Below are 144,179 nucleotides of genomic sequence, written 5' to 3' on the forward strand. Positions count from 1 at the left end.
GGACTAGAGTATAAAAGCAAGGATGTAATGTTGAGACTTTATGAAGTACCAGTGAGCCCTCACTTTGAGTATTGTAAGCAGTTTTGGGCCCCTTATCTTAGAAATGATGTGCTGAAACTGGAGAGGGTTCAAAATGATTCCAGGTTTGAATGGCTTGTCATATGAAGAGTGTTTGATGACTCTAGGCCTGTATTCACTGGAATTCTGAAAAATGAGAGATGACCTAATTGAAACCCATCGGATGGTGAAAGGCCTTTATAGAGTAGATGTGGAGAGGATGTTTCCTATGGTGGGAGAGTCTAAGACCAGAGGACACAGCCTCAGAATACAGGGAGTCTTTTTAGAATGGAGATGAGGAGGGATTTCTTTAGCCAGAGAGTGGTGAATCTGTGGAACTCTCTGCCACAGGCAGCTGTGGAAGCCACGTCTTTATGTATATTTACGGCAGAGGTTGATAGATTGTTGATTGGTCAGGGCATGAAGGGATGCGGGGAGAAAGCAGGAGATTGGGGCAGAGAGGAAATTTGGATCAGCCATGTTGAAATGTTGGAGCAAACTTGATGGGCCAAATAGCCTAACTCTACTCCTATATCTTATGGCCTAAAACAGAACATACCCAAGATTACCTGTCTCTGGCTGCAAAGCAAAAACTAGACAGAAAACTACTGTAATTATAGTATTTGAAATCAGAATAAAATCCATGACAATGTTTAGAATTGACAGTCTTAATGAAAATACATTCTTACAACTTATGTCTATTGTGAAATAAAAGCAGAGAAGTTCTGGGATCACTTGCAAGTCAATCATTATCTGTGGAAGGTGGAAGACCCTTAGAAACAGTTTGTTTTCAATTACAGAGGGGATGGAAGAGGGCAGGACAGAACAAAGGGAATGTCTCTGATGGGTTGAGGAAAGAATTGCCATGAGGCATTTAGTTGGTATGTTTGTAGAACATGAACAAAAGATGAAAGCTTTGAATTGAAGACAGAAGCAGTGAAATGCAAAAAATGTACACGCTGCAAAATGCAGAGCTGTAGGAAATGTCCAGTGGGTGAGGCTGTATAAGCAAGAAGAAAAAGTTTAGGCATGGATGGTTTGGCCATTCTGGTACAAATAGATGTCAGATAAAATAGACTAGAGATTTTTTTTGTTTTTATTTCATATTTCCTCCTGGTGCTCTGGTTTCCTCCTCATCCAAAGACATACCAATGAGTCCGTGAATTGGCTTTTGTAAATTGTTCCGTGATTAGCCTAGGGTGTTTGCTGGTTTGTGCGGCTCGAAGGGAGCATTCCGCGCGGTATCTCTAAATAAATCAATAATTAGAAACATAGAAAACCTACAGCACAATGCTGTGCCGAACATGTCCCTACCTTAGAAATTACTAGGCTTACACATAGCCCTCTATTTTTCTAAGCTCCATGTACCTGTCCAGGATTCTTTTAAAGACCCTATCGTATCCGCCTCCACCACCGTTGATGGCAGCCCATTCCACGCACTCACCACTCTCTGTGTAAAAACTTACCCCCGACATTTCCTCTGTACCTACTTCCAAACACCTTAAAGCGGTGCCCTCTCGTTTTAGTTTTTAAAAAAAGATTTCCGGCATTGCTGATTTATTATTTTTTTTATTCCTCTTTCCATGTGAGGTATTGACATTCATTTGACGCTAGATGGCACCGGTCCTTCAGGGCACAGGCTGACCACAGAAATGAATGATGGGATACTGGAGGAATGTTGTCAACGCGCTGTGACCTGGGATATCGGCGGACTCGATGGGAAGAAGCGGTTGATGTGGAATCGGGCGGGTTCGGGTTAAACTGGGTGTGGAAACCTGACAGCGAACGTGCAGGGTAAGGAGGCGACCGTTGGTGGAGAGGCTGGGTGCAGCAAATAAACCGGTGAGATGGTTACCCGCGGGACTTGGAGGGGTTGTTGGCGTTGGGCCGCTGGGACGTACACCTCACCGGGGTTGGTGGTTGGGGTAAGCCTCCCAAGCCCCCCCCCCCCCCGCCTTCTTCCGGACCCTGTATGTCCTGGGAGATCGGGAAAGAGGTATCCGACTCCTAGTTGCTCTTGGAGGATAGTTGACTAAACCTGGGCCGAGTTTCTAGTGAGAGTCGGGGCTTGTAAATGAAACCTTGTCTCAGTAAAACGACTCCTGTTCTCGTGAACTGCCCTTCAGTTAAATTATATTAGTATTTAGGTGTTTAAAATCTTAACGTGGTGCTTTTTGGAAGCGACTTCCTTATAAGCACAAAAAAAATAAATGATTTCAGTTTGAATCTTGCTTGATAAATAGGACTTGTGTAAAATTTCAGACAGTGCTGTCCTCTTGAGGTTCTTGTCAGAGCAACCGCTTTGAGCTTCACTTTTACTTTAACTCGGAGGTTGCGAAGACGAAAACATTTGACGTACTGCTTTGTCAAACCTACAGCGTGTAAAGGTGAGGATTGTAGTCTTTTTAATACGGACTTCAACTGTAGAGTGAGTTTATTATCAGGACACTCATCACAGGAAGCTTTCATGATTTGTTATTCGAAGGTCCGAATGGTCTACTTCTGCACCTATTGTCTATTGTCTTTGTTATGGAATGGAAAGTTTATTATATCATGGACCATATAACCTCTTCCTGTGCTGTGATGTTCTATGTTTTAATATGGTTCTTGACACTTTTGTACCTCAGTGGGAAATATACTTGTACAGCTATGCGAGGAACAACTATGATGGTGACACTTCGTGCATCAGTGTTTGATGGCTAATACTACGCTAAACTCTTGGAAAGCTAATGGGTCTGTAGCATTTCAAAACATTGTCGAATGTTTTTCATTAAGCAGAAAATCCTTGCTCTGCCATTGAAGCATTAATTGCTGAGATGTTCTTTGATCACACTTCCTGGGCACCATGTGATGCATGTACTTGTAACTTTAAATCATGTTAAATCAATCTGATTTCTATTATTCATTAATCCACCTTTTAATACAGTAATTTATATTTCTGGACCAACTGTTTGAGTTTTACATGTGATTTACAATAAAATTTCAAATGTCATTGATCTTCCTCATGTAGTGTCAACTGCATACTAAATACACAATCGCAATACACAAGTCATTTGAAAAGTGTGTTCTTTCCTTTGGTACTTCGGATATTTTAATTTTAATATTTGGTTTCATCATTGTTTTAAGGGAGCAATATTTATTTGGAGATAAAACGTGGAGTAGGCCCTTCGAGCCACGCTACTCCAGCAACCCTAAATTCAACCGTAACCTAATCATCGTACAATTTACAATGATCAATTAACCCATGTATCAGTACGCCTTTGGACTGTGGGAGGAAATCGGAACACCCAGAGAAAGCGCGCTCATTCCACAGGGAGGAAATACAGACCCCTTACAGATGACATCGGAATTGAACTCTGAGCTGTAATAGGGGTGTGCTAACTGCTACATTATGGTGGTGTACCATGCTATTGATTCTGTCTTGAATTTTTTTTTGGTCCTTATTTTCCAATGTAGGCTAGCACTTACAAGTGCATTTTGAATGGTGTCAATATTGCAAGTCGAGCTAAAATCTTCATTGCTGGCTTTGCAACAAATCAATTGTGGAAGGTGTTAAGTGTGATAAAGGTCAGTCTTGTGCCTATTCTTCATTGTAAGCAGGCTAGGACTAATAAGACATGAGTTAACTCTCTACAACATACAATTTAGGAATGCAGCAAGTGGCATTTTGCAACCTGTCACTGAAAGAACATCATTGCAGATAAATGATGCAAGAGGAGTTGGTAAAAATATCTATTTTGTATGAGCTAAGAATGATATAATATCGGACCAACTCCTGAAGTCACATGATAAATTGCTGCAAACTATTCCTATTCCTTGCTCTTCTTGACTAGCCTACAGCTGAATGATAACCTCATCACCTAACATCTTGTTGTAATGTTCCATCTGGGAAGGGACTGCTCCTGGCATGTTCTATCATTATCTATGCCATCAGCTACTTGTGTTTTAGTTAACATCTGTTCTTCCAAAGTAAATTTATTATCAAAGTACATATCTGTCATGATATACAACCCTGAGATCCATTTTCTTGTGACCATACTGAGTAAATCTATTGAATAATAACCATAAAAGAATTAATGAAAAACTGCACCAACTTGGGTGTTTAACCAGTGTGCAAAAGACAACAAACTGCAAATGCAAAAAGAAAGAAATAGTAATAAATATGGAGAACATGACATGAAGAGTCCTTAAAAGTGAGTTCAGTGATGGGGCAAGTGAAGTTATCCCCTATAGTTGAAGAGCCTGATGGTTGAGAGGTATTATATATTCCTGAACCTGGTGGTGTGAATCCTGAAGCTCCTGTGCTACCTTCCTGATGGCATTAGCAAGAAGAGAGCATGTGCTGGGGGTCCCTGATAATAGATACTGTTTTCCTGTGACAGCAGAATTAGGTCATTTGGCCTGTTAAGTCTGCTGTTTCATCATGGGTGATCCATTTTCCCCCTCAGCCCCAATCTTCTCCCCCCCACCCCCATCCCTTCGTGCCCTCTAGTTCTGGAAACCTCCACCATAGGAAACATCATCTCCACATCCACCCTATCTAGTCCTTTCACCATTTGGTAGGTTTCAGTGAGATCGCTGGACAAACATTGGTTGTTTTCTCTGGAGCGATGGCGGCTGAGGGGAGAACTGTTAGAGGTTTATAAGATTGTAAGAGGCAAAGATAGAATAGGCAACTAGATCTCGTTATACGAGGAGAGCTGGGACTCAGTTCTCAAATCGGTTAACTCAACCTCCCTTTGTGCTCGCCATTGCCTTTTACAGTTTAAGATTGTTCATAGAGCCCATGTGTCTAAATCTAAACTATCTCGATTCTACCCTGGCATTAGTCCACTCTGTGATAAATGCAAGAGGGGTGTGGCCTCTCTCATCCATATGTACTGGTTCTGTCCTAGTTTGGAGAAATTCTGGAAAGATGTCTTCACTACATTATCAGGTATTCTGAATCGGCACCTAGAACCTAACCCCTTAATTGCTCTGTTCGGTTTTTGGGGCGAGACAGATTTATGTCTGGGTCTGACCAAATGCCAAATACTATCCTTTGCCTCTCTCCTGGCGAGACGCTTGATCCTCCTTAGATGGAGAGATGTTGCCCCGCCCACTCATGCGCAATGGCTTAACGACATTATGGCCTGCTTGGACCTCGCAAAAATTCATTATTCAGTTCTTAATTCGGATCTAAAGTTCCATAAGGTCTGGGGACCTTTTATCGAGTACTTTCATAACCTTCCTCTTGACTAGGGTTTTTTTCTTTTTCTTTTCGGTCCCTTGCTTTCAGCTCCCTTTTTTTTTTCTGGTAGTAGGCATTATTATCCTCTGTTACTAAGTGTATTCACAGTCTGGGAGTTTGACTGTCCGGACTTATACTCTTTATACTGTGTGGTGGTTGGTCTGGAGTTGTTGTTGTTTTCTTGTGTTGTAGGGCTTGGGGATGACACTAAGCTCACTTGTCTTTAATTTAGGTGCTTTTTTGTTAAATTCTCTTCCTTTGTAGCATATTGTTGTATGCTTAATCTTGCACTGTATTAATGCTTCTCATTGGGATTTGGGGTTTTTAATTTTGTAAAATGTTTTGAAAAACTAATAAAAAAAAAAATTAAAAAAAAAAAAAATAGGCAACTAGCATTTTTTCCCCACTGTCAAAATGTCTAATACCAGAGGACATGCATTTTAGGTGAGGGTGATGTTAAAAGAGATGATTGGAGCAGGGTTTTTTTTTTATAAGTGTTAGGTGCCTGGAATGTGCTACCAGGGACAGCAGTGGGGGATAAGTTCAACAGGCTTTTTAGATGCTCTTGGACACATAAATGTGCAGAAGATGGAGGGATATGGACATTATACAGACAACAGGGATTAGTTTATTTAGGGGTTCAATAGATTGGCACAGCATCATGGGCTGAAGGGCCTGTTCGTGTGAGCTCTGTTATATGAACACAGCGCATGAACAGGTACTTCAAACCATGATGTTTGTGCTGATCATTATATCAGTTTAAGCTATTCTATTTTGTCTGAAGGTGGTCTATCTAGAATCAGAATTGGGTGTAATATCACTGACATATGTTGTGAAATTTGCAGTTCTGCAGCCACAGTACCTTGCGATACATAATTCCTCATCGCCAACTCAACTTGCAAATTAACCTTTAGGGAATCCTGCATGAGGACTCCCAAGTCTCTTTGCACCTCTGATTTCTGAATTTTCTCCTCATTTACATAGAACATAGAATAGTACAGCACATTACAGGCCCTTCGGCTCAGTGTTGTGCTGACCCTCAAACCCTGCCTCACATATAACCCCCCACCTTAAATTCCTCCATATACCTGTCTAGTAGTCTCAAACTTCACTAGTGTGTCTGCCTCCACCACTGACTCAGCAGTGCATTCCACGCACCAACCACTCTGAGTGAAAAACCTTCCTCTAATATCCCCCTTGAACTTCCCTCCTTTTACGTTAAAGCCATGTCCTCTTGTATTGAGCAGTGGTGCCCTGGGGAAGAGGTGTTGGCTGTCCACTGTCTATTCCTCTTAATATCTTGTACACCTCTATCATGTCTCCTCTCCAAAGAGTAAAGCCCTAGCTCCCTTAATCTCTGATCATAATCTGTACTCTCTAAATCAGGCAGCATCCTGGTAAATCTCCTCTGTACCCTTTCCAATGCTTCCACATCCTTCCTATAGTGAGGCGAGCAGAACTGGACACAGTAGTCCAAGTGTGGCCCAACCAGAGTTTTATAGAGCTGCATCATTATCTCGCGACTCTTAAACTCTATCCCTCGATTTATGACAGCTAACACCCCATAAGCTTTCTTAACTACCCTATCTACCTGTGAGGCAACTTTCAGGGATCTGTGGACATGTACCCCTAGATCCCTCTGCTCCTCCACACTACCAAGTATCCTGCCATTTACTTTGTATTCTGCCTTGGAGTTTGTCCTTCCAAAGTGTACCACCTCACACTTCTCCGGGTTGAACTCCATCTGCCACTGCTCAGCCCACTTCTGCATCCTATCAATGTCTCTCTGCAATCTTCGACAATCCTCTACACTATCTACAACACCACCAACCTTTGTCGTCTGCAAACTTGCCAACCCACCCTTCTACCCCCACTTCCAGGTCGTTAATAAAAAGCACAAAAAGTAGAGATCCCAGAACAGATCCTTGTGGGAGACCACTAGTCACGACCCTCCAATCTGAATGTACTCCCTCCACCACAACCCTCTGCCTTCTGCAGGCAAGCCAATTCTGAATCCACCTGGCCAAACTTCCCTGGATCCCATGTCTTCTGACTTTCTGAATAAGCCTACCATGTGGAACCTTGTCTACACCTTTATTCCTTCTACTTAAGTGCATACGCTTCCCTAGACTGAATTTTATCTGCCATTTCTTTGCCCATTCTCCTAATCTAAGTCCTTCGGCAGACTCCCTGCTTCCTCAATGCTACCTGTCCCTGTATCGACTTGGCCACAAAGCCATCAATTCCGCTATCCAAATTAATGACATAATATGAAAAGAAGCGGTCCTAACACCAATCGTTGTGGGACACCTCATCACCAGCAGCTGAAGTGCTACTCTACATCCTGTGGATGTGCATATTTGTTAACTGCAATTTTTAAGCTATGTTATGTGTAACCTTTTATGATCGTAGTCATCCAAAGGTGCCATTGATGTTTTAATTTTGGCACTTTTTAAAAGTTGGAAATGCAACAGTTGATTTGCTTGTGGGATTTGTGTCCTTATTTTTTTGCTGTAGTACTTAAGGTTGAAAGATTATCGTAATCTTTCCAAAACAGCTAACAGTAGGGCACAACTCCCTTCTATCCCGTATGCTATGAGCTGTCATTTACATATATTTAGTTATTCTGGGGATCAGTCTGCTGATGGTGTTTAGTGATTAAATTACTGTACTTCTGTTCTTTACTGCTGTAGCTGAGAGACTCTGTCTCAAAGAATAGGATTTGTAGTTTCTTTTGATCTTAAGCTAAGTTTGGCCTGAGGAGTCGGTACTTGTTCCCCTCTCCTGTTTATATCTGCATTAGCTGTGTGATACCAAATTTTAATGTTAAAAGGTCATAATAAAAAGGTCAAAATAAATACCATTTTGAATTAAATGGTAAATGATTGTGGTAGTTGGAGTGAAGTAATTTATTCCAATTACACTCACAATGAGATACATTTTGAAGGAGAAAATAAAAAGAAACATTATGGCTTCCCAACACCTGTGATTTCATTGAAATCAGTTAAATTCATATTGTCATAAAACACCTGGGGAAATAGGCAGCTCAGAGTTCAAATGTTACCATATATAACACTGAGATTTATTTTATTGTGGGCATACTTAATAAATCTATAGAAAAATAACCATGACAGAATCAATGAAAGACTGCCCAACTAGGGTGTTCAGCCAGAGTGCAGAAGACAAACTGTGAAAATGCAAAAAGGAGAAATAATAAATATTGAGAACATGAGAAGAAGAGTCCTTGGAAGTGAGTCCATTGGCTGTGGGGACATTTCAGTGATGGGACAAGTGAAGTTGAGTGAAGTTATCCCCTTTGGTTTAGAGCCTGTGTCCTATATACTGACTCATCACCACCTTTGATTCAGCCTATGCCAGTAGTATTGTCAGCAAACTTGAATATGGCGCTGGAGCTCTTGCATTTTAGTACTTCTAAGAGTAAAGGAGTGGGGGGGGGGGTGGAATTGTGGATTACAGATTGTCTTCCCATTCAGCTTCTCAACCCTGTTAAAGTAGGCGTTAGCCATTCTTCCTGAATGTGTTGCACCATTTGATGTTCCACATTTTGATTGCCTAATCACTAATAGGAACAACAGGCTTGAGCTGGCGGAAGTAAAACTTGTGTACTGTTTTCACATGATATTATCTGTTCTATATTTTGTTAAGTAAGATATTGCCTGCATTCTTCCCTGAGGTACATGAAATCCACCTGAAAGGTATATGTGGGTGCTTAATGTTCCAGGGTTTTGATGTTTTAAGGAGGAGTTGTACTACTAATCAAGAACAATATCACAGATACACTTCAAAGAAGACAATTAGAGGTCTCAGCCAATGAGTCAATAAGTGTAGGACTCTAGAGATATTCAATCATTCTGCGACACAATTACAGCTTGGGGTGTTCTGAAGTTCAGAGTTTAATTCTGACGCTGTTCTGTGAGGAATCTGTCTGTCCTCCCTATGGAATGCATGGGTTTTCCCTGGGTGCTCCAGTTTCCCCTTTCGATTCAAAGCTGTACTGGGTAGTGAAGTGGTCAATTGTAAATAGTTTCATGATAAGGTTAGGATTTATTAGGGCTGTGGGGTGGCATAGCCTACTCCTTGTTGTATCACTAAATAAATTCTGTTAAGGTTTTGCTTTTGACTATCTAAAAGTCACTGGGATATTGAGGAAAAGATGTAGACAGAATGGGGAAAGGTGTGTCGCACTTTGAGAGATCAAATATAAAGAGACATTACACAGTTAATGCCAGGTTCTTTAACAGTGATGTGCAGATGGTTCCAAGTCCATAGCTGCCTCAAAGTGGCTGCACAGATTATTAGCCTGGTAAAGTAGGCACATATCATGCTTGCCTTCATAATTTAGACAGTGAGTCAGAAGGTTATGCAACTTTATAAAACTGCTTAGGCCTCATTTGGAGTATTGCATTCAATTAGTCACCCATTAAAGGAAGCATGTGAAGGCTTTGGAGAGGGTGTTGAAGAGATTTACCAGGATGCTACCTAGGATTAGAGGGCATGTGATATAGAGAGGTTGGACAAAACTTGGGCTGTTTCCTCGAGTGACAGTGGTTTGTAAAAATTCTGAGGGGCATGGAGCTGGCATCTTTCCCGGGGATGTAATATCTAATACTAGAGGGCATGCATTTAAGGGGAAAATTCAAAGCAGATCTGCCGAATGAGGTTCTTGCAGAACGTGGTGGGTCCCTGGAGTGTGCTGCCTAGAGTGGTAGCAGAGTCAAATATGATAGAGGTGCTTGAGGTTCATAGGCACAAGAACCTTCATGCAAAGTCATAAATAGTAAGGTTGTGTGTAGTGGTAACAATCTTCTGAGGTGTGTATATTTCAATGCAAGGAGTATTGTGGGAAAGGCAGACGAGCTGAGGGTCTGGGTTGACACGTGGAATTATGATATTATAGCCATTAGTGAAACTTGGCTACAGGAGGGGCAGGACTGGCAGCTCAATGTTCCAGGGTTCCGATGTTTCAGATGTGATAGAGGCAGAAGGATGAAGCATGGTGGGGGTGGCTTTGCTAGTCAGGGAAAATATTACAGCAGTGCTTCGGCAGGAAAGATTAAAGGGCTTGTCTACTGAGGCCATATGGGTGGAACTGAGAAACTGGAAAGGTATGACCAAATTAATAGGGTTGTATTATAGACCACCCAATAGTCAGCAAGAATTGGAGGAGCAAATCTGCAGAGAGATAACAGACAACTGCAGGAGACAGAAATCTCTTACTATCTTTCTTTTCGGTTAGTCCTGACAAAGGGTCTCGGCCCGAAACGTCGACAGCGCTTCTCCCTATAGATGCTGCCTGGCCTGCTGTGTTCCACCAGCATTTTGTGTGTGTTGCAGGAGACAAAGTTGTGATTGTAGGGGATTTTAATTTTCCACACATTGATTGGGACTCCCATACTGTTAAAGGTCTAGATGGGTTAGAGTTTGTGAAATGTGTTCAGGAAAGTTTTCTAAATCAATATATAGATGTACCAACTAGGGAGGATGCAATATTAGATGTCCTGTTAGGACAGGTGACGGACGTGTGTGTAGGGGAACACTTTGGTTCCAGTGATCATAACGTCATTAGTTTCAATTTGATCATGGATAAAGATAGATCTGGTCCTTGGGTTGAAGTTCTAAACTGGAAAAAGGCCAAATTTGAAGAAATGATAAAGGATCTAAAAAGCGTAGATTGGGATAGGTTGTTCTCTGGCAAGGATGTGATTGGTAAGTGGGAGGCCTTCAAAGGAGAAATTTTGAGAGTGCAGAGTTTGTATGTTCCTGTCATGGTTAAAGGCAAAATGAATACGAATAAGGAACCTTGGTTCTCGAGGGATATTGAAACTCTGGTGAAGGAGAGAGATTTATAACATGTATAGGCAACAGGGAGGGAATAAGTTGCTTGGAGTATAAAAAGAGTAAGAAGATACTTAAAGAAATCAGGAGGGCTAAAAGAAGACATGAGGTTGCTTTGACAGTCAGGGTGAAGGATAATCCTAAGAGCTTCTACAGGTATGTTAAGAGCAAAAGGATAGTGAGAGATAAAATTGGTCCTCTTGAAGATCCGAGTGGTCGGCTCTGTATGGAACCAAAAGAAATGGGAGAGCCCTTAAATGGTTTTTTTGTATTTACTAAGGAAACTGGAATGGAGTCTATGGAAACAAGGCAAACAAGTAGGGAGGTCATGGAACTTATACAGATTAAAGAGGAGGAGGTGCTTGCTGTCTTGAGGCATATCAGAGTAGATAAATCCCTAGGACCTGACAGGGTATTCCCTCGGACCTTGAGGGAGACTAGTGTTGAAATTGCAGGGGCTCTGGCAGAAATATTTAAAATGTCGATATCCACGGGTCAGGTGCCGGAGGATTGGAGGATAGCTCGTGTAGTTCCGTTGTTTAAAAAAGGCTCAAAAAGTAAGCTGGGAAATTATAGGCCAGTAAGTTTGACATCAGTAGTAGGTAAACTATTGGAAGGAATACTAAGAGATAGGATCTACAAGTATTTGGATAGACAGGGACTTATTAGAAACAGTCAGCATGGCTTTGTGCATGGTGGGTCATGTTTAACCAATCTATTAGAGTATTTCGAGGAAGTTACCAGGAAAGTGGATGAAGGGAAGGCAGTGGATGTATACATGGACTTCAGTAAGGCCTTTGACAAGGTCCTGCATGGGAGCTTAGTTAGGAAGATTCAGTCGCTAGGTATACATGGAGAGGTAGTAAATTGGATTAGACATTGGCTCAATGGAAAAAACCAGAGAGTGGTAGTGGAGGATTGCTACTCTGAGTGGAGGCCTGTGACTAGTGGTGTGCCACAGGGTTCAGTGCTGGGTTCATTGTTATTTGTCATCGATATTAATAATCTGGATGATAATGTGGCAAATTGGATCAGCAAATTTGCTGATGATACAAAGATTGGAGGTGTAGTTGACAGTGAGGAAGATTTTCAAAGCTTGCAGAGAGATTTGGACTAGTTGGAGGAATGGGCAGAAAAATAGTAGATGGAATTTAATGCGGACAATTGTGAGGTATTGCACTTTGGAAGGTCAAACCAAGGTAGAACATACAAGGTAAATGGTAGGACACTGAGGAGTGCAGTAGAACAGAGGGATCTGGGAGTACAGATATGTTATTCCCTAAAAGTGGCGTAACAAGTAGATAGAGTTGTAAAGAGAGCTTTTGGTACAGTGGCCTTTATAAATCAAAGTATTGAGTATAAGAGTTGGAATGTAATGGTGAGGTTGTATAAGACATTGGTGAGACTGAGTTTGGAGTATTGGGTGCAGTTTTGGTCACCTAATATCCTTCCTGTAATAAGGTTGAAAGAGTGCAGAGAAGTTTTACAAGGATGTTGCTGGGACTTGAGGAACTGAGTTACAGAGAAAGATTGAATAGGTTAGGACTTTATTCCCTGGACCGTAGGAGAATGAGGGGTGATTTGATAGAGGTGTATAAAATTATGATGGGTATAGATAGAGTGAATGCAAGCAGGCTTTTTCCACTGAGGCCAGGGGAGAAAAAACCAGAGGTCATGGGTTAAGGGTGAAGGGGGGGAAAGTTTAAAGGGAACATTAGGGGGGGCTTCTTCATGCAGAGAGTGGTGAGTGTGGAATGAGCTGCCAGATGAAGTGGTGAATGCGGGCTCACTTTTGACATTTATGAAAAACTGGGACAGGTACATGGATGAGAGGGGTTTGGAGGGATATGGCCCAAGTGCAGGTCAGTGGGACTAGGCAGAAAAATGGTTTGGTATAGCCAAGAAGGGCCAAAATGCTCTATGGTTCTATGAATGTGTAGGGAATAGAGGGATATGAACATTGTGTAGGCAGCAGGGATTAGTTTAGATAGGTATCCAATTAGTTTGGCACAACACCAAAGTTCCTGTGCTGCATTGTTATGTTCTAAGGGAATTCAGAGCCAATAGGGACCAAAAAAAGTTTTTGGTAAATGGAATTCAAGAAAAAATGAAGAACTATAAAGCATGTGCAGGCAAAAGAAATTAATGTCATTCTGCTTAATAAATTTGGTACAAAATCATGAGTTGAAGGGCCTGATCCTGTGCTGTACCTTTTGTGTTCTGACATGCAAACCTTTAATCAAAAAGTCAGGGTCTTTCTTTCCCTGAGGAAGAATTTAGTGGACCAAGGTCCCCTCGATCTGATGGCACAAGGCAGGAAAACAGTTTGTCAAATCTTTGCCACCTTTGAAAACTGTCAGGAATTTTCACTCTGCTAATTAGAAAAATAACTTTAAAATAGAAGAACTCCTTCAGCACTTTTGAAATTACTTTAAAAGTATATTACCAAACACAATTTTAAAATTGTGAAACCTTTTTGTATTTCTTCATTGCAGCTGTGAATCATAACCAAATTTAAATTGCCTTGTGAAATTGATGGGAAATTTTAGTCAGACTGGGCTTCATGCATTTTGAAGGGTACAATCTGAGTGGAATCATTGATATTTTTTGAGCATTTTCTAACTTTGCGTTTCTACCAGGCGTTCTGGTTTTCAACATTATATTTTGGGCAGGTAAAAGCATTTGGTTCTGTTATTTGAACAGTATTTGACTGGTAGAGTTTGATCCATCATTTCAGTTTTCACTGTGATGACAAGCATATCTTTTTGGCAAGTTTATTTGAAGTGTAAAACTTAAACTACAGCTTGAATGCTTGTGCTTTAGATTACTGGAGTTGGATTCAAGAAATAGATTGGCTTTATTATGAATATGTTGATCATCCTTGACTACTTGATCTTTAGTTTGGCATTCTACTGAAATTGGTGTGAAACCATTTCTCTTAATTATGTGCTGCAATTAGTAATTAGGTTGTTGGATATTTTCATTCTTCATTCTGATCTATTTCTGTTTAAAGGTGGCATGTGAGTGAACTCGTACACAATGATTTCTACATACACGTCTGAAAACTCTGTCACACCCAGAGAAGTTAAACAGGTAAGAGAAAGTACATTAGCTAATAAATAAGATGCACATTTGTCATTTGTTTCATTTGTAAAAGTCATCATTGATAAGTTGAATAAATGAACTAAATAACCCAAATGATAGGATTTGTAGAGTATTTCTTTTGGACTGAGTTGTACAGTTCCATCCTTTTTATCCCTCATAATAATGGATCATATACTTGATGCATTATGTCCAAGTGACTGATGGAGGCTTTTTACTGTCCATGTGTAATGTCTAGAATAGTCTCGTTCAATTTGTGATCATGGCCGAGGAGAGGAATGGAATAAAAGTCAAACTTTGAGGACTATGACAGCAAACATAAAGGAGTGATGAGGCATTGAACAATGCTGAAGAAATATTTGGCAATAGGCGGAGGGATGCTGAGAAAATTCCTATGCTTGCTCAGCTTGTCTGTCATAGTTCTACTATAGTAGAGTCAGAGTCATATAGCATGGGAGCAGGTGCTTCAGCCCAACTAATCCATGCTGGCCAAGGTCACTTCCAAACCTAGATCTATTTGACTACATTTGACCCATGTCCCTCTCCAGGGGTGGCGGACTTAACAAATGTGTACCTAAGGTGGCAGGATTCCATCAACAACTCCACATGCAGGAATTTTGTTGCCACACAGCATGCAGTGCTACCCAACCCACTCTTGATAAAAAGATGTACAACGATTATACTTCCAAATGAAGCAGCAAATTACTTTTTACAACCCGAGAGCAGTGAATGTTTTCGCAAGACATGTTTCACGCCGGCTTGACACCAGCTGAATGGTGGCGAGAGCATGTGACATTGGAGGATACATTTTGAAATCCTTACATCCTAGTGTACACATCAGTGTTTGGATAGTAAACTGTTACAATAGCAACAATATATAGAATTGATGTTATTTTTCAATTGTTTTTTTAAAAAAAATAATTTTCTAAAATGCATGCTATACTTCAATCTATCTGATGTACTTTTATTAATAGTAAAGCAATTAATACACGCAAATGAGCAAAAGGACATCCTTTTTCCCTTTTAAAATAAAGGTCCATATTTATTGTTACTGCTGTAGCGGTGTGCTAAACGCAGCGCTAAAATAACGACACGGAGTCGGTAAACTGCAATTAAAGATGATTTTATTCTAACTTCACAGCCTTGCTTTAAAGCCTCCCTCATCCCGCCCTCCCCGGGCGCAGATGCTCTAAGGGACATGTACTCACAAACCCCCGCAGGCTTTTTTCCTTTGTTGCCTGCGCGCTGGCTATTTGTGAGCCGGTTCGAGTGCGCTAGGAAGTGGGTCACCACATAACCCCCCCCCCCCCCAGAACCGGCGATACACCCCCCAATGTCCACAGTCTGGGCCGGACCCTGTTTGGGAGGTCGGCCTCTGCGCCCCAGTGCCGGAAACTCGACCGGTTGCGCCAGGTCCACGTGGGCCGGTTTGAATCGGTCCACCGTGAAAACCTCCTCTCTCCCCCCAATGTCCAGCACGAATGTGGACCCGTTGTTCCTGAGCACCGTGAACGGCCCCTCGTAGGGCCGTTGCAGCGGTGGCCGATGCCCACCCTGTCATACAAACACAAACTTACAGTTCTGCAGGTCTTTGGGTACGCAGGTTGGGTTCTGCCTATGCTGCGAAGTGGGTATGGGGGCCAGGTCACCAAGCCTCTCGCGTAGTCTGTCGAGGACTGCTGCGGGTTCTTCCTCTTGCCCCCTTGGGGCTGGTATGAACTCCCCGGGGACGACCAGGGGTGCGCCGTACACCAACTCGGCCGACGAGGCGTGCAGATCGTCTTTGGGCGCCGTGCGGATGCTGAGTTGGACCCAGGGAAGCTCGTCCGCCCAGTTAGCTCCTCGCAGGCGGGCCATGAGAGCCGACGTCAGGTGACGGTGGAAACGCTCCACTAGTCCATTCGACTGTGGGTGGTAGGCAGTTGTGTGGTGCAGCTGTGTCCCCAAAAGGCTGGCCATAGCTGACCACAGGCTGGAGGTGAACTGGGCGCCTCTGTCGGAGGTAATGTGGGCCGGTACACCAAAGCGGGACACCCAGGTGGCGATCAGTGCCCGGGCGCAAGATTCGGAGATGGTGTCCGTGAGCGGGATCGCCTCTGGCCATCTTGTGAACCGGTCCACGATAGGCAGGAGGTGCTGTGCTCCTCGCGACACTGGCAGGGGGCCCACGATATCCACGTGAATGTGGTCGAAACGCCGGTGGGTGGGGTGGAACTGCTGCAGCAGAGCTTTGGTGTGTCGCTGCACCTTGGCCGTCTGACAGTGCATGCACGTTCTGGCCCATTCACTGACCTGCTTGCGGAGTCCATGCCAAACGAACTGGTTGGCTACCAGCCGGACAGTTGTCCTGATGGAGGGGTGTGCTAAGTTATGAATGGAGTCGAAAACATGGCGCTGCCAGTTTGCCGGGACGACGGGACAGGGCTGACGGTGACGATGTCACAGAGTAGGGTCCTCTCACCTGGGCCTATGGGGAGGTCCTGGAGCTGCAAGCCAAAGACTGCGGTTCTGTAACCCGGGATCTCCTCATCTGCCTGCTGCGCCTCTGCCAGTGCCTCAAAGTTTACCCCTTGGGAAAGGGCATGAATGTTAGGGCGAGAGAGGGCATCCGCCATGACATTGTCCTTACCCGAGACGTGCCGGACATCCGTCGTGTATTCAGAGATTTAGGACAGATGGCGCTGCTGGCGGGATGACCAGGGATCGGACACCTTCGTGAACGTAAAGGTAAGCGGCTTGTGGTCCGTGAACGCGGTGAAGGGCCTACCTTCTAAGAAGTACCTGAAATGCCGGATTGCCAGGTATAGCGACAACAGTTCCCGGTCGAAAGCACTGTATTTGAGCTCGGGTGGCTGCAGGTGTTTGCTGAAAAACGCCAGGGGTTGCCAGCGCCCCTCGATGAGTTGTTCCAGCACCCCACCGACTGCCATGTTAGATGCGTCCACTGTGAGGGCGGTAGGGACGTCCATTCTGGGGTGCACTAGCATCGCGGCGTTCGCCAAGGCTTCCTTCATTTGAATGAAAGCGGCGGCGGACTCCTCGTCCCAGGCAATGTCCTTGCCCGGACCCGACAGCAGGGCGAACAGGGGGCGCATGATTCGGGCAGCTGAAGGGAGGAAGCGGTGGTAGAAATTGACCATACTTACGAACTCCTGAAGGGCTTTGATCGTGGTGGGTCAGGGGAAATGGCGGACAGCATCTACCTTAGCGGGCAGAGGGGTTGCCCCGTCTTTAGTAATCCTGTGGCCCAGGAAGTCAATGGTGTCGAGCCCGAACTGGCATTTGGCCGGGTTGATTGTTAGACCGTATTCACTCAGTCGGGCGTAGAGTTGAAGGAGGTGGGACATATGCTCCTGATGACTGCTGCTAGCTATGAGGATGTCGTCCAAATAGATGAATGCAAAGTCCAGGTTGCGTCCCGTCGCGTCCCACTGCGTCCATTAACTACTGGAACGTCTGTGTGGCATTCTTCAAGCCGAATGGCATGCGGAGGAACTCGAAAAGGCCGAACGGGGTGATGAGAGCCGTTTTGGGGACGTCGTCCGGATGCATCGGGATTTGATGGTATCCTCGGACGAGGTCTACCTTGGAGAAGATCCGTGCGCCGTGCAGGTTTGCTGCAAAGTCCTGAATGTGCGGCACAGGGTAGCGGTCTGGTGTGGTAGCCTCGTTCAGCCTGTGGTAGTCGCCGCACGGTCTCCAGCCCCCTGTCGCTTTGGGCACCATGTGCAGGGGGGAGGCCCATGGACTGCCGGACCGCCGGATGATCCCCAATTCCTCCATCCTCTTGAACTCCTCCTTCGCCAGTCAGAGCTTGTCTGGGGGAAGCCGCCGAGCACGGGCGTGGAGGGGTGGTCCTGGGCCGGGATGTGGTGCTGTACGCCGTGTCGGGGCATGGCTGCCGTGAACTGCAGTGCCAGAACCGATGGGAAATCCGCCAGGAGTCTGGTGAAGTCGTTGTCGGACAGCGTGATGCAGTCGAGGTGTGGGGCTGGCAACTGGGCTTCTCCCAGGGAGAACGTCTGAAAGGTCTCGGTATGGACCAGCCTCTGCCTCGGCAGGTCGACCAGCAGGTTGTGAGCCCGCAAGAAATCCGCACCCAGAAGCGGTTGGGCTACGGCGGCCAGTGTGATGTCCCACGTGAACCGGCTGGGTCCGAACTGTAGCTGCACCGTACGGGTGCCGTAGGTCCTTACCGTGCTGCCGTTCACAGCCCTCGGGGGGGACCCGGTGCCCTGTTGCGGGTGTCGTAACTCGTCGGAGGTAAGACGCTGATCTCGGCACCGGTGTCGACCAAAAAACGGCGTCCCGACCTCTTGTCCCACACATACAGGAGGCTATCCCGATGGCCAGCCGCCGTAGCCATCAGCGGCAGCTGGCCCTGGCGTTTCCCGGGAACTGTCAGGGCGGGCGACAACGGCGGGCTTCTGCGCCCCACCGCTGGTGGTAGAAACACCAGTGTTCATTGGGCTCCCCACCCCTGCCTCTGGGGCTAGCGGGCTCCGCGGCCGGGCCTGGACTGGTTTGCCGCTGGGAGCATGGCCCGTTGATCTGTGCGATGGATGCCCCACTCACCTTGGCGTTCCACAGCAGGTCCGCCCGGGTTGCCACCTTCCGGGGGTCGCTGAAATCCGCGTCGGACAGCAGCAGGCGTATGTCCTCGGGCAGCTGCTCCAGGAATGCCTGCTCAAACATGAGGCAGGGTGTGTGTCCGCCGGCCAAAGACAACATCTCATTCATTAAAGCCGATGGAGGTCTGTCTCCCAAGCCATCCAGGTGCAGTAAGCGGGCAGCCTACTCGCGCTGTGAGAGTCCGAAAGTCCTTAGGAGCAGGGTTTTGAATTCCGTGTACTTGCCGTCCGCCGGGGGAGACTGTACGAACTCTGCAACCTGGGCCGCTGTGTCCTGGTCGAGGGAGCTCACCACGTAGTAGTAACGTGTGTCCTCTGAGGTTATCTGCCGAACGTGGAATTGGGCTTCTGCTTGCTGGAACCATAGGTGAGGTCACAGCGTCCAGAAGCTTAGTAGTTTTAACGAAACCGCATGAACAGATGCGGCATCGGTCATCTCCGGTCCAAAAATCGTTTGGACCGTCGGGGTCACCAATTGTAGCGGTGTGCTACACGCAGCGCTAAAATAACGGCACGGAGTCGGTAAACTGCAATTAAAGATGATTTTATTCGAACTTCACAGCCTTGCTTTAAAGCCTCCCTCATCCCGCCCTCCCTGGGCATGGATGCTGTAAGGGACACGTACTCACAAACCCCCGCAGGCTTTTTTCCTTTGTTGCGGACCTGGCCTTTGTGCCTGCGCGCTGGCTATTTGTGAGCCGGTTCGAGTGCGCTAGGAAGTGGGTCGCCACACTGCCTCATTAATCAGTGATAATCCCTGCTCCAAATTACCATAGCATGCGAGAGACTTTTTTTAGAAGATTATGCCAATTTGGGCACATCTCTCAAAACAGTTCACCATTCGTTCTCTAGACCTTTTCTATTCATGTACAGTATGTTCCAAATCTCTTAAATGTTATAATTGTACTCTGCTCTATCACTTCCACTGACAACTTCCATATACCCATCTCTCTATGGAAAAGCATGCCCCTCAGGTTCCCTTTAAATCTTACCTTAAATTTATGTAATCTAGTTTTAGACTTCCCTGCCTGAGAAACTGATTCTGATCACCCATCTTATCTACTATCTTAATGATTTTATAAACCTCTTCAAGGTCACCCCTCAGGTGCTCCTGGGGAAACCGTTCCAGTCTCTCCTTATAACTCAATCTCACCAGGGCAATGTCTCTGTGAATATTTTCTGTACTTCCTCTTAATCATATGCTTCCTATTGTATGGTGTCTCATTTTATTGTACTCTATGCACCCTTCTGGTAATTTTGAGCAGTGACTGATCTGATAAGGATGAGCAGTCTATGATATTTCACTTCCATCGGCCAAGGTTACAAGCAGTATTGCTTTCGGGCTGTTTCTTCCAGCCTTCTGAACAAGCCAAGATCTTTTTTGTTCAACTAAGACTGGTTTAAACCAGTCTAACCAGGTCATCCAAACTCTGGACTCAGGCAACCAGATGACAAGCTGTTCCTTCTGCATGCCTGCCACTCTACATGATAAGCAGCTTCTTATCTGAGAATGTTCTCGGGTTTAGCAGATCATTACCAGAAACTCTTTGTGTCCGCGTTCAACTACTCTGATTAAGTTATCCCAGAGCAAGAACCAGTTCACCAAATAGTTCACAAGTTGGCAGCTGCAAGAACAGTTTCACAAAATGGCCACCTCCATTCCTGCAACCACATGGTAAGAGCAAAGACTTTTGCTTTGTCTGTTTCCACTACCCTAGCCTCATTCCTGTTCACTGATTTGTAGATTTTAGTTTTGGCCAGAGAGCTACAATTAATTCTTTGGTGGTCTTGATTTTGAGTGCAAAGTTGTTGTTCCAACACCAGTCTACCAGCTGATATTTTGCTCCTGTATGCCTCCTCATCACCATATGTGATTTTGCTAGCACCAGATGCCCTTCTTTAAAAAGGCAGAATATTAACTGATTTTATTTTAATTACAATATAGCATGGAATATGCTGTTCCAGCCCTTCGAGCCACGCTGCCAACAACCTACTGATTTAACCCGAGAATTATTACGGGACAATTTGCAATCACCAATTAACCTACTAACCGGTGTGTCTTTGGATTGTGGGAGGAAACTGGAGCACCCAGAGGAAACCCATACATTCCACAGGGAAAACATAAGTCCTTACAGACAACATGGGGATTAAACTCCAAACTCCGATGCCTTGAGCTGTAATAGCATTGTGCTAACTGCTATGCTACCGTGGCATTAAGCCACATATTACCCACTCTCCAGTCTTCTAGTACCCCTCCCAGGGCCCCAGCAATTTCTTTCCTGGCTTCCCACAGTGTTTTAAGATGCACTAGGTCATGCCCTGTGGATTTACCCACCTTTCAGTGTATTAACCTGCCAGGCTGTCTCTTTCATAATATCTTTTAAGTTCCAGGGCATCAATAGTTTCTTTCGTGAATTCCATGTTTCTATGACCTTTCCCATGGTAAATATAGACGAGAGCTATTGATTGAAGACTTCATCCTTATATTTTAACAATGATCCGAATGAGATGTACTCCGTCAACACACACAAAAAAAAGCTGGGGGAATGCAGCATGTCAGGCAGCATCTATAGGAAGAAGCTCTGTCGACGTTTTGGGCCAAGACCCTTCGTCAGGACTAACTGAAAGAAAAGATAAGAGATAGTAAGATTTATACTCCCTTCCCAGTTACCCTTTTGGTTTTTAATATAGAACCTCTCAGGATTTACCTTTGTCTGCTAATGATATCTTGTAGCCTTTTTGCCCTTGTTTCCTTCTTAATTGCATCCTTGCATAGTTTGTACTCGAGGGATTTGCTTGATTCCAACTGATACCTGACATATGCCTGGTATGTATTTTTTGCAGTTTTGCTTTGGTGTGGATGCTATAATGATTTTCTCGAAATTATTCTGCCATCTTATTTTGGGATGAGCTGTGAGTGAATAACCAATTGCTGACTGTAATGTTAGATTCATGGCTCCTGTGTATGATTTTTTTGAAAGAGAACTAAGTAACTTTATGTTTTCAGCGAATAAAGAAAAAACTGGCTCACTCCCTGAAGTGCTTACAGAAGCGGTATGTAAATACAGACAGTGTCGTAACCAGTGATGATTGCGATGCAAATCTACTGTGCTGTGTCATGGAATCGATATTTGTGCATGGATTGAAATCGAAGCACATTAAAACAAATGGAGGAAAGCAAGGGCAGAGAAGCAGTCGAGCTCCTCTTCCACAGCCTGTCTTTTGGACTCTGCTTAAAACAGTCACTCACCAGTAAGTTGTTGCAATTTTGTTCAATTAATTTATGTTCCAGCATTTAACTTAAATGCTAATTTTATGTGGGTTTTGGTCCTCATTGGTTTAAAAGCACTGGGTAATTGTACAATTTTTCTTGATCTCTATTACATGATGTTACTTATTTTTTAGATTTTTAACTATCCTAGTAGTGTGCCTAATTAGCTTTCAGGATATCATTGGGGGTTGAGCACAAAATTGGGTTTTGGGAAGTGTATTTGTTATTGTTAGCTGCTGGATTGTAATCAATAGGGTGCAGAATTGGTTCAAGCCAACCATTTTCTGACATTCGGGAAGTAAATGCTAAGGCAACAAATTAGATCTGAATAAACTTTTAAGGTTCTTTTTTTTTTCCCTCTTACTGTACCTAGTGTAGTAAAGGGCTGTTGTGTGTTCTTCATGCCCGATGTTGGAGTCCTGGGAGACCCAGAGTCTCCCAGGGAACTACGTCTGCGTGAAGTGTATCCAGCTGCAGCTCCTTGAATGTCGTGTTAGGGATCTGGAGCAGCAGCTGGATGACCTTCGACTTGTATGGGTGGGTGAGGAGACAATCGATCAGAGTTACAGGAGGTGAGTAGCTGGGTTACTGTCAGGAGGAACAGAAATGTGAATAGGCAGTTAATGCAGAGCACCCCTGCTCTGAGCCTGTACTTTCTGGAATTTAGAAGTATGAAGGGGAATCTCATTGAAACCTTCTAAATGTTGAAGGGCCTGGACATGGTAGATGTGGAGGCCAGGTCATTGGGTGTATTTAAGGCAGAGCTTGATAGGTTCTTGATTGGACACGGAATCAAAGGTTACAGAGAGAAGGCTGAGGGGGGGATAAAAAGGATTAATCATGATTGAATGGTGGAGCAGACTTGATGGGACAAATGGCCTAATTCTGCTCATACATCTTATGCTCTTGTGGTCTGTTATGAAATATGTCCAAAACTGTTGTGCCTACTTACTTTGACATCTTTTCACCTTTAGCACCATCATAAACTATTGAAATATTCAGTAGTATGTTTTTATCTCGAGCTAGGTTCAGAAGTAAGGCACATGATTATTTGATAACCGCTTCCATTTGAAATCTGTCGGTGATTTATTCTGGTGTGAATGTGACTCATTATGTGATCTTGAGACGTGTTCCTAAGCTGCTTTGTTATTTAAACAATTGTATGCTTACTCACCCCGATGAACCATTTAGTGCTTAATCAGTGACTCTTATTTACCATAAGACATAGGAGCAGAATTAGACCATTCGGCCCATTGAGTCCATTTACAGGACTTAAGTACTAATACTTAAGTATTAAAATATTTTTTGGAAAGCTTATTGTAATATATATTGCGCATGTAATCATGAAAATTCACCATTTCATTTTTTTATCATTGTTAGCCATAGAGTAGGTACTGCAGGGTGTTTATTGGTATAATTTTAACAGTTTAATCCTTGCCTATATTCCTGCTGGAAAGAGTTATTGGAAAGTGATACCATTGTTAGCTTGAGATGGGTGAACTTGCCATTAATTCTAAACAAAATCCATTTTCTGTTGATGAATTACTTGCAAAAGTTTACTGGATAAAACTATTGTGTGGGATTTAATAAATGGGTTTGCTTTCATGTGGTGTCTTTGTATCTTTGATATCCTACAGTGCTTTGTATCCAATGCATTTGTTCCATTTTTGGCAGAGAGGAAAAACTAGCCAAGTTTCCTCCAGGGCCTGTTAAATTATATTTGTATAGCTTTCAAGTAAAGACAGATTGAGATGCACTGTCTAATTATATAGCCTGTTAGGTTACACAGAACTATCTGATGGTTGTCTTCTGCTTTTTCTACTTCACTTTTTCTACTACTTTTGCCTCTTCTCAGTATCCCTCCTGGAGCATAAGCCATTGACAGCAGCTCGCCAGAGTCCTCTGCCCTAGGCCAGTCTTTTAAGTTTTCCCAGGTGTAGCCCATCTTGGTGTATCCTTCCTCTCCCAGGGATGAGGTTTTTGGAGCTTAGGTTGGCATTTCTGTAGCACTGGATTTTACAGGATGGAGTTGCTAGCCCCATGGTGAACCCTCTTCCTTTTACAGCTGGGCTTGGGACCACCCATGGTGGATTTGCCTGATTGTAGCTTTAATATTTTATTTTAGAGAAATGGCACTTTCTTTGCTCATTAAATAAAATGGGATAGATGTGCAATTGATTGCATCTTTTTAAATATACCACTCACTGGTTTTATGTACCATTTAATTTTGAACAATGAATAACTCAAGCTAGTTATATTAACTTGTTTCATTTAGTGTATTGTGGAGCAGATTATCCAAACAATTTTATACAACTCTGCTAACACAGAAGATAGCAGTAACAAACAGCCCTTTTCCTTGCATATTATGTATAAATGCAGAAATCAGGAATTTTGGCTTCAAAAGAGTGATGCATAGAGCAATCCTTGTAACTTGGAGCTGTAGTTCAAAGTTAAAAGTTCAAAATAGATTTATTCTCAAACTACATATATCACCATCTCTAACCCTGGGATTCATTTTCTTGTAAACAGACTTAGTAAATCCTAGGAACATAATATAATCAATAAAAGTCTGTACCCAACAGGATGGACAGATGACCAATGTGCAAAAGACAAACTGTGTAAACAAGAGGAAAAAGAATAAATTATAGTATATACTGTAAACAATAAATATTGAGAAACCCAAAGGCTTCATGATTTATAGCCATAGAATCAGTGCAGACATTTTTATTGTACAGTGTTGCATATTTGTTCTGCATATCCATTCACTTCATAAAAATGCTGCAACTAATATAAGGGATTCAGTTGAGTAAGATCAAAAGTTACAGTAATACTGTTTGAGGCACGAAGATGGTGCCAGTATTTATAATGGTAACATTAGATTGGGAGTCGATAGCATTACATACTCCCTTGCTTACATTTGACCTATTCATTAGCTTGTAGTTACCATGTGCGATTCTCCATGAACAACTTCCTTGCAGGAGCGATCCCCACCCTAGGTTTTCCACATGCAAATCCCAGCATGAGAAGGAGCTAGAGTAAGTCCATCCCACAGACATGGAGAACAAAATTGGCAACTAGTTAAGTTGTGCTATTTTGCTCAGCCAGCTGTCAGTGCTTTGAAAATCTTCCTTCAATAATTCATACTATTAATGCTTAATGATGTTATACTAGGAAAAATCATTACAATTTTTTAACCCAAATTTAAAACTATGTAAATAATTTGAAAAAAGTGTAAATAAATTCCCATCACCCCCACTGTCATTTCTATCCATTGAAATTAATCAAATCATTGTTCCAGAGGTAAGTCTAATTAAAGGGGATTGGTTGGGTTTATGCTCGACTTCTGAATTTTATGAAGAGTTCAATATTGGAGTATAATCAGCAAAACTCAAGTTTATTGAAAGTACTAATACTTACTTTCATGCAACAGAGCTGTTCACTTCCCTTGAAATCATCGACCATCTTTTTTGTGCATTGCTCAGGAGTCCCCACTTGCTGCACTGGGACTTCTGAGCTCTGTACAGGAATCCTGAATTTTGTGACTGCAGGGAATTGCCGATGCTAGTCTAGAAAATCTGAGCCATTGTTATTATGCAAGAGTGATGTTAGGATTACTTTTTTTAAGCTCCAACTAAAAGTTTGCTTGCAATTATATTTTCAAATACTGATTCTCTTTTTTAAAAATTATCTTGCAGTGATGTTGTGACAGAACTGGAACAGTTGAACTTTATTAATACTGATGTTGGACGGTGTCGGGCATGGGTGAGACTTGCGCTTAATGATGGCTTGATGGAGTGTTACTTAGTGTCCCTGCTCCGCGAGAAGGACAGCTTAAATGACTTCTACCATCCTGTGGCCTTGCTTCTGGATTCAGAAGACAGCGAAGTTCTACTGAGCTATCTGCAAGGTCTGTCATCTATTTCATTTACTTTGTCTTATAAATCAGCTGTGCTAAATGAATGGACTGCCACTCCCCTTGCATTGGCTGGCTTATGCTCCAGCCCAGAACTGTCAGAAGTCATATCGCCAAGCTTTAATGAAGGAAGAAGGAAAGGTTCTTGGGATTCAGTGTCTCAGTCATCTGGTTCTGATATAATTGAAGTGACTCATACCAGTTCCACAGCTATGCACAGCAGCCACCAGCTGGGCAAATTGAAATCTGCATCCTCTACATTAAGTTTGGAGACAACTGGATCATCCCAGCTTTCTTCCAGTCTGAGCTCTGACAGTCTCCTTCAGTCCAATGGAATGAAAAGTCCTGACCAAACTACTGAGGAATTGTGGTCATGTGATACAGACAAAGGCATTGCAAGTGCTGAGAGCTCCAGCAAATCTCTGCATGTGTAAGTTTCACTTTTTTCTTTTGTTTCATTGCTGTAGTTCATGCCATTTTCTTTTCACTTGTAAAGCAAGTTAGGTTGACAGCCAGAAAAAGAATGATGCAGGTCTGCAGCTCAAGCTGCATCTGCGGGAAAAGAAGTAGAACTCACATTTCAGATATTAAATCATTCCAGCATTGAGCTATCAAGTAAGTACTTCCAGTATTTCCAGAATTTTTTTTTTTTTTGGTCAGGTTGTCATTTCAAAAATCTAAGGAATTTTTCACTATTCTCTGGAAGATTAACTTTTTTTGTGGATGCTATCATATTTTAAAAATATTAAATTGACATCTATGTGCAATTTATTTGTTGGAAATGACGTTTATTTTTGTCCTTAAGGATTGTGATGTAGGACTTGACCGTTAATTTTGGGTGCTAGTTATGTCAGTTGACAGCTCAAATGCCATCGAATTCAAGACTTAGTAATGTGGTTTTATCAGCATGTTTTCCATACAAACATAGAAATAAAAGCTGAAAATGGCCACAGTGACCTTTTGAGCCAGCTCCACCATTCAGTGCACTCGTGTCCAATCCTGTGTCCTGTCCACTTCACTCAGGAGTTTTCCATATTAACTGATTCCCCTGGTATCTTTATATTAAAAAAAAAAGCTCTTAATAAATAAGCAAAGAGCATTCAGAAGTCCCTAGTAATCCGGTATAGAAAATTACAAAGGTTTTTAACCCTCAGTTCAATCCTCAGACTTCTGTTTTTAATCTTTCTCCTTGCTCTTTATCCTGATATTATGCATCAGTTTTAGATTCTGCATCAGAGACAGCAGTTTCTTATGATCCGTCTTTTTTGGTGTCTCAGACAACTTGTCATTATTTCCTACCCTGGATTGTCAACACTTTACCTTTGACTTAACTAGAAAAATCTGTAACTTAAAATAGTGATATACAGGATCCATCAAGTTTTTTGAATAGATAAAAACGCACTTAAGAATTGTTTATACTTTGAGCTTTTTTGTTTGGGAGTTCATCATTTGGATATTCCATTCCATGATATTGTAAACCTTTAATTTGTTTGAGAATATGGATGAGAATCATAAGATTATGAGTCACCTAACTTTCGATCATTGTTTTTAAAAATTGTACTAGGTTATAGGTTATCTCCTACTTTCTTGGTGTAGCAAAATAACTGAAGTTAGCCTTTGAAGTTCAGGCTTTACTATGTACATTAGAGCCCACTCCTTGCACTTGGATAACTCTGGCTTGATTCCAGTTTTTTTCAAATAAAACAGTGTGTGGCACATTCTGAAAATGGTGAATTCATTTTGTAAATTGTGCTGTTGAAAACCCAGTTCAACCCTAGGTCAACCTATTTCATGTCGATTCACATGTATAACACTTGTTACCCTTCTCTGGAGTATAGGATTCCCCTGTGTTAATAGATTTTCCTTGGACCTCTCTAATGAGAGGTGATCTCAATGAAATATACAGTATAAGATTTTTGTTGAACCCCAACAGGAGATATTGAGAAGCTGTTGAATCAAGAGGTAGTGATAATATATGGTTAAGCAGAAATCCTTCAGAAGTTAGAAATTTTATTTTGTAAACCTGCATTTCAGAAAATTTTCTTGTAAATGTTTGGTCACTGGGGATGCTGAGGGAATTGGGGTAGAAGATCAATTCTGTCATATTGATTTATGAACCGATTAAGGGGATGTTATGGTTGTCCTCTGCTTGTGTTTCTTGCTTTATGCCTCGTTACAATTTAATCTATTTCTATCTTGAACTCTATGCTCCTTACATGGTGTGACTTGGGCAGTGTTTTGGCCTTAATTTATACCCAGACTGGTGACGATAAATCTCTCATCTTGCTTCCTAAGAGAGGATTGGAGTCATGAAGATGATGCTATTTTCTTGTTTTCCCCCTCTTACCAGTTTGTCTTGCAGTCAAGGCCAGTTTTTCCAATCTGTTGGTGATGCTTTTGTTCAAAATAAGTAGCAAACAAGGCCTTTAAACTTGTTGCATAAATGAATTGCATTGTCTAGATATGTGCTCTGTTAAGACTATTTGAGTCTAAGTCACAGAATAATTTCCCTGTTATAGCTGAGATAGGCAAAGAGTTGCTCATTTTTCTTTCTCTTAGAACAAGTCTTCGCATGCATAATATGTGTCAAGACAGTGTAGGAAAGTTAATGTAACATTAAGTAAACATTGTTTAATGCACTGCTGTGGTGATAATTCATAGGCAATGTCCAAGTTGGCTGGCTTGGTATTTTAGCTTGCAGTTGCCTTGCAGTTCTCATCATTGCTTTTTCAATGTGAAAATTGTGCATTAATGCTGTCTAAGACAAGTTTTAACATGAGAGCGACCACTTGTAATGAAGGTCCTACCCATTGTTCATAGTTGAGAGCTTAACATCCAAGGATACACGCTGTATCGATAGGACAGATGAGGGTGGGGTGTCTCTGATTTAAAAAAATAATAATAATTTAAATCAAATCATTAAAAAGAAATGACATAGGATCAGAAGATGTTTAATCATTGTGGGTAGAGTTAAGAAATTGCAAGGGTGAAAAGATCCTAAGGGGAGTTATATACATGCTTTCAAACAGTAGCCAGGATGTTGAATGTAAATTTCAATGGGAAATAAAAAAAGGAATGTCAAAAGGGCAATGTTACGATTGTATCGGGAGATTTCAATATGCAGGTTGATTGGGAAAATCAGGTTGGTGCTAGATTCCAAGAGAGGGAAGTTGTGGAATGCTCATGAGATGACTTTTTAAGAACAGCTTGTGATTGAGCCCACGAAGGAAAAGACAATTCTAGATTGGGTGTTATGTAATGAACCAGATTTGATCAGAAAGCTTAAGGTAAAGGGAGACAGTGATCATAATATGATATAATTCACCCTACCATTTGGGAGGGAGAAGGTAAAATCAGATATATCAATATTACAGTGGAGTAAAGAGTTAGGTGTGAGAGAAGAGCTGACCAAAGTTGATTGGAAGGGGACACTAGCAGGGATGACGGCAGAACAGTGTGTACGGGCTATGCCGTAGCCCTGATTTTCACTTCTGCGTAGGCTCTACGCCGTAGCGAGCATGCGTTGGTGTGCGCCAAAATACTAGTTGGCGGTGGGGTTTCTATGCCACTGTGGTGAGTTTCTTCATGAGAGACGTGGCCGAGGAAATGCATTTCAAACATTTTCACATGTTGGTAGGTAGATTTGATGATTTGGTTCATCTATTTCGCATCGGTGTACAGACATGGCGGAGAAGAAGCAACTGGAAATGCGTAGGAGGAAATGCGATGCTACCAAGCGGACTAATCATAGTTGTTGTAGTCTGTGTCGCCGCGATGCGCGAGTTACTTTTTTGGGGAGGTGCACGTCACCCTACGGCGTAGGTACGGTGTAGAGTGTATGGTACCTACGACGTAGATGCGATGCACAAGTATAAATCAGCCTTAATGGGTGGAGTTTCTGGGGACAGTTCGGAAGGCGCAGTATAGATATATCCCAAAGTGTTCTAAAGGGAGGATGAGGCAGCTGAGGGTGCCGAGGGAAGTTAAGGACAGCATAAAAGCAAAAGAGAGGGCATATAATATAGCAGTAATTAGTGGGAAGTTAGATGATTGGGAAGCCTTTTAAAATCTAGCAGAAGACAACTTAAAAACCATAAGGAGAAAAAAAATTAAATACGAAGGTAAGCAATCCAAAAAAAATCAGGATACCAAAAATGTTTTCAGATATATTGTATAAAGAGTAAAGGAGAGGTGAATGTGGGTATTGGACCACTGGAAAATTATGCTAGAGAGGTAATAATGGGGGGGCAAAATTGACAGATGAATATAATAAGTGTTTTGCATCAGTGTGGGAGATGCTAGCAGAATGGGCAGAAGTGAGTTTAGTTGCTATTCTAAGGAGAAGGTGCTTGGGAAGCTGTAAGGTCTGAAGGTAGGTAGGTCACCTGGACCAGATTGACGACACCCTAAGGTTCTGAGAGTGATGGCTGAAGAGATTGTGAATATATTATTAATGACCTTTAAAGAATCTACTAGATGGTGAAATTGCAAAAGTCACTCCACACTTTAAGAAGGGGAGGAGGCAGAAGGAAGGACATTATAGGCTAGTTAGCCTGACTTCAGTGGTTGGGAAGATGTTGGAGTCCATTATTAAGGAAGAGGTTTCAGGGTACTTGGAGGCAGATGATAAAGTAGGCGAAAGTTAACATGGTTTCCTTAAGGGGAAATCTTGCTTCACAAATCTGTTGGAATTCTTTGAGAAGATAACAGGCCAGTTAGATGAAGGAGAGTCAGTGGATGATGTTTACTTGGATTTTCAAGAGACTTTTGACAAGATGCCGTGCATGAACCTGCTGAGCAAGTTAAGAGCCCATGGTATTACAGGAAAGATACGAGCATGGATAGAAGATTGGCTGACTACCAGGAGGCAAAGAATGGGAATAAAGGGGGCTTTTCATTGGTTCCCAGTGTCAAATGGTGTTCTGCAGGGGTTGGTGTTTGGACTGCTGCTTTTCAAGTTAGATGTCAATGCTTTGGATGACAGAATTGATGGCTTTGTGACCATGCTTGCCGATGATACAAAGATCAGTGAAGGGGCAGTGTTGAAGCAGGGTGTCTGTAGAAGGACACTTTGGGGGAACAGGCAAAGCAGTGGCAGCTGGAATGTAGGTAGGGAAACGTATGGTCATGCATTTTTGTAGAAGGAGTAAAGGTATAGATTATTTCTAAATGGGGAAAAAATTAAAAAATCAAAGGTGCAAAGGGACATGAGAGTTCGTATGCCGGATTCTCTAAAGGTTAACTTGAGTCGGTGGTAAGGAAGGTAAATGCAATGTTGGTATTTATTACGAGAGGACTAGAATATAAGAGTAAGGATGTGATACTGAGGCTTTATAAGGCACTGGTGATACAGCACTAGGAGTATGTGAGCAGTTTTGGACCCCTCATCAAAAAAAAGTTGTGTGCTGGCATTGGAGAGAGTCCACGGGGCTTGTGAAAATTATTCCAGGTATGCAAGGGCTAACATATAAGGAATATTTGTTGGCTCTGGGCCTGTACTTGCAGAAGTTTAGAAAAAAGTTGGGGGGGGGGGATGGTGGGAGAGGAATCTCATTGAAACTATTTGGATATTGAAAGGCCTAGATGGAGTAGATTTGAAGAGGATGTTTCCTATAGTGGGGGAGTCTAGGACCAGAGGACATTTTCATAAAGTACTCTTTTATCTTAATAATCAATAGTTAGGTTGTCATCATTAGGTTGCCAATCCTACATTGAGTTTAATGTTGACTGGCAACTCCTGCAACATTGCTGGTACCAAACTGTGTTGGTTTCTGCCATTCCTTTGGGTTCATCAGATGTACAGACGGGGGAGCTGCTACATGGCAACAGCTTGCTTGCTCTCCATATCATACTTCCTAGGTTTATGAATCTCGATAGCCAGGATGCAATATCCATGATCAGCTCTGACTGCTGAAGGCTTCAGACATTGTACTGAAATATTATAAAAATGCAGTTATCATTTTGTGTACCTTTTATTGCTCTTCATCTATTTAGATCACTTGTATTTCAGATCTGCCTTTCAGCGAAACGTTTTTTTCTTTCAAGATCTTTGTACTGCTTCTGCTTTCTCTTTTCTCAAGTGGTGTGAAAGTGGAAGTAGATTGCAAAATCAGCTGTGATCTTAATGAATTCATAATTGGCTCACCTGCTATTGGTTTTGAGGTATTTCAAACTAATCTTGAGGCACTGTAGATAGTTTTCATTGAACGAGAACTTGTGGGGAAATGCTGGCTGCAGTACCAACTGCCGAACGTGGCCTTTTTTGAACTTGCCCAAAGCTTTGGTTCTGTCAGCAAGGAGGGATTGAGAAGCATGATTTTCAAATTCAACAGAAATTTGTTGGCATCTTAAATTTGCGTTGTAATAGCATGCAAGCCATGACCCTAACTAGTTCCCCAACATAGCCAATCTACAAAGGTTTGTATTGAGCAAAGCTTCTTTAATCCCCACTAATTCGGCGGTAGAGCAAGCTGGACCAGAACAACTTGCTGTAAATCTACGGTCATGCCACTCGGGCAGGCTATATATGGACACCTTGGAAACGGCGAGCTTGTGTAGCACAGGTCGATGGATACGATTAAATATTCCTGTTTCAGCCTGATACAGTTGAGAATCAAAATTGCTTCCAAGGTCTGTACAGTTCATCAAGATGTCTTAATGCGATTGAATAAACTATCACTGCCTGTCGAGTCTCTAAAAAGCAGAAGTGGAGGTGTATGCCTCATGTTCAACTCCTCTTGGTGCACAAATGTGTCAGTGCTGTCTCAGTTCTGCTAACCAGATCTGGAATATCTCGCAATTAAGTGCAGTCCATTTTACCTGCCCCCAGAGATTTCTGTGATCATTTCGGTAACGGTGTACATTCCACTTCAGGCCAATGCCAAACAGGCTCTAGATGATCTGAACAATGGGGTTAACATACACGAAACAGCACACCCTGACACCTTCATCATTTTGGGGGATTTTAGCCAGGCCAGCCTGAAAAAGTCACTAAATAGTTACCATCAACAAATCACTTGTACCAGAGGAAACAACACACTGAATCAGTGTTACACCACTCCCAAGAGTGCCAACTGTGCTATTCCACGCCCTCACTTCGGAAAGTCTGATCACCTGGCTGTACTTCTACTCCGAGTATAGGCAGAGACTATGAAGACCAAAAAGGTCTGGACAAGAAGCATAGGAGCACTTGCAGGACTGCTTTGAATTGGTGGACTGGACTGTGTTCAGGGATTCATCTTTGAATCTGGATGAATATGCTGCAGTTGTTACCAAATTCATTAAAATCTGTATGGATGAATGTGTGCCTATGAAAACTTGCTGTATATTCCCAAGCCAAAAGCTGTGGATGAACCAGGAGGTATATTGTCGGCTCAGGGCTACATCTGTGGCATATAGACCTGGGCCACCAGACTTGTCTTGCGGAGAAAGCCAGGTAAGACTTGTGGAGGGCTATTTCAAGAGCGACAAAACTGGTTTGAGTGAGGTTGGGGGTGACATCGGATGTACGTCAGCCCTGGCAGAGTTTGCAGGCCATTACTTCTTACAAAGCGAAACCCAATAGTGTGAATGGCAGTGATGCTTCACCACCAATGAGCTCAACACCTTCTATGCCCACTTTGTGAGGGAGAATATAACTATAGGTGTGAAAATCCCTCCTGCTCCTAGTGACTGTCATTTCTGTTTCTGAGACTGATATTTGCCTGTCTTTAAGGCAGGTGAACCCTCATGAAGTACCTGGTAAGGCTCTGAAAACTTGTGCCAACCAACTGGCGGGGGTATTCAAGGACATTTTCAACCTCTCACTGCTATGGCTAGAAGCTCTCCCCACTTTAAAAAAGGCAACAATTATACCAGTGTCCAAGAAGAGTAATGTGAGCTGCTTTAATGGCTATTGACCAGTAGCACTCACATCTATGGTGTTGAAATGCTTTGAGAGGTTGGTCCTGGTTAGAACGAACTCCTGCCTGAGCAAGGACCTGGTCCCACTGCAATTTGCCTATCTCCACAATAGCTCAACGGTAGACGCAATCTCAAGGGCTCTTCACATGGCCTTGGATCACCTGGATAATACAAACACCTATATAAGGACAGCGGCTATATTTCATTAGAGGTTTGAAGAGTTTCAGTTTGTCACCTAAAACACTTGAACTTCTATAGACATACTATGCAGAGCATTCTGACAGACTGCATCATTATCTGAAAGAAGCTACAGAAAGTTGTAAAATTAGTCAGCTCCATCTTGGGTACTAGCCTCACATAGTATCCAAGACAACTTAAAGGAGTGGTGCCTCAGAAAGGTGACGTTCATTATTAAGGATCCCTATCACTCAGGGCATGTCCTCTTATTGTTATTGTCAGGAAGAAGGTACAGAAGCCTGAAGGTACACACTGAATGATTCGGGAATAGCTTCTTCCCCTCTACCATATGATTCCTAAATGGGCATTGAACCCATGAACACTATTCCACTTTTTTTCTTTTTTAAAATGTTATTTCTGTTTTGCATTATTTTCAGTCTGTTCAATATATATATAGATATATGTGGATTATATACTGTTGTGGAGACCCACTTCCCAGCGCACTCAAACCGGCTCACAAAGTGGCGCGTGCCGGCATTGAGGCCGGTCCCAAAGAGGGCACCAAGCCTGCTTCACCAGCAAGGGGGAAAGCCCGCCCGCGGGACAGGACTGTGAATACGCGTCCCCTATAGCATTCCCGCCCGGGGAGGGTAGGATCAGGAAGGCTTTAAAGTGAGGCCGCGAAGTTTGAATAAACCTCTTTTGTAACTGCAGCTCACAGACTCCGTGTCGTTATTGCAGCGCTGCATGTAGCACACTGCTACAATTGGTGACCCAAACGGCCCAAATGATATTTGGACCGGAGATGAACGACGCCGCATCTGTTCATGCAGTTTCGTTAAAACTGCCAAGCTTCTGGACGCTGCGACCTCACCTATGGTTCCAGCAGGCAGAAGCCCAATTCCACATTCAGCAGATAACCTTGGATGCCACACGTTACTACTACGTGGTGAGCTCCCTCAACCAGGAGACAGCCGCTCAGGTTGAGGAGTTCATACAATCGCCCCCAGCGGACGGCAAATACACCGAATTCAAAGCCTTGCTCATAAGGACTTTCGGACTCTCACGGCGCGAGTGAGCTGCCCGCTTACTGCACCTGGATGGTTTGGGGGACAGGCCACTGTCAGCTTTGATGAACGAGATGCTGTCCCTGGCCGGAGGTCACAAGCCCTGCCTCATGGTTGAGCAGGTATTCCTGGAGCAGCTGCCCGAGGACATACGCCTGCTGCTGTCCAACGCGGATTTCAGCGACCCCCGGAAGGTGGAGGCCCGGGCAGACGTGCTGTGGAAAGCCAAGGAGGAGAGTGGGGCATCCGTCGCACAGATCACCAGGCCACGCTCCCAGCGGCAAACCAGACCAGGCCCGGCCGCAGAGCCCACTAACCCCAGAGGCAGGGGTGAGGAGACCAACGAACAATGGTGCTTCTACCACCAGCGGTGGGATGCAGAAGCCCACCGCTGTAGCCCGCCCTGCAAGTTCCCGGGAAATGCCAGGGCCAGCCGCCGCTGATGGCTACGGTGGCTGGCCATCAGGATAGCCTCCTGTATGTCTGGGACAAGCAGTCGGGACGATGCTTTTTGGTGTTGCCTCCGAGTTACGACACCCGCAACAGAGAACCAGGTCCCACCCTGAGGGCCTCGAACGGCAGCACAGTAAGGACCTACGGCACCCGTACGGTGCGGCCACAGTTCGGCTCCAGCCGGTTCACGTGGGACTTCACACTGGCCGCCGTAGCCCAACTGCTCCTGGGAGCGGATTTTTTGCAAGCTCACAGCCTACTGGTCAACCTGCCCAGGAAGAGACTGGTCCACGCCGAGACCTTTCAAACTTTCTCCCTGGGTAAAGCCCAGTTGCCGGCCCCACAGCTAGACTCCATCACGCTGTCCGACAATGACTTCACCAGAGTCCTGGCGGATTTCCCATCGGTTCTGGCACCGCAGTTCATGGCAGCCATGCCCAGGCACGGCGTGCAGCACCATATCCCGACACAAGGACCACCCCTCCACGCCCGTGCACAAAGATTTCCCCCGGACAAGCTCTGACTGCCGAAGGAGGAGTTCAAGAGGATGGAGGAATTGGGGATCATACGGCAGTCCGACAGCCCATGGGCCTCCCTCCTGCACATGGTGCCCAAAGCAACGGGGCTGGAGACCATGCGGCAACTACCGCAGGCTGAATGAGGCTACCACACCGGACCGCTACCCTGTGCCGCACATTCAGGACTTTGCAGCAAACCTGCACGGCACACGGATCTTCTCCAAGGTAGACCTCGTCCGGGGATACCATCAAATCCCGATGCATCCGGACGACGTCCCCAAAACGGCACTCATCACCCCTTTCGGCCTTTTCGAGTTCCTCCGCATGCCGTTCGGCCTAAAGAATGCCGCACAGACGTTTCAGTGGTGAATGGACGCGGTGGGACGCGACCTGAACTTCGCTTTCATCTATTTGGACGACATCCTCATAGCCAGCAGCAGTCGTCAGGAGCATCTGTCCCACCTCTGTCAACTCTACGCCCGACTCAGTGAATATGGCCTGACAATCAACCCGGCCAAATGCCAGTTCGGGCTCGACACTATCGACTTCCTGGGCCACAGGATTACCAAAGACGGGGCAACCCCTCTGCCCGCCAAGGTAGACGCGGTCTGCCATTTTCTCCCGACCCAACACAATCAAAGGCCTTCAGGAATTCGTGAGTATGGTGAATTTCTACCACCGCTTCCTCCCTTCAGCTGCCCGAATCATGCCCTGTTCGCCCTGATGTCGGGTAAGGGCAAGGACATTACCTGGGACGAGGAGTCCGCTGCCGCTTTCATTAAAACCAAAGAAGCCTTGGCAAACGCTGCGATGCTAGTGCACCCCAGAACGGCTGTCCCTACCGCCCTCACAGTGGACACATCCAACATGGCAGTCGGTGGAGTGCTGGAACAACTCATCGAGGGTCGCTGGCAACCCTTGGCGTCTTTCAGCAAACACCTGCAGCCACCCGAGCTCAAATACAGTACTTTCGACCGGGAACTGTTGGCGCTATACCTGGCAATCCGGCATTTCAGGTACTTAGAAGGTAGGCCCTTCACCGCGTTCACGGACCACAAGCCGCTTACGTTTGCGTTCACGAAAGCATCCGACCCCTGGTCGTCCCGCCAGCAGCAACATCTGTCCTACATCTCCGAATACACGACGGATGTCCGGCATGTCTCGGGAAAGGACAGTGTTGTGGCGGATGCCCTCTCCCGCCCTAACATCCAAGCCCTGTCCCAGGGGTTAGACTATGAAGCACTGGCGGAGGCGCAGCAGGCAGACGAGGAGATCCCTAGTTACAGGACTGCAGTCTCCGGTTTGCAGCTCCAGGACCTCCCCGTAGGCCCAGGTGAGAGGACCCTACTCTGTGACGTCACCAGCGGCCAACCCCGCCCCGTCGTTCCAGCAGCCTGGCGCCGGCGCGTTTTCAACTCCATTCACAACTTAGCGCACCCCTCCATCAGGATAACCGTCCGGATGGTAGCGAACAGGTTCGTTTGGCATGGACTCCGCAAGCAGGTCAGTGAATGGGCCAGAACGTGCATGCGCTGCCAAACAGCCAAGGTGCATCGGCACACCAAAGCCCTGCCGCAGCAGTTCCACCCCACCCACCGGAGTTTCGACCACATGTGGATATCGTGGGTCCCTTGCCAGTGTCACGAGGAGTGCGGCACCTCCTGACTATCGTGGACCGGTTCACAAGATGGCTAGAGGCGGTCCCGCTCACCGACACCACCTTCGAATCTTGTGCCCGGGCACTGATTGCCACCTGGGTATCTTGCTTTGGTGTACCGGCCCACATTACCTCCGACAGAGGCGCCCAGTTCACCTCCAGCCTGTGGTCAGCTATGGCCAGCCTTTTGGGGACACAGCTGCACCACACAACTGCCTACCACCCACAGTCGAACGGACTAGTGGAGCGTTTCCACCGTCACCTGACGTCGGCTCTCATGGCCCGCCTCAAAATGCCTAACTGGGTGGATGAGCTCCCCTGGGTCCTGCTCGGAATCTGCACAGCGCCCAAAGAGGATCTGCACTCCTCGTCAGCCGAGTTGGTGTATGGCACACCCCTGGTCGTCCCAGGAGAGTTCATACCAGCCCCAAGGGGGCAAGAGGAAGAACCCGCAGCAGTCCTGGGCAGACTACACGAGAGGCTCGGTAACCTGGCCCCCATACCTACTTCGCAGCATGGGCAGAACCCGACCTGCGTACCCAAAGACCTGCAAAACTGTAAGTTTGTTTTTGTACGACGGGGCGGACATCGGGCCCCACTACAGCGGCCCTACGACGGGCCATTTACGGTGATCAGAAACAACGGGTCCATATTCGTGCTGGACATTGGGGGAGGGAAGAGGAGGTTTTCACGGTGGACCGACTCAAACCGGCCCATGTGGACTTGGCAGAGCCGGTCGAGATTCAGGCACCGTGGCGCAGAGGCAGACCTCCCAAACAGAGTCCGACCCAGACTGTGGACATTAGGGGGTGTATCGCCGGTTCTGGGGAGGGGTTATGTGGCGACCCCCTTCCGAGCGCCCTCGAACTGGTTCACAAAGTGGCGCGTGCCGGCATTGAGGTCCCAAAGAGGGCGCCAAGCCTGCTTCACCAGCAAGGGGAAAAGCCCGCGCGCGGAATGGGACTGTGAATATGCGCCCCCTACGACATTCCCGCCAGGGCAGGGCGGGATCAGGAAGGCTTTAAAGCGAGGCCACTAAGTTTGAATAAACCTCTTTTGTAACTGCAGCTCACCGACTCCGTGTTGTTATTGCAGCGCTGCATGTAGCACACCGCTACACTGTAATTGATTTACTTGGTTTATTGATTTTTTTCTTTCTATATTATCATGTGTTGTACTGTTGCTGCCAGGTTAACAAATTTCTCAAAACGTGAAATAAACCTGATTCTGATTATTATTAAATGAACTTTTCATCTTTACAACTTGTCACCAACTTGTTTTGTGCTGGGTTAGAGTCCATTTACAGGAGAAACTGTGCTGTTTTTGACACAATGGTTGAGCTATAGCACATCGACTATAGCAAATGTTCATGTTCAGATTCTGAGTACAAGTCATCCAACCTGCCTCTGATGGACAATGCGAACCTCAAAAGTAAAGTTGCTGTCAATATGTTGGAAAATGTGGACCACTTCCCTGACCTCTGGCGCCACCTCTCTATAAAGGCACTGTCACCTTCAGTGCAGTGCACTAGCATAACTTTTGGTTGACTGGGGAAGTTGTTTATATATCAAGATCTCAAACACTTACTATAGGTTATTTTTAACTGGCATGAATATGGTTGCCATTTTCTGTGATTTTGTGCGCTTTTATTATTCTTGTATGGTTCTTCCTTAAGCTTCCTAATCTAGTTTTTACCTTATACTTGTGTGTGCCCTGGCTCTTGACTATCTGCTAACAGAAACTACTTCTGTATTTATGACAATGTTAGTCCATCTTGCATAACGTTGTCAAAATTCCATAGCTGCTTTTGCTCTTTAAAGAACTACCCCAGGTTCTCAAGACTAACCTTATTGGATAAATATTCTTGTAAATTTCTCCTGCATCTTTGAGTCCATACTTGTGCGTGGTAAACAGAATTGGACACAGTTCTCTACTCGTGGTCTGATTTGATTTGTGATAGTTCAACAATGCTCACTATATAAGGAGTGAGGTCAAATGTGTTTTTCATGGTTGACCTTTAAGAGAAAACTGTTGAGATCCATGCACTGAGATCAATGCACTGAGTGCAAAGATGCCTCTGCAGTTTGAAGAAGAACATTATTAGAAGTCTTTTAACCTTTTTAAAATTTAGATAGATTTTGAAGTAACTGAATGCATAAAGGGTATTAATTACTATTTGGAGAATAGATTCCGAACAAGGTTGTAGAGTGCTGTTTGTGTGGCTCCTTTTTGCTCCATTTTAAGTTATTTGACTAATTCCTATTTTTCTGTCTGTTTAAAGGACACCAGATGAACTTGGAGAGGATCAAACTCCAGTTTCCCTGAGTTGCAATGTCTCAATTACTATATCTCAGCCTGAATTATCCCCATTGCCTCCAGCATATGATATTCCATTGAATACTCAGTCAGGTGAATTGGTTGTTGACCAACATGCATGTGATGAGGAAACAAATATACAGACTATAGGAAACTATTCAGAAACTGAATGCCCTGCCTCCACCCATGTTTTAGCTTTGCACCATCCTGTGACTGCTAATGGATCGCAGCCTGAAAATGACACTAAAACTGTCCCTCTCAGTGTTGAGTTGCTAAACCCTGTACGTTCTGAAAAATTGTCTGAGAGTGCTTTGCAATCTGTAGCGTGCCAGGACCAGGAAGTAAAAGCTGACCATATTGATACTGAAGCTGTGGATCAAGTTTCTGTGGTGAGAAGAGCTGCTGATGTAACAGGTCAAGAGGATACATTGAATGTTACCAAAAATCACTTGACTGAGCCAGGAGATAATAATGTGAGTCAATTTGTTTAGTGTGCTATAATTCTGGCAGTTGTCCAATTTTATAGTTGTATCCAGGCAAGGTAAAATGATCTAATGTGGGTGATGTTTCTATTGATTTTCAATAATTGAAATTCTGCTTTGTAGCTTTAGTGCTATTGTGCAGCATGTAGATGGATTTTAAACAGAACTGTACATTTAATGGGTAAAGTTGAAACCACAGAAGTTGTAGGTTGCAATTTGGATTATTTTCTGGCTTGGAGGAGGAGAGCAATACTTAAGCAGCGAATCAGAGTGGATGTTTTTTCCCCTCCCCCAACCCAATCTATGTTATTTTATCAACTTGAGCTACTTCAAGGTTCTTAATCAGAGTGTATCTGAAAATGGTAAGATGAAAAGATCAAGGACAAAAGAAAGTATTCCCAAAATAATTATTCTTTTTATTTGTAAAGCTTGAAAAATAAGCCTAAAACTTCTGGAAACTGTCTTTAAAACATTATTGTTGCAGAATCACCCCAATATTTTGGGAGTTTCTGTACACCAGAAACAAGATGGTGAACTTATTTGATTGGCACCCCAAAATCATACTGTACAATAACTCACACAAAATGCAGGAGGAACTCAGCAGGCCAGGCAGCATCTATGGAAAAAAGCACAGTTGATGTTTTGAGCCAAAACCCTTCCTCAAAACTGTTTAGACATCACATCCTGAACCTGTGGCTTCTACCACTCGGAAACATTGGCATCAATTTAGTGAGAATACCAGTATGACGTTATCAGATGAGACTGGGCCAGAATAACCTTATCTATAAAACAAGTGGAAAAGCTTGGAAACATGGCAGCACCGTACACCTCCTTTGCCATCTGGCAAAACTGACAATCATTTTGAATATCCTAACATTTTGAGATCTTTCTGAATACCCCTGACATTCGGAAGCATTCAAAATGAATAAGCATAGAGTTACCTTTTATTGAAGTAGTCTGATTAGTTTTGTTTTTCTCATTTGTTTACAGCAATCTTTCAGAAATTGCTTTAAAGTTTGGTAATGTTGAATAATCCTATTTATGCAAGACATTTTTAAAATGTTCTTAATGCAGAACACAATCAGATGAAAGATAAACTACGATGGAAAGGATTATTAATTTAAAGTAGGATATTTTTAAAGTTTGCAATGGCATGCAAACTTAATTTTGATACACTAGTAGGTTCTTTTGTACCTTTATAAGCACTTTGCAATGCATCTTGAAATTAGTTTGAAACCAATTTTATGAAGTCATCTCTTTCCTCCCCACCCCCCCAATTTCTATTCCCCCATTCTGGCTTCTTATCTCTTCCCTCACCTGCCTGTCACCTCCCTTGGTGCCCCTCCTCCTTCTCTTACTCCCACAGCCTTATCTCCTTTCCTATCAGACTCCTTCTCCAGTCACCTTTCCCACCTCTTGGCTTCACCTATCACCTTCTTGCTATCCCCTTTCACCTCACTCCACCTTTTTATTCTGGTGTCTGCCCCTTCCCAATCCTGAAGAAGGGTCTTGGCCAAAAACGTCGACTGCTCTTTTCCATGCCTGATCTGAGTTCCTCCAGCATTGTGTGTGTGTAACTTATGTAATAATTTTATGTTAAGTTATAGAAGTGCTCCTTTATGTAACAATTCTTTGCAAACACAAACTTGACTTTTTCAGAAGCTAAGTAGCTGGATATCAGATGATGATATTTGCAAGCCTTCTCCACAAGAAGTGCTCCCACAAAGCACAGGGGAAAGTTCAGTGGAATGTTCTGCCAACACAGCATCAAGGAATGAAAGTAGCACTTCAGTAAATGAAAATGGATCAGCTTCCAATTTCTCACAGAATAAATGTGTTCAAGAGGAAACATCCTTTAAAGTGACCCATCGCCGAAAGACAGGTAGGAATGACTTAACAGAGAGATTGCAACCAAATAATATTGAATTTGACATTTTCATTTAATTGAGAAGTAGCAGAGAAAGCTGCAAGATTTAAGCAACCGGAAAAATTTTGTTCAGAGTCTGTCAGTGGACTAACTTAAACAATCAGTTGATCGAAGCTCTTACTGTATTGAGTTAAGCACAGAAGCAGGCCCTTCAGCCCATTCAATCCATGTCAAATCATTAAACTGCCTACTCCCATCAACCTACACCAGGACCATAGCCCTCCATACCCTTACCGTCTATGTTCCTATCCAAACTTTTCTTAGACGTTGAAATCGAGCTCGCATGCACCACTTGCTGACAGCTGATTCACACTCTCATGACCCTCTGAGTGAAGAAGTTTCCCCTCATGTTCTCAAACTTTTCAGCTTTTACCCTGACCCATGACTTTCAGTTGTAGTCCCACTCAACCTCAGTGGAAAAAGCCTACTTGTATTTACCCCTCATAATAATGTATACCTCTATCAAATCTCCCCTCAATCTTCTACATACTATATTACTGGATAAATATTTAGTCACCAAGACAGCTGGCATTGAAAACTCAAGAGTTAAGCATCTTGCTCATTTGTACTCTTTTGCTCAATGAAGATTTCAGCACTATTCAAGAAGAGACTACAGTAATCTTGTTAAATAAATCTTTGAACTCATTGATATACCCAATATCAACATCTTTACATCAAAACAAATGTTACTAAAATTAGAGCTTGGATAGAGTATGTTATATCTAATAATAATTTGAAAAACATACAGTTTATGCCTTTAACAAATTTATTGATTCTAATTTAACCAGCTTTCAGGATGGCAGCAGGAATATTTTGGAGAATGCTTTTCTATTCACTGTTTACAGTTTATGCACATTACAAATTTCTGGTAAATCAGTTTACATCTGCATCTGCTCTTGTAGCAAAACAAAGAGCTGTACTTTTCATGAGGTTTGGATGTCCTAATACATAGTGCAGCATATAGTCACTCTTCTAATATAATGAGTGTAATGACCATTTTCTACAAGAGTTAGGTCTCCAAAACAACTGTGATGATAACCAGGTAATACACCTTAGAATTGCTTGAGGAATAAATATAGGCCAAAAAGCCAGAGAGATTCTCCTTTACTCCTTTGAGCAAAGGAGTGGTTCCAGTATGGGATCTTTTACAACCCCAAGAAGTTACAGGCTCACCCCATCTTCCCGTCACCTAACAGTGATGGGGCTTCTCTTGTCCTAATGTACCACCCCATTAGCCTCCGCATCAAAGGCATCATCCTCTGCAACTTCCGCCATCTTCAAAGGGAACCTACCACCAAAGAGAGAGGAGTTATAGGCAGGTGGTCACACTGGGGCCACAGGAGAGAGACAAGTGGGTCACAGTCAGTGGGGGAAGGGGAAGAGTCAGGTACTAGAGAGAACCCCTGTGGCTGTACCCCTTGACAATAAGTACTCCTGTTTGAGTACTGTTGGGGGGGGGGGGGGGGGGGGGGGAGACTGCCTACCTGGGGGAAGCGGCAGTGGCTGTGCCTCTGGCACAGAGTCTGGCCCTGTGGCTCAGAAGGGTAGGAAAGGGAAGAGAGAGGAAGTAGTGATAGGGGACTCTATAGTTAGGGGGTCAGACAAGCAATTCTGTGGACACAGGAAAGAAACTTGGATGGTAGTTTGCCTCCCAGGTGCCAGGGTCCGAGATGTTTCGGATCATGTCCAAGATATCCTGTGGTGGGAAGGAGAACAGCCAGAGGTCGTGGTACATATTGGTACCGATGACATAGGTAGAAAAAGGGAAGAGGTCCTGAAAACAGACTACAGGGAGTTAGGAAGGAAGTTGAGAAACAGGACTGCAAAGGTAGTAATCTCGTGATTACTGCCTGTGCCACACGACAGCGAGAATAGGAATAGGAGGAGAATAAAAATGTGACTGAGAGATTGGAGCAGGGGGCAGGGATTCAGATTTCTGGACCATTGGGACCTCTTTTGGGGCAGGTGTGACCTGTACAAAAAGGACAGGTTGCACTTGAATCCCAGGGAGACCAATATCCTGGCGGGAAGGTTTGCTAAGGCTACTGGGGAAAGTTTAAACTAGAATTGTTGGGTGGTAGGAGCCAAACTGAAGAGACTGGGGAAGAGGCGGTTGGCTCACAAATAGAGAAAGCTTATAGACCGTGCGAGAGGGACAGGCAGGTGATAGAGAAGGGACGTGCTCAGACGGAAGGCTTGAGATGTGTCTATTTTAATGCAAGGAGTGTTGTGAACAAAGCGGAGAAGCTTAGAGCATGGATCAGTACTTGGAGATGTGATGTAGTGGCCATTACAGAGACTTGGATGGCTCAGGGACAGGATCGGTTACTTAAAGTGCCGGGTGTTAGATGTTTCAGAAAGGGCAGGGAGGGAGGCAAAAGAGGTGGGGGCGTTGATCAGAGATGGTGTCCACCTTTTCTGTAGCTGTTACACTATGGAGGGATTGGAGTCTCTGTGGGTGGAGGTTAGGAATAGGAAAGAGTCAATAACTATACTGGGTGTTTTTTATAGGCCACCTAATAGTAACGGATATCAAGGAGCAGATGGGGAACAGATCCTGGAAAGGTGCAATAATAAGAGTTGTTCTGATGGGAGATTTTAATTTCCCAAATATCGATTGGCATCTCCCTAGAGCGAGGGGTGTAGATGGATGTGGAGTTTGTTAGGTGTGTTCAGGAAGGTTTCTTGACACAGTATGTAGATAAGCCTACAAGAGGAGAGGCTGTACTTGATTTGGTATTGGGAAATAAACCTGGTCAGGTGTCAGATCTCTCAGTGGGAGAGCATTTTGGAGATAGTGATCATAATTCTATCTCCTTTACAATAGCATTGGAGAGAGATAGCAACAGACAAGTTAGAAAAGTGTTTAATTGGAGTAAGGGGAATTATGAGGCTATCAGGCAGGAAATTGGAAGCTTAAACTGGAAACAGATGTTCTCAGGGAAAAGTACGGAAGGAAGAAATGTGGCAAATATTCAGGGGATATTTGTGTAGAGTTCTGTATAGGTACGTCACAATGAGACAGAAGTTATGGTAGGGTACAGGAACTGTGATGTACAAATACTGTAATCTAGTGGAAAAGAAAAGCTTACAAAAGGTTCAGAGAGCTAGGTAATGTTAGAGATGTAGAAGATTATAAGGCTACTAGGAACAAACTTAAGAATGAAATTAGCAGAGCCAGAAGGGGCCATGAGAAGGCCTTGGCGGGCAGAATTAAGGAAAACCCCAAGGCATTCTACAAGTATGTGAACAGCAAGAGGATAAGACGTGAAAGAATAGGACCTATCAAATGTGACAGTGGCAAAGTGTGTATGGAACCGGAGGAAATAGCAGAGGTACTTAATGAATACTTCAGTATTCACTCTGGAAAAGGATCTTAGTGATTGTAGTGATGACTTGCAGCAGACTGAAAAGCTTGAGCATGTAGATATTAAGAAAGAGGATGTGCTGGAGCTTTTGGAAAAGCATTAAGTTGGATAAGTTGCTGGGACCGGATGAAATGTACCTCGGGCTACTGTGGGAGGTGAAAGAGGAGATTGATGAGCCTCTGGTGATGATCCTTGCATCATCAATGGGGACGGCAGAGGTTCCAGAGGGTTGGAGGGTTGCGGATGTTGTTCCTTTATTTAAGAAAAGGAGTAGAGATAGCCCAGGAAATTATAGACCAGTGAGCTTTACAGCAGTGGTTGGTAAGTTGATGGAGAAGATCCTGAGAGGCAAGATTTATGAACATTTGGAGAGGTATAATATGATAGGAGTAGTCAGCATGGCTTTGTAAAGGGCAAGGTAGTGCCTTACGAGTCTGTTTGAATTTTTTGAGGATGTGACTAAACACCTTGATGAAGGAAGAGCAGTAGATGTAGTGTATATGGATTTCAGCAAGGCATTTGATAAGGTACCCCATGCAAGGCTAACTGAGAAAGTAAGGAGGCATGGGATCCAAGGGGACATTGCTTTGTGGATCCAGAACTGGCTTGCCCACAGAAGGCAGGGAGTGGTTGTAGACGGATCATATTCTGCATGGAGGTCGGTCACCAGTGGAGTGCCTCAAGGATCTGTTCTGGGACCCTTACTCTTCGTGATGTTTATAACTGACCTGGATGAGGAAGTGGAGGGATGGGTTAGTAAGTTTGCTGATGACACAAAGGTTGGGGGTGTTGTGGATAGTGTGGAGGGTTGTCAGAGGTTACAGCGGGATGTTGATGGGATGCAAAACTGAACTGAGATGTGGCAGATGGAGTTCAACCCAGATAAGTGTGAAGTGGTTCATTTTGGTAGGTCAAATATGATGGCAGAATATAGTATTAATGGTAAGACTCTTGGCAGTGTGGAGGATCAGAGAGATCTTGGGGTCCGAGTCCATAGGACGCTCAAAGCAGCTGCGCAAGTTGACTCTGTGGTTAAGAAGGCGTACGGTATATTGGCCTTCATCAATCGTGAAATTGAATTTAGGAGCCGAGAGTTAATGTTGCAGCTATATAGGACCCTGGTCAGAGCCCACTTAGAGTACTGTGCTCAGTTCTGTTCGCCCCACTACAGGAAGCATGTGGAACACAAAAATACAACTGCAGATGCTGTGGATCAACAAATACGTACACAACGCTGGAAGAACTCAGCAGGTCAGGCAGCATCTGTGAGAAAAGAGTAGCCAACATTTCGGGCCGAGACCCTTCATCAGGAATGGGGGGGAAGAGAGGGCCGAAGCCCAGTAATAGAGATAGGGGAGGGGGTAGGGCCTAGAGTTGCCAGGTGGAAAACCAATCGGAGGAAAGATAAAGGGGGGAGGGGTTAAGCATGAAAGAACTGTAGAGATAAAGAAGCAGAAAGTTGAAAGGGGAGAGAGGCAGAGAGGGACCTGGGATAGGGGGAGGGAATTACCGGAAATTGGAGAATTCAATGTTCATACCACCAGGCTGGAGGCTTCCCAGACGGTAGATGAGGTGTTGCTCCTCCAACCTGAGTTTGGCCTCATCATGGCAGTAGAGGGGGGCCATGTACGGACATATCTAGATGGGAGTGAGTGGCAACTGGGAGGTCCTGTCTATTATGACAGACAGAGCGTAGGTGCTCGATGAAGCGGTCCCCCAATCTGCATCAGGTCTAGCCGATGTAGAGGAGGCCGCGCTGGGAGTACCGGATGTGGAAGCCATAGAAAGGGTGCAGAGGAGACTTACAAAGATGTCGCCTGGATTGGGGAGCATGCTTTATGAGAATAGGTTGAGTGAATTCGGCCTTTTCTCCTTGGAGCGAAGGAGGATGAGAGGTGACCTGATAGAGGTGTACAAGATGATGAGAGGCATTGATTGTGTGGACAGTCAGAGGCTTTTTCCCAGGGCTGAAATGGTTGCCACAAGAGGACACAGGCTTAAGGTGCTGCGGAATAGGTACAGAGGATATGTTAGGTTTTTTACTCAGAGTGGTGAGTGCGTGGAATGGGCTGCTGGCAACGGTGGTGGAGGTGGATACAATAGGCTCTTTTAAGAGGCCTTTAGATAGGTACATGGAGCTTAGTAAAATAGAGGGCTATAGGTAAGCCTAGTAATTTCTCAGGTGGGGACATGTTCGGCACAACTTTGTGGGCCGAAGGGCCGGTATTGTGTTGTAGGTTTTCTATGTTTCTATATCTTTACCTCCCCACTCGATTTCTCTGTTTTCTGCATGGATCGCTCCGTCTGTGATTCTCTTGCTCATTTGTCCCTCCCCAATAATTTCCCACACAGAACTTATCCCTTGAAGTGGCCTAAGTGCTACACCTGCCCATCCACCACCTCCTTCACCTCCATTCAGGGCACCAAACTGTTCCGCCAGGCAAGGCAAGACTTCATCTGCAAATCTGCTGGGGTTGCCTATTGTGTCCAGAGCTCCCGAAGTGGTCTCCTCTGCATTGGTGAGACCCATTGTAAATTGAGAGACCACTTCATCAGGCAGCTTTGCTCCATCCGCCAAAAGTGGAACTTCCCAGTGACAAAACGTTTTAATTCTGATTCCCATTCCCGTTCTGACAAGTTGTGCCAAGATGAGACCACCCTCAGTGTGGAGGAGGAACACATGATACTCTATCTGGATGGCCTCCAACCTGATGGCATGAATATCAATTTCTCCTTCCAGTAAAAAAAAAATCCCTCTTCCTTCCCTCTTCTTCTGTTCCCCACTGTGGCCTCTTACCTCTTCTCACCTGCCTATCACCTCCCGGTGCCCCTCCACCTTCCCTCTCTATTATGTCCACTCACCTCTCCCATCCGACTCCATCTCCAGCCTTTTATCTTTCTTACCCACCTGACTTCACCTGTCGCCTTCTAGCTAGCCTCTTTCCCCTCACCCCACCTCTTTATTCTGGCATCTTCCCCCTTTCTTTCCAATCCTGAAGAAGGGTCTTGGCCCGAAACATCGACTGTTATACATTTCCATAGATGCTCCCTGACCTGAGTTCTTCCAGCGTTTTGTCTGTGTTGCTTTGGATTTCCAGCATCTGCAGACTTTTTTGTGTTTAAGATAGACAAGTGCTATCTTAAGTTAATGTGAATGATTGCAGCAACACTAGAGTATCATTCTAGATTATCTGTGCCTTAATCCTTAATTTTATGTTCAAAGGTGAGAATCTTGCCAGTGATTTTCAGGTTTTCATGTTTCTTTGCCATTGTATTTGATTCAACAGCCCCACACTGCCAGCTATTGGTGCTTGGCTAGCAGTACTCTTGGCAGCCAACCTGATTCCTGTCCTCTTAACTCCATCACACCAACGTACACACGCAAACTGATCCCAAGGCCTAGCCTGCTTTCTATTCTCAATAGCATGATAATTTGTGAATATATTCGCTGGATCCTTGACAAAGTTAAGATGGATTATTCTATTTCTTAGAGCACTCTTGTTGCATAACAGTTTCAGTTGTGCTATATTTGTTACAGATTTGGGGAAGAGTATTTCATTCTTTGACATCTCTCTTAACAGGTATTTCAAACCCTTTTCGTGGACTCCTGAAGTTGGGTAATTTAGAGAGGCGAGGTCATGTTGGTATTTGGAAAGAGTATTACTGTGAGTTATCACCTTTTGAGTTCCGTCTATATCAGAGTGGTGATGACCGCAATTGTTGTGAGAACTGCTCTTTACTAAGATGTGAATTAGTGGGGCATGCCCACAGTGATGGGAGATTTCATGTGGTTTTTGCTGGCAAGAAATTATACCTCCGTGCACCCTCTCGAGATGAAGCTGAAGACTGGATCGATCGAATTCAGGAAGCATTAGAGCAATGTCGACCCTTGCAAACTCCAAAACAAAAATCATTGGATGTAGAGAGCTCAACAAATGAGAAGCCAGATTCTGTTTCTGAGACACCTATCTTTTACTCTGCTGATCACTTAAATCACAATGAAAATAGCCCCCATCAAGAATATAATTGGGTTTCTGAGGCTGAACCTCAATTAGATGCAATTAAAGAAACGGTCCTCTACTTGTTAACAGGAAAAAGGTGGACTCGCTACATTTTCACTTTGACATTGGAAGCACTGAAATATTTTCAGCTCCAGGAACAGCAAAAAATACTATGCAAAAGCTATAAAATTGAGACCTTTAAAGATGTTATACCTGATACTGCATTGGGTGGCCCAGCAAATTTTAAAATACTTACATCTGAAGTTACACTGAGACTTCAGGCTGAAAATGCTGCAGAGGCAAGATCATGGCGTGAAATGATTCGAGCAGTTCTGTCATCTTACTTAGAAGCAGAAGAAGATAACTTGGCAGAAAATACAGCCTACGAAAAGAATGAGAGAAGACTTGTGGAGCTGGGATTGGGTGAACACAAGAGTCTTCTGCAATATTTAACTGTTGTACCCATTGAAAAAGGGTTGGACTTGCAGAAATTTCAATGTGCAGGTATGATAATATAACAACAAAGATGCTGGCGTAAATCATTTAGTCCTATTGGCATACTGTACCATTGAATAAGATCATGGTTGACCCTGTACTTGCAGTTCATGTTCCTACTGAATCCTTATATCCATCATCTTTATTTTGTGTCAAAATCTATGACTGTCAGATTTAACTATACTCAATGACTAGACATTCACAGCCACCAAGTGTAAAGAATGCCAAAGATGTTAAATCCGCTGAACGAGTTTTACCTGTTACTCCAAGATGATTGAAACCTTTTCCTGTTAAAACATTTTTTAATTGTGATAAGGACTTCATCACACTCATACTCCAACGTTCTTGGACTGTAATTTTCTAATTGCTTTCTATGGGTGCACGTTTGCTTTCAATATTCCATGAACTGGCATCATGATTCCTCTGTTCGTGAACCCCTGACTTCACTAAATACTTCATCAAATAACTATTCATTTTCTCTTGTTGTACTCCATTAACACTAACTAGTCTACTTGCTTAACCTTGCATTCGGGGTTCAATTTGTTAAATCAACACCTTTCATGCTCTTTAAATAATTAATATACATTCTGAATATCTTGGGGCCATAACTTATTAATTCTTATGAGTGCCCATTATTAAAAATATTGATCTACAGTTAAAATCTCAGAGGAGGGCAATCTAAAGATGAGAGTCAAACCTTTTATATCCTGGGCAAGGATTAGAAATAAATAAAGAAATATCCTGTACAGTGATTAAAGAATCATCCATGTATCTCCCTAGCTCCCTAATCTCCCTGTAGCCTCTCTGTACAGTAGCCCACCAATTAACATGCGTTCAATGTTTGCTGCAATTTTTTTTGTATTTTGGGGATTTGGGAGTCAAGCTTCTGAGTTGTACAGAATTTCTGTTTACCTAATCTAAGGTAGACATCTGAAAACAAATTGTAGCAGAAACTGAAAGTTTGAAATTAAACAGAAAATTTGAAAAATATTCAACTAGCCCAGCAGCATTTAAGAGAGAATAGTTAACTTTCAAATCGTGACTATCCAATAGAATAATGATCAATAGAATGATGACCTGAAATAATAACTTTCATTTTCCAGAGATGCGGCATGGTCAAGTGCTTCCTATACTTTTTTTTCTGTATTCCAGAGTAGATATACCTTCTTATAGGACAAATGTTGTAATCTAAATCCAGAGGTCTTTTCAGGTTGAATGAAACGATAAGGAAGTTTAATCATGTAAGGCCAAACAGTTTCCCATTGTTACTGAAAGATTTATACACGTGCAACTAATTTATTCACTAACATTGTTATTTAGAACCAAATGGAAAAATCCTACTTCAGTAATTTGGTTTCTTTTCAGGCTTCTTTTGGTTAACAGTCCAACTGAAATTGTGGTGGGTTTCATTAATACCAGGCTTTTGAGTTTGCCGCATGAGACCATTGGATAAATTTAAGCTTTATTGGTTATCCTTTTGACTGACCATTGAACAAACACACTGCAATATTTAAAAAGCTACATAGCTAGAATGCTAAAAACTCAGTTTCCATTCCAGCTGCTAATCACACAGGTCCTGCTAATTCTGAAAATGTTCATTTTCTCACATTTTTGTTTAAATTTAAACTCAGTAGAATCCTTATGTCTTTGTTCACTATGTTTTTAATTTTTCTGGACTGGCAAAGCAATGTGTGATGGCAAACCATAATGGTGAAATCTCTTCAGCCTACACTGTTCCCCATGAAGCTGATTCTGTCAATTTTTGTATTCCAGCATACCTTAAACTGGGTCTCATAACTGGTTTGTAGCAATCTGGCACCATACAAGAATGTAATTTAAAAAAAAATCAATTTTGCTTTCAAAAATTCTTGTATCAATCTGAGGAGGATAACTTTATAACAAAACAAAGTATAATTTCAAGTGACTTAATTTCGAGCAATGAAAATTTGCATTTGGTATTCAGAATCACTTGCTATAAATTAACGTTAATGTACAGTAGACTCTCTTTGGTTTTGAAGAATATCAAAAACCTCTTAAAAACATGCTGAGTAAAGTTCTTCTGGCAAAATACTAATTTTTAAAGACCTTTGAGTAGAGTTCACCAGTCTAGAGTTGAATTTGATTCTGGACTAATATTTTGCACTTTTGCAAATGTTTGAAGGAACTCTAAAGGTGCTGAGGTTAACTTGCATTTAAAGTCCTTGGTAGTTTACACCAGTTCTAAGCAACTGTAAAGGCAGCACATCTTGAGAGATTTTGCATCATGATACAGTGACGCCACTAATAAAGCTTCTGTCTGACCAGGTTGTTTCCCAACTGTCAGTGCTGTTGGAATGGAGTTTGCATGTTTCCCTGTCACTATGTCGGTTATCTCTGGGTGAACTGGTTTCTTTGCACATCCTAATGATGTGCACAGTTAGTAGGTCTATTGGCCGTTGCCTGTAGCGCAAGAGTTGTGGGATCTGGAGCAGTTAATGGGAATGTGAGGAGGTTAAAAATTAGGATTAGTATAGATGGCTGTTTGATGATTGGCATGGACTCGGTAGATCGAAGGATCTGTTTCCATGCTGTTTGACTCAATATGTTTGAGCACTTGAATGATAGTGCATAACCATGGCTTCCTTATTCTGACTAAATATACACTAAAATGTATTCTTGCATATAAAAACAAATTGCAAATGTTGAAAAGTTGTAAATGAAAAACATTCAGAGGAGGAGGACATGTATGCAGATACTGTGAAGTTAAGCAGGGTCCAATAGGAGCAGGTGCTTGTGTTTTTTCTTCGAGTAACATGCATAAGTGATCAGTGTCAAAACATGGGAGCAGGTAAAACCTGACCATATACATATTATCACATGCTGGAGGAAATCCGCAGGCCAGGCAGCATCTATGGAAAACAGTATTGTCAGTGTTTCAGTCTGAGACATCGACTTTACTCTTTTCCATAGATGCTGCCTGGCCTGCTATGTTCCCCCAGCATTTTGCGTGTGTTGCTTGGATTTCCAGCATCTGCAGGTTTTCTCTTGTTTGTGATTGGACATATACATACCATTAAGTTTACAGCACACCTATAAGCTATTTGGACTAATTAGACAATATTGATAATACTCTACATAGATATTTATCTATTTAATCCAATCAGAACATTCTATCCCTTTCTTCCTAACATGTATCTTCAAGTACATCTATACAACTCCTTCCAACTAATGTGCTAGTAAGTTCCAAATTGCTTGCAACTTTGAGTAAGGAAGTTCTTCTGCTTTATTCGTAACTCTATATTTACGACCTTCTAGATTTACTCAGAATCAGTTCTAATATCACTAGTATATGTTGTGAAATTTGTTGTTTTGCAGCAGAAGTATGTTGCAATGCATAATAAAATCTATAAATTACATTAAGTATATACAGTATATATTCAAAAAATTACATAGTGCAACGAGAGGGAAAAATTGTGAGGCAGTGTTCATGGGTTTATTGTTTATTCAAAAATCTGAAGGTGGAAGGGAAGAAGCTGTTCCTGAATTGTTGAGTGTGTGTTTTCAGGCAGATAGCTTTTTGTTGTTGGTGTTAGTCTCCTCTTATCCTGTGTCTTTTCTGTAATATCAAGATCAGTATTGCACATTGTGCTATTAAGTTTCATTTATGATTCAGTTGTTATAGAATGTATTCTGCTCTTTTATATCTTGAATATCATTTTGTATGTTGAAAATATTAGCTTAATTCTTTGTTTTGTTCTTAAGCATGCTCCCAAAAAATAGGGTTTTCATTTAGTAAAGCCAAGGTTTGTGCCTATTCTGGCCTCTACTACTGTGAGATGTGTCATCAGGATATAGAAACTATTATCCCGTCCAGAGTGATCCATAACTGGGACCTGACAAAACAGAGGGTGAGTAACTATTATTTTTAGTTTGTATTACCATTACACAAGCGATTTCCCAAGTCAGCATGAATTTCACGTGATTAATTATTATTATGTAACAATATTTAATCTGAAATGTGTTTCCAGGTGGGAGCACATAAATATGAAGCTAGGAGCTAGGGAAACAAAGCAGTGTCCCATGGATTTTCAGCAGCCAGGAGTTTGCAGGAACTGAGCTGCTGTTCCTTAGCAATACCAACTGGTTGTAATGATAGGATATTCCGAGAAAGGCATCTGAACATATTTGGCTATTCTGGTACCAGGAATTCACAAATTTTCACTTAACTCTAGGGAATAGTATCAGCAGTAATTTTCCTGCCATTAACAAAAAATCTTGGTAAAATGTATTCCAATTAAAATGACTTGGAATTGCACACTTGTGCTGCTGCACACATTCTCTAAGAATTATTGTTAATGACAAGGAAATTACTGTTTCAGAATGATGAGCAACAGTTAACAATGTCTTTTTCTATCCAACTTGTAAATTTTCTTTCCTTTTAAACAAAGGTTTCCAATGTGGCAGCGAAATTCCTGCAGCAGATCCAAAATGAACCCTTTATTGATCTTGATGCAGTAAATGGAAGTCTCTATCAGTATGTTGAACGCATGGCTCGGACTCGTAAGAGTAGAGATCGTTTGAAGCTATTGGAAGACTATCTCTTCACGTGTCGAAGTGGTGCAATCCAGGATCTCTATAAGAGGTGATTTATCACTGCTTTTCATTTTCACTTTGTTAGTTGTTTTTGCCTTTGAAGTCTCACTGAATGGTCCATTCCTCATACTCAGAGATGTGAGTGATTCTGCAGATACTGAAAAGCTTGAGCTGCATAGACAAAATGCTGGAGAAACTCAGCAGGTTAGGCAGCATCTATGGAGTCCTGTTGAACAGTGTTGGCCTGAAATGTTGACTGTTTATTTCCCTCCATAGGTGCTGCTTGACTTGCTGAGTTCCAGTATTTTGTGTGCATTGCTCAAATTAGACCATAAGATGTACGAGCAGAATTAGGCCATTTGGTCCATTGAGTCTGCTCCACCAATTCATCATGGCAGATCCAACTTTTCTCTCAACCCTAATCTCCTCCATCTCCCCCACCCCCCAAACGTATCCCTTCATGCTCTGACCTATCAAGAATCTAACAAGCTCTGCTTTAAATATTCATTAAAAACTTGGCCTCCACAGTTGCTTGTGGCAATGAATTCCACAGATTCACCACTCTCTAGCTAAAGAAATTCCTCTTCTATTAATAATGCTTTATAAGGCCTTGGTATTAGATATACCCTCTGTTTTTCATCCATTTATATTTACTGATTTGGTCGTTAGAGATTGGGACATTGCTGGCAATGAAACATTGATTCCTCACTTCTTCCTGCCTTGAAAAGGTAGTGGAATTACTTGAATTTCTGCATCCCTACCTGTGAAGCTGCTCCCCATATATTGCTGTTGGGAAGAGAGCTCCAGTTGATTTTCATGATGGATTTTTGAAAAGCATTTTGCTTTTGTTTCACTTAGTATATTTGCTGTTGTAGAAGAACTATCCTTATCATTCTTTTCAATTGTCGAATAAGTCTTGTCCATTAGTAATTTTGCCCGCTAATTAATTCCATGTTTGACTACTGATTTAAAGAACTGTTTTTTAAGTGCAATACATGGGCATGTGCAGTATTTGGGTTTAAGTGGGGCAGCTACTTTTTGATTTCAGAGCTTTTTTTTAAAAAGCAAATCAACTTACTTTATATTTAATTGTATTTTATAACATGGCATGGTAATTCAGTTTTAACTTGGATGTCATTCTAAATAACTCAAATGTAGTCATTGTGTTTTTAGTAATTGAAATGCCAGTACAGTCGGCCCTCCTTATCAGCGAGGGATTGGTTCCGGGACCCCTTGTGGATACCAAAAAATGTGGATGCTCAAGTCCCTTATTCATCCTGTCTCAATGTGGTGGACCTTGGGACCAGCGGAACCCCAGACCTTATTTAACCTGTTTCAGTGTGGTGGACATTAGGACCTGGCGGCGAAGCTCTGAATCCACAGTGCTTCTGTTCACAAAAATAATCACGATCACAATTGAAAATAAAGTGGAAATAATAAAGCGATCAGAAGAGGTGAAATGCCATCGGTCATTATAAAATCATTAGGCTAGGTTGGTCAACAATTAGAACAATTTTAAAGGATAAAGTGAGAAAGGTCCTGCCCCGGTGAAAGCTACAATTATTACTAAGCAACGCAGTGGTTTAATTACCGTATTGGATTTTGGGGTTTTGTTTTTGATCCTCCACATCAACCCGGCACGGATGGACAGTGCACTCGACAGCGGTCTGTCACTGGATTGAACTCGGGAACTTTTGTTCTCGAGCCCGGCGCTGTAAACATACGTTCTTAAGTGTTTTATATGCATAGAAAGGTAAAATATATACTATATACTAAGACAAACGTTTGACTAACTGACGCTAAGTAATACCAGATGTACCTGTTCCAACTCTCTTAGTAAGAGAACTTAAGAATTTTTTTCGATCCCGATCCACGATAACCTACGCACATCCTCCTGTATACTTTAAATCATCTCTAGATTACTTATAATACCTAATACAATATAAATGTTATGTAAAATAGTTGTTATACTGCATTGTTTAGGGAACAATGACAAGAAAAAAAGTCTCTACATGCTCAAACAACAAGTGCTGGAAGAGCACTTCCGGGTTTTCTCGATTCGCGGTTGACTGAACTCGCTGATAAGGAGGGCCGACTGTATGCTGCTTTGCACTAAATGGAGTAGCACTACAATCTCATTGTCATGAACAATTACAGTCAAAATTTAACAATTGTCAGTGTGAAATCATGAACATTGCTTCTCTGTTTTAGGTTAGAACAGAAGAAATATCTCTTGGAGTCAACCCATCTGTATAGTGTCTCTGATCTTCGACAGGTCATACAATTTTTCAACTCTTATTTGCGTTTTTCAACTCTCATTTATAGGCAAAAATATCAGAAATTAAAAGTAAATAAATTCAGATCCATGTATTAAGGTTGTAGGGGTGAAAAGAGAAGGTATGCGGATCGCAGTGATTCTCCCAGCTGTGCGACTTTAAGGTGCACTGTTCAAACCTTGCATATCGCACTGAATCAGAACAGCATGCAGAAAATGCAACTGTAAAAAGTAAAGAAATTGGTTACAAAAGCTGATGTAAAACTGAGAAACCTAATTAGATGTTGAGAATACTGAGGTTAAAAGGAATGCAGTGCTTAAAGAATGGTCTCATCTTATTTTAGCAAATCAACAACACAGAATTTGATTCATTGACTATCTCTGCCATAAAGTATAATTTTTAAACCATGTTAGAAATGCATCAATCTTGCTGTTAGCAGTCCATGTATGAACTTCAGCATGCCATGAAATGCTGACATAGTGTACATGCTAATTAAAATATTATTTAATGTTTTAAACAGTATCTCAAAGACTTCTCTTCATCTTGCAGATAGCACGTGGAATGTTTGAAGCATTTTTACAGCAGGCCATCCATTATGCCACCAATCATGTCTATATGTGTGACCTCTGCACTCAGCGTGGCTTCATTTGCCAGATCTGCAATAATGACGACATCATCTTCCCTTTTGAATTTGAATCAACTACAAGGTATGCAGAAGAATACTTGATGCTTTTGTATGTAAACCTTTGTCTTCTGAAGACAATGTAAAACCAATGAACAGTAAATTTCTCAAGAACTCTCAGCATACTTTTAAAGTATTTGGAAAAATTGCACAAACATTATTTAGAAAAAAGCAAGTTCGTAAGCTTACAAATAGAGATTTTTCACCCTCTGATATTTAATCTGTTATTTTTTTTAATATATTGCAGATCTGCTTTTTGCAGTAATGTGATTAATAATATATATTTTGGTTTTGAACAAAATGCTGGTGATCAGCCCAGCCCCCCCTGAATTAGCTGAATTTAACCAGATGTGGGAAATTGCTAGAGGGATTGAATTCGAGAGCAGGGAGGTCATGCTGCAACTATACAGGATACTGGTGAGACCGCACCTGGAGTACTGTGTGCAGTTCTGGTCTCTATACTTGAGTAAGGATATACTGGCTTTGGAGGCAGTGCAGAGGAGGTTAACCAGGTTGATTCCAGAGATGAAGGGGTTAACCTGTGAGGAGAGATTGAGTCGCCTGGGACTATACTCTCTGGAATTCAGAAGAATGAGAGGGGATCTTATAGAAACATACAAAATTTTGAAAAGGATAGGTAAGATAGAAGTAGAAAAGTTGTTTCTATTGGTAGGTGAGACTAGAACTAGGGGACATTGCCTCAAGATTCAGGGGAGAAGATTTAAGACGGAGATGAGGAGAAACTGTTTTTCCCCCAGAGAGTGGTGAATCTGGAACTCTCTGCCCAAGGAAGCAGTTGAGGCTTCTTCACTAAATATATTTAAGATACTATGTAAAAACCTATCTAACTGTAAGGGAATTAAGGGCTATGGGGAAAAGGCAGGTAAATGGAGCTGAGTTTATGGACAGATTAGAAATGATCTTATTGAATGGTGGGGCAGGCTCGATGGGCTGGATGGCCTACTCCTGCTCCTATTTCTTATGTAAATTGTGTATTTTGCATTGAGTGCATAAGTTGCATAAATAAAAACATAAATTGCATGAAATATTCAGCAGGGTTGGCAGCACTTGTGGAAAGAAATGGAGTTAATACTTGTCAATGACTCTTCATTAGAATTAGAAAAGTAAGCAGACAAGTTAATCTCAGATTGTAAAGTGAGTGGGAAAGGATGAATAGGAAAGGGGGGGGAGTACCCTCTGATAGGGTGACATCAGGGTGAAGCACTCTTTTTGAAGCTCTGTGGTGAATAGATTGATGAGGGAAGTTGGAGGAAGAGAAAACAGAAGTTTAAAGGCTGTGATATTCCCTTGAGTCACGGTCAAACAGCACAGAAATGGGCCCTTCAGCATCAAAAATTTTGATCATTTTTTGCCTGTCAACTCTAATCCCATTTGCCTGCACTAGGACCGTATCCTTCTGTCTTGCCTATTTAAGTGTTTGTCTTAAAGGGTTTCACCTAGATTTTGCTGCAACCCAGACTATTTCATTTATATCTTTCAAATGTTTAATGTATAATTAATCGATAAGGGCCTATATCAAAAATTAATCAGCTCTCTTTTCATAGACGCTGCCTGACCTGCTTAGGTTTTTAGCATCTTCCACTGTGTTCATTTCCCCAATCTTGTATGCATAATTGCAGCCCGCTGAGCATGTCCTACAACCTTACCATTAACAGCTCATTTTACAGGCCTTATAGATTAATATGGTGATAACTGTTCATTGTGAGACATTTTGACTCATACTATCCCAGATGTGCCTTAAATTTACTTATCCCTCCTCCTGCCTTCATTTCAACTGTAAACCTACAGTGCTGATGAAGGATCTTGGCCTGAAATGTTGACTGTACTCTTCTCCATAGATGCTTACTAGCCTGCTGAGTTCCTCTAGCATTTTGTGTTTGTTGCATGGATTTCTCTTGTTTCTGATTGCTCTCTTTGCTGGCGCATGGCCAAATGGTTAAAGCGTTCGTCTAGTTATCTGTAAGTCGCTAGTTCGAGCCTTGGCTGAGGCTTGTGTGTGTCCCTGAGCAAGGCACTTAACCACACATTGCTCTGCGACGACACCGGTGCCAAACTGTATGGGTCCTAATGCCCTTCCCTCGGACAACATTGGTGGTGTGGAGAGGGGAGACTTGAAGCTTGGGCAACTGCTGGTCTTCCATTTTAAAAAAAAAAAAAACAAAAAAAAAACCTTGCCCAGTCTTGCGCCCTGGAAACTTTCCAAGGTGCAAATCCATGGTCTATCGAGACTAACGGAGGCCTACCACTATATCTCTCTTTCCCTGTTCTGACAATGAGTGACTGACCCAAGGCATTAACTGGTTCTCTGATCACAGATACTGGATAATTTGCTGAATTTTCCTAGCATTTTGTTTTGTTTCAGATCTCCAGCATCTGCATCATTTTTTAAAATTTCCACTGTTCTTGTCCCAACTGTTTAAAAAGAACTCCTTGAAATTGCATGCAGATCGAGTGAGTCCTGGGCTCACCAGAACTGGAACATGTATAGTAGGGCCTGCGGCAGATCAGCACTGATCATATTGAATGCTGGAGCAAACCTGGGAGCCATGTTGTCTATTTGTGTCTTTCTTTTATGGTGTTCATGTTCACAGAACTTATACTGCAGTGTTCTACAATGATAAACCTATGCCTACCTGTTCTGTGCAGATGTTGAACATTGACAGACCTGTGCCAGCAGTATAGTCCACTGTCACAAACTAGGTATAGACCAAGATCTAGATGCAGGTCACTAGGAGTCTGAGCTCTCATTTCAGGCCCTGTATTGGGACCTAATGACTGGGGTAATGGGAGTTCAAGCTTGCCTTGAATTTCTTGCTTGCATAGCTTGCAAAAGTACTACTGCTCTTGATCCTCTGAAAATGGCATGTCCTAGTGTTGAACAATGGAGAGATGACAAGCCCGCTCCACAGTGAGAGTGCCATCTTTCTTCAAAACTGATAACAGAAGCATCAATGAGATTACCTGGTATAGTCCTCACTCCAGCATTAGTATCAGTTTAACGGACCAGGATGGGGTTCATCAGCCATGGTTGGCAGCTCATCGAGGAGACCTCAAGCCTCCTCTGCCTTGTGACTATACCCACTCATGGGGACGGCTTCAGGAGTAAACCCCAAGGACAAAAATTCAGAGCTGGGAGTTCCTAAGGCAGTCCTATGTTGAGTTCAACACTGACTGGCAACTCCTGTTACCTGCACAATAACAAAGCATTTTGTTGAGTATAATCAAGTAGCACTTATTTACAATTTAGTTGTTCAATAACCTATTATGGTTTGGTTAACACCATTGACTTTACATTTCATTAGTGTTGGTCATGGAGAAAGAAACATTTTCTAGAAATGAGGAAGCAACTAGCCTTGGCATGAAAAGGCATTGACTGAGTATGGTGTCAAGAAATGCAATTAAGCTTGAAGTCAGTAGGTTTCAGGAGAAAACCATTTTTCTTTCTTGTCTAGAACTTTAGTATTTAGTTGGAGACTGCAAATAGACACACACACACATTGAATGCACCTGTATCGTTCAGAAGGGCTAGTGATAGCAGTCTTTAGGCACTCAAGAAAGATGTGCAAACAAGGTACATCAAAGCAAGTTTTGCAAATATTCCTGGCTAATTTGTCACATTTTACAATCTGGCAGAGTGCTGATTTGTCCAATTGTACTTAAAGAAGAACAAAGTCCAATTCCCATTTAGAAAGGTCTGTGCTATCTGAGTTTAGTTGAATCTGAATTCTCGTCAGCTGCTGCCATTTGATCAAGCTCTTTTACTCAGGTTGGTCTATGCCAGAAAGTATGACAAACAAGTCTAAGAGCAAATGGTTGTGATTTGTTCTTTTGGTTCAGAGTTGCAAACCATACATGGAACCTCTGCTAAAGAAATGGGGAAAGGGATGTAACAACATTTGCCGATTTGCACATTCACAGTGGGTGGTCTTCATGCTTCCAGGTGATGAGATCAGAGAGTTGGGAGAGAGACTGAAGAAGCTTCAATGCATTGAATGACTGCCCATGTCCATCTGATTGGGAGAAATCCCAAGTTAGAGGTGAAGTCAGTGATTGACTATAGGACATTTTAGACTTGCAATTCACAAACCTCAACTTCCCTCCAGCAAATCCTCAGTCTATCCTGTCTTGTGCTAAATCACTCCATGGCATACTCGAAGCTCCGGTTTCCAACAGACTCTCCATTTTGTTCAGGTTAACATCTCTCCAGTAATCAACCTTCTCTGAACCCTCCGTAGAGCTAATCAAATACTGATTTCCACAAGAGGGAGTAAGCCTGTCTACATTTGGCAGCAGAAAGACATGCTGATGGCACTGGGTCAAAATTCTAAAACTCCCCATATGCTAGCTTACATACTAAAGATTAAAGTGGTTAGCTCATCATCATCACTTTCAGGGCATTAAGAATTGTGAACTATGACCAAATCTCATAAATCAATAAAAACAGGGTTGTATTAAAGTAAATTCAGTTATATATGGTTATAGTGGTGGATATTTTTTACTCATTGAGGGCTGAAAGCGGTCATTGCTTTTTATCCAAGTCAGGCTGTTTTTTTAAAGTACAAGTTGTCACTTGTGTCCAAAACTTAGTGATTTCTTCCATATATTTGCCCTTAAAATTCTGTTAAATATTGATCCACTTTAAAGGAAGAAAGCAGAGGGTAGTTGTGGAAGGAAAATATTCTGCCTGGAGGTCGGTGACTGGTGGAGTGCCGCAGGGATCTGTCCTGGGACCCCTGCTATTAGTGATTTTTATAAATGACCTGGATGTAGAGGCAGAAGGATGTGTGAGTAAGTTTGTGGATGACACGAAGATTGGAGGAGTTGTGGATGGAGCTGTAGGTTGTCGAAGGTTACAAGAGGATATAGACAGGCTGCAGAGTTGGGCAGAAAAATGGCAGATGGAGTTCAATCCGGACAAGTGTGAGGTGATGCATTTTTGAAGGACAAACCAGAAGGCTGAGTACAGGATTAATGGTCAGTTACTTAAGAGTGTGGATGAACAAAGTGACCTTGGGGTTCAAATCCATACATCCCTCAAGGTCGCTGCACAGGTTGATAGGGTCGTTGAAAAGGCCTATGGGATGCTAGGCTTCATTAACGGGGATTGAGTTCAAGAATAGAGAGGTCATGTTGCAACTCTACAAATCTCTGGTGAGACCGCACTTAGAGTATTGTGTTCAATTCTGGTCACCTCATTATAGGAAGGATGTGGAAGCTATGGAAGAGGGTGCAGAAGAGATTTACCAGGATATTGCCTGGTTTGGAGAACAAGTCATTTAAAGCAAGGTTAGCAGAGCTGGGACTTTTCTCTCTGGAGCGTAGAAGAATGAGAGGGGATTTGATAGAGGTCTACAAGATTACGAGAGGCATGAGTAGGGTAGATAGTCAGTACCTGTTTCCCAGGGCACCAATAGCAAACACCAGAGGGCATATGTACAAAATTAAGGAAGGGAAGTTTAGGGGAGACATCAGGGGTAAGTTTTTTGCACAGAGGGTTGTGAGTGCCTGGAATGACTTGCCAGGGATGGTGGTGGAGGCTAAAACATTAGGGGTATTTATGAGCCTCTTGGACAGGCATATGGATGAAAGAAAAATTGAGGGTTATGGGGTAGTGTGGGTTTAGTACTTTTTTTGAGGATTATTTGGGTCGGCACAACATGGAGGGCTGAAGGGCCTGTACTGTGCTGTAGTGTTCTATTCTTTAATAGTCAGAGAGAAGTACAGCAGAGAAATGGGCCCTTGATCCATCAAGCCCATGCGCAACCATTTTAAACTGCTTATTCCTATTGACCTGCACTGGGGTCATAGCCCTCCATACCCCTACCATCGATGTACCTATCCAAACTTCTCTTAAACATTGAAATCAAGCTTGCATGCACTATTTGCACTGGCAGCTGATTCCACACTCTCACGACCCTCTGAGTGAAGAAGTTTCCCCTCATGTTCCCCTTAAACTTTTCACCTTTCACCCTTAACCCATGACCTCAGGTTGTCATGCCTCCAAACCTCAGTGGAGAAGAAGCCTGATTACATTTACCCTATCTCTACTCCTCGTTATTTTGTATACCTCTATCAAATCTCCCCTCAATCTTCTGTGTTCTAATAACAACACCGATTGTAGTTGAAAGCACCCATGGCGGACACCTTGGAGGAAGCGCGGGTGTAGAGCGGGATTTCAAGTGTGTTTAAGGAAACGGTATTAATCTCCCTATACCGTCTATCTTGCTGGCGAACGTGCAGGCTCTGGTGAATAAAATTGATGATCTCAGAGCTAGGGTGCTGAACCAGAGGGACATTAGGAGCACGTGTCCTTTGTTTCACGGAATCCTGGAGATGCGTTTACTATACACAGGCAGGGTAGATCTATGGAATCTCTCAAAAGCAGAGGTGGAGGAGTATGTCTCATGATCAACTGTTCTTGGTGCACAAATATGTCAGTGCTGTCCCAATTCTGCTCACCGGACCTGGAATACCTAGCAGTTAAGTGCTGTCCTTTTTACCTACCACAGGAGTTCTCTGGGGTCATTTTGGTTGCATTTTACCTTCCACCTCAAGCCAGTGTCAAGCAGGCTTCAGATGATCTGAGCAATGGGATCAACAAGCACGAAACAGCGCAGCCTAATGCCTTCAGCATTGTTTTGGGAGATTTTAACCAGGCCAATTTGAAAAAAAATCACTAAGCAACAACCACCAACAAATCACTTGCAATACCAGAGGAAAGAACACACTGGCCCATTGCTACACCATCATCAAGAATGCCTACCGTGCTATTCCACGCCCTCACTTCAGGAAGTCTGATCACTTGGCTGTACTTCTACTCCCTGAGTATAGGCAGAGACTGAAGACTGCAGCACCAGCAGTGAGGGCCAAGAAGGTATGGACAAGGGAAGCACAGGAGCGCCTACAGGACTGCTTTGAATTGGTGGACTGGACTGTATTCAGGGATTCATCTTCGATCCTGGATGAGTATGCTGCCGTTGTTATCAACTTCATTAAAACCTGTGTGGATGAGTGTGTGCCTACAAAGATGTACTGTATGTTCCCAAGCCAAAAGCGGTGGATGAACCAGGAGGTATGTTGTCTGCTGAAGGCTAGATTTGCAGCTTTCAAGTTTGGCGACCCAGGCCTGTACCAGAAAACCAAGTATGATCTGCAGAGGGCTATTTCAAGGGCGAAGAAGCAATTTCGAACGAATTTGGAATTGACATTGGATGCACGGCAACTCTGCAAGACATTACTTCCTACGAAGCAAACCCAATAGCATGAATGGCAGTGATGCTTCACTACCAGATGGACTCAACGCCTTCTATGCCTGCTTTGAAAGGGAGAACACAACTACAGCTGGGCAGATCCCTGCTGACCCTGTGATCTCTGTCTCAGAGGCCGTTGTTAGGCTGTCTTTAAAGAGAGTGAACACTCTCAAGGCAGAAGGTCCCGATGGAGTACCTGGTAAGGCTCTGAGTACCTGTGCCAGCCAACTGGTGGGGGTATTCAAGTACATTTTCAACCCCTCTGCTACGGGCAGAAGTTCCCACTTGCTTCAAAAAGACAACAATTATACCAGTGCCTAAGAAGAATAATGTGAGCTGCATTAAAGACTATTGCCCGGTAGCAGTCACATCAACAGTGATGAAATGCTTTGACAAATTGGTCATGACTAGACTGAACTCCTGCCTCAGCAAGGACCTGGGCCCATTGCAATTTACCTATCGCCACAATAGGTCAACGGCAGATGCAATCTCAATGGCTCTCCATGTGGCTTTAGACCACTTGGACAACACAAACAACTATGCCAGGATGCTGTTCATCGACTGTAGCTTAGCATTTAATTCCCACAATCCTAATTGAGAAGTTGCAGAACCTGGGCCTCTGTACGTCCCTCTGCAATTGAATCCCCGACTGCTGCTCGCTGACGATCAACACTGATGCACCTCGGGTGTGTGCTTATCCCACTGCTCTACCCTCTTTATTCTCTTTATACCCATGACTGTGTGGCTAGGCATAGCTCAAATACCATCTATAAATTTGCTGTTCATACAAGCATTGTTAGTAGAATCTCAGATGGTGACGAGAGGGCATACAGGAATGAAATATGCCAACTACTGGAGTGGTATCGCAGCAAAAACCAGGCTCACAATGTCAGTAAGATGAAAGAACTGATTGTGGACTTCCGGAAGGGTAAGATGAAGGAACACATACTAATTCTCTTTCTTTTTCAATCTTTTTATTATTATTATTAATATCAACATGATAAGATTAATACATAGTGGGATTACAAATTTACAAATTTAAACTGAACATGAAAGGATACACAAGCAATAGTTAAGTCTTCCCAAATCATGAATGATACAAATATCATATAAACAAAGCAAAACTAGGTATATCATATTATATGTTTAAAAAAACAGAAGAGAAAAAGAAAAAAAAATTAACCCTAAGAAAAACTAATCTAACAACCTAATAACTAATGAGGAGAAAAAAAGGAAGAAAAAGAAGAAAAAAATAATAATAATGAAAAAGGGGCTGTTTATAGTATGTGTGTATCAGTGTCACCAACTCCGATCCTCTCAACATATATATATATAATCAAAACCGGAAAAACGAATACGTTTGGAACAGGATCAAATTACATCATATGAAAATATTGAATAAATGGTCTCCATGTCTTTTCAAATTTAATAGAAGGGTCAAATACAACACTTCTAATTTTCTCCAAATTTAGACATAACATAGTTTGAGAAAGCCAATGAAATACGGTAGGCGGATTAATTTCTTTCCAATTCAACAAAATAGATCTTCTAGCCATTAATGTAAGAAGTGCAATCATTCGACAAGCAGAAGAAGATAAATGGATTGAGTCCATCATTGGTAAACCAAAAATTGCAGTAATAGGATGAGGTTGTAAATCAATGTTCAATACCGTGAAAATAATATCAAAAATGTCTTTCCAATATTTTTTCAAAAGCGGACATGACCAAAACATATGAGTTAAAGACGCTATCTCAGAATGACATCTGTCACATATAGGATTTATATAGGAATAAAAACGAGCCAATTTATCCTTGGACATATGAGCCCTGTGCACAACTTTAAACTGTATTAATGAATGTTTAGCACATATAGATGATAAATTGACTAATTGAAGAATTTTATCCCAATTCTCAATAGGGATAGTAAGGTTAAGTTCTCTTTCCCAATCACTTTTAATCTTATAGAAGGGCTCTGAATGTATTTTCATAATTATATTGTAGAGTTTTGATATGATATTACACCTTTCTGAGAAGGATTTAGTTCTAACAAATTCTCCAAAATACCCGAAGACTCAAGATTTGGAAAGGTAGGAAGTACAGTGTTTAAGAAATTCCTAATCTGTAAATATCTAAAAAAATAAATAAATAATGAAATCTAGGCAAATTATATTTATTAGATAATTGTTCAAAAGACATAAAACAATTATCCAAAAATAAATCGGAAAATTGTAGTAATCCTTTAGTCTTCCAAGCTGAATGAGCTTGGTCTATAATAGAAGGATGAAAAAAGAAATTGGATACAATAGGAATAGTTAAAACAAATTGATTCAACCCAAAAAATTTCTGAAATTGAAACCATATACATAAAGTATGTTTAACTATCGGATTGTCAATTCGTTTCTGCAATTTAGAAAGAGCAAAGGGAAGAGAAGACCCTAAAATAGAACCCAATGAAAATCCTTGTGCAGATTTAGTTTCCAGGTTTACCCAATGAGGGCTAAAAGATAAATCCCAATCCTTTAACCAACATATCAAATATCGGATATTAATTGCCCAATAATAAAATCTGAAATTAGGCAGTGCCAATCCACCTTCCTTGCCTTCTGTAAATATTTTTTACCTAATCTAGGATTTTTATTCTGCCATATATGAGGGAAGTTTTGAATCAACATTAGCAAAAAAAATTTCGGAATAAAAATTGGGAAGCTCATTCTGTAAAAGGGCTGGATGGTTTAGAGTTTGTGAAATGTGTGCAGGATAGTTTTTTGCAACAATACATAGAAGTACCGACTAGAGATGGGGCAGTGTTGGATCTCCTGTTAGGGAATGCGATAGGTCAGCTGACAGATGTATGTGTTGGGGAGCACTTCGGGTCCAGTGATCACAATAGCATTAGCTTCAATATAATTATGGAGAAGGACAGGACTGGACCTAGAGTTGAGATTTTTGATTGGAGAAAGGCTAACTTTGAGGAGATGCGCAGGGATTTAGAGAGTGGATTGGGTCAAGTTGTTTTATGGGAAGGATGTAATAGAGAAATGGAGGTCATTTAAGGGTGAAATTATGAGGGTACAGAATCTTTATGTTCCTGTTCGGTTGAAAGGAAAGGTTAAAGGTTTGAAAGCGCCATGGTTTTCAAGGGATATTAGAAACTTGGTTCGAAAAAAGAGGGATGTCTACAATAGATATAGGCAGCATGGAGTTAAGGAATTGCTCGAGGAATATAAAGAATGTAAAAGGAAACTTAAAGAGATTAGAAAAGCTAAAAAGTTACGAGTTTGGTTTGGCAAATAAGGTGGAAGTAAATCCGAAAGGCTTCTACAGTTATATTAAAAGCAAGAGGATAGTGAGGGATAAAATTGGTCCCTTAGAGAATCAGGGTGGTCAGCTATGTGTGGAGCTGAGGGAGATGGGAGAAATTTTGAATGATTTCTTCTCTTCGGTATTCACTAAGGAGAAGGATATTGAATGGTGTAAGGTGTGGGAAACAAGTAAGGAAGTTATGGAACCTATGACAATTAAAGAGGTGGAAGTACTGGCGCTTTTAAGAAATTTAAAAGTGGATAAATCTCCGAGTCCTGACAGGATCTTCCCCAGGACCTTGAGGGAAGTTTGTGTAGAGATAGCAGGAGCTCTGACGGAGATCTTTCAGATGTCATTAGAAACGGGGATTGTGCCGGAGGATTGGCGTATTGCTCATGTGGTTCCTTTGTTTAAAAAGGGTTCTAGAAGTAAGCCTGGCAATTATAGACCTGTCAGTTTGACATAAGTGGTGGGTAAATTAATGGAAAGTATTCTTGGAGATAGTATTTATAATTATCTGGATAGACAGGATCTGATTAGGAGTAGCCAGCATGGATTTGTGCGTGGAAGGTCATGTTTGACAAACCTTATTGAATTTTTTGAAGTAGTTACGAGGAATGTTGACGAGGGTAAGGCAGTGGATGTAGTCTATATGGACTTCAGCAAGGCCTTTGACAAAGTTCCACATGGAAGGTTAGTTAAGAAGGTTCAGTCGTTAGGTATTAATGCTGGAGTAATAAAATGGATTCAACAGTGGCTAGATGGGAGATGCCAGAGAGTAGTGGTGGATAATTGTTTATCGGGATGGAGGCCGGTGACTAGCGGGGTGCCTCAGGGATCTGTTTTGGGCCCAATGTTTGTCATATACATAAATGATCTGGATGATGGGGTGGTAAATTGGATTAGTAAGTATGCTGATGATACTAAGGTAGGAGGTGTTGTGGATAATGAGGTGGGTTTTCAAAGCTTGCAGGGAGATTTATGCCGGTTAGAAGAATGGGCTGAATGTTGGCAGATGGAGTTTAATGCTGAGAAGTGTGAGGTTCTACATTTTGGCAGGAATAATCCAAATAGAACATACAGGGTAAATGGTAGGGCATTGAGGAATGCAGTGGAACAGAGAGATCTAGGAATAACAGTGCATAGTTCCCTGAAGGTGGAATCTCATGTAGATAGGGTGGTGAAGAAGGCTTTTGGAACGCTGGCCTTTATAAATCAGAGCATTGAGTACAGAAGTTGGGATGTAATGTTAAAATTGTACAAGGCATTGGTAAGGCCAAATTTGGAATATTGTGTACAGTTCTGGTCACCGAATTATAGGAAAGATATCAATAAATTAGAGAGAGTGCAGAGACGATTTACTAGGATGTTACCTGGGTTTCAGCACTTAAGTTACAGAGAAAGGTTGAACAAGTTAGGTCTCTATTCATTGGAGCGTAGAAGGTTGAGGGGGGATTTGATCGAGGTATTTAAAATGTTGAGAGGGATAGATAGAGTTGACGTGAATAGGCTGTTTCCCTTGAGAGTAGGGGAGATTCAAACGAGAGGACATGATTTGAGAGTTAGGGGGCAAAAGTTTAAGGGAAACACGAGGGGGTATTTCTTTACTCAGAGAGTGATAGCTGTGTGGGATGAGCTTCCTGTAGAAGTAGTAGAGGCCAGTTCAGTTGTGTCATTTAAGGTAAAATTGGATAGGTATATGGACAGGAAAGGAGTGGAGGGTTATGGGCTGAGTGCGGGTAGGTGGGACTAGGTGAGATTAAGAGTTCGGCACGGACTAGGAGGGCTGGAATGGCCTGTTTGCGTGCTGTGATTGTTATATGGTACCGCTTGAAATATATACATAAAAACTTGGGTAAAATAATCATCTTAATAGCATTAATCCGACCTATCAGAGATAAAGATAATGGTGATCATTTAGTGAACAAACATTTAATCTGATCAATTAAGGGTAAAAAATTAACCTTGAATAACTCCTTATAATTTTTTGTAATTTTAATCCCTAAGTATATAAAAGAGTCATTAACTAATTTAAAAGGTAAATTTCCATAAATTGGAACCTGTCTATTTAAAGGAAACAATTCACTCTTATTAAGATTTAATTTATACCCGGAAAAATTACTAAATTGAGCCAACAGTGATATAACTACAGGAATGGATTTCTCAGGATCAGAAGTATATAATAATCATCTGCGTATAATGATAACTTATGTATATCCATCCCACAAGTAATGCCAAAAATGTTCGGTGATTCTCTAATAGCAATTGCCAAAGGTTCTAAAGCAATATCAAATAATAATGGACTAAGAGGACAGCCTTGCCTGGTACCCCCGAAATAAACGAAAAAAGGGAGATCTTTGATTGTTAGTAAAGACCGAGGCTACTGGAGTATGATATATCAGTTTAATCCAGGATATGAATATTGGACTAAAATTAAACTTCTCAAGCACAGTAAATAAGTTTGGCCATTCAACTCTATCAAATGCTTTCTCCGCATCTAATGAAATGACACATTCTGAGGTGCTACGTGAAGGAGTATTATAAACAATATTCAATAATCTCCTAATATTGAAAAAAGAATAGCGATTTTTAATAAAACCAGTTTGATCTTCCGAGATAATTTGAGGTAATACCTTCTCCAGCCTGGATGCCAGTAACTTGGAAAAGATCTTGGAATCTACATTCAATAAGGATATTGGTCTATAGGATGCACAGTCAGTTAGGGTCTTTATCTTTTTTCAATATTAAAGAAATGGAAGCTCTATAAAAAGATTGTGGCAGTTTACCCAATCTAATTGCTTCTTCAAAAACCCTGCATAACCAAGGAGAAAGTAGAGGTTTAAAAAAAAATTCCACTGTATACCCATCTGGACCTGGTGCTTTCCCAGAATTCATAGAGGAAATAACCCCTTTAATTTCTGCATCCATAATAGGAGTTTCTAATATTGAAAGATCATCTGATGATAATTTTGGAAAATTCAATTTCCCAAGAAAATCATGCATGGTATTATCATGAGGGAATTCAGAATGATACAGGGAGGTATAAAAATCTTGAAAAGATTTGTTTATCTCATCATGGTTAACTGTCAATTCATCATTCTGTTGACGAATCTTAATAATTTGACGTTTAACCAAAGCATTCTTCAATTGATTAGCTAAGTTTACCCGATTTATCACTATGTATATAAAAATCAGATCTGGTTTTCATTAATTGATTTTCAATCGAAGATGTAAGTAATAAACTGTGTTCCATTTGAAGTTCAACCCTTTGTAAAGCTCCTTACTAGGAGCAGTCGAATATTTCTTGTCAATTTCTTTAATTTTATCAACCAATAAAAGAGTTTCCTCCTTAATACGTTTTCTCAAACCAACGGAATAGGAGATAATCTGTCCACGTATATATGCTTTAAAAGTGTCTCAAAGTGTTCCGTGGAATTAGTTGAAAAGAAGAAATCGATCTGTTCCTTCATAAATTCAATGAAATCCGGATCTTGCAGTAAGGTAGAATCAAATCGCCATTGCCTAATACTAGAAGCTGTATCCATTAATTTAATAGAAAGTTTCAATGGAGCATGATCAGAGATGGCTATAATGTCATAATTACAACCAATTACAGATGGAATAAAACGAGAGTCAGTGAAAAAATAGTCACTTCTCGAGTAAAAATGATAAACATGTGAGAAAAATGAAAACTCTGTCCTTAGAATGCCGAAATCTCCAAATATTGAAAATTAGAATTAATGTAAGTGGCCGACTTATTAGGTAAAGTCTGAGTAGATATAGATCTGTCCAGCAAAGGATTTAAACAACAATTAAAGTCACCACCCATTATTAACATATATTCATTTCGATTAGGTAGAGAAGTAAATAAGTACTTTAAAAAATCGGGATAATCCACATTTGGAGCATAAACATTAACCATAGCAACCTTTTTGTTAAAAAGTAACCCAGTAGTTAACAAAAATCTGCCATTCGGATCTGAAATAATATCGTGTTGGACAAATGTAATAGAGGAGTCAATAAAAATTGAAACTCCTTTTACTTTGGCATTCGAATTCAAATGGTACTGTTGATCCCTCCAAAACCTTAAAAAAAAATGTTGATTGTCCTCTTTCTTCACATGAGTTTCTTGTACAAAAATAATATGTGCATTCAGTCTTTGGAATACTTTGAAAATCTTTTTCCATTTAATCGGATGGTTTAAGCCATTAGTATTCCAAGAGACAAAATTAATGGTCTGAGCCATATTTCTAAAATCAACCCTTTGGTATATAGAGTTAACCAAATTATGAACTCATGCATCCGGAAGAGGAACAAAAATAAGGGGCGGACCCGAAAGTGACGACACCGTGGACATTTTAGTGGTTTAAAATCAGCCCAAATGAAAAAACTTTTTTTTAAAAAAAAACAACTAGTAAAAAGAGAAATAGAGTTAGGAAAGAATCCTTCACCACCCCCCCCCCCCCCCACCCACGAAAAAAAAAACCCTTCCTGAGCCTGGAAAAGGCCAGGGGGAAAAAAAAGGAATGATACTAAATCTGCCCCCGTATCACCAGAAGGCAACTCCAAATATATAAATGAGGGAAAAAAGAGATCCACCCAAACTCCAAAAAAGTAATTAACACTATACTGAAACAAACTTAATATAATTGCTAATTTAAAAAAAACAAAAAGAATATAAGCACTAGTAACTTATAAATCGGGTTAAAACCCAAACAAAAAAAGTTAATGTGATAAGAAATGCATTATAGGAAGAAGACGAGAGAAAAAAAATGGCGAAATAAAAAAAACAAATATTTTAGAGGAGAAACCGCCATCTTAGTCACACAAAAAATGAAAAGGATATATATCAAACCGTTAAAAAATTCACCTTCAAAGGATTAATAATAATAACCAAAAATAAAGTACAATGGTTAAAGTAAGTAAATTAAAAAGATTAGTACGTCGAAAAAAAAACTAATTGGAATATAAAATGTAGAATAAACCTACACCAATAGCCAGAAACAAAATCTTGTTTTGGAAACAAAAACCATCTTGTAACGATCAAAATCACTCATTTATTAGAAACGAGAGTCCAAAGCAGTAGGATAATTCTCATCCAGAAAGCTTCGAGCTTCAGATGTGGAGAGAAAAACAAGCCGTGGTGCATTCGGAGGTGAGATTCTAAGTTTCGCAGGGTATAAAAGCGCTGGTTTTAGATTTTTCTCATAACATTCGGACATCAGAGGTTTAAAAAGGAGCCTTGCCTTCATTACTTCTGGGCTAAAATCCTCCACTAATCGGAATTGGAAATCCTTAAATTTAACCATCCCTAAACGCCAAGCCACACAAATAAGTTGCTCTTTGACATGCACATAATGAAATTGAACAATTACAACAGGTGGTTTAGATGAAGAACTTGATGATCGGTGCATAATTCTGTGGGCGCGATCAAGTAACGGAGGACTGTCTGGGAATACAGAAGGGAACGCATCCTTTAAAAGTTGAGCAAAATACTTCGAGGGGTCCCCTTGTTCGATACCTTCCGGAAGACCAAGTATGCGCAAGTTATGTCTTCTGGACCGATTTTCAAAGTCGACACTCTTGGCTTTAAGTGTTTCCACCTGTTTAATCGTTGAAGATAATTTCTGCTCCAGTTTTTTGATTATCAAGTCTTGCTTCCGAGCGTCCTCTTGCAAAGTTGCGATTAACTACTAAATCAGTCTTATCCATAGAATCCTGGAAAGCCTTTAGATCTTGTTTGAAAGTTTGTCGTTGTTCTTCAAATTTTTCATTTAAGAGCTCCAATAACATATCATAAGTCAATTCAGTACGCTTAGGATCGGTCTTTTTTTTCTTTCAGTTGCTGTTAGGATCTTTCCCAGGGTCTCGCCCTTTAGATCTTAAAGCTATTTCTGTACTCATTTCTTCAAAATTCACAGTACACTTAAAGATCAGTCCAAAAAAGTAGCAAGAATCTTTTGGTGTAGGTAAAAGTAAGTTAAATAAGGGTGATCATAGGTTAAAAAAAGTAAAGGTTATGGAGCGAATCTGAAACAGTACTCACTCCATGAGTGTCTCCTGGTGACTCCATACTAATTCTCAGAGGGGTCAGAAGTGGAGAGAGAGTGAGCAGTTTCAAGTTCCTGCGTGTCAAAATCTCTGAGGACCTAACCTGGTACAAACATGTCGATGCAGTTATAAAGAAGTCAAGACAGCAACTGTACTTCATTAGGAGTTTGAAGAGATTTGGTATGTCAATAAATACTCAAACTTCTGTAGATGTACCATGGAGAGCATTTTGACAGGCTGCATCACTGTCTGGTATAGTGGGGGGAGGCTACTGCACAGGACCGAAAGAAGCTGCAGCGGGTTGTAAATTTAGTCGGTCCCATCTTGGGTACTAGCCTACAAAGCACCCAGGGCATCTTCAAGGAACTGTCTGAGAAAGACAGCTTCCATTGTCAAGGACCTCCAGCACCCAGGGCATGCACATTTCTCACTGTTACCATCTGGGAGGAGGTACAGAAGCCTAAAGGCACACACTTAGCGATTCAGGAACAGCTTCGTCCCCTTTGCCATCCGATTGCTAAATGGACATTGAACCCTTGAACACTACCTGACTTTTTTACTATCTATTATTTCTGATCTTTGCATGATTTTTAATCTATTCAATATACATATACTGTAATTGATTTTTTTCCCTATATTATTTGTTGCATCGAACTGCTGCTGCTAAATTAACAAATTTCGTGACTCATGCCGGTGATAATAAACTGGATTCTGATTCCATAAATTCAGTTGCTGGGTTCACTGCGCATGTTCTCAGTACTTTTATTGGTATTTCTTCCCATGCTGCCTTATTCACAATTTCAACTGCAAATGCATTTCCATGGCTTTCCATTGTGGTCATTTTGGAGTGGCTTTTACATTTTAATACGGAAGTTTCTGACGGCAGTTGTGTGACATTCATAAGTCCCTGTACTAGTTGGTGATTCTTGATTTGGATTCCTACAGCTGTAAGAAACCCACTTTGTCTCCATAAGCTTCCAAAATCATGAACAATTCCAAAAGCATATCGGGATTCAGTGTAGATATTAGCTGATCTTCCTTCTGCCAGCTTACAGGCTTTAATTGGAGCTTTCAGTTCTGCCTGTTGCACATGGATACCAGGAACAGTGCTTCTTGAGTACAAAAGGACACTCAAAGCTGCAGCTGTGGTTAAGAAAGCATATGGTGCATTGACCTTCGTGAATTGTGGGATTGAGTTTAGGAACCAAGAGGTAATGTTGCAGCTATATAGGACCCTGGTCAGACCCCACTTGGAGTACTGTGCTCAGTTCTGGTCACCTCACTACAGGAAGGGTGTGGAAACTATAGAAAGGGTGCAGAGGAGATTTACAAAGATGTTGCCTGGATTGGGGAGCATGCCTTATGAGAATAGGTTGAGTGAACTCGGCCTTTTCTCCTTGGACCGACAGAGGACGAGAAGTGATCTGATAGAGGTGTGTAAGATGATGAGAGGCATAAATCGTGTGGATAATCAGAGGCTTTTTCCCAGGACTGGAATGGCTAGCACAAGAGTTTTAAGGTCCTTGGAAGGAGGTACAGAGGAGATGTCAGGGGTAAGCTTTTTACGCAGAGAGTGGTGAGTGTGTAGAGTGGGCTCCTGGCAACGGTGGTGGAGGCGGATGCGATAGGGTCTTTTAAGAGACTCCTGGACAGGTATTTTCTAAGGTAAGGACATTTTTGGCACAGCTTTGTGGGCTGAAGGGCCTGTATTTTGCTGTAGGTTTTCTATGTTTCTAACACTACAATTCCAGAGACAGCAGTCCGTCCAGTCATTCCTCTCTCAATCGTTGAGGAGCCATCAGTGTACAGAATAAGAACTTCGGTAGAGTAATAACCAACAGGATGCTGTTGGGCTCCTATTCTTGAGTTAACACTGCGATCATGCCTTTCATATTGACATAACTGTTTACCTGTACCAAGGATTCTTAATGCAGGTGCAGTACACAATGTCAGCTTTAAAGTTTGGAACGCTTTCAGTTGTTTACATTGTGTCACCAGATCATTTGAGCACTTTCTGCCTTTCAGCAGGTTGTTGACTGATTGAACAGTAATTTATGTTAGCTTGTCAATATGTTGATTAGCAATAGTTGCATGTTCAGTCCTGCATGTCTTTGCTCCCTCGGCCTTTATTGGAGTAAGCTTTGACAGAGCTGCCAATCTTGTTTCATCACTACCATCCTCAGTTGAGCTGCTAAAGGCTGCTGTGTAGTTCATGTCATGTCCGTCCTATCGTTCTTTGGAGGATGGTCCATTGTAGAGGGGTGTTTCCCAAGGATAGGTGTAACTAGAAGCATCACTGGCAGAACATTCACTTGAGATCCCTGCAGGACTTTCCCAACATTGCTTCAGGTTGCTTTGAAGCTCCATATAATGTACTTTGAGTTTATTGTACACTTCACATTTCTTTCCTAATTGACTAGTAAATGACTTTACTTTCCCTGTTAATTTTTTAATTCTCTCAGTTAACTCACAAATTTGATTCTCAAGTCAACTGTGTTTCCTTATCTTTAACTCGCACATTCCAGGTTTTTCCTTTTCCTCAGGCATTCTCTGAATCTTATCATATGCCTTCTTAGTAAATTTAACATTGCTAGTATTTTTCATCCATATTTTGTCATTAATTTTATCAACTTGATGTTTTATTCAAGTCAGCGCTCAGTTAAACAGTGGCCATTGTCTGAATTCAATCTTGTGTAACACTTAATTTGTATATACTTTTGATTACTTTGACCACAATCTGAAATATTAATAGATTGTGCAACCAAAGCTTCAATAGATTATTCTGCAATCGAAGTTTTTCTTCTGCACTCTACCAGCTTGTATGGCTGAGCCCAATATTAATTTCAGTGCTCGTCTTTGATTTTTACAGATCTGTTTCTTCAAAATAATAATGTGTAGTAGTTTCCTCACTCCTGGTTTCATCAGATGATGTATTGAAGCCAGAACTAGGTTTTCTCCCAGACAATTTGTGATCAGGAGCAGCTCTTGCCTCCTTTTTAATTTAGGCGCTGTAAATTTCCACTTTGTCTGGGATTCTTCCAAGTCCATAAGTCTCTGTGACTATCCTGCTGCTGACTATGGCAGATTGTTGGATTGTGATATTTTTGTTCCAAGTTTCTTTCGGAAGTCAAGAATGAGGCATAAAACTCGTTTCATGATTGCTTTGTTGAGCGCTAATAGAATAAAGAGAACTGGAAACAGACAGTACATGAGTCTAAGAACAAAAAGGGAAGGGAAAGAATAAAGACTAAAATATGGCAAGTTTGTGTGTTCAGCTCTTTTTTTTATACCTTGGGTCAGAAACATTCCATTCAAATTTGTGGTTAAGAGTTAACCAATCAGATTGCCTCTGTTCAAATAATGTGATATCAATAGAAGCTTCTAGAATCATGCAAAGAACTGTACCCACTATGGGAACACAATGAACAATTGCATATACATGCAGTGACCACTAAGAAATATGCTAAGCAATTACATGTACATAAGTAGTAATGTAAAATACAAGCAGGCGTAAACTGTTAAAATGCACAGTAAATAACAAGCAGTCTAATCTAACAGTGGTCAACAACTGGGCATCTGTGGCCTTCTGAGCAGAAAACTGTATAGACTTGCAGTTTTCTTGGTAAAAGCAAACATTTATTTACCAAAATCCTAAATAATTGAATTAAATTTCAGTGTTTACAGGCAAATTTTCTGTTGTCTCTCTTCAAAAATCTTATCTCTCCCTTCATTCTGCAATTATACTTAACAAAACCATTGATCTTCCAGAATTAATGAGGACAATAATTGCACTTCATTTCTGTGACAAATTAACAACATAAATTATTTAAGTTTCTGCTTCCGTTTCCTACTCAGGTGCAAAAAGTGCAGGACTGTCTTCCATAAGGCTTGCAAGGCTGCTGTCCAATCGTGTCCACGCTGTGTGCGCAAACAGAAGTACCTGGAATATAAAATGGAGCATTAGCTGTTGGTCTGCATCACGCATCATGTGCATGGGAGTGAGGATGCAAGCTGCCTACCATGTGCAGCCCTTTCCCTGAATTCCTGCAATTTATGGACAATGTAAATTCTGAGTTGATGTGAAATAATTTTATTATAGTTGATTCTACAGTCACAAACTCCTCATTCACTTAATTTTGAGAAATGGCAAATACAAAATGAATGCAACGCTTTGTCTTGATGTAGACTGCCTGCTGCTACATTGCAAACTCACTCACCGGCGCTGTTAAACTAGTTCATCTTCTAGATTTCCAGCTCTTTTTAATACAAATATATATATTTAAATCACTTTTAAATGCATACGCCTTTGTTCAAACATGTAAACTACATCAGTTTGTGGGAATATAAAATGTACATTGCATGTATAGTAATGTACTGTATTCATCTGCAAAATTAACTGTAAAGATTTACTAAACTTTGCTGTTTTAAACTACATTTTGCAAACTAATCCTTGTAAATAGACAAAATACTTAAAATTTCATCCTTACAGCAGACTGTCCATTGCATTTTAATATTCATTCCAAAAGGGTGTAAGCACTTTCTTGTTTAAATTTGATAAGGTTTCATTTCTTTTTGCAATTAATTTCTAAGGAATTTGATTACTGATGATTAACATATCATTCAGTAGCTGGATTCTTTTTAACATCTTATAAAATTTTCAGTTAATACAACTTAAATCTATTCATGAAATTGTTATTTTCCAGTCTGAGTTTAGGCCAATTTGGATGAGAAATTGCTAAGTGCTAAACTGTTAAAGTAACTAAGAAAAATCAAGAACATACAAAATAAAAGTTTATAAAACCTAACACTTTGTACAGTATATTGCTTTAGTTTGCAACATAATGCAAGTCATTCCTTCCCATTTACAGACATTCCATTGCTTATAAACATAATTAATTACAACAGTTAAAGTCTGAGATTTGCACAGGTTCACCAAAAATAATTCTGAAAGCAAACTTTTGCAGAGCTGGAGTATTTTAGGGCACAGATTCAAGTGCAACTAAACTTTGAATGCCCCAATACTTCCCTAGGTTTATTACAGTTCATGCTACAAAGCAGTGTAGCATTAGTTGCTGTTTGCAGTCTTCCAACTGTAGCAGGGTTTAACAGCCATATAATAACTTTTGTACATGTTTTTGTATGTCAGTATTTTTTGCATTATATACCTTATGATTTTCATTAGAATCAGACATTGACTAAATTTACTAAACACTGGCTCAATAGTCTTTTCTATTTTCTTAAGAACAGAATATTGTCAAACTATATGATTTTTTAAAAATGTGCCAATAAAGTTTGAGAGCCTTATTTAAATTCAGAAATGCTTGAGTGTCTGGTCAACATAAGTGTTACTTTTTAGTTCTTGATGAATAGTAAAACATGATCAGATTTCTGCTATTTGGACTGCTTTAATCACCTCAAAGTACTTGTGCAAATGTGTAGTTTCAGCTCCCTTGGATGAAATTAATAAATGACAAAGGTTTGGTGGATGGTCAGTCTTTCCTTTCTGCCTGAACCCTCTTTCTACTTATTGACTCTTTTGTGCTCTTTCTGTCAACGTCGTTCCCTCACCCTTCCGTTTCTTACTCCCTCCCTTTCTTTCTACTCTGCTCTGTCACATTTTCCTCTTCCTCTTTTGGCTTTTGTGCCATGTATTTTCTGCCAGTGCTTGTTCCCTTTTTCCATTCTGTAAATTAAATGGAAAACCCCTTACTCCTTGGTCCCCTGGCCCTCTTACTCCCTGTTGAATTGAGCAGTTAGTCATATTTATTTCCAAAGTTGAACTAGATAAATTTAATTCAATCTGTTTTGAAGTTATTTAGATTTTGTGGTTTAATGTTAACCATCTGAACTCCTGGTTATGTTTATGGGCAAGAATATACACATTATTTGGCATAATTTATCAAATTTATTTAAAGCATGTTATGGAAAAAAATGAGAATTATCTGCTTTGATGCTCCTGTAACACACAGACAATGGTACATTGGTCTTTTGTATCTGTTTGAACAAAAGATTAAAACTATGCAGGAAATGACAGCTTTCACAATCAATGTTAGGATGTGCAAAGGTCAGTATTGTCTGGGAGGGGTCTGATGTTTCTTTGCTTGTCCTTGCAGTGAATTTTGAGGATTTTGTGGTGATAGCTTGGTATTTTTACCAGTTGCTTTGAGATCATCACAACATTCAACGTCTGCTTACACCAAGAGCTAGCTCCTCTTTCTAGCTGTTGAAGGGAGGATCCATTCCAGTGGGATTCGTCTCTTGACAGAATTTTTGGAGTTCAGCTTTGTCTTTAACAAACACCTTGTTTCATTGGAGGTCAGGCAAAATATATTTGATTGTTTTGTGAGAAGAGCTTAGCATATTTAAGACTGTTCTCTTTGGAAAAGAGGTTAAAAATAAACTAATAGAATGTTAAGGGTGGTAATACCAAGAATATAGAGGAAGTCTGTTCTTTCTTGTAAGTTTAAAATTTATCCATAAAATTGGATATACATATTTGAAGATAAGGAACCTGCATGGCCAAACCAGGCACAAAATGCAGGGATGTAGATTTTTAACTACTTAAATGACAAAGCAGTAGTAAGAAGCTGCAGTCTCTGATTTTTTTATTACAAAAAAAATTTGTGGGGGGGGAGAAAAATCAAAAATGATGAATCTAAACTGATAGATTATCAGAAAACTTTAAATGAGCAGTGACCTCATATAAAGACATTAAGGTTATGAAGATTTCTAAACTGAATAAATATGGAGAAAATGTGTTCAGATGAGGGACTCTGAAACCTGGACCCATAAATACTATATAGTAACTAAAATCCAATAATGAATTCAAGAACAATTTCTGTAGAAAATGGTTTGGAATGTGAAATTTCTGCCACAAGGAGCAGTTGAAAGGGGCAACTCTGAAATCTTTGTTGTTGATGGATGTTCACTTCCAGGGCCAAAGGGGGCTTTTTTTTTTGCCAAGATCAGCTTTCTAAACACTAGTAGTTGTGAGCATCTCAAGATCAACATGTTTTTGAATAAGTTCAACTTCCAGCCAATATTTCCTGTTTAGATTTTGGTTGTAAATGGGAGCCAGTCTTCAGCTCTTAGCATAAGCAGAAACCAGCTTGAAGCTAAAAGCACAGCTTTACAAACGAGCACTGTCTGTATATCAGACTTGCTGGCTCACAGCACCTGGGCTTATTGCTGAAGAGGTGCAGTATAAGACAATGTTATTTAATTTGGCTTGCTTTAAACTAGACAACACTGGCAAAGTTGTTTAGTTCAAGGAAGCTTGCAGACTATAGTGATATTATCATTCAGCATATTGATAGCCGATGTATTAATAGTTGGAAGATTTGTGTACTCAGGGAGGCATCGTTACAGCATTAATTTGTGGATACCTGGGATCTCTGTCTTCAGAGGCTTTTAGACTGTGTTAAAGGGATCAAAGAATTTCATGTGGCAAAGAAATAGTATAAATTTAGAGAGCAGTTCAGGCATTTTAGGGACGGTCCAGGAACATCAAGAAGCATGATAGAAACCCTGGGCAAACTAGAATCCACTCCTCGGTTTTCAATTTCTGCAATAGGTGACTGTAGATGGTGGGTATGTCTTTTTTAGCTTATAGAAATTGTAGCTGTGATTTAGAAACTATTTGACATTTGGAAATCTTTTATAAGATAGAAATCTTCTGAGTTTTAAATGTTTTAAGAATTGTGTTTAGATTTAAATGTGTGTCACTGAAAATAAAAGAACTGTATTTAAACTACTTTGTTAAATGAAAATACCTTCTCAGTAGGGAGGAGGGACCCACTGCTTGAATCGTAGGTGTTGACAGCTAAACTCACCATGAAGAATAAATCAGGAAGTGAACAAGTCTTTGAATATTGGGTAGTTACAGTATAATCTCCCTTTAGTGAGGGTACTCATGACTTTTTATATCCAATAGAGCTTAAAGTCTTCATTTGAGTTTAGAACTTCATGGTCAACAAACTCATTGCTATCACATTGTAAGATGAGCTGGATGAGTACAGAGGGGAAAGATGTACAATAGGTGAAATTTAATGGGGAGAGGCATATTTAGAGCACAAGTACTGTGGCCAATATTGGACCAAATAATTTTAGTCTGTTAATATATATTAAAAGCAAGGGCAGAGGAAGTGTTGATATTCTACAGAAATCTGAGGTACTTAGTAAAAAAAAAAATTAAAATTTGAATAAAATCAAATTATTTTGCAATCATGCTGTTATTTTTTCATAAATTATGTGGATGACTAATGACAAACAATTCCACACATTGCAATGATGCATCACATGATGTTGGATCAGTTTTGCTCAGTCACATTTTGCATCTCACTTTTTTCCCAGAACAAGTTCTCAACATTAATTTTTAATTCCATTCAGGAAAAAAATGTGTACAATGCTGTGCTAAAGTCTTAGGCAGATATATATATATACTGTAGCTAGGGTGCCTAAGACTTTTGCATATTACTGCAGTAATTTTATGTATTGCACTGTATTGCCACAAAAATAATCATGAGATGTGTGAGTGATGATAAAACTGATTCTGATATGTGTATCGTGGACTGAGGGTGGAAAGGTGGCAGGGAGTGCAGAAAGACATTTCTGTAAAGATCAATAAACCTATTGTTTGGAATCAAACAACCTTGCCTGGTGTTGAACTTGGTGTGTCTGCATGCACACCACCACCAGCCTGACCATGGCACTCCTTCTCTGCTACCTGTCCCACATACTGTCCACGCTCCACCCTTGCCATTCCCAACATCCTTTGCTCCCCCATCAGATTTACAGACTCATTCTCCGCTCCACATTGACAAATAACAGTACTGTGCAGAAGTCTTGGGCACTCTAGCTATATGTATATGTGCCTACGCCTTTAGCACAGTAGTGTATGACCATACAAAGTTTAACTGTTCAGCCTGCTTCAGGATCAATGTCTATTTTACCGGAAAACTGTTACTACTCTATTAACAAAAAATGTTTGCAGATTTTCTTAGAAAAAATGCTAATAACTAGAATGTCACACTATCATAGTTGTTAATTTGACTGAAGCTTGTGCTTTTCTGCAAGTGAGGGCAGAAATATCTGCAGAAGTGTAGGACACTTTTTTGACACGCAATATTTAATCATGTCCATTAATTTCAGTGTACATATTCCCTGACAATTTAATAAAATTAACTTGCAAGCAATTTATTAAAAGTACAAAAAACATGTAGTCTGCATTCCAACTTTGACTCTTCATTACTTTCTTTGCTTTTAGAAGTGAGTTATTCAGACACACAAGTCACCCTTTTGGTGTCAAATTGTGCCTGAGGAAATTGTGGCACAACATTGCCAAAGTCAAAACCACCATGATTGCTTCCTATTAGAAACATTTTCTGAACCCCCATCTTCCTCCTGGATATTATGCTGTTATGTTGAACACATTTGTATACCTCAACCAGCAGTCTCTCACCAGCAGTGTACCTTTACATTTTAGCCACAAGAGATTCTGCAGATGCTGGAAATACTGAGCAACACACACAAAAAGGTGGAGGAACTCAAATCAGACAGCATCTACGGAGGTAATTAAAACTCTGTGTTATCTTTACAATATTGTCATCTTTGCTCCTATGACAACTCTGCTTACATCATCTGCATCTTAATAACTCACTCCCCCCCCCCCCCCCAGGGCTTCCTAGCTTCTCCAAAACGTACATTTGTTTTAAGTGAATGCTAAAACTGTTGATGCTGTTGCATTCTCCATGCCCAGCCCTTGTTGACTTCCAATGGATCCCATTTCATGAAATTGAGTCACAGATAAGCAATGAAACAGACCCTCCCACTCACCAAGTGCTGCATAACCATCAACCACCATCAACACCAATGTTGCATTCGACCCATTTTATATTCCTCATTCTCAACAACCTCCCTTAGATCTTTCCATTCACCTACGTGCGAGGGGCAACTTACAATGATCAATTAATGTGCCGCCGTGCACATCTTTGAGATGGGAGAGGTAACAACAACTGCATGAAACCCATGCATAGACTGAAGGTGCAATCTTCATGCAGTCATCACCCGAGGTTAGTGAAGATTGAGCCCATGTTTCTGACACTGTGAGGCAGCAGTTCTACCAACTGCATCACTGTCTCCTAGTGCATCAGTTGCAAAATCATTAAATATGAAAATGAAGTTTGTTGTTTGAGAACTATGTTCATGTACACTTTCGATGAGTTGAACCTGCATGTTCTCAATATTTATTGCTTATTTATTACTTCATCTTTTGTGTACTTTGATAATAAATTTACTTTGAACTTTTGAGTTTTGATGTAATTTTGTTGGAACCTGTATTATATGAGCAGATTGAAATTGTGAATCATTGTGCGTCAGTGTTCGTGTCAATATCTCATTCAAATCCTGTTTAAATATTGTCTACAGTAGGATGGAGCCCCTCCCCTCATCTCTGTTAAAATAAATTAATTACTATTTAATGGACATAAAAGTAAATGAAATAGAAGCAGAGGAGTTAGGGCATTCAGCCCCTCTCATCTGCTCCACAATTCACTAAGATCATGATTGATCTTTTACCTTGGTGACTCAGTACTTCTTGATTCCTTTAATATCCCAAAATATATAATCTCTGTGATAGTTACATGAAGTGGTTGACTCTTCAGAGGCCTTTCCTTCTAGAGATTTCCATAGATTTTCTAGCTTCTGAGGGAAGGAATTTCTCCTCATCTCAGTCCTGAATGTCGAATCTCTTATAGAAACATAGAAAGCCTGCAGCACAATCAATCCACACGATCAATGCCTCTCATCATCTTCTACAACTCTATCAGGTCACCTCTCATCCTCTGTCGCTCCAAGGGGAAAAGGCCAAGTTCATTCAACCTATTCTCATATCTAGACAACATCCTTGCAAATTTCCCCTTTCTATCTTAAGAGTGAGCTCTGATTCTTGATATATCAGTCAGGAGATCCATCAATTCCAAACCTACCTCACTGACGATCAACACTGGCACACCTCAGGGGTATGTGCTTAGCCCACTGCTCTACTCTCTATATACACTTGACTATGTGGATAGGCATAGCTCAAATGCCATCTATAAATTTGCTGATGATACAACCGTTGTTGGTAGAATCTCAGATGATGATGAGAGGGTGTACAGGAGTGAGATATGCCAACTAGTGAAACAACCTGGCATTCAACGTCAGTAAGACGAAAGAGCTGATTGTGGACTTCCAGAAGGGTAAGACGAAGGAACACATACCAATCCTCGTAAAAGATCAGAAGTGGAGAGAGTGAGCAGTTTCAAGTTCCTGGGTGTCAAGATCTCTGAGGATCTAACCTGGTCCCAACATATCAATGTAGTTATAAAGAAAGCAAGACAGTGGCTATACTTTATTAGGAGTTTGAAGAGATTTGACATGTCAACAAATACATTCAAAAACTTGTGTAGTTGTACCATAGAGAGCGTTCTGACAGAGTGCATCACTGTCTGGTATGAAGGGGCTACTGCACAGGACTGAAAGAAGCTGCAGAAAGTTGTAAATTTAGTCCGCTCCATCTTGGTTACTAGCCTACAAAGTACCCAGGACATCTTTAGGGAGCAGTGTCTCAGAAAGGCAGTGTCCATTATTAAGGACCTCCAGCACCCAGGGCATGCCCTTTTCTCACTGTTGCCATCAGGTAGGAGGTACAGAAGCCTGAAGGCATACGCTCAGCATTCAGGAGCAGCTTCTTCCCCTCTGCAATCAGATTCCCAAATGGAAATTGAATCTTTGGACACTACCCCACATTTTTTTAAATATACAGTATTTCTGTTTTTGCACATTTTAAAAAATCAATTTGATATATTTAATCGATTTACTTTATTATTAGTTTTTATTTTATTTATTATTATTATTATTATATTTTTCTTTCTCTGCTAGATTATGTATTGCATTGAACTGCTGCTGCTAAGTTAACAAACTTCATGTCACGTGCCGGTGATGATAAACCTGATTCTGACCTTGGCAAACTGCAGAATTTTCTTATGCTTCACCAAGATGATCTGTTATTTTTTGTTGATTTAAGAGAAATTGGCCTAAAATTGTTACTATCTCCTCATATGACAAAGCTGACATCATAGGAAGCAATCTGGTGAGCTCTTATTGTACTTGTTCAATCCTTCCTTACATGGGAAAACCAGACTTGAACACAATATTCCATATGCAATCTTACCAGGGCCTTGCATAATGGAAACCTCCATTCTTATATTCAAATCCTCTTGTATTAGAGGAAAATGTACTGTTTATTTTCTTAAACTGCTTGCAATCCTGCATATAAATCTTCAGTTATTTATGACATTCAGATAGCTCTAAACACACTATCCAATTTCTTACCATCTAAAAAATAGCTGATATTTCTCAGCCAAAAGCTAGCGTAGCAAATAGCACGACGCTATTGGATCTCGGGGCGTCGGAGTTCAGAGTTCAATCCTAGCGTCCTCTGTAAAGAATTTGTACATCTTCCCATGGAATGTATGGGTTTTCTCCGGGTCCTTTGGTTTCCTCCCATAGTTCAAAGATATACTGGGTAGGTTACTTGGTCATTGGAAAAATTGTCCCATGATTAGATTAGGGGTTAAGTCGGAGTTGTCGGCGGTTACTGGGCAGCATGACTCGAAGGGCCGGAAGGGCTTGTTCCATGCTGTATCACTAAATAATAAATAAAAATAATGAACTCCCATTTTCCACATCATATTCCATGTGCCTGTCTATGGGCCCCTGAATCTTCACTGCATTCTCATTGCAAACCTTACAGCTACCTGGTTCTGTATCGTCAACGGGCTTGCAGCCCCTCAAATCATTGACATAGAAGATGGACAGCTGACTGTTTTCATTTCTGGATTTTTGAAATTTGTTTGATATTGTTTCACATTGCAAAAGTCTCTTGAAAGTCATGTGGAAAACAAAAAGAATACTTTTTTTGAACAATGCTGCTTGCTGAGAAGCTCCAGGAGGATGATGACAACGACATTGATGTTTTCAAAAGAATTGTTGAGCAAGAGAATGCAGGAAATGAGAAGATCGATGGTTGCACTAGTATGCAAAGAAGAAACCTAAAAAAAAAGGTGCCCTCATCTACAAGTCCTTCAGGGAGTCAGGACCTCGGGAACAGAGGGTTGGGGATTACAATATTATGGGGTGGGTGCTTGGTGTTATGCAGGGTGGGGGCTTGGCTTCAGAAAATTAGGAATGAGTCTGGGATAGGGGTGAAGTTGGTTCAATAGGTTGGTGTGGGGAAGGGCAAAGATGAAAAAGCAGGAAGAGGCTTCCTTACAGTGGTCTCAACCCAGCTCTGCGTTAATAGAAATTATTTGTCCTAGAAAATTCTCAGTGTTAGTTCCCCCTGAATTTGTCTGGGTGGTCTAATTCTCCCCACAATGCTCCAAAATAATTGTTGCAAGGGGAAATTCAAACAAGATGTGGGTGAGCAAAGATCTAAGTGAAGAACACTTTCTATAAGACCATAAAATATAGGGGTAGAATTAGGTCATTTAGCCCATCGAGTCTTCTCTGCCAGTTCATTCTGACTGATGCATTTTTCCTCTCAGCCTCAATCTCCTGCCTTCCCCCTTTCCCTCCCCACACCCAATGCCCTGACCAATCAAGAGTCTATCAATCTCTCCCTTAAATATACAAAAAGTCTCCATGGCTGCCTGTGGCAATGAATTCCACAGACTCGCTACTCTCTGGCTAAAGAAATTCCTCCTCATCTCTGTTCTAAAAGTACGCCCCTCTATTCTGAGGCTGTGTCCCCTGGTCTTTGACACTCCCGCCATAGGAAGCATCCTTTCCACATCCACTCTATCAAGGTCTTTCACCATTCAATAGGTTTCAATCAGGTCACCCCTCATTCTTCTGAATTCCAATTAATACAGGGCCAGGGCCATCAAATGGTCTTCGTATGACAAGCCTTTTAGTCCTGGAATCATTTTCATGAACCTCCTTTGAACCCTCTCCAGTTTCAACACATCCTTTCTAAGATAAGGGGCCCAAAACTGCTCACAGTACTCCAAGTGAGGCCTAACCAGTGCTTTATAAAGTCTCAACATTACATCCTTTTATATTCTAGTCCTCTTGAAATGAATGCTAACATTGCATTTGCCTTCCTCGCCACTGACTCAACCTGCAAATTAACCTTTAGTGAATCCTACACAAAGACTCCTAGATCCCTTTGTGCTTCAGATTTTTGTATTTTGTCTCCATTTAGAAAATAATCAACCCTTTCATTTCTTCTACCAAAGTGCATGACCATACAGTCCCCAACACTGTATTCCATCTGCCATTTCTTTGCCCTTTCTCCTAATCTAAGTCCTTCTGTCATCTCTCTCTTTACTCAACACTACCTGCCCTTCCTCCTATCTTCATATCGTCTGCAAACTTTGCAACAATGCCATCAATTCTATCATCAAAATCATTGACATGTAAAAAGAATCCAGCTCATCTGACTTTCTAGACTGCTTGTGATCTATTCTGCTACACACTGATCTTTGAACATCAGAGTAGAAGCAGAAGACAGCCCTTCAGCTTCTCTAGTCTGCTCTGCCTTTCATGAAAATCATTGCTCATCTGCTATCTCAAGCACTGCCTTCTCTACATACTCCTAGGTTCCTCTAATGTCCAGAAATCTACCAATCTCTGCTTTGAATGGACTTCACTACTATAGCCTTTGTCAGTGAAGGAGACCAAACTGGTACATGCCAAAGCATATGTAAATGTAGTAAAATATCTTTACTCTTGTACTCAAATTTTCTTACAATAAAGACCTGGCTTCCCAATTGCCTGCTGCACCTGTGTGTTGGCTTTATTAGCCCAAATCCAATCTAGTATTTTACCCCAATTCTTTGAACTCTAACCTTATTCTATTTCTTGTGTAGGATCTTATATGAAATTTTAATATCCACAGTCCTCTCCTCATCCAGCTACATTCTTAAATAACAAATTAATGCATCAAACATGATTTCCCTTTCATTAGTCCATGTTGATTCTGCTCCATCATATTATTATTTCCTAAGTGTCTAGAGATGATTAATATCAGCATTTTTCCAATTACCAATGTCAGCTCACAGATCAACCGTTTTCCTCCTGTACCTAACAAAGTAGCCACTGAGTATATGTTGTCTTCTGCTGCTGTAGCCCATCCATTTCAACATGTTGCAAGGTCAGAGATGCTTTTCTGTACACCACAGTTGTAATGTGTGGTTATTTAAGTTACTGTCGCCTTCCTCTCAGCTTAAACAAATCAGACCACTACTCTGACCTCGCTCATTAACAGGGCATTTTCACCCACAGAACTGCTGTTCATTTGATGTTTTCTTGTTTATCACACCATTCTTGGTAAACTCTAGAGACCGTTGTGTGTGAAAATCCCAGGAGGTCAGCAGTTCCTGAGATACTCAAACCATCCCATCTAGCCCCAGCAACCAATCCACAATCAAATTCTCTTAGATCACATTTCTTCCCCATTCTGACGTTTGGTCTGAACAACAGCTGAGCCTCTTGATCATGTCAGCATGTTTTTATGCATTGAGTTATGCCACATGATTAGACATTTGCATTAATGAGCAGGTGTACCTAATAAAGTGGCCACTGAGTATATGTTACACTTTGAACTGCAGGGTGTGGAATAGTCTACACTCACACTGTGGTCTGTGGGATGCATCATTTGTAACCTCTCTGAAAGCCCTAGTTAATGACCTGTTTCTGTTTTCAAACCAATTAACAGTCCAACCTATTCTCCTATTCCATTGCTCCTGACTGTACTCTCTTCTCGCTGCTGCCATCAGGAAGGTGGCACAGGAGCCTCAGGACCACACTACCAGATTTAGGTACAATTGTTACCTCTAAACCATCAGGCTCTTGAACCAGAATGGATAACTTCACTCACCTCAACACTGAACTGTTCCCACTGAAATGGACTCACTTTCAAGGACTCTTCATCTCATGTTCTAGATATTTATTGCTTATTTATTTATTATTAACATTATTTCTTTATCCCTCTCTTTTAGTATTTACAGTTTGTTTTTTTTGCACATTTTGTCCATCCTGTTTGGTGCGGTCTTTCATTGATTCTACTATGTTTCTTTTACTTACAGTGATTGTCCGGAAGAAAGTGAATCTCAGGGTTGTATATGGTTACAAATATGCACTTTGATAATAAATTTGCTTTGAACTTTGAATGTCAAAAGCTTTCTGAAAATGTAACAGTACAATGTTACAACTGATGGCAGTAACCTCAGCATCATAAGTCGAACGCTTCTGTGAAATATTGTTGCTCATTGCTTTAGTCAAGACATAATTGCCTTGAAGTTACATCATGTAATGCTATATTTGAGTGAAATGTGACTGAAAATGCACATAACATGGAGTGAAATATTAAAACACGCTTTTGCATCACTTTGGAATTTCAACACTTCCTGAAGTAGCTCATGTTTACTCTTCAAATGTTTTCCACAAGTAACATTGTTCTTCATTGCACAGGAACATTGTCAAGGTAATTAGCCCATAGTGTACCACATGTAATATTTCTTGTCACTGCTGGGGAAAGAAGATTTAAGTAACACATGGAAGGCATGTCTTCTCTTCACCTTTTACTCTCCCACCTCACATGGGAATCAGTAAGGCAATGGTTCTCAACGTGGGCCATGCCAGATTTCCTAGGAACCACAAGTAAAAAAAAAAGAAATCGGGGACCATAGGAGTTTCTGAATGGGCCATGATAAGTTTATAGTTTTAATTAAATATTACTAAAATATATAAATAAAAAAGCAATGAATATATTAACAAGGGGTGATTGATGAGTTTGTGGCCTAAGGTAGACCTAGCACATTTATTTTTCAACATAGTCACCTCCTACATTTACACACTTAGTCCAGCAATCGTGGAGCATACGGATCTTGGACCTCCAGAAAGTGTCCAAAGCATGGGTGATTGATAAGTTCGTCGCCTAAGGTAGAAGGAGATGAGTTGTACAGCTCTCATTACATGCACATGCAGTTCAACTCTTTGAGTGATTATGCAGAAAGTTTGAAGTTAATAACTCATCTCCTACCTTAGGCCACAAAATTATCAATCACCCCTGCTGTGGACACTTTCTGGAGGTCCAAGATCCGTATGCTCCACGACCGCTGGACTAAGTGTGTAAATGTAGGAAAGAACTATGTTGAAAAATAAATGTGCTAGGTTTTCTAAAATTGACTCCTTCTACCTTAGGTCATGAACTTATCAATCACACCTCATAATTTACTTGGAACCCTGAATGAAATTAATGGGAAAATATGCTGAGAGAGGCAGCAAACCAGCTTAGCCTGGGTGCGTGTGGTGGAGGGAAGAGGGGTTGTGCGGCCCATGAATCGCTATCTCTGCTCCTGTTTGACCATGCACAAATCACTGTTTACACCCCGTAGGACGGCCCCCTAAGCACCGCTCCACATCCACCCCCTATTCACAAACTGCAGATTGGATGTGGCTGTCTGGAGCAAGGCCAATCAGTGAGTATATAGGAGGAGGCTGGGTCTGTTTGCCTTCCACTGTGTGTTATGATATTTATAAAACGTGACATGAAGGCTGCAGTTACTGCAGTGGGGTCATCTGCCAGATACAGCTAAACTGCAGAAAGGTGAGAATGTGTGAAGTCTACCACTTAAAAAAAATACTGTCTAAAAAGCAAGCTTAATATTTACACGTATATTCACTACTGATTATTTTTCATGTGAGATTATAGTTATAATTAATTGACATTCATTAATTTTCTATAAAGGCTACTCACACAATTGTATTGTTACTGCTATAAGATACACACACACAAAGCAATATATATGTATTATAAAATTTAATGGCTTGTGCAACGGATGGTGGGAAGATACAGAGGATTCATTGTTCATTTAAAAATGCTGTGCCTTACATTTTTTTGCATACACTGTATCATCCATTTGCTTGCAAAAAATTGTGAGGACATTTGCACAACATCTTGCTGCGATAATAATGGCTGTCAACTTCTTCAAATCAAATGCACTTCAAGATTGTCTTTTTCAACAACTTTGTGAGGAAAGCAAAGAAGATTTTGAACAGCTATAAAAGCATACAGAGTTCCGATGGTTGTCAAAAGGTAATTATCTTCATCGCTTTGTTGCACTTTGAGATAGTATTTTAGCATTTCTAAGTGATATGCAGCTTGAAGAACAAATTCACACTGTTAAGTCTGACATATTTTACCTGTCAGATATATTTGAGACACTGAATTTATTGAACAGTTACAAGGAAAATCCTGCAATCTCATACCATGCAAATAGGCTATTATTACCACTTTCCTTGGAAAACTCAAACTTTTCAGAAGCAATATTGGACGTCACAAGTTTATGCAATTTTCTTCACTGGTCATGCTTAGAATAGACTTGCAAGATGATGATCTGATTGTATATCTGATCATTTGAAACAACTGTATGGAATTTCAGTTCAGAGACTTACTGGAGATGCATATTTCAGATTGGGTGGTGTGTCCATTTGGGGTGAATGTGAATGATGTTAACACCACATTGCAAGAATGTCTTATTGAGCTACAGTTATGTAACAGCTCAAGCAGAATTCAAACGTACCAAGCAAAATTTTTGGATAACTAGTGATATTCAAAATATCTTTCTACAGGTCTGGGAGAAAGCAAAGTCATTTTTAATTGAATTTTCCATCTCTTATCTAGTTGAATGCTGTTTTAATCGACCTCTTCAGTTGCTATCAAAAGCTCGTAACCGTCTTGATGTTGAGAAAAGAGGTGATCTTTGATTATCCTTAAACAACTTGCAACCAGATTCAAATCTCTCTAGCATTCAGAGCTTTGATATAATTTTATTTTTCATATACACCTGTAACATTATGTTTAACTTAATAATTCCTATAATCTGTTAGAACATAAATATTTCAATAGGTACATTTAATGTCAGAGAATGAATGCAAACATCCACGAAAACAGAGGAGTGCCCCAAAGAATGAATGACAGTTAAAACATTAGAACCCCAAATCCACCCCAGCTCTCCCCTCCCATGCGTAAGCAGTAGCAAAGCAACAATCTCCCTCCTCACCAGTAAAAAAGCATCAGCACTCCCCTCCGAGCCCTCAAGCATGAGCAAAGCATCAATAATGACACAGACTTGCCGTACCCCAAAGACTACTCGTTCACCTAGTAATTCGACATACCACGGGCTCTCTCTCTCCAGGGAAAAAGAGGTGTCTCCGTTTCAGAGCGAGCGGAAAGACATAACAAACAACTCACTGATTCACGACGTTAAAAGTCTGTTACGCCGCTTTTTCTGAGCTCTGTGCCCAGAGAGTCGGCACCAGAAAGGTCTCTAGATACACAGTCCCTGGCAGCTAACCTGCTGCTCCCGATGTTCTGTGTTCTCCCGCGGTGCCCCAGCTGAGACATGAATAATTCCTATAATCTGTTAGAACATAAATATTTCAATAGGTACATTTAATGTCAGAGAATGAATGCAAACATCCACGAAAACAGAGGAGTGCCCCAAAGAATGAATGACAGTTAAAACATTAGAACCCCAAATCCACCCCAGCTCTCCCCTCTCCAGACCCATGAAAATCCCTGAAGGCACGCTAATCTGCCAGGTCGTGTCCTTGGCATATCGAAAAGCGGTCGGTCGTGAGGCCCTGAGAGCGGGTCCCATTCCCACAAAGAACCGAAGTCAGAGTGTAACTCCAGGTCAGGGTCTTCAAAAGAACCTTGAAAAGGAAAAAAAGCGATATCAAAAATAGAAATAGAGCTGTTACCAAAGATGCAAGCAAGATGTTGCCATTTAGCACCACCATCGCTTCGCTCTGCCCCTGACTGTATATTAGAATCATTAGTACAGTTAACCAAAAAAAAACTTTAGCAACTAACCAAGATTATGGAGAGTGGGGTCCACAGAGGTAAATCAAAGTCAAAAGTGGGCCACGAGCAGAAAAATGTTTAGAACTACTGCATTAAGGCATCAACCTTTTGGTTTTTGAGGCCTTTAACCTTCTGATCCTCTAAGACACACCTCCTTGATCCCTGGATGGTTCCTAACCCCTTTGATCCCTAGAGTCTCTGGTCCAATAATTTCCCAAAGTGGATCCCAACACTGATACTTCATCCTGAACTTAAAATCTAATCACTGACTACATCACCTTCATTAATTCCCCTTCCCTAGGCCCTGTCTCCAACTAAATGAACGGATGAAGAGACTCAACCTGAAATGTTAACTGTTCATTTCCCTCTATAGATGCTACCTGACCTGCTGAATTCCTGTGTGATGTCCAATTGTCCAATTGAATGAATTTTGGTAGTGGAGTACAACAGAAAACAAGGATTCATTTCTAGGCAACAATGTATTAGGGAGAGTGGAGGCACTTCCACCCATGCTGACCTGATCTTCTGCTAGTCTTTTCTACCTGCACCCTGACCACAGCTGTCCATACCCCTCCCATTCCATGTATCTATCCAAACTTCTCTGAGATGTTAAAATTTATCTCGTGTCTACCACTTCCACTGGAAGCTTGTTCCATGCTTGCACCACTCTCTGAATGAAGAAGTTCCCCCTCAGATTCCTCTTGCACCCTAAACCTGTGACCTCTAATTCCTGTCTTACTCTTCACTGCTCTAGTCAAAAGTTGACCAGTTAAATTAAATTGGTAAATTTATTTATTATCGTCATGTACTGAGGTACATAGAAAAACATAATTTTGCATGCCATCCATACAGACCATTTCATTACAACAGTGCACTGAGGTAGAACAAGGTAAAGGGTGAGACCCTTCATCAGTTCATTTAGTTGGAGACAGCCTGGGGAAGGGGAATTAATGAAAGAGATATAGGTAAAACAATAACAATGTAGTATGAAGTATTACAGTTAGTGAGAAAGTGCATTGCAGTCAAATAACAAGGTACAATATCATAATGAGGTAGATTGTGAGGTCAAGAGTCCATCTTATTGTAGTAGGGGACTATTCAATAGTCTAACAATGACAGTCAAAGCTCCCATTAAATTTGGTGGTATGTGCTTTCAGGCTTTTGTATCTTCTGTCCACTGGGAGGGGGGAAAGAGAACGTTTGGGATGGGTGGGTCTTTGATTATACTGGCTGCTTTTCTGGGTTTGAGAAGTGTGGACACAGTACATGAAGGGGAGCCTGCTTTCTGTGATGTGCTGAGCTGTGTTCACAACTCTGCAGTTTCTTGCTGTTTTGGGCAGAGCAGTTGCCATTCCAAGCCATGGTGCATCCAGATAGGATATGCATGGTGCATTTATTAAAATTGCTGAGGTCTTTAGTCTCCAGAGGAAGTAGAGGCACTGGTGTACTTTCTTGGCGATGGCATCTATGCAGGTGGACCAGGGCAGACTATTGGTGCTGTTTACTTCGAGGAATTTGATGCCCTCAGCCCTCTTGACATCAACACCATTTATGTATCAATAGTGAACTTCATTCACTCCGGTGAAAGTTGATTTCTTCAACAGCCATCTGACTCAAAAATCAAACTCATGGCAAATTGACTGCCTTTTGTGACAACTGTGTCACTGAGAATATGTTGCAGAAGTTCTCAGAAGCAAGTGCAACTGCAGACCTATGTTTTCTTTTATCATCTACACATTAATGTGAACATGGGACAATGGCAGACTAGTTCAGATAGCCTATACAGAGTAATAATGTGTACATTCCATACCTCCCACCCTCCTCCCAGTGAGAAATCATTAGAAATGTAGGCCAATTAAGAGAAACATTTGGGAAATTCTCCTATGACCAACGCAGTGAGATTACCAGGCCTGATTAATGTTATAGAATACCTAGCCTTCATACTTGGGTAGCGGGATGGAAATACGTTTCTACCAGAGGAGATGTAAGATGCTCCGTCCCTCTGCTAACCTGAAGGTCACCCTTGGGCAAGGTGTAGCACCTGCTTAGCCCCCTCGATCAGGGTCACGTGAAGCCATTGGAGCAGGTGGTGCATATCACAAGTCCTGGTTATGTGTCAACTGATTCTGGGCAGACAGCCTCTGAAGAATATTGATAATGTCTGGGGTCACCCGTTTTGTAAAGACACTGCCCAGATGAAGGCAATGGCAAACCACTTCTGTAGAAAAATTCGCCCAAGAACAATCATGGTTATGGAAAGACCATGATCGCCCACGTCATATGACATGGCACATACTTATAATGACAAGCCTTCATGCATGGTGATATCTGCCACAGAAGGAGGTCCAGCTGCCCCATAGATCAACATTCACCAAACAAGCCTGTTGTTTGGACCATGAGTCCTTGAACTTCTGGGAAAGGAAGTCTGTCTGATATACATTTTAGTTCTGCCCTTAAGGTTCCTGTCTCCATGACATCTGGCCTTTCTCACCCAATCTATTGAAATAATTGGAAATATGTTAGCTATTCTCAATACTTAATCAAACTGCCTCCAATTCTAGCTCCTGTAAAGCGTAGAGGTCCAGTTCCTTGTGCCAACATGGGGAACGGCAGTGTTTTCAACAAAAAATATGCTGCCCTCTGGGTACAGGGCTATGGTGGGAAACTTTGTCACATGGTGTGAGCAGAATCATCTGCAGCTTAATGTGAAAAGACTAAGGAGCTGGTGGTGGACCTGAGGAGGGCTAAGGCACCGATGACCCCTGTTTCCATCCAAGGAGTCAATGTGGACATGGTGGAGGATTACAAATACCTGGGGATAACGAATTGACAATAAACTGGACTGGTCAAAGAACACTGAGGCTCTCTACAAGAAGGGTCAGAGCCATCTCTATTTCCTGAGGAGACCGAGGTCCTTTAACATCTGCTGGACAATGCTGAGGATGTTCTATGAGGCTGTGGCGGCCAGTGCTATCATGTTTGCTGTTGTGTGTTGGGGCAGCAGGCTGAGGGTAGCAGACACCAATAGAATCAACAAACTCATTCATAAGGCCAGTGATGTTGTGGGGGTGGAACTGGACTCTGACGGTGGTGTCTGAAAAGAGGATGCTGTCCAAGTTGCATGCCATCTTGGACAATGACTCCCATCCACTCCATAATGTACTGGTTAGGCACAGGAGTACATTCAGCCAGAGACTCATTCCACCGAGATGTAATACTGAGCGTCATAGGAAGTCATTCCTGCCTGTGGCCATCAAACTTTACAACTCCTCCCTCGGAGTGTCAGACACCCTGAGCCAATAGGCTGGTCCTGGACTTATTTCCACTTGGCATGATTAACTTATTATTATTTAATTATTTATGGTTTTATATTGTTATATTTCTTCACTATTCTTGGTTGGCGCAGCTGTAACGAAACCCAATTTCCCTTGGGATCAATAAAGTATGTCTGTCTGTCTGTCAGTCTGTGTGAAGCCTTAGCAAAGGAAGGCGCTGAACCCAGGCAATCAATTCTATCCAAACTTTATGTATCTAAAGATCTGAAACTTCAATTCAATGTTTCCCTGTTTAGAGTTTTGATTTGACTTTAAGCCTTGATTACATTTCCTGCATAGGGCAAAATAACAATTTTTACTCTCAGCTGACATATTCATCTACATTAATTTACAGTTAATAAATTAACCCCAAAATTACTTGTGAATAACAGAGTCTAACCTCCTATCATTGAATGTGTGAAGTGTACAGCACAATCAATTTTTAGAGACGGACCAAATTTGTTTTCATTTTGCAGATTATTGAGGGACAAACTTTCCGCCAGTTTGGAGCCAAAGCTCTACGATCAGTGGATGCCATCACCTGGCCAGAAGTGGAAGTTCAGATTTATTGTGAAGTTTGGTTTCGTTTTGGGAAATGTGAAATAAATGAAACATAGAAAACCTACAGCAGAATATAGGCCCTTCGGCCCACAGAGTTGTGCCAAACATGTCCCTACCTTAGACATGTACCTCTATTTTTCTAAGCTCCATGTACCTATCCAAAAGTCTCTTAAAAGACCCTATCGTATCCGCCTCCACCACCATTGCCGGCAGCCCATTCCACACACTCACCACTCTCTGAGTAAAAAACTTACCCCAGACATCTCCTCTGAACCTACTCTCCAGCACCTTAAACCTGTGTCCTCTTATGGCAACCATTTCATCCCTGGGAAAAAGCTTCTGACTATCCACACGATCAATGCCTCTCATCATCTTGTACACCTCTATCAGGTCACCTCTCATCCTCCGTCGCTCCAAGGAGAATAGGCCGAGTTCATTCAACCTGCTTTCATAAGGCATGCTCCCCAATCCAGGCAACATCCTTGTAAATCTCCTCTGCACCCTTTAACTGGCTTCCACATCCTTCCTGTAGTGAGGTGACCAGAACTGAGCACAGTTCTCCAAGTGAGGTCTGACCAGGGTCCTATATAGCTGCAACATTACTCTCGGCTCCTAAATTCAATTCCACGATTGACAAAGGCCAATACACTGTACGCCTTCTTAACCACAGAGTCAACGTGCGCAGCTGCTTTGAGTGTCCTATGGACTCAGACCCCAAGATCCCTCTGTTCCTCCACACTGCCAAGAGTCTTACCATTAATACTATATTCTGCCATCATATTTGACCTACCAAAATGTGCCACCTCACACTTGTATGAATCAGAATTAGGTTTAAAATCACTGGCATATGTCGTGAAATTTGTTTTTCAAATTATAAATTACAATAGGGAATATATATAAAAAATTAAATTTACTGTAAGTGGTGCTAAAAGAGAAGGAAAAATATTGATATAGTGTTCATGGGTTCAATGTCCAGTCAGAAATCTAATGGTGAAGAGGAAGAAGCTGTTCCTAAAATGCTGAGTGTGTGCCTTCAGGCTCTTGTTCCTCCTCCTCAATGACAGCAATGAGAACAGGGCCTGTCCTGGATGGTGGGAGTTCTTAATGATAGATGCCCCCTTCTTGAGACATCTCCTTTTGAAGGTGTCCTGGAGACTGGAGAGGCTTTACCCATGGTAAAGCTGGCTGAGTTTACAACTTTCAATGTTGTTCGTCCATACCTCTTTAAATCATGTGCCAATTGTGGGTGAAATTTGGCTTGCTAAGCACCTTAATCGCATTTCACAGTGTGTAATTTAATCAATGAGTAATGGTTAAATGAAAGTTGCCTTCGAGTACACACCAACAAAGCTGAGAAGCTATAATGAAAGTGAATGTTTTGATTAAGGTTTTTCAATTCGAAGCATTAACCATATTGTTCTTTCTGCAAATGGTGCCCAAGACTATAAGATATAGGAGCAGAATTAGGCCATTTGGCCTATTGAGTCTGCTTCTCCATTTCATCATGGCTAATCCATTTTTCCTCTCAGGCCAAATCTCCTCCCTACTCTCCATATCCCTTCATAGCCTGACCAATCACGAATCTATCAAACTCTACCTTAAATGTACATAAAGACTTGGCCTCCATGGCTGCTGATGGCATCGAATTCCACTGATTCACCACTCTCTAGCTATAGAAATCCCTCTTCATCTCTGTTCTAAAAGCACACTCCTCTATTCTGAGGCTGTATCCTCTGGTTGTAGACTCTCCTACCACAGAAAACATCCTCACCACATCCACTCTATCAAGGACTTTCACCATTCGATAGGTTTCAATTCGGTCACCTCTCATTCTTCTGAATTCTAGTGAATACAGGCCCCAAGCCGTCAAATAAGTTTCATACAACAAGCCATTCAATCCTGGAATCATTTTCATGAACCTCGTTTGAACCTTCTCCAGTTTCAACACATCCTTTCTAAGATAAGGGGCCCAAAACTGCTCACAGTACTCCAAGTGACGCCTCACCAGTGCTTTATAAAGTTTTGACATTATATCCTTATTTTATATTCTAGTCCTCTTGAAATGAATGCTAATATTGCATTTGCTTTCCTTATCCAGACCAACCTGCAAATTAACCTTTAGGGAATCCAATACAAGGACTCCTAAGTCCCTTTGCACCTCAGATTTTTTAATTTTCTCTCCATTTAGAAAATAGTCAACCCGTTCTTTTATTCTACCAAAGTGCATGACCATACACTTCCTGGCACTGTATTCCATCTGCTATTTCTTTGCCCATTCTCCTAATCTGTCTAAGTCCTTCTATAGCCTCTCTACTTCCTCAAAACTACTTGCCCCTCCAGCTATCTTCGTGTCATCTGCAAACTTGGCAAAAAAGCCATCAACGCTATCATATAAATCATTGACATATAACGTAAAGAGAATCGGTCGTGCCACAGACCGCTGTGGAACACCACTAGTCACTGGCAGCCAACCAGAAAAGGCTCCCTTTGTTCCTCTTTGCCTCCTGCCAATCAGCCACTGCTTTATGTATGCTAGAATTTTTCCTGTAATACCATGGGTTCGTAGCTTATTAAGCAGCCCCATGTGTGGCACCTTGTCAAAGGCTTTCTGAAAATGCAAGTATACAACATCACCTAATTCTCTTTTGACTATCCTTCTTGTAATTTCTTCAAAGTAATTCAACAGATTTGTCAGGCAAGATTTTCCCTTGAGGAAACCATGCTGACTACAGCCTATTATATCATGTGCCTCCAAGTACCCTGAAACCACATCCTTAATAATTGACTCCAGCATCTTCCCAGACACTGAGGTCAGACTATTGGCCTATAATTTATTTTCTTCTCCCTCTCTCCCTTCTTGAAGAGCAGAGTGACATTAGCAATTTTCTAGTCTTCCGGAACCATTCCAAAATCTAGTGATTCATGAAAGATCATGATTAATGCCTACACATTCTCCTCAGCCACCTCTTTCAAAACCCTGTGGTGTAGACCATCTGGTCCAGGTGATCTAACTACCTTCAGACCTTTCAGTTTCCCAAGCACCTTCTCCTGTGTCATGGCAACTTCACTCACTTCTGCCCCCTGACACTCTCAAACTTCTGGCATACTGCTTATCTCTTCCACAGTGAAGACCGATGCAAAGTACTTATTCAGTTTGTCTGTCATTTACTTGTTCCCCATTCCTGCCTCTCCAGCATTATTTTCTAAGGGTCCAATATCTACTCTCACTTCACTTTTACACTTTATATATCTGAAGAAACTTTAGGTATCTTCTTTAATATTACTGGCTGGCTTACCTTGATGTTCCATCTTCCCCTCTTTATGACTTTTTTAGTTGCCTTCTGTTGGTTTTTAAAAGTTTCCCAATCCTCTAACTTCCTACTAATTCTTGCTCTATTATGTGCCTTCTCTTTGGCTTTTATGTTGGCTTTGATTTCCCATATCAGCCACAGCTGTATCACCTTTAGAAAACTACTTTGTGATGTATCTATCCAGTGCCTTCCAAATTGCTCCCAGAAATTCCATCCATCGCTGCTCTGTTGTCACTCCTCTTCACAGCTCCCTCCAATCAATCAGCTCCTCCCTCATGCCTCTAGTTCCTTTTACTCCAATTTAATACTGATACGTTTGACTTTAGCCCCTCCTTCTCAAATTGCAGGATGAATTTTATCACTATGATCAGTGGCCCCTACGGGTTCTTTTACCCTAAGCTCTGTAATCAATTCATTGCACAACACCCAATCCAGAATAGCTGATCCCCTCGTGGGCTCAACCACAACCCGCTCTAAAGAACCAACTTGTAAGTATACTACAAATTTCCCCTCTTAAGATCCAGCACCAACTTGATTTTCCCAATATGCCTGCATGTTGAAATCCCCTATGACTATCATAACATTGCTCTCTTGACAAGGCTTTTCTATCTCCCATTGTAATTTGTAGCCCACATCCTGGCTACTGTTTGGAAGCCTGTATATAGCTCCCTTCAGGGTCTTTTTACCCTTACAGCTTCTTAACTCTACATCTTCTGATCCTATGCCGTATGTCACTTCTTTCTAATGATTTAATTTCATTTTTTACTAGCAGAGCCACAGCACCTCCTCTACTTTCCTGCCTGTCCTTTTGATACAATGTGTATCCTTGGATGCTAAGCAACTTGCTATGATCTTCCCTCAGCCACAACTCAGTGATGCCCACAATGTCATACATGCCAATCTCTAACTGCACTACAAGATCATCTACCTTATTCCGTATACTGCTGACTGTTATCAGCCTCTCCTTACTAGCAGCTTCATTACACACTGCCTCTGTTCGTAAACCAACTTCCCCATTCTCAGCCCTGTCACTCCTGTTCCCATCCTCCTGCCAAATTAGTTTAAACCCTCCCAGACAACTCTAACAAACCTGCCCACAAGAATATTGGTCCCCCTTGGATTCAGGTGTAATCTGTTCCTTTTGTACAGGTCATAAGAGTTTGTAAGGCCCAGAAGAGATCCCAATGATCCAGAAATCAGAACCCCTGCCCCCTGCACCAGTTCTTCAGCCACACATTTATCTGCCAAATACGCCTCTTCTTGCCCTCACTGGTGTGTGGCACAGGCAGAAATCCAGAAATTACTACCCTGGAGGTCCTGTTTCTCAGCTTTCTACCTAGCTCCCTAGAGTCTCTCTTCAGGACCTCCTCACCTTTCCTACCCATGTCATTGGTGCCAATGTGTGCCAAGACTTCTGGCTGGTCACCCTCCCACTTTAGAATGTCATTGATCTGATCCGAGACATCTCTGACCCTGGCACCTGGGAGCCAACATACCATCTGGGTGACTCGCACCCACAGAATCTTGTCTCTACTCCTCTGACTATGGATCTCCTATCACTACTTCAGTCCTCTTTACTTCTCTTTTCTTCTGAGCCACAGTGCCAGACTCAGTGCCAGAGATCTAGTCACTACGGCTCTCTCCCAGTAGGTTGTCTCCCTCAACAGTATCTAAAGTAGCACACTTTTAACTGGGGGAATAGCCACAAGGATACTCTGTACTAGCTGCCTATTTCCCTTCCTTCTGACAGTCACACAGTTACTTGCCTCCTGCAACCTAGAAGAGACTACTTCCCTGTAGCTCCTATCACTTCCTCAGTCTCCCATAAGAGCCAAAGGTCATCAAGCTGCAGCTCCAGTTCCTTAACATGTTCTCTGAAGAGATGCAGCTCAGTGCACCTGGTGTGGATGTGGTCATTAGGGAGGCTGTAGGTCTTCCAAAATTCCCACGTCTTACTCAAAGAACATAACACTCCCTGGAGCCAATCTCACTGCTCTAACTGTGCCCTAACAGATAAGGAATGAAGAGCAAAGAAGAAGAAGAAACGTTTCAGATACTTACCTCACCCAAGTGTAATAAACCAAAGCCTCCCCACTCTAACACTGTCCCGCTCCAACAATGGCTGCTCCACTTGTCCCTGCCTTATTTTTAATTGCCTTGCAAATAAATCCCATTCACTAATTAGCTGTAGTTCAAACTCCAAAAACTGCCACGAAGTGCTGCTTTTCCAAATCTTCAAATGTAGTCCTGCGTGAAATCACCTCTTCTTCTCATGCTCCCATTCACTGATTGTCCATACTTTTCTAAGGCAAGGAGACCTATGCTGTATACAGTACTCCAGGTTTCACCAAGACCCTGTATAATTATATCAAAAATATCCTTGCTCATATACTTAATACCCTTTTCAATAAAGATCAACCTACCATATAACATCTAAATTTCTTGCTGCAGCTTCTTACAGGTTAATAGGCAGCTCATCTACAACTATTCACTCACTCCACCACCGACATAAAGAGGAGCAGTTTATAACATGCAAAATATGCTGCAACAATGTACCAAGACCCTTCAGATACGTATAACTTTCTCCAGAAGAACTCAGCCTCAGACTTTGTTACAATCTTGATCCAACCATAGGACATACAGTCTGATTTTGAGAGGTGAAGTGACAGTAACTACCCATGACATCAGGGCTACATTTGACTGAGGGTGATATTAAGGCATCCTTGTAAAGCTAAGGATAAACACCCCAATGCTTGAAGTTGTTTGAAGATGTTTGAAGTTGTTTAAAGTCAATCATTCTAGCTTCAAGAATTCATTGCAGGAGTTCCTTGGATAAATGTTCTCAGTCCAACCATTTCAGTTGTTTCACCAAAGACTTCCATCATAAAATCAGACTGGCGTTATTTGTTAATAGTTGTATGAAGCTTAGTTGCACATATATCAAACTATTTACAAGATCGACACAATATTGTTGCAAGGAAGTAACATACAAGTAGCACAGTTACTAGGCAATGACCTACTCCAGTAAAAGAGTATAATTTACTACCCTTAACATACTATTTTTGAGTCCCTACCATCAACATCCTGAAGGGTGGGTGGTCTCTGTTGACCAGTCACTCAACTAGGGCGGCCACATGAATACTGTGGCAACAAGAACGTCAGTTTTGGCATTCTGCAATGATTTTCAGCCATCTCTAAATCAAGCTTTTGATCGAACCCTCTCCACGTGTGCAGGTGAGTGTGGCATCAACACGTAATTATTTCTTCAACATCAGGAACAAAGTAGTTCATGTGAAGAAGCATAGGAAATAGTGGAGTGACCTTATAAAATCATGGGGGGCATAGGCAGAGTGAATGCACACAAGCCAAGTAGGTAAGTTTATTTCTTATTTCTTTTGTCATATGCAACTCTTGCAAGAATAGTGGGTATGTCTGCAGGACCCCACTGTTCTGTTCTGGGTGTCAGATGTGAGATACCAGATTGATTCCTGGGATGGCAGGACTTTCATATGAAGAAAGACTGGATCGTCTAGGCTTATACTCACTGGAATTTAGAAGATTGAGGGGGGATCTTATTGAAACGTATAAAATTCTAAAGGGATTGGACAGGCTAGATGCAGGAAGATTGTTTCCGATGTTGGGGAAGTCCAGAACGAGGAGTCACAGTTTAAGGATAAAGGGGAAGCCTTTTAGGACTGAGATGAGGAAAAACTTCTTCACACAGAGAGTGGTGAATCTATGGAATTCTCTGCCACAGGAAACAGTTGAGGCCGGTTCATTGGCTATATTTAAGAGGAAGTTAGATATGGCCCTTGTGGCTAAAGGGATCAGGGGGTATGGAGGGAAAGCAGGTACAGGATTCTGAGTTGGATGATCAGCCATGATCATACTGAATGGCGGTGCAGGCTCGAAGGGCTGAATGGCCTTCTCCTGCACCTATTTTCTATGTTTCTATGATTTCCAGAAGACTTCCAGCCTCCCCAATGGCCACATCTGCACCAGGTGCATTGAGATGCAGCTCCTTAGAGACTGTGTTAGGGAACTGGAGCTTCAGCTCGATGACCTTCGGCTTGTTAGGGAAAGTGAAGCAGTGATAGACAGCAGCTACAGGGTAATGGTCACCCCAAGGCTACAGGAGACAGATAAATGGGTGACTGTCCGGAGAGGGAAGGGAGAACATCTGATAATGGAGAACACCCCTATGGCCATCTCCCTCAACAGAAAGTACTCCATTTTGAGCATTGTTGGTTGGGGGAGGGGGTGACCTAACTTGGGGACGGAAAAGCGGCTGTGCCTCTGGCACTGAGTCTGGTCCTGTGGCTCAGAAGGTAAGGAATTGAAGAGGATGGAAGCAGTAATAGGGGACTCTGTAGTTAAGGGAACAGATAGTTGATTCTGTGGACATGAGAAAGAAACACAGGTGGTAGTTTTCCTCCCAGGTGCCAGGGTCCGCAATGTTTCTGAATGTGTCCACAATATCTTGAAACGGGATGATGAACAGCCAGAGGTTGTGGTACATATTGGTACCAACGACATAGGTAGAAAAAGGGAGGAGGCACTGAAAATAGAATACAGGGAGTTAGGAAGGAAGCTGAAAAGCAGGACCTCAAGGTAGTAATCTCGGGATTGCTGCCTCTGCCACATGACAGTGAGGACTGGAATAGAATGAGGTGGCAGATAAATGCGTGGCTGAAGAATTGGAGCAGAGAGCAGGGATTCAAATTTCTGGATCATTGAGACCTCTTCTGTAAAGGTGTGACCAGTACAAAAGGGAAGGGTTGCACTTGAATCCAAGGGGGGCCAATATCCTTGAAGGCAAATTTAGTAGAGCTGTTGGGAGTGGTTTAAACTAATATGGCAGGAGGATGGGGACCAGTGTGATAGAGCTGAGGATGAGCCAGCAGGCTTACAAGTAGATGATGGGTGTAACATGAATGTAAGGAACAACAAGCCAATGATTGGGTATGAATGCAGACAGGGCAAAGAGTGAAATTATACCACAGAGGCAAAATTTCAAAAGAGTGAAGAATGCAGGACTGAAGGTGCTGTCTTCAAATGCACGTAGTGTTCAGAATAAGATGAATGAACTCATGCCGCAATTAGAGATTGGTCAGTATGACGTTGTGGACATCACTGAGTCGTGGCTTAAAATAAGTCATAGTTGGGAGTTTAACATCAAAGTATCAAAAGGACAGGCAAGGATTAGAGAGGAATACTGGCAGGGATGACAGCAGAGCAGAGATGGCTGAAGTTTCTGGGAATAGTTCACAAGGCACAGGATAAATATGTCCCTCAGAAGAAGTAGTTCTCAAATGGCAGTGGTAGGCAACTGGGGCTGACAAGGGAAGTTGCGGACTGCATAAAAGTCAAATACAGGGCATATAAGGTAGCAAAGTGAGTGGGAAGTTTTTAAAATCTAGCAGAAAGTCAACTAAAAAAGCTCTAAGAAGGGAAAAGACAAAATATGAGGGCAAACTAGACAATAATATAATTTGCATTTGTTTTCACTGTGGAAGACACTAGCGGTATGCCACAGGTCTGTGAGTGTCAGGGAGCAGGAGTGAGTGTCATTGCTATTACAAAGGAAAAAGTGCTGGGCAAACTCAAAGTTCTTGAGGTGGGTAATTCACCTGGAACAGATGGACTACATCCCAGTGTCCTGAGAGAGGTTGCTGAAGAGATAGTGGATGCATTGGTCATGATCTTTCAAGGATCACTTGATTCTGGTATGGTCCCAGAGGACTGAAATATTGCAAATGTCACTCTGCCCTTCAAGAAGGGAGAAAGGCAGAAGAACGGAAATCATAGGCCAGTTAGCCTGACCTCAGTGGTTGGGACAGTGCTGGAGTCCATTATACGGGATGATGTTTCGGAGTACTTGGAGACTAATGATAAAATAAGTCAAAATCAGCATGGTTTCTGTCAAGGGAAATCTTGCCTGACAAATCTGTTAGAGTTCTTCAAGGAAGTAACAAGCAAGGTGGACAAAGGAGAGGCAGTGGATGTCACTAATTTGGATTTTAGACAACATTTGATAAGGTGCCACATTTGAGGCTGCTTAACAAGATAACATCCCATGGTATTACAGGAAAGATACTGGCATGGATAGAGGAATGGCTGACAGGCAGAAGCTGGCAAATGGAAATACAGGGGGACTTTTCTGCTTGGCTGCTAGTGACTAGTGGTGTTTCTGAGGGTTCAGTATTGGGACCACAACTTTTCACATTATCAGTAATTTAGATAATGGAATTGATAGCTTTGTGGCAAAGTTTGTGGATGACATGAAGATAGGTGGAGGAAGCAATGCAATTGCAGCAGGACTTAGACAAATTGGAAGAATGGGCAAACCGTGGCAGATGGAATACAGTCTTAGGAAATGTATGATAATGCATTTTGGTAAAGGAACAATAGTGAGGACTATTATCTAAATGGGGAGAAGGTTCAAACATCAGAGGTGCAAAGGGAATTGGGAGTCCTTGTGGCAAGGCTCCCAGAAGGTTAATTTACAGGTTGAGTCAGTGGTAAAGAAGGCAAATGCAATGTTGGTATTTATTTCAAGGGGAATAGAATATAAAAGCAAGGAGATAATGCTGAGGCTTTGTAAGACACTGGTCAGGCTGCACTTGGAGTATTGTCAACAGTTTTGGGCTCCATATCTCAGAAAGGATGTGTTGCCATGGGAGAGAGTCCAGAGGAGTTTCACAAAGATGATTCTGGGAATGAAGGGATTAACATATGAGGAGCGTTTTTGGGCCTGTACTCACTGGAATTTAGAAGAATGCAGGGGGATCTCATCGAAACCTGCCAAATGTTGGAAGGACAAGATAAGGTGGATGTGCAGAGGATGTTTCCTATGGTGGAGGTATCCAGAACTAGAGGGTACAACCTCAAAATTGAGGGGACCCTTGAAACAGAGGTAAGGAGGAATTTTTTTAGCCAGAAAGCAGTGAATCTGTGGAATGCTCTGCCACATGCAGCTGTAGTGGCCAAGACCGTGGGTATACTTAAAGTGAAAATTGATAGCTTCCTGAATGGTCAGGGCATCAACAGTTATGGCGAGAAGGCAGGTGTATGGAACTGAGTGGGATCTGGGATCAGCCATGATGGAATAGCAAAGCAGACTTACTCGATGGGCTGAATGGCCTAATACTACTTCTTTGTCTTATGGTATTATGGTATTTTCCCAGGGAAAGAGAAACAAGAACTGAAGCATTTAACATGAGAGAGGAAAGATTTAAAAGGGACCTGACGGCCAATTTTTTCATGCAAAGGGTGGTGTGTATATGAAGTGAAGTGGTGGATGATGTGGTTGAGGCAGGTTCAATAACAACATTAAAAAAAAATTGGATATGTGCATGCATAGGATAAAAATCAGAGGGATGTGGGCCAAACACTGGCAAATGGGACTATCTTTGATGAGAATCTTGGTCAGCGTGGACAGGTTAGGTTGAAAGGGCTGATTCCATGCTGTAGGACTGTATGACTATCTGACATTCCTTCTACTACTTTAAACATTTATTTCCTGCACCACCAGTACAGCATACAGTAGCTGCAGAGAGTACAGTGTACAAATTACACTCCTGTTACCTACTTGGAACCTCTCCAGCCTATGAGCTCTGCTACCAAAAAGATCGAGTGCGTGGCCACACCACAATATGCAAGCTGGCCTCCAACTCACTGAGCACATAGAGTGCGTAACCTGTCCACACATTGAAACCGCTCCATGGTTACCCCTGAAAGTGTATCCTCTTTTGATATTGAAGTGGACATGTTCATTCCTTGGATTTTTGAGGGATTACAAATCACACTAGGGGGGAGGGGTGGGGTGGGGGTGACTCAAGTCAGTCCTTACAAGGGTTTGAAAAAGTCTGCTGATTTTTGTTGTTCTCTACTTTGCAACACTGCACGCAGGAAGTGAAAGAGGAGGCATGTGTTGGAACACAGAAGGTACATGTGGTGATTTCCATTGCTTCATTTTTTCTCTTTTTTATCAATTCTTATTTTCATGAGGGAATCATGACATGTAAATTAGAACAGGGAAGTAAAGTAAAGATGTAAGATTAGTCATGAATTTGTTGAACAACTGGAACTGTGTCAATGGATTTCCAATGTCTTGTGTTGTTATTTTTGCTTTTTCATTACAAACAATTTGTATGCTGATATGATGGTTTATTTTGTTTTCTGTCTCTGCTGATGTAGAGAAATTAATACTGTAGAGATTGGCCTCACTTTGAACTTACAAGGTTAATGAGTGGCATTTTTTTGGTCATGCAAGCACCCAACAATTTTTTCAAAATCTTTATCAGTCAGTTTTGGAATCTCTAAAGCAAGCTATTGAGTAATTTACCTGAGTATTTGTCTGATATAAATCTACACTCTTTCACAAAATGAATTGTGGCTTTAAGCCCAAGAAATAAAAAGCACAAGTGGGACAATAACCACAATTTAGGTTCCTAGAACGAAATATGAAAAAATGCAACATTTAATTCACCAAGTTGCAGCTGTTATACTTCCCAATGCTTGACCAACCAAGGTCCCAACCTTTAATATTATTCATAGCCAAGTCAAAAGACTACAGGACCACCATCAGCTCTGGCTCTAAGGCTGTGCCAGTACTAAAGTACCAACATCATAAAACAATAATTTTTCAGAATATAGGGATTGAACTGTTTTATTTCTTCTGGTGAAGGCATTTCCACAGTATAGTTGGGTAGAAACATTTATGATTGGACCCAGTGTAGATGAAGGAACAAAGATATACAGTAATTCCAATGCAGGATGATGTCTGATGTAGAGGGGAACATAATAGGGATAGTGTTGCCAGTTCTGGTTGTCTTTGCTTTAGTTTGAAGGTGCTTTTAGCGTTGCTCATTAGCCACAGTGATCAAGGAAGTGAATGTTCAGATTAGAAGGTGGGGTACAATTATAATACCACAGGACTAGAAGATATAGGAGTAGAAGTAGGCCATTTGGCCCATCGAGTCTGCTCCGCCATTCAATCATGGGCTGATCCAATTCTTCCAGTCATCCCCACTCACCTGCTTTCACCCCATACCCTTTGATGCCCTGGTTAATCAAGAACCTATCTATCTCTGCCTTAAATACACCCAATGACTTGGCTACAGCTGCTTGTGGCAACAAATTCCACAGATTTACCACCCTCTGACTAATCTCAGATCTCCCCATCTCAGTTCTAAAAGGACGTTCTTCAATCCTGAAGTTGTGCCATCTTGTCCTAGAATCCCCTACCATGGGAATTAACTTTGCCATATCTAATCTGTTCAGGCCTTTTAACATTCAGAATGTTTCTGTGAGATCCCTCCTCATTCTCCTGAACTCCAGGGAATACAGCCCAAGATGTTCCTTATACGGTAACCCTTTCATTCCTGGAATCATTCTCGTGAATCTTCTCTGAACCCTCTCCAATGACATTATATCCTTTCTAAAATAAGGAGCTCAAAACTGCACACAGTACTCCAAGTGTGGTCTCACAAGTGCCTTTCTAGAGCCTCAACATCACATCCCTGCTCTTATATTCTACACCTCTAGAAATGAATGCCAACATTGCATTTGCCTTCTTCACAACTGACTCAGCCTGGAGGATAACCTTTAGGGTATCTTGCACAAGGACTCCCAAGTCCCTTTGCATCTCTGCATTTTGAATTATCTCCCTATCTAAATAATCATCTGCCCATTTATTCCTTCCACCAAAGTGCATGACATAAACATTCCAACATTTTACTTAATTTACCACTTCTTTGCCCATTCCCCTAAACTATCTAAGTCTCTCTGTTTCCTCAACACTGCTCGCTCCTCCACCTATCTTTGTATCATTAGCAAATTTAGCCACAAATCCATTAATCCCATAGTCCAAATTATTGACACACATCATAAAAAGCAACGGTTCCAACACTGACCACTGTGGAACTCCACTGGTAACCAGCAGCCAGCCAGAATAGGATCCCTTTATTCCCACTCAGTTTTCTGCTGACCAGCCAATGCTCCACCCATGCTAGTAACTTCCCTGTAATTCCATGGGCTCTTATCTTGCTAAGCAGCCTCATGTGTGGCATCTTGTCAAAGGCCTTCTGAAAATCCAAGTACACCACATCTACTACATCTCCTTTGTCTACCCTGCTTGTAATTTCCTCAAAGAATTGCAGTAGGTTTGTCAGGCAGGAATTTCCTTTCAGGAAACCATGCTGGCGTTGACATGTGCCTCTAGGTATGCCATAGTCTCATCCCTACCAATCAATTCCAACAACTTCCCAACCACTGATGTCAGGCTAACAGGTCTATAGTTTCCTTTCTGCTGCCTCCCACCCTTCTTAAATAGCAGAGTGACATTTGCAATTTTCTAGTCATCCGGTACAATGCCAGAATCTATCAATTCTTGGAAGATCATTGTTAATGCCTCTGCAATCTCTCCAGCTACTTCCTTCAGAACCCAAGGGTGCATTCCATCAGGTCCAGGAGATTCATCCACCCTCAGACCATTAAGCTTCCTGAGCACCTTCTCAATCATCATTTTCACTGCACAAACTTCACTTCCCTGACACTCTTAAATGTCCAGTATACTGCAGATGTCTTCCACTGTGAAGACTGATGCAAAATATGCATTCAGTTCCTCTGCCATTTCTGCATCTCTCATTACAATATCTCCAGCATCATTTTGTATTGATCCTATATCTACCCTCGACTGCCTTTTACCACTTACATATAAAAGCTTCTAGTATCATCTTTAATATTAGTTGCAGCTTCCTCTCATAATTCATCTTTTCCTTCTGAATGACCTTCTTAGTTTCCTTCTGCAAGTTTTTAAAAGCTCCCCAATCCTCCATCTTCCCACTAGCTTTGGCTTCCTCGTATGCCCTCTCTTTTCCTTTTACTTTGGCTCTGACTTCACTTGTCAGCCATGGTAGTGTCCTTCTTCCCTTTGAAAATTTCTTCTTATTTGGAATATATCTGTCTCGTACTTCCCTCATTTTTTGCAGAAACTCCAGCCATTGCTGCTGTGCTGTCTTTCCTGCAAATGTCCCTTTCCAGTCAACTTCAGCCAGTTCTCCTCTCATGTCATTGTAATTTCCTTTATTCCACTGAAATACCGACACACTGGATTTTATTTTTTCCCTCTCAAATTTCAATGTGAATTCGATCATATTGTGATCACTGTTTCCCAATGTTTCCTTATCCTTAAGCTCTCTTATCACTTCGGGATCATTGCACAACACCCAATCCAGCACAGCCGATTCCCTAGTGGGCTCCACAACAAGCTGTTCTAAAAAGCCATCCCTTAGACATTCTACAAATTCTCTCTCTTGAGGTCCAGTTCTGAGCTGGTTTTCCCAATCCACTTTCATGTTAAAATCCCCAACAATTATCATGACCTTGCCTTTCTGACACACCATTTCTATCTCCTGCTGTAATTTGCAATCCACATCCCAACTGCTGTTTGGAGACCTGTATACAACTACCATTGGGATCCTTTTATCCTTGCCATTTCTTAACTCAACCCATAGAGACTCTACACCTTCCAATCCTATTTCATCTCTTTCCAGTGATTTCATATACACAGAGCCACAATTATGTGGATGTTTTGTCCCAGTAAGTGTCAAAGTTCTGGAATATTGTTAGAGCCGACCTCATCTGGGCCAGCAGAGAGTATTTTGTTTCATTCCAGAGTTGTGATTTGTGACATCTCTGAAGATCTATCTTGGGCCCAACATATTAATGCATTTAGAAAGAACAGTGCCTTCTTTTACTAGGAGTTTGAGGAGACTTGGTATGTCACCAAAGACTCATGCAAATTTTTAAAGATGTATCATGGTGAGCATTCTAACTGGTTACTTATCATCCTGAATGTTATGTATTTTTGTCTGCTGATGGGAAGGGGCTGCTTCATTTTGTTTGTGAGGAGTTGTAAAGAGAACGAATCAATGAGGCAGATCTTGGATGGCCATGCCTGCCTTGGAACGCTGGCAATATTTGAAATGTTTGATCAACAGTCACTTTACATGGGAATCTCTCAGAATGTAACGAAGCAATTATTTGAGGCATCAGACAGTTTTGTGAGCTGTCTAATTCTACACTTTGTGGCTACTTTATTGGATACACCTGTACGCCTGCTGATAATGCAAATATCTAATCAGCCAAACTTGTGGCAGTAACTCAATGTGTAAATGTATGCCAACATGGTGAAGAGGTTCAGTTGTTGTTCAGCTGGGGAAGAAATGTGATCTAAGTGACTTTGACCGTGGAATGATTGTTGGTGCCAGATAGGGTGGCTCAGAAACTGCTGACCTCCTGGTATTTTCATGGACAACAATCTCTAGAGTTTACAGAGAATAGTGCAGAAAAGTGCAAAAGTAGCTTGGCTACCTGACTCTTGCACAGCAATTTCTATAATTAAAACCCAAATGTTGTGTTTTAATTATAGAATTTCTTTGAAAAATCAAAGTCTGTTTTTACAGTTCCTTTGGTAGTGTAAACAAAGAGTTTTACTTCAGCTTCCTGTGGAAATGAGAAATACAAAGAATGATAAACGACACTTGGCATGGATAATATTACAACTGGGTCTTCTTCCCCTGACTTTTGTTTCATTGCCCGGCAGAAGTAATATGACAGTCACAGGGATCATAGAGCATCACAAAAAGATTCAACATGGTAAAAGGTCCTTCAACCCATCAAGTTCATGCCATCCATCAACTCATTTACACCAATCCTACATTAATCCCATTTTAAAACATTCTCTCCACATCCTCCTCAACTCCACCAGATTCTGCCACTCAGCCACTACAGGCAATTTACAGTGGCCGACAAACCTAGCAACCTGTACATCTTTGTGATGTGGGAGGAAATGAGCAGATGGGGAATCCCATGTGATCACAGGGAGACTATGCAAAGTCAACATAGACAGCATCCAGCATTAGAATTGATCCAGGCCTCTTGCATTTTTAGCCTGTGGCTTTATATAAAAAAAAGCCAGTGGTAATCATATTTTAAAATAAGTGGCTATTTAGGGAGCTTTGCAATTAAAAATCCTGCCCTATCCCATAATGGTTCCAGTATTCTGATTTCAATGAGTGGACCCAACCAAGGCTGGAATGGCTATCTACTTTCACCAAGGAACAGTCCACCTCCAGATGGTCAAGGTCAGCTGCATTCCAAGACAAAGTTGCTGGAAAAAAAGAGGCCATTTGAAAAATTAATGCAATTAATATTTATGTAATTTCAATGCCAAAAAAGTATCTAGATCTATACCAATATATATATTAAAGTGAATAAAATCCATCCAAAGAAAGGACAACTCCTATCCTCTCCAGTCTGCAGGGGTCATGGTGGGTATTGGAGGGAGTAAGTTATAGGTGAGTTACTGACTTGTCTGTCTCTATAATTTAAATAATTATGTATCTATCATGATAAGGAAAATATAATGTTCAATAATTTATTTCTCACTTTAAATAGGCGTTTTAAAGTTGACATTTTACTTCAATGTTATCATTTTTAATGTTAATGACAATACCACTATTTCTATAAGTTTACAGTTAATTGTTAATTACCATGACTGGTGTAAATTATTGTGATCTGTTATGCCAATAATTTTTTTTCTATAGTTTTGAGAAATGCTGTCAGAGCCCTGTTTGACTGAATGTGAAACTAGTCGGCTGAGGAAGTTTACAATACGAGCTTCAACAGGAAGCCGGAGACGAACGCTGAAGGGGAGAGAGTCACAGAAGAACTAGTCCTGACCCGCAGAGGGAAAAGGGAAGCGAACCACACAGAGAGTGAAAGAAGGGGGCGGAGAGAAAGACGGAGGACGGATACGCGGGTCTACGGCGGGGCATCCCAAAATCAGGAGCCAGCACACAACTGTCATAAGACACCAGTTTTAGGGGTTGACAGATAACTCAAATGCTCGCCAGCTAAAAAGCACTCGCGGGGAGAAGAAAATGAAGGAATTCCAGTCGCATTTGGAACCCGATTGCCGATTAAAGGTGTGAGCACAGCCGTATTTAAAGGGAGGCTAAGTTTCACTCAAAAGCTCCATTTTCAGGTAAAAAAAACGCTTACTTTCGAATTAACACAAGATCACGTAAAATCTGGCTTTTTGTTTTTCAGGTGGTCTTAGATTTATTGTAGAAGCTAACTGCTAACAATGTATGATAAGGATGGATTTTCACACTATAACATTTTTTTTTCGCGTGTGATGATCATTGCTTGAGGGCGCGAATTGTTTCTGGTTAAAATAAAAGGTTAAAGTGATCGAGACCTGAGGAAGTGTTTCCGGCTTGGAATGTGTTGGTACATTTTACATGTACAATGTAGGAAGTTTGAACTAAAAACCATTTCCAATACACTTGGTGTGCAAGGCATCGCGATTGCAATGCTTAATCAGGTCATCCAGAAATAACCCAGGTAGGTGGGGAAAAAAGACATTCTCCTGAACTGAAAGTTAAACATTTATTTTATTATTTAATAAGAGTAAACTGTTTTAAAAACAGAAGACGTTAAATGATATTATTTATGTCGTTTTTTTGCAATTTATATATTAGTGTCCTAATGCCATTTCAGAAAAAAATCGTTACCAAGCTACAGTAATTAATTTGTTGATAGTCAAATCTTAAGCGTGCACGCCTTTACATGTCATCGTCATGTAGCCAATGCGAGTTGATGTTTGTGGTGTCCGATTGGGAGCTCCTGTTGGCATAAATATCTTAAGCATTAAAAAAACATTCCAGAAATGGTGGCGGTATAATGTAGTACAGAGGATTAAGCGAAGACTTAACAATTGAAGTTCACGAGCAAAAATTCAATGTGTTTTTTTTAGGTAGAGCAAGTGGCATAGATTGCAAATCAGTTGAAAGAATGTTTTCTTTTAAAATACCATTTATCAAACTAGGCATATTTGAAAACAATTTCTCCCATTGGCCTCATTGGATTTATTTGAAGTGTCACCCTGTAAAGTAATTTCAGCTTTTGTGCCTGACATACAACCCTATTTGCTCAACACTTTCTGCTTATATTAGGGCAAATTCAACTTTTTTCTGGTTAAATTGGAAATAGCTTAAATATAATTGGAAAATGAACAAACACAGGTAATAAAATTGTAGAGGATCCTATTATCTGATGAGGCCTAAATGCAGCTCAAGGTTTCACTGAATTTGCTTCTTTCCATCTCCATTCAGGAAATTTATCCAAAAGGGCACCACTCCCTATGTGAGATGGATAATGTCTCCAAATATTGATATTCTTATCTTTATTAAATGATATCGATGAGCCAGGGACTTGGTACAGTTCTGACCAGGGGGTCCTGTCCGGGTGGAGTTTGCACATTCTCCATATGACTGGATGGCTTTCTTTGCAGTGCTCCGGTTACCTCTCACATCCCAAAGACATGCAGGTTCATAGGTCAGTTGTCTGCTGTAAATTACGCCATTGTGTAGAATCTGGGGGGAGTTGGCAGGAATGTGGAAAATTTTAAAAAATGGGATTTGTACAAATGAGTTGTTGATAGTCAGTACAGGCTTGATGGGCTGAAGATCATGTTGATGTGTTATCTATGTGACTTATTGACATTTTGTACTGATTCTTTAGTTCTTTATTTGATGATGCAATTTTTTTAAAGCTGTCTGGTCCACAAGAAATGAGTTATTATCGTACTACCTATTAAAGTGAAAACACCAAGTGCTTAACCAATCTTTGAAAAGGACAAGGACTTTAAAAATGTATCTAATTCCTGGTTTATGCTCAAGCCTTTAAACATAAAATATATTTCATCATAGGCAAGTACACAGGATGTCCATTTTGCCACGACAAAGTCTTACAGTTCTTGGAAAATGAGAACATCTATGAGAAAAATATGAGAGCATGTGGGGCAGAAGAACAAGATGTGAATACAAATCAGGAAGCTTGTGACCAAAACGATCCAAGAGCTATGGTTTATTTGTACCAGAAGGAGTTGAAATGTAGAACTGTTGTGCTAAGCTAACATCAAAGTTGACTAGACCACACTTAGACTGTTGGCACTACATCATAAAAAGACTAACCAGTCATTGGAGAGAGAGAGTAATAAATGTTTTTGGCAAACCTTTTGTTTATTCAAAATCTTTAACTTAGCAAAATGTTCCAGGTGACTTCACAGTATGACAACAAGCCTTACTTATCGAGACATTGGGGAAGGTGGCCAGGTACTTGGTTAAAGAAGATAGATTTCAAAAAGGATCTTAAAAGAGATTCACAAGTAGAAAAGTATAGCAGGGGAATTCTAGATCCTTGGACCTTGGCAGCCGAAGGCACAGATGGCCATGATGGAACAACTGAATACAATATGTGGAGCATTGTAGCATTGTAGGAGTGGAGAGATTAGAGAAAGACACGGATATGGCCACAGAGTAACCATAAGACATTGGAACAGAATTAGACCATTCAGCCCATCAAATCCGCTCTGCCATTCCATAATGGCTGATCTATTTTCCCTCTCAATCCCATTCTCCTGACTTATCAAGAACCTAACAACCTCCACCTTAAATATACTGAATAACCTGGCCTCCACAGCCACCTGTGGCAACGAATTCCACAGATTCACCACCCTCTGGCTAAAGAAATTCTCCTCATCTCAGTTCTAAATGGATGTCCCTCTATTCTGAAACTGTCTCTTCTGGTCCTATACTCCCCTATCATAGGAAATACCCTCTCCATATCCACTCTATCTAGGCCTTTTTAACATTTGATAGATTTCAGTGAGAATCCCCCTCCATTCATCTAAACTTCAGTGAGTACAGACATAGGGCCATCAATCGCTCCTCATACAATAGCCTTTCATTCCTGGAATCATTCTCGTGAACCTCTTCTGAACCCTCTTCAATATCAGCACGTCATTTCTGAAATGAGGCCCAAAACTGCTCTCAATACTCCAAGTGAGTGATTCAAGGACTCCAGAACTGTGAGGTTATACTGTAGCTATCAGGCAGAGTTAAAAAAAAAAAGCTTGGAAAGAAAAAATATGGAAGAGCTTTATGTTGTAAATATTGAGAGTGTGTTCTACTTCTGGGAAGCTGCAAACCTTGTGCCCATCATTACAAGCTAGTCACCAAGGAATTAATGACCATAAGACTTGAAGGTATCTTGAGAACACTTGAAGTGATAATTCACTATAACAAGGAACAGTTAAATTGGATAGTTCAGATATTAGTTGCCTAGAAACTGGATCACATTGCACTGTGCTGAGCAATCCACAATAACTCATGGTAGTAGCCATTTCCAGATGAGATTGTATCAGTTGTAAAATTGATGGGGCACTTCTGGTTGGGATCCTTTACTATTATGCTGACATTTTACCAGCAATAGAAGCACATCTAATCATGTCAACTATTGTGTAATGCATGTTGGTAGCTTTCCTGACACATGTTGGAACACTCATGTCAAGCAAATAACTGATTTAGCTGTCACAAAATAACAAGAAGCACAACCTTTTAATTTAGATGTTGCTTTATAGGCCACATAGTTTGTCACAAGGTAACTCCAAAGCTCAGTAATGTCAGGAACTGTAGAGGAGGCTTGACCCAAATGCAGAACAGCAGAGATGAATTAGCAGTGAGCAAAAGCCTTAACAATAAACTACAAAATAACAAGCCACAAAGGTCCATAAAACAAGAGAAAACAGGTACTTAACAAGTTAACCAAACCCTAGGAGCAACTGGTTGATAGGTGAACAAGGATTGTGGATGAGAGCTGGGTTTAAATAGGCTGCAGGTGATGAGTTGGAAATGAGTGGCAGGTGACTCGTGTTAGCTGGGTGGTGACTGGGAGGTGCCTGTCTGTGAGGCCTGCCAGGTAAACTTATTACAGTCCTTGAAATCCTCAGATAGTGTGAAAATGGAGTGTTTGTTTTGCTACCATTATGGAACTCAATTAACGGATCCCACATTGGCCCCTCTGTCTGTGAGGAGGAGGATCCTCTGCTCTACCCTGATGATGAGGCTCTGTACAAATTAGGTGATCACACGCCCCTATCCTCCACCACCACCACCCTCACCCTCTTGATGTGTGATAATTCCTGGCTCAGTAGATGATATCTTGCAAAGAGCCCTTCAATTTATACATTTATTAGTTTTATCCATATGTAAGAATTTCTGGGATGGAATTCAGTGCACCAATCATTTTATGGGGAATAAGTTTGGAAGGCAGTGATGGAGTACTTAGGAGATGGGGTGGTGGGGAATATGTGTACAGGGAGCAGGAAGAGTGAGTGTGTGTGTGTGTGTGAAAAAATTATTTACTATGCTGTACAGGTTGCCTTGACATATCAAGTGATGATCATTTTTCAGTTATTCATCTATTGCCTTGGGATTTTCCTTTTGGTCATGAATCTCATTCACCGGCTGTCATTTTCCCAGGAACCTTGGTGTTCTCTCCCTTCTTTTGCTTCCCTCTCTTGTATGAGCGCCATAATATGTGTTATTGTATGGGGAGTGTACCTCTAATTAGCACAGAGAAAAGCAATAGCAATAGCACCTCCAATAAGTTGTGACTGCTCCGTATTAGGACCAAGACTAAGCATGGTTAGTGCATCTGTTTGGTGGATACCACACTAGTATTGTGGCATGCTTAATTGCATCCAATACTACAATTTTTGTTTAGATTTGGTGTTCCCACTATACACAACAAAGGTGAAATGCAATTTCTAGGCATTAAGGGGAACTGAGAAAGAATTGGGGAGGGGGGAATTTATGGAGGGTTATGTTGATAGAGTTTGATGATACGAGGAGTCTCAAGTAAAGCATGAACTCTACTATCTTGTCTAGGCAGAAGTTTGGAGTGCCTTCAAGCAACAACTTTCCTCTTAGTAAAGAGTTAGTGAGAAAAGCAGGCAAGGTTGTCATTTGTAGTCATGATCTCATAGTCCCTATTGAGAAATTCATGTGGAAGCAATTTTTGGTCTATTAGTTTGCATGTAGACATCTTGTTACATGAAAAATCAAGTCAAGTCAAGTCAACTTTTATTGTCATTTCGACCATAACTGCTGGTACAGTGCATAGTAAAAATGAGACAATGCTTTTCAGGACCATGGTTTACATGACACAGTACAAAAAACTAGACTGAACTACGTAATTAAAAAAAACACAGAGAAAGCTATACTACAGACCTACACTGGACTGCATAAAGTGCACAAAAACAGTGCAGACATTACAATAAATAATAAACAGGACAGTAGGGCAAGCTGTCAGTCCAGGCTTCGGGTATTGAGGAGTCTGATAGCTTGGGGGAAGAAACTGTTACATAGTCTGGTCGTAAGAGCTCGAATGCTTCGGTGCCTTTTCCCAGACGGCAGGGGGGAGAAGAGATTGTATGAGGGATGCATGGGGTCCTTCATAATGCTGTTTCCTTTGCGGATGCAGCGTGTAGTGTAAATGTCCGTGATGGTGGGAAGAGAGACCCGCCATCACGGTCCTCTGAGTGAAGTAGAAGCTTGGTGTGATATTGCCTCATACATTACAAAATGAATGGAGAAAACTAGATATAAACACCTTTGCTTAGGTAATTATAGGTCTGTGGCATTAGTTTTGCACTGTGAACTGAACTAAGGAAGTGAGTCTATGTGGATCAAAGCACGATGATGTAGTCAGAAAAAGAGTCAATAATTAGATATTGGGATCAGTTAGTGGTCAGAACTATTACAAGACTGGAGGTCAGAATCCAAATCAGAATCAGGTTTATTATCACTAACATATGTTGTGAAATTTGTTTTGTGGCAGTGGTACAGTGCAGTACATAAAACATACTATAAGTTCATATTAAGAAATATATAGTGATCATAATACTACTAGTTTCAAAATAATTATGGAGAACGATAGGACTGGTCCTTGGTTTGAGATTCTAAATTGGAGAAAGGCCAATTGTGATGGGATTAGAAAGAATCTGGCAAGTGTGGATTGGGACAGGCGTTTTCAGGCAAAGGTGTGCGTGTTAAGTGGGAGGTCTTCAAGAGTGAAATTTTGAGAGTACAAAGTTTGTATGTTCTTGTCAGAATAAAAGGCAAGGATAACAGGTTTAGGGAACCTTGGTTTTGAAGGGAGATTGAGACCCTGGTTAAGAAAAAGGAGATAAATAGCAGGTATAGGCGGGAAGGAGCAAATAATGTACTTGTATAAGAAATGCAAGAGAGCACTTACGAAGGAAATCAGGAAGGCTAAAAACAGGCATGAAGTTGTCTTAGCAGATGAGGTGAAGGAGAATCCCAAGGGCTTCTACATTAAGAGGAAAAGGATTGCAAGGGACAAGATGATTCCTCCGAAAGATCAGACTGATCATCTATGCATGAAGCTGAAAGAGATGTGGGAGATCTTAACTGGATTTTTGCATCTGCATATATTCAGAAGAAGGACACTGAGTCTGTAGAAGTGAGCCAAAACAGCAGTGAGGTCATGGATCGTATACAGAGTACAGAGGAGGAGGTGTTTGCTGTCTTGAGGCACATTAGAGTGGATAAATCTCCAGGGCTTGACAAGGTGTTTCTTTGGACCTTGTGGAAGGATAGTACAGAAATTACATGGACCCTGGCAGAGATATTTGAAACATCTTTAGCAATAGGTGAGGTACTGGAGGATGGAGAATAGCTAATGTTGTTCAATTGATTAAGAAAGGCTCTGAAAATAAACCAGGAAATTATCGGCTAGTGAGCCTGACATCAGTAGTAGGAAAGTTATTGAAGGTATTCTAAGGGACTGGATATATTTGGATAGACAGGGACTGTTTAAGGATAGTCAACATAGTGTGTGTGGTAGGTCATTTTTAACCAATCTTGTAGAGTCATTCGAGGAAGTTACCACAAAAGTTGATGAAGGCAAGCAGTAGATGTTGTCTACATGGACTTTAGCAAACACTTTGACAAGGTCTCACATGGGAGATTGGTCAAGACAGTTCAGATGCTTATCATTCAGGATGAACTAGGAAATTGGATTAGACATTGGCTTTGTGGGAGAAACCAGAGAGTGGTAGGAGATGGTTACCTCTCAGACTGTAAGCCTGTGACTAGTGGTGTGCCACAGGGATTAGCGCTCGGTTCATTGTTGTTTGTCATCTATATCAATGATCTGGATGATAATGTGGTAAACTGGATCAGCCAAATTTGCAAATGGCACCAAGATTAGGGGCTTAGTGGACAGCGAAGAAAGCTATCAAAACTTGCAGCGGGATCTGGACCAGCTGGAAAAATGAGCCGAAAAATGGCAGGTAAGTATGAAGTGTTGCCTTTTGGGAGGACAAACCAGGGTAGGTCTTAACACAGTAAGTAGTAGGGCACTGAGGAGTGCTGGAGAACAAAGAGATCTGGGAATACAGATTCATATTCTTTGAAAGTGGCATCACAATTAGATAGGGTTGTAAAGAAAGTTTTTGGCACATTGGCCTTTATAAATCAAAGTATTGAGAACAGGAGATGGGATGTTATGTTGAAGTTGTATCCGACGTTGTTGAGGCCTAATTTGTAGTATTGTGTGCAGTTTTAGTCACCTACCTACAGGAAAGATATCAATTAAGATTGAAAGAGTGCAGAGAATATTTACAAGGATGTTGGCAGGACATGAGGACCTGCGTTAATGGGAAAGCTTGCATAGGTTAGGGATTTATTTCCTAGAGCATAGGAGAGTGGGGGGAGATTTCAAAGTTACAAAGTAAATTTATTATCAAAGTACTGTAGATATATGTCACCATATACAACCCTGAGATTCATTTTGATGAGAAAATCTGCAGATGTTGGAAATCCAAGCAACACATACAAAATGTACTCAGGTTGGAGGAGCAACACCTTATATTCTGTCTGGATAGCCTCCAACCTGATGGTATGAACATCGATTTCTCTAACTTCCGGTAATTCTCCCTCCCTTCACCATTCCCATTCCCATTTCCCTTTCACACCTCATCTCCTTACCTGCCCATCACCTCCCTCTGGTGCTCCTTCCCCTTCCCTTTCTTTCATGGTTTGCTACCCTCTCCTATCAGATTTCCCCTTCTCCAGCCCTTTATCTCTTTCACAAATCAGCTTCCCAGCTCTTCACTACCCCTCTCCCTCTCCCGGTTTCACCTTTCACCTACCACCCTGTACTTCTTCCTCCCCTCCCCTGACCTTCTTGCTCTAACTTCTCATCTTTTTTTCCAGTCCTGAGTCTTGGCCCACAACATCAACTATTTACTCATTTCCATAGATTCTGCCTAGCTAGCTGAATTCCTCCAGCATTTTGTGTGCGCTGAGATTCATCTTCTTGGGGGGAGATCAATAAATCTGATAACCATTGTAGAATCAATGGTCGACCACACCAACAGTGTGGACAACCAGTGTGTAAAAGACAACAAACTGCTAAAACAAAAAGAAAGAAAAACAGGAAATAATAATAATTGTAACCCTCTCACCATAGACTTGCAATGAGTTAGCTATTACTGTGAATTCAACCTAACAGCAACATAACTCAACAATGCATGGGAATAACGATGAAAGAGGTCAATTTCCATTAAATAAACATGTCTAGGGTAAATACAATTTGGGTACACACAAACAGGAAAGTTTGAATGTTCCTTTCAAGGGAAAACGAAGGCAATTACTGAATGAACACTAACACACCCAGGCAAATTTACTGTTGACCAGGAAACAATAATTTAACTCACACCAGTATAAACTTAGATTGAAATTACATTGACAAAAATATTTAAATTATAACAAACACAATAATACTATATAATACAAAATAAGAAGGAGGCCAGTATATATAATAGTCTATATCGTGCACATAATTGTTGGAGCTCAATGTTGCTTCTCTTCGATTACTCGTAATACCGAAATGGTTTTGCACTGAAGAACCTGTCCCAGGAAACAAATATTCATGCAACTTCTAGGAAAAAATGTCAAACTTTCTTCAATATCATGTGCTAACTATCTAACTAAAAGTTATCTGTATAGTCTACATGAGGATTTTTCATCATCGTTATCTGTTCTTCCAAATGGGTTCTGTGTGCATTTCACTATGTTCTTCTCCGATGCATGTTGTCTATTTCCATTCTCCTTCTTCCTCATTCTTCAATCCCATGCTCTCTAGAAAAAAAAACATTAACATGAAATCCTACTGGCTAATTTTTATTTGAAACAATACGATATCAAATACTCAGTTGTATAATGTAATTAAAGTAACAGTTAATCGCATTTTGAGAAAATCTGCAGAAAATAAAATACCCACAGCATAACTGTATTAATAACATAAAGGTCTTAAACCAGGGTATTACATATTATAAATAAATACACAATTGAGAACAAGGGATGAGGAGTCCTTGAAAGTGAGTACATATGTTGTAGGAACAGTTCAGTGATGGGTTAAGTGAAGTTGAGTGAAGCTATCCCCTCTGGTTCAAGAGCCTGATGGTTGAGAGGTAATAACTGTTCCTGAACCTGGTGGTGTGCGTCCTGAGGCTTCTGTACCTTCATCCTGATGGAAGTAGTGAGAAGAGAGCATGGCCTGGCTGGTGAGGGTCTCTGATGATGGATGCTGCTTTCCTGTGACAGTGCTCTGTGTAGATTGTGGGGAGTGCTTTACCCATGATGGACTGGCCTGTACCTACTGCTTTTTGTAGGATTTTCCATTCAAGGGCACTGGTGTTTCCATACCAGGCTGTAATGCAACCAGTCAATATACTCTCCACTACACATCTTAGATGCCATGCTGAATCTTTGCAAACTCCTAAGAAAGTAGAGGCGCTGCTGTGGTTTCTTCATAATTGCATTTATGTGCTAGGCCAAGGACAGGTCATCTAAAATGATAGCTCAGAGGAATTTAAAGTTGGTGACCCTCTCCACCTCTGATTCCCCGATGAGGACTGGCTCATGGACCTCTGGGTTCCTCCTCCTGAAGTTAATAATCAGCTCCTTGGTCTTGCTGACATTAAGTAAGATGTTGTTGTGGTGAAACCACTCATCCAGATTTGTAATCTCCCTCCTGTATGCTGATTTGTCACCACCTTTGATACAAGTATACACACTTTTTTCATTGAGGCTGGGTGAAGCGAGAAGTAGAGGTGAAAGGGTTAAGGGTGAAAGGTGAATTGTTTAAGTGGAAACTGAGAGGGAACTTCATCACTTAGAAAGTTGGTGAGAATGTGAAATTAGCTGCCAGCGCAAGTGGTGGATTTGCGTTCGATTTCAACATGTAAGAGAAGTTTGTGTAGGTACAAGGATGGGAGGGTTATGGTAGGCTATGGCCCCAATGCAGGTTGATGGGATGAAGCAGATTAATATTTTGGCAGACTAGATGGGCCAAAGGCAAAAACAGAGAGGTAATGTTCATGGATTCATTGTCCATTGAGAATTCTGATGGCAGAGGGGAAGAAGCTGTTCCTGAAGTGGTGAATGTGTGTCTTCAAGCTCCTGTAACTCCTCGCTGATATTAGTAGTGAGAAAACAGCACATCCTGGCTGTTGGGGGTTGTTAGTATTGGATTCCACCTTTTTGAGGCATTTCCTTTTGAAGATGTCCTCGATGGACTGTTTTTGGGGAATATTGAAGATGTCCTTGATGGACTGTTGTTGGGGACTGGTGTGTGGGATTGGTTAGTGTTTGGTGGGAAAAGGTATTGGGCACTGTGTATAGTGAGCTTCAAAAGATAATAGGTAAGTAGCTGCATTTCCTGTAGTAGGGGCCTAGAGTGGCATAGCACTAGTAAAAACCATTAGCTCTGAAAGTGACCAGTGATGATAGATTCTGGTGCAACGTGGGCTAACTTTCTCTGAAATTCTCCAAAAGGAACATAGCATATCACAGAACTTGCATCGGAGGCTAAAGTGTGATACAAGCAGGAAGTTTCAGGTCAAATTTCCAGAGCAATACAATATGTTTTACAATATATAAAATACATATATGATACAATCTATGGAGAGAATAAAATGGGTTAAGTTAGGTTTTGGAGGTTGAGTGTCAGCTTGGGTTTGGTTGGCAAAAAGGGCTGTTTCTGTTTTGTTCTGCATCTCTCTGTGACTATAATTTTGACTGTGCACTATAAAGCAACAATTTGTTTAAATTGGACTCTACTCAGTAGGAAATGGCACTCTATTTGTGATGGCTTTTGTGACCAAAAGAGAAGATGTTCAATCATTTCTCTAAGCTTTAATTGCAAACTCTTGGATATTTATACATTGTGCTTGTCTCCATAATCATAGCCAGTTGGATCAGTGCAGTAAATTAGTAAAGCAAGTTGTGTATGAAAATTAAATATTAAAGAGTCATCTGTGCCCTTTAAATCCAAACAGTTGATTAAGCAGTTATGAGGCTCTTTTTTCCTAACTTTTTAAAATCTTCCTTTTGTCACATTATTACTGATGCTTCAATCAGTAAAGCCAATTTGCATATTTCTTTGCTCAGAACATAGTGAATTCCTGGAACTCTCTATCCCAAAGGGCAGTCATTGAATGGAGTTGAGGATATTCAGGGTATGGATGGATTTGGGGGTAGGGCTGGAAAATATTGTTGAGCCATGATATTGTTGGATAGTGGCACAAACTCCATGAGGCTGAATGGCTTACTCATAATCATGTTCCTTTTGTACTTGAGTCATGCTAAATTCACCTGAGGCTCTTGAATTGGGTATTGCCATGGTGAGCTGTGAGTATTTCCATAACGTTCTTTATAGATATTCCAGTTAAACTGGCATTCTGGCTAGATTTTGAAGTTAGCACTGTGACTGTGACCCGTGACCCTAATCCTTCTGTCAGACCATAGTTATGCCTATCTCTCAGCTCCATTTATGCTATTTTCTCATATCCTTTGATACCTAATCCTTCTCACCCACCAAAATAAACATTTATGTGGATACTCTAAGTGGGGTCTGCCAAGTCTTTACAACTGAACTACCCCTTCTTCACCTTTTGTATTCTAGATCTCTTGAGATAAATCCCTATAATCTTTTGCCTCATTTTATAACATTGAGCACATTTATTTCACATATTGAATACAATAATTTTTACAGGTATTATAAAGCTCTCTGGATGCCAAATAGAAATCCTAATTTATGAAACTAGGCATTGATTCTTCCTAGTGGTGCTTTTAGACTTCTGTGCTAATTTGAGCTAGAGAATGTTAAATTACCCTCCTATCAAGTTCTTCCCATCTTTCCTCTATGTACACTGACAGCAATTCCCAAGGTGCACAGAAGGCTTGATTTCCCCCTGCCAGGTCTTGTGTTATTAAGCAGACTGGACAGTGAGAGGGTTCTGAATTTGCCTTTAGCTGCACGGATTAAAACAGAAAGCTGTCAAATTTCCACAGTCTTCAATGGGAAACTTAAATATTATAATAAGATGCTGGCTCATTAATGGGAGGAAGGATGGAGGTAATTGTTGCTGTGTTCTCTGCACAATAGTTTTGCAAAATAGTTTTCTGCAAAGAAGTAGGTGAATATGTCTTTTGGCATAGGAACAGAATTAGGCCATTTGGTCCATCGAGTCTGCATCGCCATTTAATCATGCCCGATCCTATCTTGCCCTCCTCAGCCCCATTCCCTGGCCTTCTACCCATAACCAATCAAAAACCTATCAAGCTCTGCCTTAAATACACCGAACGACCTGGCCTCCACAGCTGCCTGTGGCAACGAATTGCACAAATTCACCACCCTCTGGTTAAAGAAATTTCTCTGAATATTTTGAGATATAATATATGATGAGCAGAGTGTTTAGCATAAAATATTTGCACCCATGATATCCAAGTTTTCTATTACTGAGTGATTTCCTCCTTTAATTTCTATGTCTATTGTGGACTAATTGTGCTACATTTGGTCAATAACTGCATTTGTGTTTCATTGACTGAGCACCAGAATGGCATAAGACCAACTTGGTGGGCATGGTCCATTTTTCTCCTTTTTTTGTGCTCCTTCAGCAGCTCTAACTTTCATACCACTGCTGTGTACAAGTAATGAACTGCAGTAATGAGGAGCTTTGCGCAATCTCATGGAGGGAACAACTGTGGTTATTTGTTGTGGCAGTAAAGAAAGGACTTGCTCCATTTGAAAATTGTAGGAATAAATTTGAATTTGAAGTTACCACCCCAATTCTGTACATTCAACAGAAACACCTAGCAAAAGAGCATGAATAGACATAAAAGCTCAATCTGCTACATTCTGATGAGAGGGAAATAGACCCTGGACCAAAGAATAACTTAGAAGTGGTCAAAAATCAGTCTAAAGGAGTGGGCTTAGGTGTTGAGGCAGAGGCAATTAGAGAGGAATTTCATGGTGATGATTGAAAGCATAGCTGTGACCGAAAAGAAGTCAAGGTAGTTCAAGTTGTGGAAATCAGGGGAATGAGAGGTCTGGAGGAAAGGATGAGGTCAGACTAGGCAGTGATCTCAATGCAAAATTCTTCTGTCATCAGCAGAAGAGTGTTGGTGGCCAATGTAGATTAGAGGGGAAAGTAGTTCCTAGAAAGATTAGTGAGGAGAGACATTCAAATGAGGATTAATGAAGGTGTGAGCTTCGCTGGAGAAAATGAACAGTAGGGTCTGGAGAAAGTTGATATGAATGTGGGGAGAATAAAATGGAATTAGTGCAAGATTCATGTAAATGGGTATTTGATGGCCAATGCAGTCTTGGTGGACTGAAGTTTCTGGTTCCATGCTGTGTGACTCCATGACTTCCAATGACATTCAGTGAGGGCATGCATTCCAATGAATATTAATTAAGACAGGACTTCACATGAACAGTAGTGAGGGCAGGCATTCCAATGATAGTTAGGAAGGACAAGAATTTTACCATAGATGAATGAGAGTTGATTGCCAATGAGATCAAATAAAAATGTCAAAGCTTCATAATCATAATCATATCAACATTGAAAGGGGATTTGGTCCATTGAGGTTTCACTGGCTGTCTGAGTAATCCCACTAATCCATTCCCATATTGGGTTTCTTGTAACATGCCCTCTCTCATATATCCATGACATTGACCTGACCCTCTTACCGGCCTCCTTCAGTGCGGGTGTTTCACAGCGGCTATTTAACCTAAAGACTTTGGGATGTGGGAGAAGATCAGAGTTCCTGGTAGAAACCCTTGAGGTTACAGAAAGAACATTCAAACTGCACAGTCAGTAGCAGAGGTCAGGATCAAAGTCAAATTGTTGGAACTCTGAGGCAAAAGCCTCAGAGCCTCGTTACTATGCTGGACATAATGTGGAGATGGAAGATGAGCAAGGATTGGAGTTCCAGCCAGGATTGCTTAGTATAGGATTTGCTGCTTTATAAAGTTAAAAATTTGCTTTATTTGTCACAGACATTGAAACATACAGTGAAATGCATGGTTTTTGCATGAAATCAAATAAGCAAGGATTGTTCTGGGGGCAGCCCGCAAGTGTCACCATGTTTCTACACCAACATAGTATGCCCACAACTCATACTTGTATGCCTTTGGAATGTGGGAGGAAACTGGAGCACCGAGAGGAAATCCACACAGCCACAAGGAGAGCGCATAAACTCCTTTCAAGCAACAGTGGGAATTAAACCCTGATCAGTGATTGCTGGCGATGCAATATGCTGCCATGCCACTCATGACTGTGCGTTTGCACTATAGTTAGTATTATGCTGGTGCAACTGCCTGTTAGCAAGCAGAACATTCAAAGAGTTGAAGCTGGCCTTCACGTATCCAAGCAACTTATTATCTTGGTGGTGTCACCACTATACTGGCCACTGTCACACTAGCTCATGCTATGCAAAGGGGCTCTACCATAAACTAGACAAATGCCATAGTGCTCTGAACATCAGCAAAGGGAGGTGGATTTCCAGCATTAAGCTGAGTCCACCTAAAGTGCAGGTGCTTTCCTAAAACAAAAGCAGTTGAGACTTCTGAAAACTACAACAGCTGAATGTTTGTGGTAAAGTCAGTTTCACTGATCTTGTTGATGCAGACATAATGTTATTTTAGTTCTAATTCAGGGAACTATGGTTTTCACAGAAACCTGCTGGCTTTTCCTGAAGGTTTCAATTCTCATTTGATATAGTTCAGAGATATGGCAGTTTATTATCCATTGAACTTGTAACCCCATGTGAATCCTTCATTGTCTAATCCTAGCCAAAGGGTTCAGCAGTTAAGAGCCTGTAACCTGTAAGGTGGCATGTGAATGCCATCTTACACTCGGTTATCCCTCACAAAGGGGTCAAGGATGATTTGCTGTAGCCTAGTTTGATCATTTCTAGATAGGCCTATTTTAGATCTGCAGACTGCTACAAATAGTCAGGAGCTCCTTAGTGAGGTGGGCAGATTGTCAGTATGTGAAGTGGTATGCTACTTCCACTGTTTACGCTATGCCTATGATCAAGGTTCTTAGTGACAGGTTATGAATTTACAAGTTTCCAGAGAAAAGAAGAAGAAACTTACTCAACATAGACATCACCCTTTTTCTACCTTTGTATGTGGCTGCAGCAATCTGTGCGTTGAACTGAAGTACACAAGCACCAAGTGTCACTGCACGTTGAGGTTGTATCTACAGCCTCCTGCTTTTGCAAGTTTGACAAGTTTAGTTCAGTGTTGCCACTGGCTCTCAAAAACCTGCTACTTTGCCTAATGTCAGATCCGTTGCCCATGTCTTTGGTTCTACCAAGTTTGAGATGATTAAAAGCAGTAAGAATTATAAAAGAACAACAGAATATATGTCACCACCCTTCCAACCCCGGAATGAATACATCTCCATTTTAAAGAAGCTTATTCAACATAACCTGGAAAATTCAGAAGATGTTTCTGGGCTGAATTTATTTCTGTGTTTAGGTATCATTTCTGGTTTTCTGTTCTCTATTTGCACTTTTGTATTTGCGTCGAATACTCAGTTGACACCAACAGCATCATCATGACAGCCCCCATGTTCTCCTCACCCCAGTATATTTGATACGGCAGCATTGATAAAGATTTTGAACAAGCAATAATGGATGTATAAATCTGTTAGTACTGTGTATTGGGTGGATACATGTAGAAATAATAGATAGACTTTGTTCCTTCTTAGATGTCAGTGATGAACTAGTTCCCAGCCGCAGCGATCATCGAGGTTTGGCAGGCTATTCAACCTTGTTGGACTGGGCAGAAGCTGGTTGGCATTTATATTTTACTTGCAAGTTCCAGTATGAAATACAAGACAGCAATAGAACAGAGTAACTGGAAAATATGTCTCTTCTCTGCACCAAAATCAATTTCAGCAAATTCTACCAATCAGCTACCTCTGCACAGAGAGGAGATAAAAGCCCCTCAATAATAAGTATGTCACTTTGGATACTGCTGTGGGAGATGACCTCCCAGGGGAATGCCATAGAGACCAGGTTACTGGTACTGAGCATGGGAAACGGTAGTGATAAAGGACTCAATAGTCAGGGGAAACTGACAGGAGATTCTGTGGACATGATCGGGACACCTGGATAGTATGTTGCCTCTCAGGTGCTAGGATCAGGGATGTCTTGGACTGGGCCCACAACATTTTGGAGAGTGAGGGAGAGCAGCCAGATGTCTTGGTACATATTGGTACCAATGACATAGGAAGGAAAAGCAGAGATACAGAGAAAGATTGAATAGGTTAGGACTTTATTCCCTGGAGCATAGGAGAATGAGGGGTGATTTGATAGAGGTGTATAAGATTATGATGGGTATAGATAGAGTGAATGCATAGAACCATAGAACATTACAGCACAGAAACAGGCCTTTTGGCCCTTCTTGGCTGTGCCGAACCATTTTTCTGCCTAGTCCCACTGACTTGCACCTGGGTCATATCCCTCCAAACCCCTCTCATCCATATACATGTCCAAGTTTTTCTTAAATGTCAAAAGTGAGACCACATTCACCACTTCATCTGGCAGCTCATTCCACACTCCCACCACTCTCTGCGTGAAGAAGCCCCCCACCTAATGTTCCCTTTAAACTTTACCCCCTTCACCCCTAACCCATGACCTCTTTTTTTCCTCCCCTGGCCTCAGTGGAAAAAGCCTGCTTGCATTCACTCTATCTATACCCATCATAATCTTATACACCTCTATCAAATCATCCCTCATTCTCCTATGCTCCAGGGAATAAAGTCCTAACCTATTCAATCTTTCTCTGTAACTCAGTTTCTCAAGTCCCAGCAACATCCTTGTAAACCTTCTCTGCACTCTTTCAACCTTATTAATATCCTTCCTGTAATTAGGTGACCAAAACTGCACACAATACTCCAAATTCGGTCTCACCAATCTCTTATACAACCTCACCATTACATTCCAACCCAATACTTTGATTTATAAAGGCCAATGTACCAAAAGCTCTCTTTACAACCCTATCTACTTGTGAAGCCACTTTTAGGGAATTATGCATCTGTATTCCCAGATCCCTCTGTTCTACTGCACTCCTCAGTGTCCTACCATTTACCTTGTAAGTTCTACCTTGGTTTGACCTTCCGAAGTGCAATACCTCACACTTGTCCGCATTAAACTCCATCTGCCATTTTTCAGCCCATTCCTCCAACTGGTCCAAATCCCTCTGCAAGCTTTGAAAACCTTCCTCACTGTCCACTACACGTCCAATCTTTGTATCATCAGCAAATTTGCTGATCCAATTTGCCACATTATCATCCAGATCATTGATATAGATGACAAATAACAATGGACCCATCACTGAACCCTGTGGCACACCACTAGTCACAGGCCTCCACTCAGAGTAGCAATCCTCCACTACCACTCTCTGGCTTCTTCCATTGAGCCAATGTCTAATCCAATTTACTACCTCTCCATGTATACCTAGCGACTGAATCTTCCTAATTAACCTCCCATGCAGGACCTTGTCAAAGGCCTTACTGAAGTCCATGTATACAACATCCACTGCCTTCCCTTCATCCACTTTCCTGGTAACTTCCTCGAAAAACTCTAATAGATTGGTTAACCATGACCTACCATGCACAAAGCCATGCTAACTGTTTCTAATAAGTCCCTGTCTATCCAAGTACTTGTAGATCCTATTTCTTAGTATTCCTTCCAATAGTTTACCTACTACCGATGTCAAACTTACCGGCCTATAATTTCCCGGCTTACTATTTGAGCCTTTTTGAAGAGAGAATTTATAGAGCTAGGTAGAAAGCAGAGAAGCAGGAGCTCCAGGGTAGTTATTTCTGGATTGCTGCCTGTACCACGCACCAGTGAGGGTAGAAACAGGACGATTTGGCAAGTTAATGCATAGCTGAGAAGCTGGTGCAGGGGCCAGGGCTTCAGTTTCTTGCATCATTGGGATCTCTTCTGGGGGAGGTATGACCTGTACAAAAGTGTTGGGTTGCACATGAACCCGACGGGAACCAATATTCTCACGGGCAGGTTTGTTAGAGCTGTTGGGGAGGGTTTAAACTAACTTGGCAGGGAGGTGGGAACTGGAGTGAAGCGACTCAGGATAGGACGGATGGTAAAAAAGCAAAGATAGCATGCAATCAATCTGTCAGGAAGGGCAGGCAGATTATAGGACATAATTGCAGCCAGCAGGGTAAGTATCAGTGCATTAGTGATGCAGAATCAGAAAGGGGAGCAAATATGGTACTCAAGGTGTTATGCATGGAGTATAAGAAATAAGGTGGATGATCTTGTTGCAATATTACAGATTACCAGGTATGATGTTGTGGTCATCACTGAATCGTGTCTGAAGGATGGTTGTAGTTGGGAGCTGAATGCCCAAGGTTACATGTTGTATCGGAGGGACTCGATGGGCTGAATGGCTTACTTCTGCTCCTTCATCTTCTATCTTAAGTCATCAGAGGTGGTGGCATGGCTCTGCTGGTAAAGTATGGCATAACATCAGTAGAAAGCTATGACACAGAATTGGAAGATGTTGAATCCTTGTGGGTTGAGTTAAGAAGCTGCAAGAGTAAAAGGACCCTGATGGCAGTTATACACAGGCCTCCTATAAGTAGTTGGGATGTGGACCACAGATTACGACAGGAAATAGAAAAGGCGTGTCAAAAGGACAATGTTATGATAGTCATGGGAGATGTCAACATGCAGGTGGATTGAGAAAATCAGGTTGGTAATGGATCTCAAGAGAGTGAGTTTGTTGAATGCCTATGAGATGGCATTTTAGAACAGTTTGTCATTGAGCCTACTAGGGGATCAGCTATACTGGATTGGGTGTTATGTAATGAACCAGAGGTGATCAAGGAGCTTAAGGTAAAGAAACCCTTAGGAGCCAATGATCAAAATATGATTGAGTTCAACTTGATATTTGATAGAGAGAAAGTAAAGTCTGATTTAGCAGTGGAGTAAAGGAAATTACAGTGGTATGAGGGATGAAATGGACAAAGTAAATTGGAAGAAGATGCTGGCAGGGATGATAGCAGAGCAGCAATGGTGTGTGTTTCTGGGAAAAATGAGGAAGGTGTAAGATAGATATATTTGAAAAGCAAATAAATACTCAAATGGCAAAATAGTACAACCATGGCTGACAAGGGAAGTCAAAACTAATTTAAAAAGCAAAAGAGAGTGCATACACCAGAGCAAAAATTAGTGGGAAGACAAAGGATTGGGAAGCTTTTTAAAACCTACAGAGAGCAACTAAAAGAATCATTAGGAGGGAAAAGATGAAATATGAAAGCAAGCTGGCAAACAGCATCAAAGTGGATAGTAAAAGCTTTTTCAAGTATGTAAAAAAATAAAAGGGAGATGACAGTGGATATAGGACCACTAGAAAATGAGGCCGGAGAAATAATAATGGGGACAAGGAGGTGGCAGATGAACTAATTGAGTATTTGGCATCGGTCTTCACTGTGGAAGACAATAGCAGTGTGCCAGATGTTGTAGTGTGTGAGGGAAGAGAAGTGAGTGCAGTTACTATTACAAGGGAGAAGGTGCTCAAAAAGCAGAAAGAGCTAAGGGTACATAAGTCACCTGGGCCAGGTGAACTGCACCTTAGGGTTCTGAAAGAGGTAGTGGTGGAGATTGTGGAAGCAATAGTAATGATCTTTCAAAAATCATTGGATTCTGGCACAGTGCCAGAGGAGTGGAAAATTGCAAATGTTACTCCACTCTTTAAGAAAGGAAGAAGGCAGCAGAAAGGAAATTATAGACCAGTTAGCGTGACCTCACCCTCAGTGGTTGTGAAGATGTTGGAGTCAATTGTTAAGGATGAGGTTATGGAGTACTTGGTGACACAGGAAAAGATAGGACAAAGTCAGCATGGTTTCCTTCAGGGAAAATCTTGCCTACCAAACCTGTTGGAATTCTTTGAAGAGAATACATGTAGGATAGATAAAGGGGATGTAGTGGATGTTGTATATTTGGATTTTCAGAAGGTCTTTGACAAGGTGCCACACATGAGGCTGCTTACCAAGTTAAGAGCCCATGGTATTACAAGAAAGTTTCTGGCATGGTTAGAGCATTGGTTGATTGGTACCAGACAGTGAGTGGGAATAAAAGGATCCTTTTCTGGTTGTTGGCCATTGACTAGTGGTGTGCCGCAGGGGTCGGTGTTGGGACCACTTCTTTTTATGCTGTATATAAATGATTTAAATAATGGAATAGATTGCTTTGTTGCCAAGTTTACAGATGATATGAAGATTGGAAGGGCAGGTAGTGTTGAGGAAACAGGAAGGCTGCAGAAGGACTTAGATAAATTAGGAGAATGGGCAAGAAAGTGGTAAATGAAATGCAATGTTGGAAAATGCATGGTCCTGCACTTTGGTAGAAGAAATAAATGTGCAAATTATTTTCTAAATGGGGAGAAAATCCAAAGATCTGAGATGCAAAGGGACTCGAGCATCCTCATGCAGAGCACCCTAAAGGTTAACTTGCAGGTTAAGTCTGCAGCGAGGAAGGCAAATGCCATGTTAGAATTCATTTCAACAAGTCTAGAATACAGGAGCAGGGGTATGATGCTGAGGCTTTATAAGGCATTGGTGAGGTCTCACCTTGAGTATTGTGAACTCAAGGTGAGTTTGGGCTCCTCTAAGAAAAGATTTGCTGGCATTGGAGAGGGTCTGGAGGAGGTTCACAAGGACGAATCCAAGAATGAAAGGGTTATCATATGAGGATGACATTTGATGGCTCTGGGTCTGTACTCGCAGGAATTCAGAAGGACAAGAGGGGAATCTCATTGAAACCTTCGGAATGTTGAAAGGCCTAGACAGAATAGATATGGAAAGGATGTTTCCAAAGGTAGGAGAGTCTAGAACAAGGGGGCACAGCCTCAGGATAGAAGGGTGCCCATTTAAAACAGAGATGTAGAGAAATTTCTTTAGCTAGAGGGTGGTGAATTTGTGGAATTTATTACCACAGGCAGCTGTGGAGGCCAGGTTGTTGGGTTATTTAAGATAGAGCTTGATTGGTTCTTGATAAGATATGGCATCAAAAGTTATGGGGAGAAGCTGGGGGAGTGGGACTGAGGAGGGGAAAAAGGATCAGCCATGATTGAATGGCAGAACAGACTCGATGGGCCAAATGGCCCAATTCTGCGTCTGTGTCTTATGGTCTAAAACTGAGACTCAGTGTAGTCAGTGAGTCTTAACCCTCCCTTCTCTTTAATCCCCTTAAACCCTCATTACTTTGAAGAAATGTCTTTATCTAACACTTGCCTTCTCCTCTAATGCTCAACCATCCCCCACCTAAACTCTGCACTTTCCTCCCAAAACTCATTTCACCTTCTGTTTCTTTCTAAGATGTGTCTTAAACCTATCACATTAAACTTTTCTCAGCTGTCTGAATGTTATTTTTGTTTGATTACTCTTCAATAGAATGTTCAACAAGTTGAATTGTGCATCAGCAAGATGATTGATTGGGAAGTGCACCTCCTGTGTGGTGTTGGGTGGAGTTGAGTGATTCACACAGATGGGCAGGGAAGGCGAAGGCAATGAGTTGTCTGATGTGGAGTGGGACACAAGCCCATGGCAGGTGATGTAATGAAGCAATGCAAATAATCACGTAAGTGCCTGGTGATGATCTGTATCAGCTGTTTTCCTTTGACTGCAATTTCTCTCTCACAATTGGAATCACTATTTCCAACCAGTCAGCTCCAAACTGGTGAAACAATACAAGCTGTGGTGCATTCAGCTGTTGCTTAAACTGTGACTGTCTTGGAAGGTGGCTTATGTAACAATCCATGGAGGCAGGAAGCAGTAATCAGGCTGCATCAGTGTAAAATGATTACCCTTTTCATAAACTTGGTTTGAATATATTAACTTAATACCCAACTAAAAGTGTATTTTCTGCCTTGGTCTGCCTTACTTGCTTTGACTTGAAAGAGATGACCTTAAATGACTTGTTTTTTGTTGTGCTGGTGAAGAATCTCTGCAGTCCACAGATAACTGCTAGCGTCTTCACAAAACAGATCAGTTTTTCCCATACAGCATGAACTTCAAAGATCATGACTGCCACATAGTATTCCTGGTAAAAGAATTGGAGTGTGTTTGCCCAAGGTAGTATTGTTATTTTATTTGTTTATTGAGATCCAAGGTGGAATAGGCTCTTCGAGCTGCATCACCCAGCAATTCTCCAATTTACAATAAGCAATTAACCTACTAACTTGTACGTCTTTTTGGACTGTGTGAGGAAATCCACATAGTCACTGGGAGACTGTTCAAATTCCTTACAGACAGCAGCGGGCCCGGGTCACTGGTACTGTAAAGCACTACATTACTGTACCACCTAGTGGTTCCAAAACATCCTTGGGTTACCATCCTATTGGCTCTCAGCATCACCTACACTACCCATTTCTGGCCACTACATAAAAACTATAAAGAATTTTGATTTTGAATTTTGATTTACGATGCACAGTGAAAGAAATAGGAACTGTAAATTCAAAGCAGTGAGAAATAATTGCAAAAGTTCTTCAAATCTATTAAAGCAACAAATAAAATTATTTCTTTATGTAATTACAGTAAAAACAATTTCAACAACTGTTTTAGAGCATGCGTTAGTAGTCCAACAATTCATACTTAATTGCTTTTTCACCTTTCAGTGAGATGGGTGGGCCTGGTGCAGTGATATCAGCTTCTCAACATCAGGCTGAATGTCACTTAGAAGGAGTCTCAGACACCCATGTTCAGTAATTTTCAGTCTGTTTTATTGCTTTGAAAGAAGTTTGGTGATTGCACTGAAACCGTGCTCCACTAAATATGGCGTTGGAAAGGCAATGAAGAACATCCTAACCTTTTTCCACAGTGCAGGATAGTGTTCAGAGATTTCTTTCTGTAACCCAAAGTCTTGAGATGATTTTTTGAACTTCAACCTCAGTTCAGTCATTTTGGATCAAGGTCAGCTCTTCCTCCATCCTTCCTGTTAATTTCTCATTTTAAGTGTTCAGGAATGGATTTATTATCCAATCTGGGGTTGGGATCAAAAGAAGACCCTGAAACCTGTCTGAAAGTTCTTTATGCAGTTCGCCCAATTGGGCACAGTATACTTGAAGATCATTGTTTGGTATTCTTTCTTTCTCTTCCAAATCATCGAGGCCTGGAAATTGGAAAAGATCACGACGGCCAATGGTGCACTTAAACAGAGATGTTGAAATGACTGATTTAGAAACATAGAAACATAGAAAATAGGTGCAGGAGTAGGCCATTCGGCCCTTCGAGCCTGCACCGCCATTCAGTATGATCATGGCTGATCATCCAACTCAGAAACCTGTACCTGCTTTCTCTCCATACCCCCTGATCCCTTTAGCCACAAGGGCCATATCTAACTTCCTCTTAAATATAGCCAATGAACCGGCCTCAACTGTTTCCTGTGGCAGAGAATTCCACAGATTCACCACTTTCTGTGTGAAGAAGCTTTTCCTCATCTCGGTCCTAAAAGGCTTCCCCTTTATCCGTAAACTGTGACCCCTCATTCTGGACTTCCCCAACATCGGAAACAATCTTCCTGCATCTAGTCTGTCCAATCCCTTTAGAATTTTATACGTTTCAATAAGATCCCCCCTCAATCTTCTAAATTCCAGTGAGTATAAGCCTAGTTGATCCAGTCTTTCTTCATATGAAAGTCCTGCCATCCCAGGAATCAATCTGGTGAACCTTCTCTGTACTCCCTCTATGGCAAGAATGTCTTTCCTCAGATTAGGGGACCAAAACTGCACACAATATTCTAGGTGCGGTCTCACCAAGGCCTTGTACAACTGCAGTAGAACCTCCCTGCTACTGTACTCAAATCCTTTTGCTATGAATGCCAACATACCATTTGCTTTTTTCACCGCCTGCTGTACCTGCATGCCCACCTTCAATGACTGGTGTACAATGACACCCAGGTCTCGTTGCACCTCCCCTTATCCTAATTGGCCACCATTCAGATAATAATCTGTTTTCCTGTTCTTGCAACCAAAGTGGATAACCTCACATTTATCCACATTAAATTGCATCTGCCATGAATTTGCCCACTCACCTAACCTATCCAAGTCACCCTGCATCCTCTTAGCATCCTCCTCACAGCTAACACCGCCGCCTAGCTTCGTGTCATCCGCAAACTTGGAGATGCTGCATTTAAATCCCTCATCTAAATCATTAATATATATTGTAAACAACTGGGGTCCCAGCACTGAGCCTTGCGGTACCCCACTAGTCATTGCCTGCCATTCTGAAAAGGTCCCGTTTACTCCCACTCTTTGCTTCCTGTCTGCCAACCAATTCTCTATCCACATCAATACCATACCCCCAATACCGTGTGCTTTAAGTTTGCACACTGATCTCCTGTGTGGGACCTTGTCAAAAGCCTTTTGAAAATCTAAATATACCACATCCACTGGTTCTCCCCTATCCACTCTACTAGTTACATCCTCAAAAAATTCTATAAGATTTGTCAGACGTGATTTTCCTTTCACAAATCCATGGTGACTTTGTCCGATGATTTCACCTCTTTCCAAATGTGCTGTTATCACATCTTTGATAACCGACTTTAGCATTTTCCCCTCCACCGATGTCAGACTAACCGGTCTATAATTCCCCTGTTTCTCTCTCCCTCCTTTTTTAAAAAGTGGGGTTACATTAGCCACCCTCCAATCCCCAGGAATTAATCCAGAATCTAAGGAGTTTTGAAAAATTATCACTAATGCATCCACTATTTCTTGGGCTACTTCCTTAAGCACTCTGGGATGCAGACCATCTGGCCCTGGGGATTTATCTGCCTTTAATTCCTTCAGTTTACCTAACACCACTTCCCTGCTAACATGTATTTCCCTCAGTTCCTCCATCTCACTATTTCCGGAAGATTATTTATGTCCTCCTTAGTGAAGACAGAACCAAAGTAGTTATTCAATTGGTCTGCCATGTCTTTGTTCCCTATGATCAATTTACCTGTTTCTGACTGCAAAGGACCTACATTTGTCTTGACCAATCTTTTTCTTTTCACGTATCTATAAAAGCTTTTACAGTCAGTTTTTATGTTCCCTGCCAGCTTTCTCTCATAATCTTTTTTTCCCTTTCCTACTTAAGCCCTTTGTCCTCCTCTGCTGGTCTCTGAATTTCTCCCAGTCCTCAGGTGTGCCGCTTTTTTTTGCTAATTTATATGTTTCTTCTTTAGACTTGATACTATCCCTAATTTCCCTTGTCAGCCACGGGCGCACTACCTTCCCTCATTTATTCTTTTGCCAAACTGGGATGTACAATTGTTGTAGTTCATCCATGCGATCTTTAAATGCTTACCATTGCATATCCACCATCAACCCTTTAAGTATCATTTGCCAGTCTATCTTAGCTAATTCATGTCTCATACCTTCAAAGTTACCCTTCTTTAAGTTCAGAATCTTTGTTTCTGAATTAACTATGTCATTCTCCATCTTAATGAAGAATTCCACCATATTATGGTCACTCTTACCCAAGGGGCCTCGCAAGACAAGATTGCTAACTAACCCTTCCTCATTGCTCAATACCCAATCTAGAATGGCCTGCTCTCTAGTTGGTTCCTCGACATGTTGCTTCAGAAAACCATCCCGCATACATTCTAAGAAATCCTCTTCCTCAGCACCCTTACCAATTTGGTTCACCCAATCTATATGTAGGTTGAAGACACCCATTATGACTACTGTTCCTTTATTGCAAGCATTTCTAATTTCCTGTTTAATGCCATCCCCAACCTCACTACTACTGTTAGGTGGCCTGTACACAACTCCCACCAGTGTTTTCTGCCCCTTAGTGTTATGCAGTTCTACCCATATCGATTCCACATCCTCCAGGCTAATGTGCTTCCTTTCTATTGCGTTAATCTCCTCTCTAACCAGCAATGCTACCCCACCTCCTTTTCTTTCCTGTCTATCCCTCCTGAATATTGAATATCCCTGGATGTTGAGCTCCCATCCTTGGTCACCCTGGAGCCATGTCTCTGTGATCCCAACTATATCATATTCATTAATAACTATCTGCACATTCAATTCATCCACCTTGTTACGAATGCTCCTCGCATTGACACACAAAGCCTTCAGGCTTGTTTTTACAACACTCTTAGCCCTTATACAATTATGTTGAAAAGTGGCTCTTTTTGCTTTTTGCCCTGGATTTGCCTGCCTGCCACTTTTACTTTTCACCTTACTACTTTTTGCTTCTACCCTCATTTTACACCCCTCTGTCTCTCTTCACTTGTTCCCATCCCCATTTGACTTTGAGAAGATTCATATCAATTCCTTGCAATTGGATTTATTTCATTAAACTTTGTGAATTATTCTGACAAAAAGGCAGTGTCATGCCCAATAGTCTTGAGCTGATTACTAAATGAAACATTCGAGTCTTCAAAGAATTTTATCACAGTTTCATAAAGTGCATAAAAGTGTCTCAGGCCGTTTCCTTTTGAGAGCCATTAGCTATCTGACCTCTGTGTGCAACAGCAAGTGTTCAAACTGTTCATCATTCGCAATTCAAAGTTTTCGAAATAGTTGAGAACTGAGAGCATGGGACTTGATTTTATCTTCTGTAATTACTGTATTTAATGATTTGTGCAGCCAATCATTCAGGTTTTTTTGAGACAAGCAGTTGTCTATGAATTACGTAGTGAATGGTAAGTATGTTAGGTACAGTTTTTTTTTTAAGAAAGTAATAACCCCACAGTGGGTCCTGCCATTGATGGTGTCCCGTCTGTTGCACAAGCAAGCATGTTGGTGAGTGGAATATCTCTTTGAAAAATTGCTTGACACACTGAAATATTGGCTGCCCCTCCATATCTGCTTCTAGTTCCCTTGCAAATAAAAACTCTTAAATCATGCTCTTTATATAAGGAAAGTGATCCTGAGATCAGCTGTAATCTTGGTGAACAGAGAAGCAGGCATGAGGGTCAGATGGCCTTCTCCAGATTCTGCGTTTTATGTTCTTTGTTCTACAACTGGGGAAAAAAAAGCCTTTTCATCCCTGACTTATGTAGACAATGCCTTCTCCTGGGACTATGACTCTTGCTCTAAACCGGTTGTTACTGAGCCTCAATAGCTCTCTTGGTTGGAAATTTCCAAGGATTAATTCTCTTATTAATGAAAAACTGTCATGTCATCTCAGCCCTGAATGGTCAAGGCTTTTTTCTGAAACAGTGACCCTGGTTTCAGACACCTCAGCCTGAACAAATATTTGGCGTTTAACTTGTCAAACGCTGTAAGAATTTTTTGTGTTAGTGAGATCAAGTATCGTTCTTCTAAACTCAAGTGAGCCAAGGTGCTTAATTGCTCCTCCCAAGGACAACCCCTAAATCCCATGAATTAACCCAGTGACCCATTGTTGCAAAGTCTCTATCAGGTGTATATCCTTTAACATCATATGATATTAAATCTGATTCTGATTCTTAGGGAGACTGAACTTCGGCCCAATATGTCCCAGCTCTGATTTCACAAGTGGGCAAGACACCTCTACTCTAAATACCTTTGCATTTTGCTTATCTAATTGCTTGCTTTATTTCCCTATCAACACTTTAATAAAGCACTCTGCTCTTCTATACTAATGTCTTCCTACCAGTATCCATGACTTCACATTTTCCATCTGCCATATCTTTGCCCATTCATTTAGCACGTCGATATTCACTTGAAGCCTTTTTGCACTATTCTCACAACTCACACTGACGCCTGCCGTTGCCCACATAGATTGTAAACTTCCAGAGTCACAGCACTGATCCCTTCTAGTCACAGAATCCCACCCCAATCTAAAAACAAACAGTTTATTCCAACTTTTTTAAGCAATCATCATTCCGTGTGTCATGATGTGAGCTGGCAATATTGGAATCCAAGTGCAGAAGAAAGACAGACTCTAGCGTTGTGATGGTGACTAGGGTTTATGCATAAAAAGTCCTAAAGAAAATAGGTAGCTCGACCAAGTGACACACCATGAAGTAACATTCTCAAAACTGGGACCCCACGGTTAGTGCTGATTGGGCATCCACTTAAATAATACAGGAACATGGAATCTGTGAGCCTATCAAAATAAACTTAAATTTAAACAGGAAGCACCAGGAGGTCGCATTACACAGAGTAAGTCACTCAAGAAAAACACTTGGAACTCTAAACAAATAACGTCTCCCATTAAACAATAATCACCCAATTCAGGGTCTCTGAAA

The 144,179-nt window shown here is 41.5% G+C and overlaps 1 protein-coding gene and 1 long non-coding RNA gene across 6 annotated transcripts; both read left to right on the forward strand.

The window, feature by feature from the left end:
* Positions 1-1,740: 1,740 nt before the first annotated feature.
* Positions 1,741-90,998, forward strand: plekhm1 (pleckstrin homology domain containing, family M (with RUN domain) member 1). Of its 5 annotated transcripts, none has more exons than XR_012101996.1 (13): positions 1,741-1,851; positions 14,157-14,236; positions 21,884-22,128; positions 25,843-26,490; positions 40,116-40,623; positions 42,292-42,514; positions 49,509-50,432; positions 54,165-54,310; positions 54,851-55,044; positions 57,207-57,270; positions 57,821-57,978; positions 84,063-84,147; positions 90,709-90,998. XR_012101996.1 is itself a non-coding variant. In XM_073070675.1 (12 exons), the coding sequence occupies exons 2-12, from the start codon at positions 14,183-14,185 to the stop codon at positions 84,094-84,096; spliced, it is 3,198 nt and encodes a 1,065-aa protein (XP_072926776.1). In that variant the 5' UTR covers positions 1,741-1,851; positions 14,157-14,182; the 3' UTR covers positions 84,097-84,879. The 5 variants fall into 5 exon arrangements, 3 of the variants coding, with proteins under 3 accessions (XP_072926776.1, XP_072926774.1, XP_072926775.1); XR_012101997.1 differs by lacking the exon at positions 90,709-90,998 and adding an exon at positions 84,500-84,879; XM_073070675.1 differs by lacking the exon at positions 90,709-90,998 and having other exon boundaries at positions 84,063-84,879.
* A 1,180-nt stretch (positions 90,999-92,178) lies between these two features.
* Positions 92,179-98,415, forward strand: LOC140741553 (uncharacterized). Its single transcript, XR_012102079.1, has 3 exons — positions 92,179-92,231; positions 92,634-92,720; positions 98,284-98,415. It is a non-coding gene; the product is annotated as an uncharacterized lncRNA (long non-coding RNA).
* Positions 98,416-144,179: the final 45,764 nt, after the last annotated feature.

The sequence above is a fragment of the Hemitrygon akajei genome, chromosome 18 (genome assembly GCF_048418815.1).
Source record: "Hemitrygon akajei chromosome 18, sHemAka1.3, whole genome shotgun sequence".
In the NCBI taxonomy this organism is placed as follows: Eukaryota; Metazoa; Chordata; class Chondrichthyes; order Myliobatiformes; family Dasyatidae; genus Hemitrygon; species Hemitrygon akajei.

Excerpts from the sequence above, each read along its gene's own strand:
- plekhm1 (XM_073070673.1), top strand. The coding sequence starts at position 14,183 with ATGATTTCTACATACACGTCTGAAAACTCTGTCACACCCAGAGAAGTT. Across the intron at positions 14,237-21,883 it reads CACCCAGAGAAGTTAAACAG|CGAATAAAGAAAAAACTGGC; the intron begins GTAAGAGAAAGT and ends TTATGTTTTCAG. Across the intron at positions 55,045-57,206 it reads ATCCAGGATCTCTATAAGAG|GTTAGAACAGAAGAAATATC; the intron begins GTGATTTATCAC and ends TCTCTGTTTTAG.